The following is a 144,179-nucleotide window of genomic DNA, read 5'->3' as shown; positions in this document are numbered from 1 at the left end:
GAGATTAATTTGATTGCTTTATATCCAGTTTCCTTTTCTTTTCGCTGTGTATCTTCATTTTAGAGCTAAGATATTTTATAAGGTTAAATTTACCTTATAATATTTGTGCAAATGAACCGCATATCGGTAGAATCTTTGTAATTAAGATTGGAATTTAACTTACGTTACACCCGTTATAGCTACTCGTGTTACTGCGCGTCTTATTTTCTAGGAGGAATGGGGTGAGTAAAGCGGGGAATTGAGTAAAATGCCAACTTTGTGGAAACGGATCGTGTTCTCCTTCGCTTCTCAGCATCGGTTCTGTAGTGCTTCTGGTTGCGGCACTCTCCACCGAGCGCTGGATCACCGAGACCAACTTGTGTCAGACAGGAGTGGATCTGGTGAACGCATCTAACCCAAAGCAGGAGCAGTTCACAGGATACATTTACTACGGGCTCTTTCAGGGCGGGAAAACACGGAGATGCGGATTCAGGATCCAAAATATACAGTAAGAAGGGCTATATCTGAATATGAGTAGGTCAGTTCCCTGAGTTAAAATGCACGTGTTGGGAGTATTTTCTCTCCCACAACACTAGCTAAATCTCAAAAACCAACAACAACAACAAAAACACCACAGCAGTTTGTCGCTTCCTAAACAAACTGTCCTGATCCGGTCATCGCGTGCAATGTCTAAATTAAATTTTTAGGCCGTTTGACAATCTAACATCTAACATTTTTTTTAATGTTGCAGAGCAATGTAACTAATGAGAACCCTCAAAAGTATTACATACACTCAAAGACCACTTTATTTGGAACACATGTAGGCCTACACCTACACATTCATGCGAATATCTAATCGTGTGGCAATGACGTAAAAGCAAAGAGCAATGCATAAAATCAGTTAATGTTCACATCAACCATATGCATAACCAAATCACAACATTGTTGCCCCTGTACACACGCAAAACAATACAAGAGTTTTTTTTTTTATACTTTTGAGGTTATAGGAAGTGATTAAATAAACAGAACATTTGCTGAAGTGTTAATTTTGAATAAGTAGGTCCTCAGTGTTACTCAAAATATATCTTGCTATTTCAAAAGTATTTGCATTTAGTGGCACATTTTGCTAAATCACTATTGCCCCTACATCTACTCTAAATCACAATAGTGTGTATTTGTGTTTACAAACTTGATGACTGTATGGGTATGTCTGTAATGTATATATGCTTTTAAAAGTGCTAATCCAACAGCAGAATTTCTTTGTGAGACTGATCTCTCTCTCCCTCTCTCTCTCTCTCTCTCTCTCTCTCTCTCTCAAATTCTACAGTGTTCCCAAAGCTCATAAAAAAGGGATAAGGGATAAATTAAAGCGATAGTTCATCCAAAAATTTTAATTCTGTCACCATTTATTCTCCTTCATGTTGTTTCAACCCCCTATGGCTGTCTTTCTTATATGGTTCCCAAAATAAGATATTAGACAGAATGTAATCCTTAGTCACACCATTCATTTATTTATTTATTTATTCATATTTTTATTTTATTTTATTAATGGCAAGTGGATTGTGACATTCTGCCTATCATTTCATTTGTGTTCCTTGGGACAAAAAAAGTCATACAGATTTGGAAAAACATGAGGATGTGTATATGATGACCGAATTTTCATTTTTGGGTGAACTATCCCTTTAAGATACAGTGTGTGGTCCACACCCTATTTGTGATACTGAACAATCAACTCTAAATCAACACTTACAATTTTCTGTTCTGTTTCTCAGCAATGTTTAGTGCAATGGGTTTTGCGAGTTTCCTTGCAGCTGTTTAGTGCCATCAGCTCACGCAATGTGTGGCCAACAACTGTGAGAGTCGTATTAGCCTTGTGGTCCTTGAGCAGAGTCTTGGCTTCTCCTTCTGGTTGTGCATTGCCAGTGCAGTTACACATGGAGCTAACATTCTTGTAGTCGCCTCCAGTAAAATTCACCTGCCTAAAATACAGACAAAGAAACCAGAGGAACCCACGCTGCAGGCGATGACTTCCTCTACAAAGGAACAAAGACAAGCTGAAAGATTTGACTGTAATGTCATAGAGGAAGCTATGCGAAGGAGCCAAAAATAATGTTCATATGCACTTACCACTGCTGAACCTACTGAGGTGATCTACTGGGTTTGACTATTTCTGGTAAAAGCTCTCTGGACACACTACTGTTTTTCTGAGACAGCTTTCATTATGTGGCAAATAAAAGATTATGTTTTGGTATGTACAGCAAAGACTTAAACTGGTTACAGACATCAGCAGGACTTCCACATTGAAATGTGACATTGTAAAAACAATTCACTCATTTATCAGGTGAAGGCACAGCAAAATCCCCGGTGTTAAATTAACACTCTTTGGTGTGTCCACGAGTTCACTCTACAGGAGTGTTAAAAAATAAATCTGAGCAGTGTTGAATCTACTCTGTGTTGTGTTGAATGTTGAATTGGCCAAACAGTTAAAGAGATCAAGTAGATACAGATGAAGTTAGACGTTTACATACACCAAGCCAAATACATTTAATCTTTGTTTTTCACAATTCCTGACATTTAAACTGAAGTAAACATTCCCTGTCTTAGGTCAGTTAGGATCATTACTTTATTTTAAGACTGTGGAATGATAGAAAGAATCTAGTTGAAATAATTATTTATTTCAGTGTTTATTTCTTTCATCACATTTCCTGTGGGAAAGAAGTTTGCATACACTTTGTTGGTATTTAGTAGCATTGCCTTTAAATTGTTTAACTTGGGTCAAACCTTTTGGGTAGCCATTTCAGAGGCTTCTCACAATAAGTTGCTGGAATTCTGTCCCATTCCTCCAGACAGAACTGGTGTAACTCGGTCAGGTTTGTAGGCTTGCTCACTAGGGCTGGGTGATATGTCTTAAAAAACTGTACGATATACAATATATATTTAGATAATTATGTATTTTGCTCTAAAATGGCTCAAAAGTGTTTTGTTTTTTTTTAATCAGAGGAACCATTATTTCATCCAAACAGCCCCTGCAGCCAAGTAGTGTCAATATTTTAAAGACATTTTAAATGTGAGTGTTGTGTGCAGGCATAGAGACACACACTACTCATACGTTTAGAGATCGTTGACTCATACACGGAAAACAATATTATGAGCATTGCATACACTGTTTGTGGCAGATGACAGCAAGAAGAGCTCTAATTCACTTTTTAGCACAAGTCATACACAGACTACATATTTATTTATTTATATATTATTTTGTAGTTTAATAATTACTGTGATTCATGTAGCAACCGGCTTTTCCGAATTGGGATTCTGCCGTCATTACGTCAGAGCTCCTTGGTCTAACAATACAGAAACACTTAAAAATAAAAGATCCATCAAAATAAAAGCTCAATTTAAATGAGAAATTATGACAGAAATAGATCACTACTGTATAGTTATAGTACTACTACAAATAATAATAATAAATAAATCAATAGGCTAGTAACTGTGTTATATCTAAGCAATATCTCACATCTGTGATGCTCTATAATATAATAACTCCAATGTTGTATTTAGGATTATGCTGTGAGGTTCTGTATATAAGCACTTAATTTGATAAAAAAAAATAAACAATATTATGTTGAAAAATAATTGTTATACTTTCATTTGATTCAAGTTTTAATTAATGTACTTATTTAAACACAATTTTGATGATAAAATTTAAATAAATTACTGATATTATCTTCAGGGGGAAAAAAAACAGGTATTGGACTCGGTATCGGCGAGTACAAAACAAAAAAGTATCTGTACTTATACTCGTTCTCTAAAAAGTGGTATCGGAACATCCCTACCCCCAAACAGTCCCCAAAACCTTCACAGACCGACCACATTACTTAGTGACGGCATTAGCTTCGCAACAAATAGCAAAGCTATTAGTTTAACTACATTTCTGAGTAGCAAGATAGTAGCTTCTCTAGTTTTTAAATATAGAAAAGCTATATGTTTTACTAGATAGCGGCACAGCGTTGAGAAAAGCTACACAGCTAAACATCATGCCTTGTACCCGGTGTTTACTATCGCCAGTTTTGAATCACAACTATAGGAAAGCAGTCAGAATCGGTTCACGATTCAATCTGAATGCCTCAGAAAGCTTGCACACGCGCTGCTGTATCATTTGTGCACGCTCTCACTTGCCAATAAGCTCACAGAGTATTTCATCCACCATAGTTTTCAACGCGGAAGTAAGCAGCAGCTGCATTTCCGGTGAATGTGTAAAAGTTCCGACGTTATTGACCGCAATGTAAATAAATAGTAGGATAATAATACCAGAATTTAGTGATATAAGTTGATAAACCATCACACAACTACAGAATGTACAGCAGAATGATGGCCTAATGGAGGATAATTTTCTAAAGTCAGCATTTATAGTAAAAGAGTAAGTAAATCAGTCACTTGTTGCTGTGTGTTATATTGAAGAGACAGTAATAAAGTCTGCTGCTTTCTTTACCGAGATCATGATGATGCAGTGTTTCTTGTCTCCATGTAAACTTCCATTTATATGTATACCTGCATAACCTCCAATGATGCCTTTATTTGTTTATTTATAAAGGCAATGTTTCATATGCCATGCTGAATGCAAGATCCGCATTTCAGTTTACTATACACTGCTAAGAAAGAGAGAATGCTCTCTGACAAGAACGGAGAGTAAAATTTGTTTATTAATTTGACAAGATGCAGTTTTGGTGCAAAGAAAGTTAAAGCAGCATTTGCCCAGCAGCTTTCTTCTCTCTGCTGGTTGTGTAAAGTTTGTGGAGGCATGTCAGACAGCGTGTAGGACTGTCCTGTCAGCACTTGATCTCTCATTCATTCTGCCTGTGCAACAGTGTGATAAAAAACGATGGCAAAATGTGATATGCGTTAAAATTATATGCGTTCAAAACCAATGAGTTTAAGAAAATCATAATTAATGATAATAATATGATGACATATAATGTCAGCCTGTAATATAAAGCAGCATAATGTAATATTTTTGTATCGCTAAAATAGCTGGAAGTAACTGATAACGGAAGTGGTAATTCAATGTTGATAATGGCGGCACCCTTGTTTCACTGAAAAATAAGGTGGATAACATGGAAAATAAACGTTGGTTGCAGTGGATCTACAATCAATGGAAACTAAACCTGCAAATGCACCCTATCGTTTGATGAAGAATGTCTTAAAAAGTTCAACACATCTGCAGCTTGTAAACGACGTCTTCCAACCAAAAGAGTATCAAAACTCGTTTAGCCTACACGAAAACACATATAAAATATGTTTTTTGGACATGTACCATTACCTGGTATATGTTAATACAATGGTAGGCTATATGAGTATGGTAATCATAGCGAATTACCATGTTTTTTCTGTTACCTTGAAGCACCATGTAAATAAAATTATGAATAATGAATATGGTAATCATATATAAATTACCATGGTAGTAACATGGTATTCTATGAAGTACTTTGAAGCATCATGCAAATACAGAATGGTACATAAATGTTGTAATTGTATATCAAAGTACCATGGTATTGTCATCTGATACCATCAGAAATCACATTGTTATTGCCCAGATGTGCTTTCTCTCATACACACTCACAGAGTTTTTTGTTTTTTTTACAGGAATGTGCATATTAAATTATGTTTAAATGGGTATGGGTTTGTAGAGGTAGTAGTCTAAATCTGAAAAATACACGATAAAAATAGTGATTTTTTTTTCATATTGAACATGCTTGTTTATAAGGGTAGTAATATAAATATGAAAAATAAAATGTAAAAATAGTGACTTTAAATTTTGAACACATTTGTTTGTATAAGTAGCATGTCTAAATATGAATTTACATGTTTTGTTTCTTTACTTACACATACCGCTACTTATTGATCCATACTGTATACTTGTATATTGTATTGCACTAAACTGTAATAAACTGTACCAACCCTTTGATAAACATCATGTGAATACATCTTTTAGGTGCTTTGTCTATGACAGTATGCTCTGGGCATCTGCGGTTGAAAGCAATATTAAGTAGCTTAAATGTAGCCAGCTAATTTTGGCGTGTAGCTTGTAGTGTGACTTGCTACTTTCTCTGAAGTGTAGCTTTTAGCCTAGATTAACAAATTTTTCTGTTGAGTAGTTTGTAGCTTAGCTTGCTACATTTTTGAGTAGCTTGCCCAACACTGTTATTGACCATGTTGTTGACCATTATGTTATTTGTTTGCACTGAACTTCATTCTAAGTATTAACATTCATATTCTATTAATATTATAATAATAGGCTATACGTTTAATAAATATTTTATTTTAAGATTCATTTTACTGGTATTTACCATGTTCTATGCATGCTCATTTTATTTTACTGTATGACATGTGAACTGAATGTACATTATTTCCTATATTTTTAAAACCATTTGATGTATGGGTTTCTAAAAGCTTAGAATCATATCACCTTTAATTTCCCACTGTTTCTGATAGTGTCATTGTATTAATAGACCCTCTTTTAATTGTAGGATCTCCCACAGTTGTCATCATTTTCCATGGATTTAATGTAATGTTTTTCAGTAGGCCACTCATGATTATTTGTGTGCATTTTAAGATGCATTAGAAGATCTGCTGTAACAGAGGTGGACAATGATAGGAGTTATATATGCATTGTGTTCTTTTCTTAATTGATGTGATATTATAACTTGCTTGTTGTGTTGTCCCCTAAAAGGCCATGGCTGGGCATTCTCATGTAGAGGAGGGTCCATCTGCCTCCAGCAACTTGGTACTGAATGAAATTGTTGTTTTTATTGAAGATCATGTGTCTGATTATACATTGTAGATGTTCATGATCTCAGCATTAGGGAAAAGTACCTCATCTCTTCCTTGTGAAAGGTCCCTGTTGAAAGGGAGAACAAAAATGTTATTTAGAGATGGACCATGTACAGCTTCTGATGGAGTAAAGGAGGCTGAACATCAGGAAGATACATCTTTTCATTGAATCACTTGACCACCAGTTAAAGGAGGCCACTGTAGGTAACTCTAAATGACAGCATGTGTAATTTATATTTTCAGATAATAAAAAGAGTACAATGAACAAGTCTGGAAATGTGTGCATTTATATGTACAGTACATTAATTTAATAAACCCTAACCTCTATGCTATATCGTGGTCCATGAAATGATCACATATTATCTAGATAGTGAAGAAGTATAATGAGTGATTAATTGATTAAGCTTTTAATTGGCATATATTACCTGCATATTGATATGAAAATTCGTTTTATAAATAATATTAAGAGTCATTGACTGAAGGAACTTTGAATAGAATAGTATCAATAGAGTTCTATGATAATTTTATTCTATGAAATGTATTGAATAAAAAATATTTAAAAGAAGGGCTCCATTTATATGCATATAGCCATGTCTTTACAGTGAAGAGTGTAGAGGCCTTTCCAATGTGTTCTGCGTTAAAATATTCAGTATTGAAATATCCCATTAACAGTTAAAGCACAATGTACACAATTTGTTCACTTTTGAATGCAAATCTGTGGTGTGTGAGACTGGAAATGCCAGAGTAAAGAAGATTTGTTAGATAAAGTAAAGATCGTACTTTACTGTGATATTGTTTGAAAAGTATATTATTGTGCGTAATCTGAACGTTCTCCCCCACTGTGGAGAAGCTGCCCCACTATTAAAAGGGCAGCTTCTGAAACTTACTGACATCTACCTGAAACAAACTTTGAACATAACCTACTCCGGAGCAGGTTACTGTATGTTCAGAGAGTAAGTTGCTATGGCTACAATACCCTGAAAGTTACCTCAGTTTTTGGAACAGAAAGCTGAGTTTACCTGCTTACCCTGAGTAAACTTACCCAGGTAAGTCCCTTAACGTACTTTTATTATTTATTAATTTGTTTCATGCTGAATAATACATTTCATTGAATGTCACTTCATTATATAATTATCTCAACGTAGATCTTGTTGAAAACTGTTGAACTTATTTTTAAACATGAATCTTATGGCATTGCATATCGCTGCTACATTGTCAAACAAGTTTATTGCATATGGCACTACCCCTGCATATAATGCAGACAGTGGTTAATTCTAAAACAAAAACAAAAAATCAGGTTCATATTTAATATGGTGAGGCAAAGAAATAGGGAATGAGACATGTTATATTAGGAAACAATATTATTTTGTCTTAATGCATTGTCTTAATAACAACAATTAGAAAATTAACCTGGTAATACGTCCCGACCAGCTTTCAAATTAAACCTACGCCCTTGCAGTGCTGGTGTTCTGACAATAAAACGGTGATGTGCAAAGCTAAAACATGGATAGCACAAGTCAGGAGGCATGGGAGAGCCTGCCGGTACTACAATGGCATGAAAAGTGTTAAAAACCTAGGTAGCACATCTTGTCAGGCAGATAATACTCATTAGGATGTGCTACCAGCATAGCTATCGTGTAGTGTGATATGGTGCGAGGCTATTACTAAGCCAAAACCCAAAACTATTATTATAGCGTTGGTAGCTCATCCTGATAAGTAGTATATATGTTCGGGACACTGTCTTGTCTAGAAAGTCTCACAAAAGCGATGTTTGCTTTAACTAACTTTAGTTAACTTCAAAGCAAAGTTTATGATTCATTTTAGGGTTAGGATTAGGGGTATATGAAGGATTTCTGATGGACTCCAAATAAACACCAAACAAAGTGTATGAATGCCGCTTGTGATTCTCGCGAGACTTTTTGAAAATTGATGGTTCCCCTCTAGACACGACCCCAAGCGCCCCCCTGAAGGACGTCTACTGTTTTTTGCGTGTCAGAGGAAATTTTTTGCCCGTGTACTGTAAGTGTTTGACCATCAGAGTGCGCCATTGTTCGTGTTTACCCACAGAAATTATTAATGATTTGTAAAGTCAGTGGAGGCTGTGAAAAAGAAACAATGAAATAGGCCTAAATTACAGTGACAACTACGATAAACCAAGCAACGATAAAACACTTTAGAAACACTGTTGGAAATGCAGCACCTCAGAAGTAGCCTACAGTTTCTCATGATTATATGCATTTTTTATTTTATTTTTCAAAACAGTCTAAATTCATTGTCTCGTTTTTACTGTTTATTTGAACCGACTCTGATCTAGTCTTGTTAATACCACCAACAAGACTGTTGGCTGGCAAAAGAGGAAAATGTAGAAACCAATAGTGAAATGAACTGCTTTCCATAACTAGGAGGGAAGAGATTTGTTGCAAAGGATGTGGGCCCTCATTGACTACATCACAATGAAGATTTATTTGTAAAATATATCTGAACTAACATTTTAGACACAAGATACAGTATCTGCACTGTTTGATATTAAAAGCAGAAAAAAAAGAGTTGTAATAATTTTTTTTTATATGTTTTATGTTATGACATGCCAAAGTGGTTGAAATGAACAATAAATGGTACACCCTTTGCTGAAGCAGCTGTTTTGAATGTAAGAAAAGGGGATCTTTTAACAAGTTTGGGGTAAACGGCGACCTATAACCACCATGTCTTTTAAAAAGACTAAACAGATTCATAATTTATATTATTTCAATAGTACACCCAAATGAAAATAGCCATATGATACTGTTCATGTGTTACACTTGCTATAGTTTACTTCCATGTTGCTTCGGCAAAAAGCAATGTCAAATGTAAATCAAGTCATCCACTTAAACAACAGCGCCACCTTGAGTAACAAATAGCATTCATGGATAATCTGTATGTGTACATGCATTTGGGATACTGAAAATTCACCATTGCCACACAGAAACGTAATATAGTATTTGTTTGTATGAATATAGTATTTAGTTCTCCTGTAATAGAAAAATGTATAATATTACAGTAAACTTATATAGATATGAAAGAATCAAAAAAACAAAACAAAAAACAGACACCCCTCTTATATACCTAGGTCTCTAATGACCCTATATGTTAAATGGTCTGCACTTATATAGCACCTTTTAACTTTAGCGGTTATTCAAAACGCTTTACACTGTGTCTCATTCACCCATTCACAGTGTGTGTGTGTGTGTGTGTGTGTTTTAAGATGGGCTTTTGGGAACCATTGTGCCAACTGTTATTTGCACTTTGACCACAACTCGCACAAAGTTTATGATATGCGACCAAATAATCTTTACATTTGGATACCTGAAAAATTTGTAAAAACTTTCCCTTGGTAATTATGGTGTAATTTGGGGATACATTTATGTATTTTTTATTTGCAACCTATGTATACTGTGTGGGTGAGTCACAGGATATCCCAGAGCACTTAACCATTAGCATCACACCCATATTAACATGATCAATTTAATAGTACTGTTTCTATAACATGAACCTTGCTCCTTTCATGTTTATTATTGACTGCTTCTCACTGGGAATTATTGATCACTTTCCACATCTTTTCCTGAGGAGAGCAAGAGTAAATCTGTGTGAGTGAATTTCAGACACAGACATTTTGAACATCAAATAAAAATTGTGGCTTATTTTATAGGGACTGCAATACCTATACAAGTGTGAGTGCTGTCTCTCCAGTGATTAGAAATATTCTTGTGATGGGGAAATTCAACCTTATATCTACTTACACACATTTTGATGTCACTCTGACAGCATCAATAGATCAAATTGTCCTAAACAATTTTGTATAGTAAACTGGTTGTTTACAGACATGACTAGAAGTCACAAAAACCTTATATTTTGATATTGATTATACTTCTTTGAACCGGTTGTTTTTTGTAGGATATTCAGCTTTTGCCATTTATCTTACCGGTAAATAATATTTTCTGACTTTGTATCTAACGTTTGAACATGGTTTGGTGACAGTTACTGAGATAGTAAAATGATTAGTTTGGAAATTATTGGTGAATTTGTCAGACTATGAGCTTTTAAGTGTTTAGGAATTTACTAATAAACACTGTTTCAAAAGTTCGATCCTATGGACCAGGCAAGCCAGGCAATTGCCTCCTTGGGTCCCCCTAGCAAGTGGCAATAACAGTAGTTCACTGCAATGACAATTGAAACCAATCATTGGCAATGCTTAGCAGACTTTAATGACATTTTCGGGGGAAAAAAACCTAGAGGAGCCCCCATCCTCCCAACTAATTCAAGTAAGATCGGGATGCAGAAATCACGAAGAGGATGTCTGATGTACCAATCTAGGAGTAAGAAGAGGAAAAAGAAAGAGGAGGAGGAGAAGAAGCATGACAGTGCTGACTGGTACAGAATCTGTAATGTATACTGATTTATCCCTCCTCATGATCCCTTATTCCTTCCCAAAGGCTACGCGATTCGCAATCAGGATTCGTTCACATTCACTTCACGTTATTCTCCATACAATTCTTATTTAATTGCAACTAACTAACTATACATCATTAGAAAGGTGTAATCTCCAGATTTGATATTTCACCACTATTTTATGATATAAATTTCACAGTAAGAGTAATTAAGTTACATAAGGAGTACACGAGAGTTACGGACATAAACAAGTAATAAAAACACACATGCGCTCCTCTTTTTGTATTTGCGAGGCTTCAATAAACAACGTCCCTTAGAAATTGTAGTCCAAATATGTGTGCATTTAGAGACAATTTTATGGATTCTCATATGTTTACATTTCTTTTGAAAAGATTGGATTGTCATTCTGTTTTCCTCTTATTATGTGTGTTACATATGTACAGAAAAAGAAGGGCACATGTAGAAGAGAGTTATAACATCACGGCTAGTTTAGAGAAGAAACATCTCTTATGGATTTGATTTCTATAGTGGCAGACATTTCACAGCCCTGACAGACATTTAAAGAATTTCAGTTTGAATTTCATTAGAACAGAACTATACTGGAGCTTTAATACAGGAGGAAGCCATTTAAAGAATTTCAGATAGAATATTGGAGCTTTAAATAGAGTAAACCACTCAGGAGAACCAGGTAGGACAGCCACCTAGGAGAGCCGAGTAGGAGAAAATTCATTTAAAGACTGTTTGAATTACAGATCAAAAGGGCAATAAATAGAAGCAGTGCTGGAATTAATAGAAACCTAAAAATGTTATATTAAAAGAATGATCAGAAAGTAATTAGAGCTTTAATCTAAATTAGAGGTCAATTTAAAATTGGAATCAGATTAATATAAAATGAATAACGGGATTAGTTTGTAAAGTGCAAATTAATAACTGGTTTGGTTCAGTGCTCAGAAAAGACAGAACAACGGAGATACCTTCGAAGGGCAATCTATTCTATCAAAGGGTTCCACTCTGGACCGATAGGTTTGTGAGTGTGCCCTTCGACCCTTTGCCTTTTTTCCTCTTTACAAGTGGTGACCGACCAATGTGATCTCCAGCGAGCGAGTGACGTCTTTTCAGCGCGATCATCAGTTTTATTCCACACAAGGCATGAGGTTTAACTTTCTCCATTCAGCTGCTGTGGTTGCTGCAACGAACTCGCAACATTTCAAAAGTATGATCAGCTAGCAACTGTAAACAATCAAAAAGTAGCGTTTGAGATGTAAACATTCAAGTCAATGTGTTTGCATATGAAAAGCAAGGCTGGGCAAAACGATGATGTGATAAGAAACTTAAAATAGTCAAAAGAAATGTCACTAATTTACAAATCAGTAAAGAGTACTATAACAACCTATTTTTAAATTTGCAACTGTGCTTAAGTGTTACAAGAAACTGTGCTGTAAGTGTTACAAGAAATATAAAAAAAACCTTTTTTATATTCAAATAGATTTGCATGAGAATACACCTAGTGATATCTTAACTCAAGAAAATTGCATTCAATTTCATATTGTAATTGCAAAATCTCTGCAGCTTTTGACCCATGTAAATAAGTACCTGTCATTGGGTGTTTACAGCAGCATGTCCGTCAAAGGCTTTCAGCCTGACGTGTTACTGTACACACAATGCATATGCTTATGCATCTGATACAAGACCCAAATCAAAGGCATGCATTCTCAAAAGAGCAGAGATATGACAAATATCTCATTCCAGAAAACCTCCAGAGACCAGTAATACAATTATTTTAATTTATAATATTTTTAATATAATATAATTGTATTATAATCACATTATAATATGCATTATATTAGAATGGCTAAGCATGGCCACAGATGGGGGAAGGTTATGCATGGCATTGCAGATGTATACTAGACATGTATATTTGTAAAGACACTGCCAACCGAACAACCTAACCGGCCCTCAAAAAGTCTTGCGATTTAATTTAATTGGTCCGCTTATCAGTGCCATGAGGGAGGGTATATGGACATTTTTTGCTGTGGATCAATGCTGTAAAGACAGTGGCACGTGATAATGAACCAAATCATCTCTCGCTGAGAAGCACCAATTTAAATTAAATCTGATCAGGGGAACATTCTACTGTGTAGACAATGAAAAATGTGTGTGTAAAATGCTAAACATCTGGCAGAAATTTCACAGCCCTGACAGACCACAGAGATCATAGATGATCAAACACCCTTAAAAAATTAATAGCACCCTTAAAAAATGCTAAGCAGATAACACAACACCAAAAAAGATTAATTGCAGCTTAAGGTGGTTGAAGGTGCTACACACTTCTAAACTGCACAAAAATATCAGCAGTAATTCAAGATGCTCAGTCTAATTTGATCTCTGAAATTAAATTTGCATTAGACATTGTAATGGAAACAGTGTTTCCTGAGAATCATATCCATTACCTTACGCTCTGCCACTTGAGCTACATGAACATTGGGCTCTCATAATGGCATTTTGTTTCTCTATATGGCTTGGTGAACTTAATAGGTGAATCCTTGCAACAAATATGCAATCATTAAAATGCTAATGTACATTAAGGACATTTGTAAATTAAATACACAACCATACACATGTTAAGAGATACTGACACAGTTGCAGTCTTTCACAACACAATTTGTTTTCTTTTTTATGTAATATTATAAAAATATATAGCCAAAAATAAAAATGTTCACTGTTTAATGGTAGTTTGAGAAGCTGCTTTTGGGAGCAACATTGCAAACACCAAAAGAATAGAATAGATTTGAGTACACCTTTTGCCATTGTTAAATGACATCTGCACTTCCTCACTATTCAAAAGCACCAGTCCCACTGGTATCATCTATTTGGAATTCTTTGGTCTTGTTCCCAGCACAGTTTAATGCACATGCCCAAATCAATAAAGTAAACCTTGGAGTACTTCAAAGCTTTCTATTCTTTTTCCCCAGATTCAGATTTCCTTGGCAGAATAAAAAAAATCTGTCTTTCCAAATTACTGGCAATGGTGTATAAGTCTCCATAATTCTGTCCACCATGCCACTGCACACTACTCCAGTTCACATAGATGTGGTCTCTATCTACAGCTCCACAATGAGTGGAAGTTTATCTTTGCCAGCATGATAACACGGAAAATCAGCTTGTTGTTTCCTAGTTTTTAACCCCCACCAAAATTCATACACCATGTGGTAAATATCCATGCCCCGAGAACCCTTGTAGGTCTAGCTGCAGAACGGAGATCTCTAAATGGGTGCAAAATCTCAAAAAGAGGGTGAGGTTAATCCAGAAGAGGGCAGGTTAACTCCAAAAGGGGGTTGCGTCAACTTCAAAAGGGGGGCATCATTGTCACACATGGTTAGGATTAGGGAAAGTGTTAGGTTAGGTGCTCCCTATCTTTGCTGGCTGTTGGGAGTTCTCACCTCTTTTTTTGAGCTCTGCCAGCAGCTATATCCTTCTCCGAAAATCACCAACACCATGCTTTTGACATCACATAGATTGTCATCTCCGCCTAGTGACATACTACATTTGCAAAACAAATAAATTATAAAATGCTGTTTTGGTCTCAGTACTGTTAGAGTTTGGGTTAGATTTATGGTTTGTGTTAGAGGTATATTACTATAATTACTACTCAGATGTTTCTGAAAAGTTGTTGTGTTGTACTTTTCACATCACATTAATTTAAAGGTGCTGTATGTAAGATTCAGAAACCCTTGTTATTAATGACACCTGTGGCCGTTAGGTGAACTGCAGCCTGTTTCCTTTAATGTTGTATTTGTGACACAATGATTTCTAATCATAACCTACAGGAGAGAGCTATCTTTAAGCATTTCAGTTTATCTCAATGGCAGTTGCTCGGCTGGCGCATACAGCTGCAAATGTATCTTTGCTAATTGGGCCGCTTTGCTGTAAATGGCATGCGATTAACCACTATTAGAGGTCTCTTCTGCACAAAAGGAAAAACATATGTTTGTTTCATGCTATTAATAACCCTCCAATCAATCGATCACTTTGAAACATCTATATGACAGGGCGGAGGGCGGGGCCGGGTCGTGATTCTACACTCCCGGTCCCTTATCAGGCTAATCAAGCATCCGAGAGGGATAAAGGCCGACCGCGGACAGTGGTGCGACAGTGAGAGTGCAACTACACAGCCCTCCTGAAGCCTCGACCGTCCCAGAGCCAGCGCCTGTAGCCTCGACCGTCCCAGAGCCAGCGCCTGAAGCCTCGACCGTCCCAGAGCCAGCGCCTCGACCGTCCCAGAGCCAGCGGCAGTAGCCTCGACCGTCCCAGAGCCAGTGCCAGTAGCCTCGATCGTCCCAGAGCCAGCGCCAGTAGCCTCGACCGTCCAAGAGCCAGCGCCTCCTGAGCCTTCCAGGGCTCCGCCTCCTGAGCCTCCCAGGGCTCCACCTCCCGATCCTCCCAGGGCTCCGCCTCTCGAGCCTCCCAGGGCTCTGCCTCTCGAGCCTCCCAGGGCTTCGCCTCCCGAGCCTCCTACGGCTCCGCCTCCCGAGCCTCTTACGGCTCTGCCTCCCGAGCCTTCCAGGGCTCCGCCTCCCGAGCCTCCTACGGCTCCGCCTCTAGAGCATCCTACGGCGCCACCTCCCTCGGCTCTGCCTCCAGAGCCTTCCAGGTATCCACCTCTAGAGCCTCCTACAGCGCCACCTCCCTCGGCTCCGCCTCCAGAGCCTTCCAGGCCTCCGCCTCTAGAGCCTCCTACGGCTCCACCTCCTTCGGCTCCGCCTCCCGTGCCTTCCACGGCTCCGCCACCCGAGCCTTCCTCGGCTCCGCCTCCTGAGCCTCCCTCTGCTCTGCCTCCTGAGGCTCCCTCAGCTCTGCCTCCTGATCCTCCCTCAGCTCCACGTCCTGAGCCTCCCACGGCTCCGCTCCCTGAGTCTCCAGAGCTTTCCATGGTTCCATTTCCTGAGTCTCCCTTGGCTCTGCTTCCTGAGCCTCCCTCAGCTCCGCCTCCTGAGCCTCCCAGGGCTCCGCCTCCCGATCCTCCCAGGGCTCCGCCTCTCGAGCCTCCCAGGGCTCTGCCTCTCGAGCCTCCCAGGGCTTCGCCTCCCGAGCCTCCTACGGCTCCGCCTCCCGAGCCTCTTACGGCTCTGCCTCCCGAGCCTTCCAGGGCTCCGCCTCCCGAGCCTCCTACGGCTCCGCCTCTAGAGAATCCTACGGCGCCACCTCCCTCGGCTCTGCCTCCAGAGCCTTCCAGGTATCCGCCTCTAGAGCCTCCTACAGCGCCACCTCCCTCGGCTCCGCCTCCAGAGCCTTCCAGGCCTCCGCCTCTAGAGCCTCCTACGGCTCCACCTCCTTCGGCTCCGCCTCCCGTGCCTTCCACGGCTCCGCCACCCGAGCCTTCCTCGGCTCCGCCTCCTGAGCCTCCCTCTGCTCTGCCTCCTGAGGCTCCCTCTGCTCTGCCTCCTGATCCTCCCTCAGCTCCACGTCCTGAGCCTCCCACGGCTCCGCTCCCTGAGTCTCCAGAGCTTTCCATGGTTCCATTTCCTGAGTCTCCCTTGGCTCTGCTTCCTGAGCCTCCCTCAGCTCCGTCTCCTGAGTCTCCCTCAGCTCCGCCTCCTGAGCCTCTCGAGCCTCTCGAGCCTTCCTCGGCTCCGCCTCCTAAGCCTTCCATGGCTCCGCCACCCGAGCCTCCCTCAGCTCCGCCTCCTGAGCCTCCCTCGTCTCCACCTCCTGAGCCCCCCACATCTCCGTCTCCTGAGCCTCTCTCGGCTCTGCCTCCAGAGCCTTCCATGGTTCCGCCTCCCACGGCTCCATCTCCCAAGTCGCCCTCGGCTCCGCCTCCTGAGCCTCCCACGGCTCCGACTCCAGAGCCTTCTACGGTTCCACCTCCTGAGCCACCCATGGCTCTGCCACCTGTCCCTGTCCTGTAGCCGCCTCCCAAGCCTCCTGAACCTGTCCCTGCCCTGTGGCCGCCTCCCAGGCCCCCTGAACCTGTCCCTGTCCTGTGGCTGCCTCCCAGCCCTCCTGAACCTGTCCCTGCCCTGTGGCCGCCTCCCAGGCCACCTGACCCAGTCCCCGTCTTGGGGTATTCTTTTTTTAAGAGCGTCTAGAAGCCGCTCCTTTGAGGGGGGGTTATGTCATGATTCCCTTGTTGTCTGCCCTGTGTTTCACCAGTTTTTGTCTAAAACTACACTTCCCACAATTCCCGGCCCTAATCACTGCCAGCCCTGTGTCATTGTTCTCACCTGATTGTCGTTTGTTATCATCATGTCTCCTGTGTATTTAAACCCTGTTTGTTTCTCCATTCCCCTGTCGGTCGTTGATGTTAGTGGATGCTTGTTTTGCCTGTTTTCCCGTTGATGTCTTCCGTGTTTTTTGTTTTGTTTTTTCCCATTGTGGATATTTCATTTGTTCCTGTCTTGTGTTTTTTTTTCATCGTTCAATAAAAACCCACTGCATTTAGATCCTCGCCCCTCGTCTGCCTTCACCTGCTCATCATTACAGAGAGAGAGCATTTAAGGGCAGCTGTCTGTCATATGTGTGTGTTTGTCTTTTGGTTTTCATTAAACTATTATAAGTTTTTCATTAAACTATTATTTATATTGTCAAGCTGGTTCTCGCCTCCTCCTTTCCATTGTACTGCTTTACAATCTACTAAAATATAAAAAAAATTTTGTGATTAACTGGTGTCAATGGTAAAACATGCTTTTTTCCCACACAATGGTGTAGTCTTCAAGCAGGGGCCACCCAATAGGCAAACAACTAAATTTATGTCAGGCCCCTGAGCCACCAGGGGGACCCCATGCTGACAAAGATTTTTTACAGTTTTTCACAATTGCTAAGTCCCATTTCTTGAAGCCTTCACCCATTTTCTTACAGCTTTAAACACAAAACCAAATCTTCAAACTACAATCACAAATCCCCTGACCTTTCTGGCAAAATCAAACAATCGCTTTCAGAACCATTTAATCTGTGCTCAAAATCAAACAATGCTTTCACAGCCAGTCAATACATAAACACTACAGAGCATTCATTAGACACTACATAAAAAAACAGACAACACAGTGTCCAGGGCATGTAGTTACAAAAATATAAAAAAAATTGTAAAAGCATTTCGCAGATTACTGATAAAAAAGTATAGTAATCACAATTTAGTACAGTGAATATATTGTATACTGTAAGTACTGAAAGTAATACAGTATTGAATGTCTGTATATTCAGCATTTGAATACTGTAAAAATAAAGTAGTCAAACTGCAAAAGAACAAAGAAAACTCTAAATGAAAAGCACATTACAGTAAACTCAAAAATGTTGTGCAACTGCGAAATCAAAGTCAATGAGAGATATGTTCTGCCACAACATCAAGCCTATATAGTGTACAATTGGATCACATATTTAGAAACAAATGTGAACAATTTTGAGTCATTTCGTGTAAACGATGACAGCTGTGTTGTAGTGTTTAACTTTTGCCGTCTGTATTTAATATTTTGCAGCACAAATTCAAAATGTGTTTTAGTGAGTGAGAATGTGTTTAGGGTTTTGCAAAAAGAGTGGATGAGATTTGCAAATTGTGTACCTGAACTTGTTTGAGGTTTTCCAAAAGAGTGATTGAGTCTGTTTACTTGCACACCAATACTCTGATTACTCTCTAAAATCAGCTTATTTAAAAAATTTGACTAGGCAAGAAAGCTGCGATTACATGACATTTTAAATAATTGCATTATTCTCTACATTTGACATGTACATGCACTCAACACATGCGCATATTGTATGAGCTGGTAAGATCATGGTGTAAGGTGTTTACATTGTACAAGAAATCAGCATAATAGGCAAACATCTACCCGTGTCGACCAGGTTACTCATAAGCGTTTATGGCTTTTACACCGATAACGGAATGCGGTTTATTGTGTTTACATGACCGCACGTGTTGTCAGCTTATTAGCATAACTGGTGTAAGAACATTTCAAAGATTCGACAAATGGGTTTAGGCCACTGAGCATTTAGTTCAGAGAATGGGGTTTAGTGTTTTAGCAATTTAGAAAAACTGTAAGTAGCCTAGTACTTGTATTGGCCATACAAACATAACAGGAGGGTTTTTTTGTAATCTTGAAGGTTCAAGTAAAGTTTGTTGTGTGTGTTTTGGTATGTCTTTTGGTGTCTTTTCACTTACCTCTTCAAACCACCATGTGCAGTTGTTAACTCCATCAGCAACTGCACATCCAAGGATGCAATTTCAAACAACATTTTCTTCCTCTGACCTTCTACTAGAACTGGCTGTAACAGTGACCACAAGAAAGCCTCAAAAACCAACTAAAAGCCATTCTGAAGACCAAAAAGCAGAATTCATTTCCTCTTGTTGGAGTGCCTGAGTGTAGGTTCAAACACACATAGTGTGTCCATTATCCACTCACCAAAGTACCCACAAATTCTAAGAGCCATGCTGCAAAGACCTCAATCGTTTACTTGCTGATAACTAGTATGCAATTCCCATGCTGGTTTAGGTTGGTTTATTGTTAGTGCTGGTTTGGTGCTAGCTGGTGGACCAGGTTGATTACCAATAAAACTGGTCGAGCAATATGTTTTTTTATGAAGGTTAACTAAGGAAGTCTTGCTGGTTAATTTGATCAAAAAGCCTTGCTGAAACACCAGCTCACTGAGTCGTGGACCAGCATTCACAACACATTTGCTGATGATCATGCTGTTTTTTTTAGCAGGGAGTATAGGATATTTTTCAGATACAAATAGAACACTTGTATGTATAAAAGTGATTTGTGGCTATAAATTATGCATCTCTAGATCCGCTGGATATTGAATCTTTAAAGGTTGATGGACCACAGTCAATACAAAGACTATCCCTGCAGAGATTATAATTATAATGGCTTCTAACTGGACCAATGATGATGGAGATTTAAGAGGGAAATGTTTTCATAACCAATGATGTATTTTCCCCAGGGCCATTTTAGTACAATCAGTAAGACATCTATAAGCACTTCAATAAGTCAAATAGTGAGTTTGTTAGAGTGTGTGTGTATGTGTGAACAGGTTATATGTACACTAAAATAATTCACATATAGGCTACACTGTAAAGGATAAAAAGAGAAGGGGAGAATTCAGCAAATCAAGAGATGTAAAAAGGAGGGGAAAGGACATGATCAAATGGGAAATCACTGTGTTAGTTCAGATTTATTTTCCACCCAAATTAATGTGCCAAATTGTGGACAAGCACCAAAATACGATGAAAGTTCATGCCCGGGATATTATCCACGCTGTGATCTCCGGGTAGTGAGATACTAGGAGTATATTACTGTACAGAACATCAAGTACAGTTGGGCTGGACAAATTTTCACAAATGATCAGTACAAGTGTCAAGAGCATGTGATTCAGTACAACATTACACACCTGTACAGAACATAGTACAGTAACCACTAACCTGCAGTTGTATAGAAGCCCTGTAGTTTACCTTACTTGTCTACGTACAGCAAATTGCAGTTACTGTAGTTAGACTAACCTTTTTTTGTCTGAAGGTTTGAATGTTAGATATAATCATAAAACGATTCAGATGTAGCTGGACTTGTTGCCTAGTATTGTTATACCATGCACAAGAACATACAGTAATCAACCAAAATAGAGAAATCATCTGGGAAAACTGTTCTTTTGGCCCATTATCTTTGTCTCTGACTCTTATTTCCTTGCCTTCCGGTTCTTCAAACATTGTTGGGATGAATTTTTCAAACCACATAATCAACTGTGGTCCTTTTTATTTACAGAATCATTAGATTCTGCCTGGTGAGTAAAACAGTTGCTACTTAGTGTTTACACATGGAGAAATTTGTAAACTGTGTTCAGGCTTTGATGTCTTGAGTAAATTATTTTGAGTGCTTGTGCTTTCTGAATGAGAACCTGGTTGAACTCAGGCTGGATTTAGGCATGGGCAGGGGTGGGCTGAGCGCACCCAAAGTTGAGTCTTGCCCACCCAATCAAACATTTGGGAATCAGTTTTATATAAAACATTTAAAAAAATAAAAAATGTATGCATTGTTTAAAAGCAATATTGGGGGCGGGCTGTGTGTTGCAAACATTGAGGGTGGGCTATAGACTGCCTAACCATTCACAAAACAGCACCAGAAATGTGTTGTTTTTCTATTTTTGTCATTGGCCGTAAGCAATGACACTCTTAAGAAGCAGCTGTTGCAATCTTTGAGTCTGAGACGTTACGTGAGCGAGAGCTGTAATAAGAGATATTTTTGTGCAATTTATAGGTTTTTAGTGCCCAAATAGAAGCCCGGTGCCGTCTCAGTGTGTAGTGACCATGTGGCTGCTGTTAATGTATCACAGGGTCCCTCATATCAAATATCTCAAATATGAGGTCCGGATCTCTGTCCGGATTTTTTCATATAAAAAAAAAAGAATGTTGATGCTATGTACAACTGAATAAAAAAAATAAGCGGTTGATAACACCTTGCTGGGCAGAGCAGAGGAAAGGCCGGTCTCACTAATCTGACGAATCTGCACTGCGCTTCCTGAGTGCTGTCCCGAGGTTAACAGTGAGTCGCGTGTGACCCATTTGAATTTGACACAGAATTCTCTGTTATAACCCATCTGATACAAGACACTTAAAAGCTTTGTGCTGAAGCTAGTTGAAACAAGATTAAACAGCCCGTCACATTAAACTACAGTGATGAGGTAAACAGGAAAACATTGTTCATTCACAATGATAATTGCAGGCTTTTCATTCCACAAATCAGCACCCTTATCTGACTGTTGCTGTAGTATCATTAACTGTTATAGTAACTATGCTATTTGGCTAGAAATAGTGTATATATTTGTAATGAATGTGAATATTATTAGCCTACAAAAATATGAAATATTGTATATTAGGGTACTTTTATGGAGGTTGTTTTGATTATTTCTTCATGTGATTGGGATATTGTTTTTCATTACAAATTCCATAGATTATTTTAATTTTATTTTTTTCTAATTATTTACATAAAATAATCTAATCATGGTGATTTTTTCTTTTTTTTACCTGTGATTAACATAATTTCACTATACCATAGTTAAACTCTTGATACTACAAACTAACAATGGTACATTGTCATAAATGCAAAAACAAAGCAGAATTTAACAAAAAAATCTTTAAAGCCTGGACACTTGTGAATTAAGTATGACGTTATGACTTTTTCTCCTTTGTAAATATGATTAGTTCTAATGAACTTTAATTGAAAAAGGTGAATTAAAGGTAGCTTACACTCAGTAACTCTTTGCTCATGACATCTTGGACTTGGACAGTGACACCTAGTGGTGTGGATCATTCAAAATCTGCAGTTTTCTGTTGCAGATGCCATTATAGAAATTCACTATTCACAATCAGCCATGATTAATTTAATCAATGAGTGAAAGTGTCCAATAACAAGATGGTTACTGTCTTGCCCCATGTAGAATAAAAGAGATTTTATAAGGTTACTGATATGACAATACATTCCTCATCTCATGTGAGTGGTCATGATTTTATAAATATGTTTCAAAATTATAATTAATTTCTTCAGGAGTAAAACATTTTTAAAGGGGAAATAATTACTGAGTGCACCTTTAAATAATTAAGAGTCTGCAAAAGGAAAACAATTGATTGTTTTGGATAATATTAATATGTAACAGAGTTAATATAACCCTAGGTAAATTAGTTGTTAATTAACTTTTGCTGCCCAACTCAAAATCAATACTTTATTTTCAAATGTTCATTTCTACGTGACAAAAATTCAGTATTAATATTGGTTTCTGTCCTTTAATTTTTATACGCGGCCCTTACTGCGGGTGTTCTTGAAGTTCTGGACATGAATTACAAAGTAGAGCTATGTGCGGGATGGAATTTTCAGACCCACTCCAGAGAGATTCTGTCCCGCGCCCGTCCACAAAAGCCCGCGGGTGGAGGTCTGCGCAAATTTTTCAGTCCAACACTCGTAAGATTCTGTTCCTTCTATCATAGGCTAATTTTATTAAAATTCCCATCCGAAATGTAAAAAAAAAAAAGAGAAAGAGAGAGAGAGAGAAAGAGAGAGAGAGAGAGGAGAGAAGGGGGGGTGGGGTTGTTAACACTAACATTGCCAAATATCTGATTGACATTTGGTTGCTTTCAAAGTTTTGTTTGTACCTTTCTTTTATAAAGCGTTAACATCCATAGCACTAAGGGGCTTTCTGCTGCATGGAGCACAAGGAAGAATTTGTAAGAATCAACCCTCCACCTTTAAATAGTAAAACAAATATGTTGCTATTGCACAGGGGAGTAGCAAGCTTTTCAAAAGTGTGGGGGATGGATGTGGTTTGTTTATTAACAATAAAAACGATGAATACAATGACAGAAGGGTACAAAAGGTATAACATACAAGATATAAAAAGCTTCCCATTTAAATGAGTGATACTAGAAAAGTATAAAAACATACTCAACATAATATCGATTAATCAGTGTTTTTCAACCACGGAAAGAGGTCAATAAAACTGCAGGAGAACAATACTGTCACAGAACATTACATTTACCTCAGGAAAGCCATTTAATTACCAGCACGTTATTTGACTAGAAAAAATAGCTATAGAGAGGAGTATTTTGCTAAATAGTGTCATTACATAATTGTTATTATAATGAAAACCACATTATATTTAATTTGTTATTTTCAACCTTCAATAATACCAGCTGATAGGGCTCTCTGTATGATTACAGCATTATGTGAGATATATTTTTTTCTTGAGAAAAATTAACATGTAGGCTATATACTGTAGCCTACCTAATATTTATCCAAATAAGTCAATATTGAATCAAGATTGAAATCAAATCAATAATTGAACTGAAATCATGAAAATTGTGCTAAGCAATAATACAAACAGTAGCCTACCAGTCATTGTACCATGTAAACATTGTAACATGTTGTCACTAAACTTAATAAAATTCTGTTTAGTTACCAAATGTTTTGACAATCACAATTACACCTATTGTGATGCAAGTTGTTGTTTTTTACACCACCCCCCCCCAATCCATCCGTTTCTCTTGTGGAATTAAAATATTGTGATTATACCGTATACCGTGATAAAAGCTCAATCAATTAACCGCAGCATGAAAATGTGATACCGGCACATGTCTAAAACACACACACATGGCCTCTCTTCCTTCATAGACCTCTTTCACAAACGGTAACATTCATTTCACCTGTGAATTTTCCTGAGCTCTCTCTGAAACTGATGTCTCCAGCAACTTCCTCTCCTAAACAAGGGTGCAGTGGTAAAGGAATAGGGTCAAACAGTTACAGCTGTGGCACTAGCAAACCTCAGTGAATATTGAAAAGTAATATCATGAAATAAATGCAAACAATATCTAATGGTAATAGGCTATTGTTGTTTAATGTCAACAAATTTTTAACTTTCACTTACAAGATTTCTCTTGAAAAAGGTGTCAATCTTCTCCTGCCTCTTTCTTTTCTGCATCTTAATGATTCTGCATGTCAAAAAGACTGGTAAGCTTGATAGTGACATGGGTCTGACAGGACTGTGACTGAGACTGAGACTGCTAAATTTAGCTTACTTGTGCCCTGAAAAGGGGAGATATTTAAAAAAAAAACACCCACACAAAGCTTTTTCTCTGGTGGTATAAATAATGTAACAATTTACTGTTTTTAAACATAAAATAATATACACTTTTCTTTCATAGTTCTTCAAAATGTATGCAAACAATGTCATCATTTCTCACTTTCAATTCTCCTCAACAGGTACAATCAAACACAACAGGTAAGTATCCACAAAAGTATTCAGCTAATCAACAAACAATGCTCAAAATTTCAAAATCAATTACACTGGCAATAAACCCACTGCTTATATACTGCTTAACAATGGCAATTTGTCCCTCCTCCTCGTCAATTCCCTGCCTTCATCACAGTTACTTTATATGTATATATACATTGCATGCCACATACATAACCGAATTTAGCTAGCTGCTGAACAATATCCCAATTAGCATTAGTCTAAAAAACTAAATATAATACCGAAAACACTCGACATGTCAACAAAACATAAACAGAACATCTTCCCAAACACATATCAAGCTTATTTAAAAACCTCGAAAGCATAAACACTCATTCAAAGTACCTGGAAAAGGGAGATACAAATAACCATAAGTTCCCGCCTCCTCAGCACGAGCTAACCGATAAATCTAACACACCAAGAGAGGCGGGACTTAAGGTAGAACAGCCAATCATCAGCCGGTCACACTCAAAGCCGGTGTCATGTTTGAGAGGGAGGGGGAGAGGAGGCAGCCGCAGCGAGCGCAGACACAGAGCGGCCAGAGACACGGAGGAGCGGCTGTAGTAAGGCGTTTGTGCAAAACTGCGGCAAAACTGCAGAAAAAGTGTGGGTGTTGAACCCTCTCATCGGGACACGGGTGCACGGAAAACACGAATAACACTCTGTATACATGAAATAAATCGATTTTATTTTTTAAATATATTTATATTTTGCGGAAGTCACGTGGGTAATTTCTTTCTCCCGTTCCCGCGCACACGACATTCCGCTCGCACCTGCACTCAGCAATCAAATCTCGGGCTTCAGTTTTAGCAGTTTTAATCCGGTGTCGATGAGAGATTCTGTCTGTCTCCACGTGTCTTGCATCTCTTATGCATCTTTTTACAGTGCTGTTATAGTTGTTTGTTTATTGTGTGTCATTGCTTTTTAAACTACTCTTAGTTTTGCGAAGAAAATAACCTTTTACTTTCCATCCATCCATCTATCCATCCAAATTCCTGTGTTCCCTTGAACGTATTTTACAGAAAATGTCAAACGAATTGAAATATGTTTGAAAATAGGTAAATTGTGTTCATAGTTTTTAAATATGTCTTTGTTTGGAGAGTTGAAGTAATATTTAGGAAAATTGGGCCAATAGAATCAGTTGTAGTATTAGCAATCGAGAAAAACTGTAATGTAATTTCTACTCAAATGTTTCTGACAATCGGACACGCTTTGCTTTTCGTGTCACATCCATTCAAAGAAGTAAGTGAGAAAACGATGTTTGCGAAGGTGTGCATACTCACAACTCTAGTTCCAGCTTCGGCCTCTAGGGTGGATGTTGAAAGATTTGGAAAGCACACACTGATTTTAGCAGACAAAACATTTGACCTCCTCTCACTGATTTTTCTGTGTGATCAGAAAGAGAATTCGGGTAGGCCTACCATTCATACTAAATTATACAAATGGAAAAAACTGTTGCTTCGGCCACTGGGGGTAGTTCAAAAATTCAGAAAGAAAACAGAATTTAAAGGACACTCAGTAATTTTTTCCTCATTATAAAAAGTTATACTCCTGAAGAAATTAATTGTAATTTTGAAGCATAAGTATAAAATCATAAACACTTACATGAGATGAGGACTCTAGCCATATCAGTGACCTTATAAAAGTTGTTTTATTCTACATGGAGAGGGTCCCCTCATGGGGGCTGCCATGTTATGATCACATGACCAGATGAATACTACTCGCTTAATCTCAGTAACCACACTTTTATTGGACACTTTCACTCATTGATTAAATTAACCATGGAAGACTGAATAGTGAATTTCTAAAATAGCATTGAAGGTAAAATATTTTGTTTGAATGATGGTGCATCCAAGCTGCTAGGTGTCAGTGTAAGTCTAAGATGACAAATTAAAAAAATGACTGAGTGCACTTTTTGTCTTTGTGTCATCTTGGACTTACACTGACACCTAGCAGCTTTGATGCAGCATCATTTAAAATCAACAGTTTTCAGTTTCAGATGCCATTGTAGAAATGTAGTATTCACAGTCAGCCATGATTACTTTAATCAGTGAGTGAAAGTGTCAAATAACAAGACGGTTACTGAGATTAAGCGAGTGGTATTCAGCTGGTCATGTGATTCTAACATGGCAGCCTCCATGTCCGGCCCCTCTCCATGTAGAATAAAACAACTTTTATAAGGTTAATGATATGACTAAAGTCTTCATTTTAATGTGAGTGGTCATGATTTCCTACATATATTGCAAAATTACAATTCATGTCTTTAGGAGTTGAATTGTTTTAATGAGGAAAAAAAATTACTGAGCACCTTTAACAGAAAAACAAAATTCGACCTACTGTTGCAGATGTTCACAAAAGATAATACACAGAATGAGAGAACGATTTATTAAACATGATACAAATTTAAAAAATACCTTTTTGATACTTTCTTGCTAACCTGATAAGTCATATCACTTTAACAGCTGCTGTAAAAATCGAAACCGCACATAAGATTGGAGTGTTGGGAGTATTGTTGTTTCTGTTTTTGTACTAATGGTAAAATATAGTTTGTGTATGGTTGTTAAGGTAGAGAAAAGCTTATTCTATTTTATTTCATGGATGAAAGTTCACAAAAATGAAAGTGTACATTTATAGTAAAGCAATTTCAATGTAGAGAAAATCATAAAATCATAGAAAAACTTCTGCTAATTTATTTGTTTGTATTGAAACCTGCAGTATGTGCAAACCACTTTTAAATTATCAATTTGGTTTTGAGAATGTGCAGTATAGACACTGCTGCACTGTCAAATCAGACTCAACACAACAAAGGAAGAAAGAGAGAGAGAGAGAGAGAGAGAGAGAGAGAGATGTGTGTGTGTGTGTGTGTGTGTGTGTGTGTGTGTGTGTGTGTGTGTGTGTGTGTGTGTGTGTGTGTGTGTGTGTGTGTGTGTGTGTGTTTGGGAAAGAGAGATAGAGGGAGGGAGATAAACCCTGCAAACCAGATCCACCTCTGGAAAAAAATTGTATCCCTCATGCTCTTGCACTCTCACACATTTCAATTAATTTTCTCTCCGTTTGGTGTGTGAGATGTCATCTCTGCTGAGGGAGGAGATGAACAGAGTCTTGTTCAGGCCAGTGGGGCAGAAGCTGGAGGAATTTATTGAAATTGAGGAGCAAAAACAAGGACGACATTTCATCTGTATTTCTAGTAAGAGACATCTGCATATTTTTGTGCATGAATATTTGAGGATGCATTGTAATGTATTTGTTGGATTATTTTCCATTACTGAGATACATCAAAAAAGACGTCTACTGATACTGCACTTTTATTATTTAAGGTTCTTTAAGGCATGAGGAAAGGATGTAATAAGGAAAAATAAATTAATGGAATTAATGTGTGTGTTGAGTAGCTAAGAATAAAGAAGCTCAGATCTCAGTGGTCCATTGTCGAAGATCGAAGCGTTCACGGAGCAAAAAGCTGCAGCACTATGGACTGGAGGACAGCTATGAGCGAATAGAAACGTGGGCCCTGGAAGACCTGATGATTCTGGATGGTAGAGATCCCGATACAGTGAGCTAAGTCATACATTCACAGTATTTATTCACATATATTTAATATTATCAGGGTTCCCTGATAATATTATCAGGGAATTTTACATTTAGATTTCTTGACCTGGAAAGTCTAGAATTTATACAATTTTAACAAGTTTTTTACAAATTCATGGAAGGTTCAAGAATGCATATAATTTTTGCTTGGTGCTTCATTGGCTAGAAATGTATGTTCTGTTCAATGTGTGGGAACCTAGATTGCTAGATTTGGCATACAGTACATAAAGTAGTAACAAATTATTTGCAAGGCATGGCTAAACAATAAGGATGGCAGCTGGACTGTGGTCACAATGGGTTCTTACTCCTTAAAGGGGTAGTTCACCCCAAATGAAAATGACTTACACATCTGGGATGGCAATTAGGGTGAGTAAATAAGTATGACTTTCTTTCTTCAACTGAACACATTTTAGAAGAATATTTCAGCTCTGTAGGTCCATACAATGCAAGTGAATGGTGGCCAAAATTTTGAATGTCCAAAAAGCAGCATAAAGGCAGCATAAATGTAATACATACATTTTAAGTGGTTAAATTAATGAGTTCAGAAGCGATATGATAGGTTTGGGTGAGAAACAGATGAATATTTAAGTCCTTTTTACTATGAGTGATCCTCCCTGCCCCAGTAGGTGGTTATATGTACAAAGAATGTGAATTGCTAAAAACAAAAGAAGAAAGTGAAAGTGGAGATTTATAGTAAAAAAAGAACTTAAATATTGAACTGTTTCTCACCCTCATGCTTCAGAATATATGGATTTAACCACTGGAGTCATTTGGACTACTTTATTTTTTTTAAAGTTCTGGTCACCATTCACTATTTTTTTTATAAAAATCTTCATATGTGTTCAGCAGAAGAAAGAAAGTAATCACATCTGGTATGGCATGAGGGTGAGTAAATGAATGCTAAAAACTGATGCTTGTGCAAGTATTTGTACTCTGCAAAATTGATTCACCGTGGTTAGTGTTTAATGCAATGTTCTTTCTACACATTCTGCTCTGCCGATATGACCTCATTCCAAATGTATGTTTTTATTTGATAAAAACCGTGGCCCATGACATCCACTGTATCAAATCTCACACATTTAAAGCTACACTATATAACTTTTTTATTATTATTATTAATGAGAGAGTGCAACAAAAATCCATCTTCCAAACCATGTCTTTACTTTAGCCAAATACACTTTGATAAACCTATAATAATAATTTATATTTTAGAGCTGTCAGGACAGATTTTGCGGGAAATTGCATACATACGTCATTCGCCTGAGCGTGTTGACATAATTTCCGTACACAGAGAAAATAAGCTCCAGCTTCTGTAGCATGTGTATGTTGTGGGAGTAGCATGAAGCTAAAAGTTTGTTGTCACAATGAATGAAAAAAATTGACCATGGATCATTCAAAATGACAAACCACCGGGGGAAACAACGGCTGTAAAAACAAAGAAACCCTGATCAGAGCAGAGTCTACAAGCGAAAAGGGTAAGCAACAGAGTCCGTAATAAAACCCGAATCAACTTCGGCTTGGCTTTTCAGAGGTGGCAACAACTGAAAGGATTTAAAAGCTATGCAGATATGGCTTTTTTCCACTCAACAGGTGAGATATTTTATTGATATGGTTTATGTATAGTTGTGTAATCGCACACAAACACACATCTTTGTGTGTGTGTGTAGTGAAATACAATAATTATACTGTAGTTGGTGCAGAACTTTTCACTTGCTAGCACACGTGTGTGCATTTTTCTTTATAACGACAATCACTTATATAAATAAATCCTTTAGTCCTAGGCTTGCCAAGGACATGTGAGTCTTGAAATGATGTTGACCACTGCTTGGTAACAATGACAATCTATAAATTAGTTACTATCGTGGTATATTTGGACAGGATATCCTGCAGTTTTAAAAACTTTACAACGTTTGACCTTATCAGACTAGCAATCGTTATGTCTAATGATAATGAAAGTTGCATAACTTTTGTAACATAATTTATTTCAAAGCATCAATGTTTCCAATAAGTCAAAACAACAGCATAAGATATGGCACTTTCCTGCTCAGATGACATGTTTCCGGATATCCTTCTTTTCCTTTCTTTTGTTATTTATTTGTTCATTCCCTCTGATAAGATGCCTTGTATCATGTGTACACCGGTGCCTCGAACCACATTCATTCACGCAGAGGAACAGAGCCGAAGCACAACTAGCATCATTAGCAAAACAATGTTCTCCCGCAAGACACGTGCAGTTTTATTTTTTAACCGCTAGAGGTCCAAAAGTTACATAGTGTAGCATAAAAAATGTAAACAAAAATTGTCACCTTAAGAAGCTTTACAACACATTTTGACAGATAGGTTTGTGTTAGGATACATCATGTGCATTGAAACTGATTGCAGTGATATCCCATTCTTTCCACTGCATAATACTTATATTCTGGTTCCACCCAACCTTCTGTCTCCATCTGTCTGCTGTGTTAGGACGATCCCTGTTTCTTGATGCATTTTGACACAGTGCGGACCATCACAGCAGTGAGCTGTGCTGCGAAATACAACTTGGCCCGCTGTCTGCTTTCGCTCAGCAGGAAGTATCATCACACAGCATTAAAGCTGCAGAATTTTGACCAGTCATACATTGAACCCACTTCAATGTACTCAGACCGTGGTGACTGTATGGTCCTTTCGCAGATCTGTTTTTATGCCTTCAATCTGGTGTGTCTTTCTATGTGCCCTGTGCCTCTGCCCTGATAGCACATGTACATCACCCAGACATCTATTTTATATATGTGTTCACATCTGGAAGACATATTTTTTAGTTTGTTTGTTCATCTGCATTGTGTCTATAAGATGTTTTACTGTTGGATGTCAATAAGATATTCAGCAGATGTCTTTGAGATGTTTATGACTCAGAATGTTTGTAAAACTGATCTTTTTAAGATGTTTAGCAGATAAAAAAAAAAACATTCAAATAATTAGAATGCAATGCTTTCTGGATAAAAAGATCTAGGGGATGTAGGTGTACTATCTGGGTGAGATAGAAAAAGTGTAAGAAAGAAACTGTTTAAGTACTGTATATGGCAAGATATATTCATATAAGTTTAAACCTTGTCTTGATGTTTGATGTTGATTAAAATTTATTGTTAAAGGTGCACTCATTAAGTTTTTGCTTGTAAAAAAAAAAAAAAAAAAAAACGTTTTACACATGAAGACATGAAATGCACCTTTTAGAACTATGTTTCCACTTATGTACACTCACATTAGATGAAGATTCCAGTCATGTCAGTTGCTCAATAAAAGCTGATTAATTTTACATTGAGCGTGTCGCCACCTCATGGGCGCTCATGGCAACACAAGACAACCTGTGCCATGCAATTGACAGAGTTATTAATACCACTGACAATAATAATAACAGTCCATACAGAATGAGTGCAAGTGGAAAGATAAAATGTCCCTGATGAAAAAAAAAATAAAAGGTCCTTGCTGGAGTGATGAAACAAACCGCAGCTATCAAGGCGCCTTGCGAGTTGCATCAGTCCAGTCACAGTCGGTGCGAATTTCCAGTACACAGATGTGTGTAGTGTGAGACGGAAAAAACACAGACTAAAAGTAACAAAATAGAAGATAAACAAACATCTTGGCGTGAAGCTACAGCAGCAGTTAATAAACAAGCTTTGTTGTGTGCATCCATGACGATAGGTGTCAGTTTTAAAGGGATAGTTCACCCAAAAATGAAAATTCTCTCATCATTTACTCACTTTCACGCCATCCCAGATGTGTATGACTTTTTTCTCCTGCTGAACGCAAACAAAGATTTTTAGAAGAACATCTCAGCTCTGTAGGTCCATAAAATGCAATTGAATGGTGACCAGGCCTTTCAAGTGCCAAAAAAATAAATACAAAAATCACATTAAGTCAGCATAAAATTAACCTATAAGACAGTTTTTCTGAATTGCTAAAACACTAAACCCCATTCCCTGAACCAAATGCTCAGTGGCCTAAACACATTTGTTGAATCAATCACTATTTTTGCAAAACTCAACACATTCTCACTCACTAAAACACATTTCGCACTGTGATGCACTTGTGTTGCAAAACGGTAAACATGGGCAGCAAAAGATAAACACAACTACAACACAGTTGTCATCGTTTACACACAACAACTTAAAATTGTTCACACTTGCTTCTAATGATGTGAAAACGTGATGCTGAGGCATAATTAATCTCTCATTGACTTTGATTTCACAGTTGCACAACATTTTTGTGTTTACTGTAATGTGCTTTTCATTTAGAGTTTTCTTTGTTCTTTTGCTGTTTGACTACTTTATTTTTATAATATGCAAGTGCTGAATATACAGACATTCAATTCTGTATTAGTTGCAGTACTTACAGTATACAACATATTCACTGTACTAAATTGTGATTACTATACTTTTTTGACAGTAATTGCAAAATGTGCTTACTATATTCAATAAATGGACACTGTGTTGTCCATTTTTTAGTGTCTAATGAATGCTCTGTAGTGTTTATGTATTGACTGGCTGTGTGTATGATCTGAAAGCATTGTTTGATTTTGAGCACAGATTAAATGGTTTTGAAGCGATTGTTTGATTTTGCCAGAAAGGTCAGTGGTTTTTTGAATGTAGTTTAAAGATTTGGTTTTGTGTTTAAAGTTGTGAGAAAATGGGTGAAGGTTTCAAGAAATGTATCTTAGCAATTCAGAAATACTGTAATATACTGTATGTCTTCTGAAGCAATAATAACTTTGGTTTAGAAAGAGATCAATATTTCAATCCTTGACAAAGGACACTGCATCTGAAGACATACTGTAGATTTAACCACTGGAGTCTTATTATTTTATGCTGCCTTTATGTGCTATTTTGGAGCTTGAAAGGTCTGGTCACCATTCACTTGCACTGTATGGACCTACAAAGATGAAATATTATTTTTAAAATCTTCATTTGTCTTCAGCAGAAGAAAGTCATACACATCCGGGATGGCATGAGAGTGAGTAAATTATGAGATAATTTCATTTTTGGGTGAAATACTCCTATGTTGGATGAACTATTCCAAATGACTTTGAGTGTACCTTTACTTGTTACAGAACACTCTCTTGTTAAAAAGAAGAAATAAAAAAAAAAAAAAGTAGTTCAGCTTTCAAGCACTTAGACTGTAACATAACTCTACAGTAGCGGAAATCTAATTTGTGTTGTGCAAATGCACACAAAAGGGGTCTCTGATGATGCACTCAGTAATGTGGTGCATATTAATCTTAATACATTATATTTATTTAGTGTTGTAAATGGAATGTGTGATGGTAAGTATACCGAGCTTAAAGCACAATCAAAATTAATTGCTTTTTTTTTTCTAAAAGGATTTATGTGTAAATATAAACAATATGTGAATAACTGCCTTAACAAGAATAAGGATTACTTGAACCTTAGTAAAATGTTTTAGGGCAACTTTGTTATATATATATATATATATATATATATATATATATATATATATATATATATATATATATATATATATATATATATATATAAAACAACATAATAGTACAAAATAGTCATACAGCATACTCTTTTCTTATTACTCTTGTGCAAGTTCAATTGATGAAACAACTGTAAATCACATCTCAATGCTGTTAATGTCCTTGCATACCTACCAAAATTAAAATATCAACCAGACAAAGCTATCAATGCCCAATTCTATCAAATTAAAAATTAAAGTGACATTTGAGAAATTGCTAAATGTTTACAATGCTTGAGCTAAATGTGCAAGAATGATTCCAATTTCAGCATGCAGTATTTAAAATTTTGGGTCCCCAAAGTGTTGCCTCCCAAACAGCGCAGAATGTGGATCACTAAAAATAAAATGATAAAATCCCCATTTTATCATATGATAATATTACCTAGCAGATTTAGTGCGGACGGGACTCGAATGACATTTAAGACCCGTCTTTCATTATTTTTATTGCTGTAGATACAACCTGGCAACAGAACAGTCCCATTTAAACACACACACATATGTTGTGTTTCCATGTTTTATGGGGACTTTCCATAGACATAATGGTTTATATACTGAACAAACTCTATATTCTATTCCCTAATCCTAACCCTACCCCTAAACATAAACCTCACAGAAAACTTTCTGCATTTTTACCTTTTCAAAAAACATAATTTAGTATGATTTATAAGCTGTTTTCCTCATGGGGACCGACAAAATGTCCCCACAAGGTCAAAAATTTCGGGTTTTACTATCCTTATGGGGACATTTGGTCCCCACAAAGTGATAAATACACGCTCACACACACACACACACACACACACACACACACACACACACACACACACACACACACACACACACACTTGGTAGCTCAGCACTGTGGTGCCTCTATGAATAAATATGGATTAGACCTTTTGTTTCTTTACATTTGTTCAGGTATTTTATGCAAATGTTCATAAAATAACTATTTTAAAATCCTGTTTATGTTGAGTTTTTGTGTTAACATGGCATTTTCTTTTGTAATGACCCACTGATTGTTACTTATGTTATTATGAACTATTATCTGCTGCAGTTTGTTTTATGTTATGTTATTATGAACTTTTATCTGCTGCAGTTTTGTTTTATGTTCCAGCACTGAGGAATGTTTTAGACACTATAGTGAATTTACCTATTGTGACCATTTTATAAAAGGCTCTGTTTGGTAATCTATTTTTGTTTTTTCTTACCAAAAATATTGAAAAGTTACTAACGACCATACTGTCTGCAGTAGTTTTCTTTGTTTAAATTCTCACTGCAGTTCAGATAATAAAGTAAAAACGAAAAAATTAAATATGACTATGTCTTTATTACATGGTTGCCTAAAATAAAATAGTGTTTTGTTTGAGTCTCAAAGAGGAATTTTCGTATTAAACAAATACAAATTAAAAGTAGGCCAATGTGTCCTTTCAACCCTGTTACAGTATTCAACCCCATCACAGCATTCTCAACCCTGTCACATTAATATTTTTGGAAAATAAAATAAGGAAGACAATTAAAAATTAAAGCATTTCTTGCTGATTAGCACCCGACATGTTAAGGGCTAACAAAGTAAAATTGTGGTTTTAGTGAAACATCTAAATTATTTTTTTTCTTACTAAAAGAGACCACGGACAAACAATTTGGATATTTGTAACTTCCATCACATACAAATGTGAAAATTATCATAAATGTTACATTTGAAGTCATTGAATTGGTATGAGGGACACATGAGCAGTAGGTAGATGTTTGTTTTATAACAAATTTTGTGTAAAATCCTGTTTAAACTAATTCAATTTTGTCCGTTACGGGGTTGAGAATAAAAGGTGTACAAATCTGAAAAAAACTGAAAATAATAAAAAGTCTTTAATGCCTGAGATGGGAAAATATGATTTTTTGAAGGTTTGATATGTACCTAATAATGTGGGGTATTTAGAAATGTAATCATATGTAGTTCAAAAATTAAAAAAGTCCAAGTTGAAATATTACCGAATCCCAGGAATGACCCATTTATGTATATGAAATTTAGCAAAAATTACAATTAAATTTATAATATAGTATTCTTTCCTTTTATTTGAGGGGATATTAGTAAAACCAAAGATAATAGCCCTGACGTCAAAGATTGTTTGGGTCCAGTAATGCGGCAGCTAAAAAATAGCCTGACTGAAAATAAATATTTAATTCCTCCTCTAATGGCAATGTTTTATTTGTAATATTCGTGATATTTCACAAAATAAACTAAAAGAAATTCTTAACATATAGAGGAATTTGTGTGATTTTGTTCTAACTTTGTTCTTAAATCTGTTGACGTTTTTTTGAACGGCGGAGCGGAAACGCGCCTGGCGCCAAATTTCAAGTTTGTCTGGTTGAAGTGAAAGAAGCGTTGAGAACCATCCCGGTTATATACCGCATACGCTTTAGCGGGTTATAGCGTTGTTATTCCATTTTCCTCACACGGTGTGTGTTCGAAATGTACATAAAGTCTATTGTACTTGAGGGCTTTAAGTCCTACGCCGAGAGGACGGAGATTAACGGATTTGATCAGTTTTTTAACGCCATCACTGGACTGAACGGCAGTGGAAAGTCAAATATATTGGACTCCATCTGCTTTCTGCTGGGCATATCTAACCTATCACAGGCCAGTACTAAACAAACACATGCAACTATCTTGTTGTTTATCTATCTATCTATCTATCTATCTATCTATCTATCTATCTATCTATCTATCTATCTATCTATCTATCTATCTGTCTGTCTGTCTGTCTGTCTGTCTGTCTGTCTGTCTGTCTGAACACATGACATATATAAATGTTACACAGGTTTTTGATGGAAGTTTAAGTTAATCAATATTATTAATATATTTCTCAAACAAGTAACGAATGTATACTTGTTAAATGTATAAATAACAGACACATAGATAAAAAAAAATGCAAAGATCTGTCTAAACTGGATCTAAATAGAATAGATGTGTTTTGTATATTATATGGGTACACAGCATGACTGTCTAGTGAAATGTGAATTTGAGTTCTAGAGTTTAGGAACTGTAATGTGATGCTGGGTTTGGTTTATTAAACTTAAACAGGTTCGTGCAACAAATCTCCAAGATCTGGTGTACAAAAATGGCCTTGCTGGGATTACTAAGGCCACGGTGTCCATCACTTTCGACAACTCCAACAAGAAACAGAGTCCACTTGGGTTCGAAACACACGATGAGATTACCATCACACGACAGGTATTCGGCCTGAGATAACTGAGGCATTTTGAAAGTTGAGCAGCGGCACAAATCAAGGAGCCAAAGATAATGTTTTTTTGTGTTGTTCAGGTGGTCATAGGTGGGCGGAATAAGTACCTCATCAACGGTGTGAATGCCAACAATCTGCGAGTCCAAGATTTGTTTTGTTCAGTTGGCTTGAATGTCAACAACCCCCATTTTCTAATTATGCAGGTAATTATCACAAAAACACACTGATTAAGGACTTCAAGTTATGTGAATGTTTTATTTATATGAACATGTTTGATCTAACAATGAGGCACTAATTGCTAGCAGGCAGTATAACCTAAAGCAGGGGTCAGGAACCTTTTCTTTTTACTAAGGAGCCAATTAAAAAAATTTTGGTTGATGCATTTTTTTTACTAAGTTTTTCAATAAAATCAATGTTTATATTGCCCATAGACTACGCAAAAACAAACAAATGTGCAAATATTTGGTAACATGTTGCAATATGGAATTGAGTACCTACACGTGTTTGTGCAGGTCTCCATAAAATTACTTAATTTTACTTCATGAAAATATTTACTTCTTTTTGGGCAGGGCGATATGTAAAAAACATTTTAATGATAATCGCATTTAAAATATCAATATCCGATTATATGTTCAATCCCCAAGTTCGGTGAATATTATTGCTTTATTTTGTTTTGCTTTAAAAATGTTATTAATTTATTGAAACACGAAAAACTTGAACAAAAGACATTTCTAAATTCATATTGCACTTTAAACGAAAAAGCAATACAAATAACGAAGTGCTAAATAAATCTTATATATAACCACCTCCCCAAATCCAAACATTTACCGTCTCCAACGGCTCCATTTGCCATCACGCAAGTGTCAGTACAGTAACAGGTGAAAATTACTAGCATACAACTTAAGAACTAAAGATAAATGTAAAGATGATTATAATAATCATCATAATAAATAAGCCTAAAAATTATTGTGTTCCCAAAAAATGCTGCTAAATATGTGTTCTTATAGAATGTGTTTGTATTCCATTTTGGTCATATTTATGCTGCCTAAAGAAAAGAAAATGGAACTGATTTTAGGTTCAAGTTGAACGTTTCTTGTATTACCTTATGATTTAATCACTTTCGTCTTTGTTTATTTAATACAAAGATACCTGTATATATTACTGAACCTGCAGAGTTGCGTTCACAATGTGTAAGAGCAAACTAAACTCACAGTACCTCACGAGATGATCGGAGACCATTTGCAGCATTCTCATAGACTACATTATTCTTGCAAACAGTTTTTAGTTGAATGAAACCGAGAAAAAGGAGTGAAAATAACTCTTTACATGCGCATGTTTCACGTGACAGGGTCCCGTTGCATGCCTCTGAACAGTGAATCAGACACAAGCATTGACAGCTTTTTCTTTTGTCTGTTCTTAAATATATAATAAAGTGTGTTTCTTCAAACACGTCAGCATTTCTTGTCTTTTGTCACTCTGAGACATTTTACAGGTCACCCACCTTTTGCAGGTAAATGAGAAAAATTACTCGTGCATGAAATGCATTTGGAGAGGTGCTCGCGAACTGGATTGAGTCTCGTCGCATTTTGCGGGTGCTATATCACACCCGGGTTGCACATAAAAATAACGAACGTTCATAAAATCGCTCGTAGAAAAATCTTAAGGGCTAAGATCAATAGTTATTGGGAAACGAGTCTCAGAACTCTTATGAGTGTTCATGTGTTGGAGATGTGCTTTCATTGCAATCAGAGCTCAATGCGCACACATCAAATCAGATGCGCATCGGCTTCTTTTCTTTCGTCTGGTCTTCAAAATATAATGTTTCGTCAAACATGCGTCTTTGTGTCTATTTTCTTGTTATATATCTCTCCGACAAGTCTTTCAGGTCGCCTTTCACTGTGGCTGGCACATCAGCAAAATACTCGGCATGATAAATCTGCATTTGGCGGGTGTTCATTTCAAACCTTGTTCACCAGAAGTAGGGTGTAAAATTCGGGAGAAAGTCATTGACTTCAAGCTTTGCAATAAAACCCACACTTTCTGTTGGAAAAGTATCTCTATAAAGTTTTAAATGATAACGTGTTGGTGAATGGTGAGAGACTCGGCGAGCCACATGATTTTTTACAAAGAGCCACTTATGGCTTGCGAGCCATAGGTTCCCGACCCCTGGTCTAAAGTATAAGGGCAGAATATGTTCTGAACCACATTTATATTTTAAGACCGATTATACAAATTCGTTTTTGTATTTTCTGCTAGTTAAGCAAATATGTCAGTTGTTCACATTCCTAACCACTCTAATTGTGTGTTAATTTCAGGGTAGAATCACCAAAGTCTTAAACATGAAGCCTCCTGAGGTGAGATTGAGATCCTGAGCTGTGACACAAACATCCAATATCTCAGATGCAAAGTTAATATTTTGTGTTTTCATCAGTGATATTTGACCAGGGTTTCTAAGGTAATGCAAAACCTATAAATTTCGGATCATTTTCCAGGCCTGGAAACGTCATGGAATTAAAAAAATAAAAAATCTTCAAACTGTTTTAAAGATTGGTCTGATTGACATATTAGCAAAAAGTCATGTAAATTCATTGGTCAAAATTTTGAAACTCTGATGTATTTCTTGGCTCCTAAAAATCGTTTGTGTACAGATTCTGGCCATGATTGAGGAGGCAGCAGGTACACGGATGTACGAGTGCAAGAAGATTAGCGCACAGAAAACCATTGAGAAGAAAGATGCCAAGTTGAAAGAGATTCAGACCGTACGCACTTTATTGAATTTATTTATTCAATTTAGGGTTGTCACAATACCAAAATTCTGGTACTTGATACTAATGGTGACATTTCAGAATTATCAAAAACAGTTTCGATAGCTCTGCAAACACACATTTATTTAAACAGTCTAATATTAATTTAAATCTGAACAAATTAAATTAAAACAATGGCATGTAGCCAGCAAGTATTTCTCAATAACTGGTAAGTAAACATTATATTTATTAGTTTATTACTCAAGTTAAGAGTCAGTAATAAAGAAAGAAGAAATAATTTAAGAGCAGTGAGTGTTTTTTTTTCTTATCTTGTCAATATTGCATGATTAATATTAAAGACAGCGGCAGGTCTATATGTTATCTGCAAGTCCTAAATAACAGATCAGATTTTTTTTTTTTCCTGCCAGTTTACATTCACTTAAGACATAACCAACTGTTTAAATGAATACCTTATCGAGACAAGAATTCTGAACAAGAAGTGCATTTGACCATTCATGCAAGGTATTAGCGACTTCACAGTGCATGAAAATGCTCGGAAGCAGCCACCTGTCAGTCAGACAGCACACCTGTACCGACCAATACTGCATGAAGCCTAGTATTGTTATTTTATTTTTCATTTTAGTATCAAATTAAATTATATTTAAATTTCTTGAATTACTAAGCATTTTAATGTCATGGAGTTTGTGTGTGTGGTACAGATCCTGGATGAGGAGATCACCCCTGCTATGGAGAAACTGAAGGAGGTTTGTATTATACCCTAATTTAGAATTTATGTTGTGCTGGCCGATATGGCAGTAGACTTGAACTAACGCCTAGCGGCGTGGATACTTCAGCATGCAAAAGCAATCATTTTTGTTATTGATTCCATTCTTTAAATGCATTGTTCACAGCCAGCCTTGGCTAGTTTATTCAGTGAGCAAAAGTGTCAAACTATAGGTGGGTTGCCAAGATAAAATGAGAAGAATTCTGCTGGTCATATGATCTCAATATGGCAGCCTCCATGTAGAGCTGAGCTGTATATTATTTTAGACATATTTTCAAAATTGCTATTCATTTCTTTGTGTGAGACTTTTTTTAATAAGGAAAATTTGTGACATTTCTTTCACTCATAATCTTTCACATATTCTCCTCTCTCTATAGGAGCGTGCATCCTACTTGGAGTACCAGAAGCTGATGCGTGAAATCGAGCACTTAAGCCGTCTCTATGTGGCATATCTGTTTGTGTGTGCAGAGGAGACGAAGCTGAAGTCTGCTGAAGACCTGCAAGTGATGCAAAGCTCCATCACACAGCTGCAGGAGAACATGAGACAGAACGAGGCCAGAGTGAAAGAACTGAGCGCAGAAATACAGGAGCTGGAGCGCAGGAGGGACAAGGTGAGCAGCCGCCTTTGGGAGGCTCAGCTTCCTCTCATACTATGAGAATCCTATCTCATGGAGTGTTGCTTTCATTGTGAGAAATCATGAGTCAAAACCTTTCTTGGCTGACTATTAAACATTGCAATTTAAGTTATGTATGTCACAATCTTGGCACGTTTGGTTGGACTGTATTTATTTTAGCAACTAACAGTTATGTTGATAATAAATCAATGGGAAAAAAAATATGTATGAATCTATGAAGGTATATTTTCTCCTATGATTAATTTTAAATAGTGTCCACAGTCCCACATAATAAGAAATTGTACTTTCTAAGGAGTTAAAAGAAGGCTGTCTGGGATATGGAAAATATTATACTGACTTCTGTCACATAAAAAAGTGATGCAGTATTAGGGCAGAGCAGAAATATTTATGTGATTCTGTGTAAATTAAATGTGAGAGTGGCAGATTGTGATTTTTGTATATATATTCATTTTTAATTTCTTTATTGAACACATCCCATTAAACATTAACAGTGCTGTGGAAAAAGTAATGTGAATCCCTAGGCTAAAGACAACAAAGAAATCTAATTAGAGTCTGGAGTTGGCTAACCTGGCATCCAATTAATGAAATTATATTGGAGGTGTGGATTAGAGCTACTTTGAATTTTTATAAAAAGCACTCAAACATTTTGAGTTTGTAGTCACAAGAGGCATTTACTAACGTGGACTAGTGTTGTCACGGTACCAATACCAGTGAAATTTCGCGGTACTCGATACCATTTTCGGTACCAAAGCAAAACACAAAAACAAGTTACTAAACAACACTCTTTTAATAACAAAATCTACAAAACATTAGCAGCAGAACTAAGAACAAAAATATGCCATTGAGCAACACTTTAATTTAAATATATTATTTTTTAATTATAACAAAACTGAACAATGTATGCTTAAAGTATTTTTGAACACTTATATAAGATTTGCTTCAACTTTTAACTAAAAGTTTTACCAACTACTAAAAAACAAAACCTAATTAAACAAGCATACAATAGAATTAATAAAAAACTATTTCCAAACTAATGTGCAAAGTGCTCTCTTATTAATAATGCTGCATTTTGCCATTTTTCTTCATAATAAGCAATGCATATGGACATTTATAGATATATAGATTTTATGGGCTCAGTTGGTAGAGCGGGTCGGCCACTAATCGCAGGGTTGGTGGTTCGAATCCTGGCCCACATGCTGAAGTGTCCTTGGGCAAGACACTGAACCCCAAGTTGCTCCCAATGGCAGGCAAGGACCTTGCTTGGCAGCTATGGGTGAATGAGTCACAGTGTAAAGTGCTTTGAATACCGTTAAGGTTAAAAAGGCACTATATAAGTGCAGACCATTTGCCATATTATGATTAAATAAGTTCTAATCTAGCTGCATTAATGTGTGCTCGAGGGAGGAGCGTCCCCGAGGCAGAGTCTCTCTCAGCCGGGTGCAGTTTCAATCTCTCCCCCTTAGATTGGGACATTCGCGCAACTTATAGAAGAGGCACCGGCCACATAGAGAAATGCCAGTTTCTGAGTTTATACATGACATGAGCCGCTTCTGCATTATTTGAACTTTAATAAAGCTATAACGCATTAATTTTTACTGCATTTAAGATGTAATGCCAGGATGTTTCCTTTAAAGAGCTCCGCCTCCGCTTCTGAATGTACTTTTTATATATATATATATATATATATATATATATAATTCCCTAATACTTAGGGATATGCATAAAATAAACTGTGAAAGTTTAGAGTGCTTCTGGACTGTGATCTGTGTAATTCTTCCTCCATCAGGCGTGAATTGCTGCTCTCACGTGTCATCGCTACAGTTTATTGTGATTTCAAGTTACATTAAATGAGATCAACAACGAACATTTTTCTCGTCAATTTTGTATTTTCGATGATGTCGATAATGTCGACTAAACATTTCAGCCCTAATGCAAATGATAATATGCTTTTAAACTCACCTGCTTTAGTTGCTTGAATAAATCCAGGTGTCTGTCTTTCAGGTGCTTTATTAAGTTTGATGTGTTTCCTCCTCTCGTCAGAAAATTGCAAAAGCACCGTTTACAAATAGGTTTTTGCTAATCTATGATGTTTCCCTAACCTACGAATTTCCAATCCTGGCATTTTCCACTTTTCTTTTCGACAAGATTCAGTTGGGATTACGCAGCAGCTTTGCTTGTCGTCATCTTTTTTTCTTGTTGTGAGCGTTTGAAAGTTCCCGATTCTGCATGGGTACCGGGTAGACTCGGTACCCAGGTACCTCCAGAAATTACGGTATCATAAATCATTTTTTGTTTGAGTACCGACTTGGTACCTGAGAACCGGTATTTTTGACAACACTAACGTGGCCCATGCCTTGCAAAAAAAGATTTCAAGAATTGTTGCTTTGCATAAAGCTGGAAACATTTTCTATAAATGGAGACAATTTAGTACTGTGGCTACTAGGGTATACCTGTACTAATGAAATGTCACAATACCAAAATACCAAAAAATTTAAATTGGTACGATATCATCGTGTTGTTAATTTGGTACCATATTAAAGTATGCTGCTATTAGCAAAATGTCATGTGATCTAAGAATTTTCAGATGAAATCAAAGATAATTTGAAAATAATAATGAAAAAGACTCTATATGGCCAAGTGTGATCGGTAAACAACAAAGATGTCATTAATTAAATAATATACAGTCAGATGCATTGCGCGCTATAGTATAAATAAGAGGCGCCTCTCTGCCCTGTCATCTCCTTCACTCACAGGCACGAACGCACACACTATGAATGCTTGATTTATAATAGTATCCATCTGCAGAGCCACAAATCAGTGTGTTGAGTGCATAAATGGTTGTGAACTCTCAAATGAACTCTTTCTCCATTGCAGCTTGGAGATTTCCGCTCACAAGTCGTGGGAAGCTTGATATAATGAACTCTTCACAAACAAGAAGAACTTCAAAGATCTTTCAAAATAAAAGTCCATCTGAAATAAGAGCACTTTTTGACTGATTGCGTGAAATTTACATTACGACAGAAAAATATTACTACTGTATAAAAGTGTAATATTCAAAGCAGTCATAATAATACTCTTAGTAACAATCATATAATTTTAAATTGTTAGATCATTTATATTATTATATGCAAGCATTAATCACATAAGCAAGTGTATTGAATATCAGCATGTTGTGATTCAGCCATGTCAGCCTTTTGCCTCTGGTAATCAGATTGTTTTTATTAATACTGTAAAGCTCTGTTATGCATTTTTTCTTTATTAATTGTTTTTACAAAAAATTGTGTATATGTGTATATGTGTGTGTATATATATATATATATATATATATATATATATATTATCACACATGCATACATGGTACTCTGCAAAAGTTTTAGGCACTTGTGAAAAATGTTACATAGTGAGGAAGTCTTCACAAATAAACAGTTTACATAAATATTTTTAATTTATCTCTTAATGTCATACAAAGTCCACTAAACATAAAAAAGCTAAATCAGTATTCGGTGTGACCACCTTTGCCTTTAAAACAGCACCAATTCTCCAGGTACACTTGGACATGGTTTTTCATGGTTGTTGGCAGATAGGATGTTCCAAACTTCTTGGAGAATTCGCCACAGTTCTTATATCTAGTTAGGCTGTCTCAATTGCTTCTGTCTCCATGTAAACCCTGACTGACTCTGTGTTAAGTGGTGGCCTTTGTGGGCGCCATGACATCTGTTGCAGGGCTCCCAGTTCTTCTATTCTAATATTTTCTATTTGCAAAATAAAGTTTAACATGGTCTAACATTTATATTTCCTATTGCCACACTAAAGCTGAAGGTATAAATAACCATCTTAAGACAAATGCTTTTGTGAAACATCTTATGTGCCTAAGACTTTTATAAATACATATATATTTGTCAAAGTATTATATTTTCATTTTATTAAAGCTGGACAGTATTTATTTTTATTCATCACAATTTGGTTATAATATTTAACATTCAATAAAACATTTAACATGGAATCGAGAAAAAATAAAATAAAACAGAAAAGGCATAATTTGTATCTATAAGACTTTATGCAGTTCTTTTAGACAAGTAAAAACCACCTTGACACTCCACAATGCTACTGGGGAATTATTTTGTGGACTGATGAATCTAAGGTTGAATTGTTTGGGAAGAACATGCAACAGTAAATATGCCGTAAAAAGTGTACCATATGCCAACATGAAAACATCATCCCATCAGCGGTGAAGTATGACTTTGCTGCTACGGGGCCTGGGACACTTGCTATCATCGAGGGAAAAATTAATTCCCAAGTTTGTCAAGATATCCTACAGGATAATGTCAGGGTTTCTGTGCACCAGCTGAAGCTCAGTAGAAGTTGAGTAATGCAGCAGGGAAATTACCATAAACATCAAAGTAAATCCAATAAAGAATGGCTTTAAAAAAAAGAAAATCCAACTTTCTGAGTGGCCCAGTAAGAGCCCAGACCCTAACCCAATAGAAATGTTGTAGAATGACCTCAAGAGCCGTTTACACCAGACATCCTAAGAATATAGCTGAGCGGAAGCAGTTCTGTAAGGAAGAATGGACCAAAATTCCTACTGAATGTTGTCTAATCCACAGCAACCGGAAGCGCTTGGTTGCGGTTATTAATGGGTTCACTTACTTTTGCCACAGTAATGTGAATCTTTAATGGGATGTGTTCAGTAAAAACATGAAAGATAATAATTGTGTGTTGTTAGCTTAAGCACATTGTGCTTTGTCTCAGAGTTGGAGTCTTGATCTTGTGGTCTTGGTTTCAAGATGTATTGAGACCATATAAAGGTGGTCTTGATCTGGGTCTTGCTACTTAGTTTCTTGGTCTGGATCTGGGTCTTAGCTTAGTCAAGACTGCAGTGTATTACCGGTGCATTAAATTTGGTAATTATTTCAACCGTTAGTTTTCGTGCCATCTTCACCATTACTGAGAATTTGCAAGTGCTTCTGCCTCTGTGTCATCATGCATCCTTCAAGCATCATATGAAAGTAAGTGCAAGAACTGTGGTCTAACAGCACAAAGCAATCATTAGTGATTTATGGTTATAACTGCTGTGTAGAGGCCATGAATTTACTTGCGGTAACCATGGGAACCAATAAGCTTGTTGTATTGTGGGAGTGACTGGCTTTCTTATGAGGTGTTTGCAGGAGTAGGTGTGCACAATTATGACTAAAATCATAAAGATTATTTCACTTGATATTGTAATCACTATTAATGATATTGATCAATGGGGGGGGCCTGGGTAGCTCAGCGAGTATTGACGCTGACTTCCACCACTGGAGTCGCGAGTTCGAATCCAGGGTATGCTGAGTTATTCCAGCCAGATCTCCTAAGCAACCAAATTGCCCGGTCGATAGGGAGGTTAGAGTCACATGGGGTAACCACCTCGTGGTCGCTATAATGTGGTTCTCGCTCTCTGGTGGGGCACGTGGTGAGTTGTGCCACGGAGAATAGCGTGCAGTCTCCACGCGTGCCATGTCTCCGCGTTAACGCGCTCAACAAGCCACGCAATAAGATGCGCAGATTGACGGTCTCTGACGCGGAGGCAACTGAGTTTGGTCCTCCGCCACCCAGATTGTGGCAAGTCACTACGCCACCACGAGGACTTAGAACACATTGGGAATTCAAATTGGGGAGAGAATTTTTTTTTATTGGATAAACTGAAATTTTATTATTTAATGAACAATCTATTAGCATTCCTTTTTTAGGATTTGTTTTCTTTTAAAAATGATGTGAGAAATAAAGAGCAATATATGTCACTTTTGAATCTTTTAAGATGTAGAAGAATAAACTGCTTTGACACCTGGGACATTTGGGTTACAAGATCTTGTAACCGTTTTCTCTATAAAGCTGTCTAAAAAATGTCAGAGCCTGCAGTGGCCAAATTTGCATTTTGAAAACTTTGAAGAAGATTCTTCAAATATAAATTCAGCATCTTGTTCATTAAAATTTAATGAGCGGTTACATATTAACCTGCAGTAGTATCACTTATTATTAATACTTCTTTGATGTTTTAAATGTATATAGGTATTATTAAATGTTTTATGTATTGTTACACAAAGTATACAGAAAATAACAGAACAATGTAGTCATTATTCAGCAAAAAAGTTGAAAACTTCAGCAAAAAGGTGAAGACTTTATTATTAAAATTGCATTAAATTAAGTAAAAAAAAAAAAGTTAAAGCTTTTTTTTTTTATAAAAACAAAACAAATTTTGTTTCACGTTCAAAAAGGGGGCATGACAAAACAATTGAGATCCACTGGTGTAAACGCATCTTATGTTATACATGTTGCTTCAGATGCAGCTACTCTGTGTTGTCTTCAAGTTAAAAAAAATGCTTAACTGTTCTGTGTGAAGACAAACGGTTTATAATAGAATGTGGTCCCTGATTTGTGGCCTCGGGTTTAGATAGAAATTTCGTTATGCTGTAAAGTTACATTTGTCTGAACTGGTCAGGTGACAGAGTTTTTGTCCAGTGGAGACTGCAGGTCTGAAATGGAGGGTGGTATGGTGGGTAATATACTGGCAAAAGAATGTAATACATTGTACGGGAAAACATTTTTGAATTTTTTATGATGCAAATTGATACCTGTTAGAAAAGTGTGTGGTTGATTGATTGGATATTTGTGTCTCCTGCACTTGTTGTCCATTAGCATGTCTTATATTGGTGTCTGCCTCTCTCAGGAGGTCGGGGGAGTGTTGAAGACTCTGGAAGAGACATTGTCTGAAGCACAGAGAGTGGACACAAAGGCCCAGAGTGCTCTCGACCTTAAGAAGCAAAATCTGAAAGATGAGACCAAGAAAAGAAAAGAGCTCATCAAAAACATGGAGGAGGTATGTTTTTTTTTTGTTTTTTTTATTGAAATAAAGAAAACTGATAAACGCGGATGCTAAGTGAACAAATGTAATTGTACATGTAAAATGTTTTATCTTTTATTTTTACAAGGATAAAAAGATGATGTCAGCCAAGGAAGTGGAGGTTACGAAGGCAATGGAGCAGCTGAAGGCAGTGCAGGAAGAGGGTCAGAATGATGCAGAAGCGCTGGAGGCGGCCCAACAGCATTTTAAGGCCGTGTCAGCTGGCCTCTCTGCCAATGAGGATGGAGCTGCAGCTACACTTAATGGGCAGATGATGACCTGCAAGAATGACATGAGTAAAGCTGAAACTGAGGCCAAACAGGTGATCTTTGAAGACTGTCAACAATTTCAGTAATCACAGTAATGCAAAAATGTTTGTCCACTGTATACTGTTGTACTTTGTTTGCTGTCCATAGTGTATTATTGCTCTGTTGGTTGATGTGTATAGTTTTGAGACATTTACTGATTTATTATCTGATCTCATTTATATAATTTTTTTTATTATTATAAAGAGTGATTGTAAATGCCTCTGTTGTGTCTCTTAGGCCCAGATGAAGCTTAAACATGCACAACAGGAGCTGAAGACTAAGCAGGCTCAGGTCAAGAAGATGGACAGTGGCTACAAAAAAGACCAGGACACACATGAGGCTGTGAAAAAATGCATAGAGAAACTGGAGGCTGAAATAAAGAAACTCAACTATGAAGGTATTTTTCTGACTCCATTTTTTTCTTTCTTTGGTGAAAAACAAAGGGATGATTGGTAGAAAGAAGAAAATTAACACTTGAATTAACTTGTGTGCTACAGTATATTCCAAGTGTTTTGAAGCCATACGAGAGCTTTGTATGAGGAACAGAATGAAATTTAAGCCGTTCACCACTCTACTATAACTCTAAAATCTGATTTGCAGTCATGTTTATTCAAACCTGCGACTAAATTCAAAGCTAAAATATTATATTGATTTTTGTTTAACACATTATTCTGTGGTGTTATGGTGATATTCGGATGAATAACTTTTGTTGTTGTTGTTGTTTAGATGGACGGGAGGAAGGTCTGATGGAGCAGAAGAGGCAGTTTTCACGTGATGTCAGTCAGCTCAGAGAAACCTACGAGTCTCTCATGGGCCAATTTCCCAATCTGCGATTTGAATACATGTGAGAAAATCTGCCTATTTTATCCACATTCATTTTACTTATGTGAAGTTCATACACCATTTCATTTGGCTACAATTACAACATTGATTAAAATGGTACTGTATGTGGGTTTGTAGGGACCCAGAGAGGGGCTGGGACCGCAGTAAAGTGAAAGGTTTGGTGGCAAATCTCTTCAGTGTGACTGATGTGTCTAACGCTACAGCTCTGGAGGTGGTAGCCGGTGGTCGACTCTATAACGTAGTGGTCGACAATGAGGTGAGACTTCTCTTACAGAACACATTGCCATAAATTAATCGTTGATTTATTTGTAGTACAATTTCTGTCATTCAATGGCAAAATTATGCTTTAGTTTTATACTTGCAAGACTCTTCTTTTCTTGCCAAATCTATTTGCAGGTGACTGGAAAGAAACTTCTGGAAAAAGGGGAATTGAAACGCAGATACACCATCATTCCTCTGAACAAAATTTCAGCACGTACCCTCAATAACAATGTAGTGCGCATTGCCAAAAACCTGGTGAAGAACCCTGCTATTTTATTGCTATCTTATTGATTTGATCTTTTTTTTTTTTTTTTCTTGTATGAAACATTGTTAGTGTGATTTTTCAGTTATTTGTTTTGTGTTTCAGGTTGGGCCAGACAATGTGCACACAGCTCTGTCATTGGTAGGTTATGAATCAGAGCTGAGGAAAGCCATGGAGTATGTTTTTGGCACTACACTGGTTTGTGACAGTTTGGAAAATGCTAAAAAAGTTGCCTTTGACAAGGGTGTGAGCACCAAAACCGTTACGCTTGGAGGAGATGTGTTTGACCCACAGGGAACATTGACTGGAGGTTTGTGTGTAACTGCAAATTCATAAGATGCCCTGAAAAAGTTTTCAGACCCATCATTAGTTTTTAGAAGGGTTAGCAAAAATTGTAATCTCTCATCATTTACTGATCCTCAAGCCATCCCAGATGTGTATTCTTAGAAGAATATCTGGGCTCTGTAGGTCCATACAATGCAAGTTAATGGTGATTTAAAAATCTAAAAGCTCCAAAAAGGAGAAGTCAGGATAAAAGTAATCCATATCCAGTGGTTTAATCAATGTCAGCAAAAAGTGTTTTTTGGTGAGAATAGACCAAAATATAACTCCTTTTTCACTGTACATCTTGTCATCACAGTCTTTAGACATGATCATGATTTAATGCTCGATTTCACTTCCTATAGCACCATATAGGGATCTGCGCATGCATCAAGCACTAGGAAGTGTAATTTATCTTGAAATCGTGATCATGCCTTGAGACTGCTGTCAAGATGAACAATTCTATTTTGGTCTGTTCTCACCCAAAACAAACTGGATTGCTTCAGGGGATATTGATTAAACAACTGGAGTCTTTTGTGCTGACTATCTCCTTTTTTGGAGTTCTGGTCACTATATTTTTGGGTAAACTATTCCTTTGAACAACAGATCTGACATGATTTTCAAAGCAAATTACCGTACTTATATCTGACATTGCTTCGATGTTAAGAAATATATTCTAAAGGATATATAATGGGGAATTCCATGAAAGTATGTCTGAATTATATTTCATTCTAAAAAAATATATATTTTGTATAAAGTAAATGAAGCTTATTTTCCCCTCCAAATTCTCATTAATGTAGTACAGTAATTGTTGTTTAATTAAAATAAGCATCAATTAAAAGCAATGCGACCTATGACCTTGATGTGCAAATACGTTGAAATTTAAATAATATATCCGCTATTGCTTTTGAGAAATCTAAATCAGTCAACCACTTTTTAAACCTATATACATTTACTGTGGGGAGTTTTATACAGGAGAAAGACTTTGTTTTGGGGGTGAATATATTTTGCAAGGCTAAAAGTGTAGGGCCCTATGAATTAAGTGGTGCAGAAACCAAAGACGGAATCCAGTCAAAAAAATTTAATTATCAATATAACACGGAATGTCACGAAATGTAACATTTGGGATGAAATTAATGTGTAAATGCACAATTAATCAAAGCTCTATTTAAATAGATGCTTGAAATAAATAAAAAAATCGACAGGAATGTATCACTTCTGTATACTAAAATGTTATATTCAATTTAGTAGTAATAATAATAATAATGATACTAATAAAAATTATAAATCAATTTCATTTACGCAAAATCCCAAGCAAGAGATGTTGTACTTGTAATAAGTGTTTTATAAAAAATAAATCAACACAATGAATACAATATTTTAATTTAACAAATAAATATATTTTTTTTTAATGGCATCTCAAGCATAGTCCTTGAAAACAAAAAAAATTTGCTTAAGTCCTTCAAAGTCCTTGAATTTAACTTTGAAGCATCTGTACGAATCCTGTTTTCATGATAAAATGCCATTACACTTTAAAACCTGGAATGCAGAGAAAATAAAATGGAAAATACGGAATTTGGGAAAAAAATCAAATAAAACTGATTTAATTGGGCCCTAAAAGTGCTGTTCTCCGATAATTGACAAAACGTTACACAAAATTTAGTCTGAAGTAGTTTAAATATTTATGTGTGTAGGTGCACGTGCTCAGACAGCGTCTGTCCTGACTAAGCTGGCTGAAGTGAAGGACATTCATGACAGTCTGAGGGCAAAAGAGGTTGAACTCGCCACAGTGGAGTCTGAGCTCAACCGCCTCAAGGGAACAGCTGAGAAGTGAGAATCTCCAAAATCCTTGTTGACCATTTAATATCAAAGCTAAACTGGTGAAAGGCTAAAGTATTTGTTGTGCTCTGGCAGATTTCGTCAGCTAAAGCAGCAGTTGGACCTGAAGACTGAGGAGGCTCGGATCCTGGAGACTAAACTTCAGCAGAGCTCCTTCCACAAACAACAGGAGGAGCTGGAGAACCTGCGCAAAACCATTGGTACACATGCGCACTGGGGATTGCACAACTACTTTTTTTTTTTTACTTTGCGACTAGTCAATGGCTTTTTCCTTAGTCAAAAGTTTTCCTTATACAAATAACTTTCCATACGCTATGCATCTCTTTGCTGTTTCTGGCAAGTCCAGTGCTGTGTTGATTTGAGAAAATGTTCATGCAGCTGAGATAATGGGGATGAGAAACAAATGCAAGCATATTTCTATTGCCAGATTCATGCTTTTTGAATTGCCGGTAGTCTTATAAAGACTCTAAATTCTAAGTAGGTGAGCTGCATTCAAAGCTGCCATAAAATATATTAAAAACACACATCTCTGACTTCATATTCTATATTAAAGAACCAAGTTGCTACATTGCTTGACAGCGGTAAACACCCTACAGTTAGAAGAATCAATTATATTATTTGGCAGAAGAACTCTTTCTTAACCCTTTAAGCTTGGATTGAAAAAAAATATTTATAAACATTTTAATAACTATAGTCTTCAATGCAAATTGGGTATCGTTTTAAATCTTAGCTATACTTTACAACGTGTGTAGGCATTATGACCAAGTGCTTTGAAATTTACAGACAAATCACAAGTGTTCTGGTTTGATAATTTATTAAAAGTTTTGCACTGTACATATTGTAATCGGTGAAAACATCAAACTGATAAAATAGCCATGTGTTGTTATTGGAAAGCTTTTTACTCGCAGATTAAAATATAGTGAGTAATAGCCAAGTATATGTCTTTGACATACTGTACGTGTTACATGTAAACACGTGTTGCTTATAAACTTCTGTGAAGGATCACAGTTCATCTGGGAAAGGACCCACATTCAACAAGACTTTAATTAGACAGAACATCAAACTGAATACACAGCAATATTTACACATAGAGCGGCCGTGTGTGTGTCTCTCTCTCTCTTGGCATCCCCGCCTCTTCCCTTATCTCTGCCCTTCTGGCCGTTCTACCACCCGATGGTCCACCACCTCCTCCTGAGAATCTGAGAGGGAGGAGGGGAGGGAGAGCGAGAGAGAGAGAGAAAAGAAAATAAAACATTCTCCTTCGGCTCCCACGAGCATGCCACTCCTCCGCCTCCTGGCGGATGGCAGTGGGTCCTCCCGGTGAATAGCAGCGGCGAGTTCTCCGGGCAGCGTGCGCTTCTTCCCTTCCTGGGTTTTGCCACTAGCGTGAAGGATCTACGTTCATCTGGGTAAGGAGGAAGCGGGTGCCGGATCCACATTCAACAAGACTTTAATTAGACAAAACATCAAACTGAAAACACAGCAACATAAACACACATACACAGAATGTCTGCATGTCTCACTCTCTCTCTCTCTCTCTCTCTCTCTCTCTCTCTCTCTCTCTCTCTCTCTCTCTCTGGCATCCCCGCCTCTTCTTATCTCTCTCCTGCTGATTTGGCAACTCAGTGGCAGGCATGCATCCTCACGGTCCAGCCACACCCTCCTTATTCCAACTGCGTTTTTGCTTATAACCTAACTAAAAATATCACAATAGTAAAATATCACATACCATTACTTAGAGGGGATTCCCTTTAAAACAAGCCCACATGCAACGTTTGATTGGAAATGTAGTAGTAGTACTTTGTCCAGTAGCATGGAAAGCTAAACCAATCATATTAGTCATACAGATATGGGCAGCGAGGATCACTTACTCTAATTAAATGTGGCCAGCAATGATGGCTCAAATGACACAGAATGGAACTGAATGGGATCTCATACTCATGCCTGCATGCTTTGCAGAGAAAGGCATACCTTTAGTCGTTGTATTTGCATGTGTAATTAGTTCTTATGTATAATTATTATGTTTTATTTTTATGAAGAGGCTTTCGGACACTTGGAGACGTATTTGGACACTGGGATAAATAAGTTTGTAATGCTATTACTTTTGATTGCTTTGTCATATCAACATGAAATTTACAGGTGACATGATTGGGAACAAAACGTAAACAGGTGTTCGGAGCTACCTTATTTACACCCTGAGAAATATAATGTAAAATAAGAAGTTATTTTTGCAAACATGGTCACTTGGTTTCGATGTTGTTCTTTAACATTCAGGTGCTTTGTTTCTGTAGAGGAATGTGAGGAAACACTAGAAAAGTCAAAAGAGATAGAGAGGAAAGCAGAGGAGAAGTACAAAGTTCTGGAGAATAAGATGAAGAATGCTTCGGCCGAGAGAGAGAAAGAACTGAAAACAGCCCAGCAGAAACTCAACCAGGCCAAGACCAAAGCAGATGCCTTCAACAAAAGACTAAAAGAGAAACAGCAGGTACTGTGTGTTTACTGTGACACTGAATCAGGGCTTCAGACTGAAAACAGTACATGAAAGCCACTGGCCTCGAAATGCATTTTTAAAAGTCTTTTTAAAGTCTTTTTGACTTGACACTGCATCATTAAAATCATTCGATTGCAAAAAAACAGATTGAGGCAGATTGAGATTGGAAATTAATGGAAATTATAATTTTTTTCTGTTGCTGTTGAGACTCTTATCTATCTTCTCTTTGTGTAGGAGGCAGATGCAGTAGCTCTGGAGTTAGAGGAGCTTAAGAGAGAACAGGCTGGATATGAGCAGCAGATTCAGGCCGTAGATGAAGCTCTCAAAGCCATCCAGGAGCAGATCGACAACATGACCACAGATGTTTCAGCAAATAAGGTGTGAAAATATTTCAAGTCTTATAAAGGCCCCTGCATTAATCATTAATACAAAAGCGAAGAATGAACGAGTGTGTCATCGTTTAGAACAATGTCTTTTTGAAGGAACTTTTTGAAGGATGGGGCAGTTAAACACACTTGAACCTAATTGCAAAACCGTGTAAACAGTTGCATTCATGAATATTTCAAATGTCATGACTGTTTGATAGTTTATGGTGTGTTAGCAGTTGTGCTTGAGATGAAGAGTTTAATATATTCAGATGTAATGTGTTGGATATGCATTGTGTAAACCATGAAATTTTGTTTTATAATGTGGAGCTTGTTTATTCTCTTCCGACTGAGTTTCAAATATGGCTGTTGTGCGACTTTAGCCAATCATAACAGTGGGCGTATATGTTGAAGTTTAAAGGTGGCGCTTAAGCCAAAACTGGTTTCAGAAAACTGGTGTTTCAGACATAGGGCCAGAGACAGGGTGGAAAATTATCATATATTAATAAATAATGACTGTTTTGGTGCAAAACAAACTACTAACATTAACAGTGGAACTCAGGGAAGATAAAAGAATTAAAATAAAGGATTATTTCATGACACCTTTATTACAGCTTCTGTTACTGACCTCTTGTGAATTTTACTCAAAATATGGTATGAAATTATGAAATCAATGCTTTTTCCTTAAAAAGATGGACATATGGTGAAAATAATCAATTAGAAAAAATCTCAAGAAGCACATTCCCTACTTTGTCATTACACCAATAACAAAATAAGAAACTGGAACTTAATTTAACTTTTTATTTTAACACTGTGTGTGTAGGAAGCGGTGCGTGTAGCACAGGAGCAGTTGTCCCAGCAGAAGGAGGTGATTCTAGGACAGGAGAGAGAAATTAAAGGAAAGACTGGAGAGGCAAACCGTCTCCGTGAACAAAACAATGACGCCCAGCTGAAAATCAAAGAGCAGGAACACAACATCAGCAAACACAAGAAAGACAGTGCTGATGCCACAGCCAAGGTGAGTCAACCACTAACCTTATGTGAGAGGATTGTCAGTGAGACCATCGTAGACAAGTATGTGTATAAATAAATGTGTGTATGTAATGTTTGCGTGTGTTCAGGTGGCCCGTATGTTAGCTGAGAATGACTGGATCTCTTCTGAGAAGCATCTTTTCGGCCAACCAAACACGGCCTACGACTTCAAGACCAACAATCCCAAAGAGGCCGGACAGAGACTAAAGAGACTCGGGGAGACCAAGGACAAGCTGGAGAGAAACGTCAACCGCAGGGCCATGAATATGCTCAGCGAGGCTGAGGAAAGGGTATGACCTTTGACCTCTCACTGTCTTTAGCTGTGAAAAATGCTATTTGTTAAACCAGTGGTTCTCAAACTGGTCCTGGAGGCCCCCCAGCACTGCACATTTTGCATGTCGCCCTTTTCTGACACACCCGATTTTAAGTCTTTGAGTCTCCACTAATGAGCTGATGAGTTGAATTAGGTGTGTTTGATTGAGGAGACATACATTTTGTGTTTGTTGTGGTGTTGATTAACATTGTTTCTAGATTATTGTGCAGAGTGATCCGATGCGTTTTAAATAATTGCAAAAAGCTTAATTGGCCAAAAAAACTTTCACTAACTTTCACTAATCATATCAGCAGCACCTGGGAAAATATGAACTAGTCATGTGAAATCACTCTATCATTCTGATTGGGTTATAAGAGCAGACTGATTGCTATAAAAGGAGTGAAGTGCTTCCAATCATTGTGTTCTTGTTAGCAATGGTTACCTCTAAAGACATGCAGCCATCATCGCTTTGCATCAAAATTGCCTCACATGCAAGGAAATTGCTGCAAAGAATATTGCAACTGAAAAAAACATTTATCGGATCATCAAGAACTTTGAGGAGATAGGTTCAACTGCAGTGAAGAAGGCTTCAGAACGTCCCAGATTGTACTGCAAGCGCCAGTACCGTCTCCTCCTGAGGAGTCAGCTATGGAATCGTGTCACCACCATTGCAGAGCTTGCTCAATATTGGCAGCAGGTTGGTGTGAGTGCATCTGCATGCACAGGGAGGCGAAGACTTTAGGGCAATGGCCTGGTGTCAAGAAGGGCAGCAAAGAAGCCACTTCTCTCCAAGAAAAACATCAAGGACAGACTAAAATTTGGCAGTAAGTACAAGGATTGGACAGAAGAAGACTGGTGCAAAGTTATTTTCTCTTATTAAGCCCCCTTCCGACTGTTTGGGGCATCTGGAAAATTGATAGTCTGGAGAAGAAAAGGTGAACTCTACCATGAGTCCTGTGTCGTGCCAACAGTGAAGCATCCTGAGACCATCCATGTGTGGGGTTGCTTTCCATCCAAGGAAGTGGGCCCTCTCACAATTCTGCCCAAAAACACTGCCATGAACAAAGAATGGTATCAAAACATTCTGCAAGATCAACTTCTCCCAAAGATCCAGGAGCAATTTGGTGATGATCAGTGCATTTTCTGCATGATGGAGCACCATGTCACAAGGCAAGAGTGATAATGAAGTGGCTCGATCATTACATTGAAATTTTGGATCCATGGCCAGGCAACTCCCCGGATCTTAATCCCATAGATAACCTGTGGTGAATCCTCAAAAGGCGAGTGGACAAACAGAAGAGTTGTTTTATGGTCTGTTCTCACCCAAAACTGATTGGATCGCTCCAGAAGATATGGATTAAACCACAGGAGAAATATGGATTACTTTTATGCTGCCTTTTGGAGCTTCAAAGTTTTAGTCACCATTCACTTGCATTGAATGGACCTACAGAGCTGAGATATTCTCTGTTTGTGTTCTGCAGAAGAAAGAAAGTCATACACATTGGGAAGGGCATGACGGTGAGTAAATGATAGTCATAACACTCTCTGTCCTCTTTCAGTACAATGATCTTAAGAAGAAGAAGAGAATTGTTGAGAACGATAAAGCCAAAATTCTGGAAACGATTGAGGAGTTGGACCAGAAAAAGAATGAGGCGCTCAATGTGGCATGGCAGAAGGTAAAAATACCCACTCGTCACTTTTTGACAATACGACATTAAGTAAAACTAGTAAATAAAAACAAATGAACAAAAACATTATGTATCATGTTCAGTACAATCTATTGTGATTGAAGGTCAATAAGGATTTTGGTTCCATCTTCTCCACTCTGTTGCCTGGGGCAAATGCCCGTCTGGCTCCGCCCGAGGGGTGTGGTGTCCTGGACGGATTGGAGTTTAAAGTGGCTCTGGGGAACACCTGGAAAGAGAACCTCACCGAGCTCAGTGGGGGTCAAAGGTCAGCATTTGCCAACTCTACTGCTAATAGTGCCATATTACTCTTTGAATCAATAGCCATTTAGGTTATTGCTCTCCAGGTCAACATCTTAAACCCACAGATCCATTAGAGCATCATCCGTGTACATGAGATGCCCTCTTTGTGCCCATTATGATACCTGATGTGTTTATTTTTTTCAGGTCTCTGGTGGCACTCTCTCTGATTTTGGCCATGCTGCTGTTCAAACCTGCTCCCATTTATATCCTGGATGAAGTGGACGCTGCTCTCGATCTCTCACACACGCAAAATATCGGACAAATGCTGCGCACACACTTTACACACTCACAGGTAATACGCACACTTACAAGCACACCTGGAGTGTTGACCACTATAATGTTACTAAAAAAATAAAATAGTTTTACATTTATTTATTTATTTTTATTTTTTTATTCAATTGAATGTATATTTTTAGTTTGTTTTTTCAGTACATTTTAATTTTAGTATATTAGGTTAGGTTATAATTAAAATATAACGGCATTAAATTTCCATAAAGTGTTATTGCTAATTAGTGGCATTTCCATGATTTTTAAAGGTAGGTTAATTAAACACAGTATGTATTTTAATATTATACCGTGTATCTAAAAATAAAATTTTGTTTGTGGTCATTTTTAGTTGAATTACTTGTAGAATCATGAAAATGAATTTGAGTTTGTTTTTTCAACAACGAAACTGTTAGCTTTCTTTAACCATAATGCTAGATGTAACATCACTATATTTGATCAAAACAGAAATTGAATGTCATTTTTACTTTGCAGTTTGTGGTGGTGTCTCTGAAAGATGGAATGTTCACCAATGCAAACGTACTTTTCAAGACCAAGTTTGTGGATGGCGTCTCCACTGTGAATCGCACAGCTCAAACACATGAGGAAAAAGTTTTGGCCCAGCGTACTCACAACAAAGCCAAGGACAAACGCCATCGACAGATGCTGGCCAGCTAGACACACTTTCTATATTACTCTCAGTAATCAGTTGATGTATCAGCTGAAATTAAAAGGTGTATTTAAACTTTGCAGGGATAACACACTCACATTTGTGCATCTAATACATGTCAAACAGCTCTGTAAATCACTTTTTTTCCATTACTTATTTTAAAAATCGCCTTTACACTCTTTGTACATTGTATTTCAATGTATTTGTTTGTAGGATGTACAACAGACCTGTCATTCTTTTCTTTCTTTTTTTAACTGTTTCTGCTGGCTTGTTTTGTATAAATAAAAACGTTTACAAGATTTTGATTTAAATTTAGCCAAACAGCCATGCCCAATGTACATAAATCATTTAGGAGAATTGAGTAAGAAAGTGCTAATTTTGTCGTTTGATATTTTTCCAGTAAATGTGACCGTTCTATATTAGGTAGTGTATGTCATGGCATATATTAAAGGTCTAACCTACACTCATATATTGCCTTCTATGACCTATATGCTTCCCACAGTTATGGAAAACTTAGAAGTATCAGAAAATGAACTAACTTGATATAAAATAATTATGATATCTTGCCGTCTGTCTCTACATTTAACTTTGTGACAATACATATTTTAGCTAGCAGGTGGAGGCAAAAGACCATTTTTATGTGTGATATGAGCCAGTTGGTGATGTGAAGTGAGTCAGCGACACTCAGTGTTTTATATTCAACAGCACTCCTTGATTGCTGGTATTACTAATATGCTACTAAAGCCAGGAAATCGTTTTAAAATAACAACTTCAGCAGAGAGACACAACAGACTGATTAAAGCTTCACTGTGACTTTGAATGTTTGAAAGTGTTACTAATAAGAGAGTGCAACAAAAATCCATTCCAGACCATGTATTTACTTTACCCAGATACACTTTGATAAACCTATAATAATGATATATTTTAAATATTTTAGAGCTGTCGGGATGGATTTCACGGGAAATTGCATAAATATGTAATTCGCCTGTGTGTTGACGACATATCCATACACTGAGAAAATGAGATCTGGCTACTGTAGTGGGTGTGTGGTAGTAGCTGAAGCTGAAAGTTTGTCACAATGAATGAGAAAAATTGACCATGGATCAATCAAAACGGCAAACCTCTGGGGAAAAACAAGAAACAGAGCAGTCTACAAGCGAAAATGGAAAGCGACAGTCCGTAATAAAACCTGAATCAACATTGGCTTTTCAGAGGTGGCGGCAACTGAAAGGATTTAAGAGACCCAGAAATTGCTTTTTTCTTAAAATTTGCCAATCGTCCAATCAGATTCGAGGACCGGAACTAACTGATGTGTGTGTGTGTGTGTATATATATATATATATATATATATATATATATATATATATATATATATACACACACACACCGATCAGCCAACTAATACCATCTGCCTAATATAGCACTGGTCCCCATCGTGCCGCTAAAACATCGCCAACCAGATCTTCTCACTACAATTGTACAGAGCGGTTATCTGAGTTACTGTAGACTTGACGTCAGTTCAAACCAGTCAGGCCATTCTCTGTTGACCTCTCTCATCAACAAGGCATTTCCATCCGCAGAACTGCTGCTCACTGGATGTTTTTTGTTTTTGGCCCCATTCTGAGTAAATTATAGAAACTGTTGTGCATGAAAATCCCAGGAGATCAACCGTAACAGAAATACTCAAACCAACAATCATCCATGCGATTATCTAATCAGCCAATCATGTGGCAGCAATGCAGTGCACAAAATAACGCAGATACGGGTCAGGAGCATCAACCATCAGAATGGGGAAAAATTATCTGTGATTTGGACCATGGTATGATTGTTGTTGCCAGATGAGCTGGTTTGATTATTTCTGTAACTGCTGATCTCCTGGGATTTTCACAGGCAACAGAAATATTTTTGGTGGCAATCAATATGCTGCAGCTAATTGATCTTACTTAAAGGGATAGTTCACCCAAAATTTTAATTAATTTACTCACCCCCATCCCAAATGTGTATGACTTTCTTCTGCTGAACACAAAGATTTATAGAAGACTATTTCAGCTCTGTAGGTCAATAAAATGCAAGTGAATGGTGACCAGAACTCCAAAAAGGAGACAACATCAGCATAAAATCCATAAGATTCAATGTCTTCTGAAGTGATCATGTTGGTTTTGGGTGAGAACAGACCAATTTGTAACTTTATACTTTGTCATTGCAGTCTCTAGGCACAATCATGTTTTCAAGCTTGAATACACTTCCTAGTGCTTGACACATTTGCACAATGCTGGCACTATAGACGTGTAATCGAGCTTGAAATCATGATCAAGAAGACAGTGTCAAGATGTACAGTGAAAAGTAGTTATATGTTGGTCTTTATTTGGTCTATACTTTTTGTTCTTTAGAAGAATGAATGGGATGGCATCAGGAAGAGTACATTATGAAAGACTTCTATTTTTCACACATGCAAACACGGACAAAGACAGGTTCAAGGTTTCAATTTAGTTTATTTTACAAACTTTCCATTAATACCTCTATACCCTCATTTGAGAATAATTCAATTTGTATCCAAAGTTCCATTCAGTATTGACAGCTCATTGTTCTTTCTGCTTCAGTTTCTGATACCTCTTTAACAGCACTCAACGGATGAAGGCATTTCTCTGCAGATAGTTTTCAATCATACAATTTCATTCAGTATGTACCTTAATGATGGGAGAATTTCTTAAACAAACTGGAGGGGGTTTACATCTTAGGAAACTGCAGTAGTCACCACCACTTGAGGGTCAAAGTCAGTGTATATGATGTACACAGGCAGTTTCTGTTTTCATAAACAAAACAGATTCTAATGCCTCTGCCACAAGCAGTTTCATATGTGCAACAACTTTTTGATACATAATCTCCATGATTTTCAGTAGCCAGGGGCATAGTTTCCAGGGGGGACGGGGAGGAGGAGGTAACCCCCGTAATTATAGCACAACAGACATGATGCAATCTTACACGGCACATACAGACTCTTTTTCCAAATGCAAGGTTAAAAGGAGTCAAAAAGGCTGAGGATAACAAACAAAAAAGTCTCAGTGAAACTAGAAAATTCTTTAAGTTAACATATCTGCCAACATACTAACAGACTTTACAAACTCAGATTCAGTGATTTAAAAAAAATCGGAATTTCTGAATGTAGTCTTTGCACATTGGTTAAGTTCTGTGTGGCAGGCTCTGTATGACTCATTAAGAACAGACAGTTAAACTGTTCATACATGAGAAATGATTTACGGCAGACAGTGAAATATTGTATTTAAATGAAGAGTAGATATTATGGCATAGTATGTGTGCTTGTGTTCAACTGGAATTTATGATACATATTAATGAATAAACCCTCAGTTTATTCATGGCAGGGCCTGTATTTTTCTTCTCATTGTCTGAGCTTTCTCCTTAAGTTCTGGACGACTGTCTGTTTCCATGGTAGCTAAAGAACGCTGAAGCTGTTGCCGGCTCCTCTCAGACAGACACTCCCATTGATCGCTCTCTAAAACACACAAAGAGACACACACACACAAATAGTGAGAGAATTTTACTCCACTCACAAAAACGTCCTTAATATTTCCGAAAAAAAAAATTATAATTTTAAAAGGAATATTCCAGGTTGAGTACAAGTTGGCATGCATTCGGTTATCACAGAAAATTATTTTGACTCAAACCTCAGTATGTAAAATGAAGTGCTGCACAATAAAACATCACAAATGAGAGATATTTCTATTATAACATTATTACATCTTTACAACAAATGACATTAATTTAATAATAACAAAGTAACCATTTCATTACAATACAGTTGTAAAATGTTAGTCATTTTTGCCCATTTTGCATGTCCATTTAAATCAAGCGGTAAATTGACGGTAGATTTTCACCTCCGGATAAGCAGTTCACTACGTGACCCACTGTGTTTATTAAGCCTATTATGACAAAAAGCTGTGATTTTATTAAATAAATATATAGTCAGTATGTGCCTTGCGCTTCAGAGTGCTCGGCTCTCTGTAACCTACTACACACGCACACTTATCATGATCACGTTATGATCATGATAAGCTGTTTTCAGCGCATTAGCGGCCGGCTTCACACATTCATTTAGAAGTAAGCAGCACAAGCAGACTATATATTTATTTAATTAAATTGCAGCCTTTTGCAGTTTAATAATCACATTAGGACATATCGCAATTTTATTTTGATTAATTGTGCATTCAAACATTCATTTTTGTCCCAAATATTTCAAATTCGTGAAATTCTGCGTTTAATAGCTAATGCCAATTTTTATGACTGTATTCTATTATTCCATGCATGCTTTCACTCTACATGTGGTAAACGCGGTATAATCAGACTCCAATGGTTGAATTATTGAAAATGTATTTACATCCCGAGGTGTAAAGGAGCATCACCACGCTACCCTTTTAGGGTGTGAAGAATTATTTTTTAAATCAGCGCCCCAACAGTCGTCATTGTCTAAAGTTTACAACTCAAATGTTTTTGTAGTAGTTAACACTAAACCCATGTTCAAATGAGAAAAAAATTAAATAAAATAAAAAATAAAATCACATGTTGCACTATATCAACACTTATTATTTTGTCAGAGTAAAGGAGAGATGAGAGCAGATGAGCAGAGAATGTAGTCAACAGTTGATGTTTCACAATGCACGGCCGCCTGAAGAGACAAAATGATATGAATGTGTGTATTTGACACCTATCCCTAGTCCTGATCGTTACCATGTTAGGGATAAAGACAAAGTTTTATTAAACTAAAATATTTTCCAGGATGCATTTTTCATGACTGGAAAACTACATTGCAAAATTCCAGGTTTTCCAGGATGCGTGGGAACCCTGGTTATATTGTAGTGCAGCACTGAATGGTCAAAATTCTATCAATAGTGGTTAACTTGTATTCAACTGAAAATTCACATCTGATTCATGGAACTACTGTTGCACTGAATAACTAGTTTCTTCATAAATCAATATCTGAATGTCAGAGCAAAACAACACTACCTTCAATCCTCTTCAAAAGAAGTTCAACTACAGCCAAGGCATCTGTTCTTACTGATGAATAACTTTTGTTTTCTGTATGAAGAAAATAATGATTCTCATGAGCTTTATCTGAATGAAAAAATAGTAATGTAAGAATCTTTATCTTTATGAGAAACTCCACCTAGTGGTGATGCCAGGGCAGTGCAGGTTTCTGACAACATCTCAGTCAGAAGGGAAGCATTCTTCTGCTCTATATTCAACAGCAGCAACCTACATCACACATACATTATTTATTAGCATTTATCAAGTCACAAAAGGCTGCTAATAAATAAATGTATAACCTACACATGCTGTGAGTTTAAAAGTAAAGCCCTTGTATAGGGGTCATTGATAAATAAGTTGGTCCAATGTGTTAAAATTAGAAATCTTTTAAAAATCTAGTTTAAAACACAGGTGTCAAGTTTATAGAAATGTAATCTTTGTGTCCAATTTTTCAGTTACACCACTTGACACTATAACTTTAAAGGAATATTCTGGGTTCAATACAAGTTAAGCTCAATCGACAGCATTTCTGGCATAATGTTGATTACCACAAAAATGCATTTTGACGAGTCAAATATCGAGGTTACAGTGAAGGATTTCAAATGGAATGATTGGGGCCAATTTTTGGAGAGTATAAAGGCAGAAATGTGAAGCTTATAATTTTATAAAAGCACTTACATTAATTGTTCTGTTAAAACTTTAAAAGCATTATTTGAGCTGTAAAGTTGTTTAAATCGTAATTTTTTTGTCATTTTAGGGTTTTTTGACATTACATCGTCATGGCAACGAAGTTGTAAAATTGGGTATAACTTTACACAAAAAAAGATTATTAAGTAATTTTATCACACTAAAATCATGATTACATGGATATATTTTACATCTTGTGGCTATACTTTAAAAACAGTGAGTATTTGAATGTTTAAAAATTGGCCCCCATTCAATTCCATTGCAAGCGCTTCCCTTTTTTTTGTAAAGGAGGGGCAAGACAAAATACAATTTTGTGGTAATCAATATTATGCCGCAAATGTGGTCAATTGATCTTAACTTGTATTGAACCCAGAATATTCCTTTAATCCCCAGAAAAAAATATAAAAATGATTTTGAACTCAGAAATTTAAAACATGTTCAATCATTGTAGAGTTGGATTTAAGTAACTGTTTAGTATGAATTACATTTATGTATTTTTTAAGAATTTCAAGTGACACATCATTGACCCCTGCACTGTTAGCAAGCGATGTGTAGCAAAACATAACTAAATCACTTGCTTTATAATCAATAAAGCAGTCTACAAGTCGATGTTCACTTTCAGTGTAGACAGCTTCACTAATTATAAACTTATTTTCCTCCATGTAAGCACTGATATTTCCACCAGGAAATGCTAATGTAGTTTAAAAATACACTTGTATATGTTCAGAAATTAGTAGATGATAATTAAATTGCATGATATTCCAAACAATATATGTATATTTCCATTCAGGATGACCTTTTATCCATGAACAAGTCATTATTTTTAACAAATACTCAAGTGTTTTTGGTCTAAGCATACTGTACCTCTGAAAGAAGACCTTCATGGCACGCAGAACTCCTAGTTGGACCTTCCATGTGCTCAACTTCAGCCTATCACACATTACACTACATACCTCAACCTGGAACTGATCTGCAAAAAAAATTCCATCCCTGTTGTGAAATGGGAATGCATGGTTTCTATATAAAATATATGTGCTTAATTTAGTGTGACTAGGACTTTTCACTGTTGGGAACGTTTAAGGCCAAGCCTTTGTGTGTGTGTGTGTGTGTGTGTGTTGTGTGTGTGTGAGAGAGAGAGAGTGACTGTGTGTGTGTGTGTGTGTGTGTGTGTGAGAGAGAGAGAGTGACTTACTTTGTGTATGGATGGTTTCAGGCCAGGCTTTTCCAAGCATTTCAAATGCACACAGCAGAAGTTCTGTCTGCAACTCATGAGCTTTAGCTTCATCATCATCATCATGCCTCGGGGAACCAGCACTAGAGCCAGCTGGCTGATTCTATATAATAATAAAAATAAAAAAAGGAGAGAATGTATAGAGAATGTAACACCCTTAAAATCATCACCAAAAACTTTCAGAAATACGATCACCATCTAGAAGTATAATAATTGTTTCCACGTTCCAGGTCGTCTCACACACGGTCGAGCACTCTGCGTTTCAAAGTATACGCCCTTGACCACAAGTGAATATGAATGCGTTCGGCACCTGAGCACTACAGCAGATTTGTGATACTTTAGTAAAGTCAACGGCAGGCACATGCATGTCAAGAAAATCTGGGCAGTCCGCACAGACTGTGCTGATGACAGAATTAGTGTCATGCATTCTGTGCGAACTCCATTTAGCAACGCGGCCAACTCAAGTGTTCACCTTATTCAGCCCAGCCCATTAACAGTGCTCCGCACTTCCCTGTTTTGCATTGAAGCTACTGAGAAGAGTGGATCAAAATATATTGCATTTGGGAACACAAAGTAATTTTCAGTCGAAACCACACGTTTAATATATGAAAATGCTCGTGAGGTGTTTGCTGTCCCTGTAAATGACACCCACAAAGTTAAATTGGACCTGGCAGATCACATTCGGACAGCTATGACAAGCTACACTTTTTTTATGTTACAAGCGTTTTATTGTTAATCAATTACTTCTGCTTAATTTTTAGGTTTCAACTTGTTAAAATGTATAGTTGACATGAAATTTTCTAATAGTGACAGAGTGTATTATTTCACATGCAACTTCGTGACATTAAAGAAAATTTTATTGGTACTTAAATAAAAATGTTCACCCCACATTTTAAAAGACTTAAATGTGGGAGGTCGCGTGATGCCATGCGAGGATCAGACGTGTAAACGACGAGCTGTGTGCTTTGCTAGTTTTTAATTATTTGTGTTATAAATCGTGAGATTCGACACATCCTACTACATATTTGTTCTTTTAAGTCAACATGGCAAATAATTAAATATCCTCTGGCTCTGCAGATATTTTTAAGGACACTTGTACGTGCTCAAGCTGATACCTCAGATAGACCCACAGACCAGGGACTCGGGTCGGAAGGTGCGGCGGAAGAACTTCAGCGTCAAATGGCGAGCCTGTCTGTTTGTTTGTTTTTAACACCATGCCGGTTTCTATGGCTATTTCCATGGCGAGAGATGTGTAAGCAATCCTATAAGAGGTTTTTAAAATAAGTTTAATCTAAAAACTCTAAATATGCGTTCAGTTTGATTTTGTTAAACATTTCTTCCAGAGTGCGGACTGAATAAAAAACATTTTCTACCAGGTTTAAGATCAGTACAGTCTAATAAAACACGTTTCAGGGATAATGGATTCTGGCAGAAGGTACATGTTGGTGAATCTTCTCCTAATATTCAACCTGGAGTGACCAATACGACAGCAGGTGTAAACAATCTGGTCCCAGCGATTTGAAAACAGAGAGGAACTTCTTTTGCCAACAATAGCGCTGATTTCATGGAGTTTGTTCATGATGCATTGATCCCACTCAGTTTGCCATTTGCTTTTAATATATACATTTATTATGGGTTTTAGGTCAGTGGGAGGTATTGGACACTTTTGGAAATCTGCTGATAAAGCCTCTTTTGAAGCAGTGTCTGCTTCCTCATTTCCTGGTATTCCACAGTGTCCAGGTACCCAGTAGAAGCAGATATTGAAATTGTGGGACTCCAAATCCAGCAGTTTGCATAGAATATTTACAAGCATTGAGTGATCATTTTTTAAAAAAGACATTGCTTGAGGACAAGATTTTGAATCTGAAATTATCAGAAAGTTTCTCTGTTGCATGACTTTATGAAGTCCAGTGCTAAGACGATAGCGTTTGCCTCTGATGTAAAAATTGAGCTGTGATTGGGGATGGAAATTCAGTTTTTTTGATGGTTGATCACAAATGCAGATGATACATGATCCTCAGATTTTGATCCATCTGTATATATTGGGATATGTGCTGGAAATATTTCTCTAATGAAAAGGAGTTGCTGTTGAAAGACATTTGGGTGAGTTTCAGATTTTTTTTGTTTCTTATTAAGTCTAAGATTATTTTTGGTTTTTTAAAGTTCCAGGGGGGAATTTTACTTAAGTGTGTCTGTTCCAGTATGCTCAGATCTACTTTGAGATTTTGTAAATGTGGTTTGATCCGTAGTCCAAAAGGTCATACATGTCTTGGTTTTTGTTCATATAGGCTTGAAGAAGGGGTTGAGAAAACAGGACGGTAGGCTGGGTTTTCTTTGTTGGTCTTCAGCTTTGTTGTATACTGTAGGGCTAGTTCAGGGGTCGGTAACCCGCGGCTCCGGAGCCGCATGCGGCTCTTTCATCCCTCTGATGCGGCTCCCTGTGGCTTTTGAAAATAATTAATGAGTATTTAATTCAAATGTATTTTATTTTAGTTTGTTCGTTTTTAAAATGTAATTCTAAATTTGAAGATTATGGTGATCTTGTAACATCTAAATAAAACGTGTTAAAAAATGTTATGTCGCTGTTATATGCGTCACAACCGCCAATGTGCGACACCCGCCAGCTAGCGATTTCTTGAACTTTTCGAATCCCAGGTAGGACAACTATGGAGAATTCTAAAAGAGAAAAGTGTCTGAAGAAAACAGAACGTTCAATGGTACGTGGACAGATTCATTTGCTTTCACTGCTGACGAGACTGGTTTACCAGCATGCTTAATATGTAATGAGAAACTAGGAAACAACAAAAAGTCAAATGTCGCAAGACATTTCCAGAATAAACACGCAGCCTTTGCTCAAAAATATCCGGATGGAGATGAGAGAAAAAAGCCGTTTCGAACTGATGCGGAAGGTTGATCTGAGTAAAAATCAATTCAAGAAGTGGATGAAGTCTGCAAATTCAAGTACATATCGCGAGTTTTGTAGCCGCTCAGGAAATAGTCAGGCACGGGAAGCCGTTCACAGATGGAGAATATATAAAAGAATCTTTCATTAAGATTTCAGAACATCTATTCACGGACTTTAAAAACAAGAGTGAAATCGTGCAGAAAATCAAGGATATGCCCCTCTCTGCAAAGACTGTCAAAGACAGAACCATAAAAATGGCAGAAGACATCACCAGACAGCAAATTAAAGACATCAATTCAGCTGTGGCCTACTCAATTGCCTGTGATGAATCTAAAGACAAAGGTGATATTGAACAAATAGCTGTTCTGCCGGTATGTAAACTCTGCTGGGCCACAGGAAGAAATTATTGAGTTGATACCACTAAAAGGCCAAACACGGGGAGGACATCTGTGAGGCTGTCTTGAATTGTTTAAGAGCCAAAGGAATAAACACCACCCACCTGGTGTCAGTGGCTACTGATGGAGCACCAAGTATGACAGGAGCGCAGAAGGGCTTTGTGGCTTTACTGCAGAAGTCGCTGGACAGAAAGCTTCTGAAGTTTCACTGCATCCTGCACCAAGAGGCACTGTGTGCTCAAACATTTCCTCCGGAATGCACAGAAGTAATGAATGTTGTCATTCAGATTGTCAATAAAATAATGGCAAAAGGTTTAAATCACGTCAGTTCCGTTCGTTACTGGACGAACTGGAAAGCACATATTCTGATCTCCAGCTGCACAACAAAGTCCGGTGGCTGTCCAGAGGGGAGGTGCTGAAACGCTTTGCCGCGTGTCTGGAAGAAGTGAAAACTTTCCTGGGCAGCAAAGGGCTCACATTTCCTGAGCTGGAACAGCCAGAGTGGCTGGAAAAGCTACACTTCATGGTAGACATGACAGCGCACTTGAACACGCTGAACACAGCTCTTCAGGGAAAGGACGCACAGCCCTGCACATGCTGGAGGAGGTTTTGGCATTCGAGCGCAAGTTGACAGTGCTTGCCAGAGATTTACAGAAAGGTACACTGTCACACTTCCCCAATTTGAGAGAGTTCAAAGAAGCTCACAAGATAAATTCGAGTATTTACATTCTGCAATCTTCGCAATGCAAACATCGTTTGGGAAACGATTCTGTGAGTTCAGAGAGGAAAAACCACATTATCCTTCCCTATCACTCCCCTAAGCCTCGATCCATCCCTGCTGAATACGACTGCATTGGCAGGTGTGAGTCAACCTGATCTTGAGATGGAACTGGCCGACATAGCCGACAAAGACATATGGGTGTCCAAGTTTAAACGCTTGACAGCAGACCTTGAAGATGTTGCCCGTCAGAAGGCCGTTCTTGCTCAGAATCACAAATGGCGTGATATTGAAAACCTCCCCAAAGCGGACCAACTTGTGTTCGAAACTTGGAATGCTATTCCCGACGTTTATGTGAACATGAAAAAGTATGCACTTGGAGTCCTGTCGATCTTTGGATCCACATATGTATGTGAGCAGCTGTTCTCCAACATGAACTTTATTAAAAGCAAACATCGCGCACGCCTCACAGATGACAGCTTACGATCCTGTGTGAAGATGAAGGTGACGGCATACAGCCCTGATGTGCAGACGCTGTGCGCTGAGGTTCAGGAGCAGAAATCACATTAACCAAGTATGATAAATATTTTAATTGCCTATTATTTTGCACATATTCATATTTTTTCATTGTTCAGTGAAATAGTCCTTTTATTTTTCAAGTTGACAGCTGACTGCACGCGCCAGTAAAAGGATGACGGCACACAGAGAGAGGACGGCATTTTTGGTTTGCTGACGGTGGATAATTTAAGTTCAGCGTTTTTTTTTTTTCATAAATACAAGAAGGACTCAAATAGACATTGAGTATTTTACTTGAAAGTAACCTTCAACCCAACGTCAACGTCTTTTTTCGGAGCTCAAAATGTTTTGTTGCATGCAGAAATGTAATTTTGTTTTCTCTGCAGTCGTTCATTGATTTCATAAATGCAACACATTATAGTTTGTTTATACATAGCATAAAGGCAAAAAAAAAACGTTATATGCAGTGTTATTTCATTTTAAATGTCAAAAGGGTTTTGTGGCTCCCAGTGTTTTCTTTACTGTGGGAAACGGGTCTAAATGGCTCTTTGAGTGTTAAAGGTTGCCGACCCCTGGGCTAGTTTGAGGCATCTGTTCTCCAGAGAAAGTTCATTTGCTTCTACATTCAAACTTTGAATGGGCGATGTCCTAAAGGTCCCTAAAGCCAGATGTATGCCTTGATGATGTACTGTGTCCAAGAGTCAGATATATGATTTCCTGGCTGATCCATACAATATACTTCCATAATCTAGGTGTGATCGATTTACTGCTCTCTAGAGATTTAAAAGAACTGAACCTTCTGCACCCCATTTTGTTTTAGCTAAAACCTTTAAAATGTTCAAGGCTTTAAGACATTTATCTTTTAAAATCTTTATGTAAGGTATAAAATTCAGTTTACTGTCAAGAGTTACTGCAAGGAATTTGGTTTCCTTAACAAATCTGATGTGTTCACCATCCATGAATATCACTTGGTCAAGATGGAGAGAGCGTAGCTGGCAAAAATGCATACAAACAGTTTTAGTCTTTGAAAACTTAACCATTTGATACTGACCAGGACTGCATTCTGTTAATTGTCAGCTGGATTGTTTGTTCAATGTTATTCATGGATTTGCTTCAGTAACAAATACCAATGTCATCAACATGAAGACTGCAATGGATACCTGACCCGATGGCTTTTGCAATGCTGTTGATTTTGATACTAAAAATGGTAACTGATAATATGATTCCTTGTGGTACTCCTATCTCTTGTTTATGAGGGTCAGATAGGGTATTACCTAATCTGACTTTAAACTGTCTTTTTGATAGAAAATTAGCAATGAAAATGGGTAAGTGTCCTCTAAACCAAGCTGATATAAATCCTTTAAAATACCGAACTTCCAAGTGGTGTCATAAGCTTTCCCATAGTCAAAAAAGATAGCCACGGCATGTTCTTTTCTGATGAAAGCATCTCGTACATAGCTTTCAAGACTGATGAGGTGATGTACAGTACTTCTTCCTTATCTGAAGCCACACTGAATTTTACTTATGAGATTACGATTCCAGTTGCTATTCCAGGATCCATACTAGACGTTCATTAACCATTCTCCCCATGCTTTTGCATAAGCAACTTGTCAGGGCTATTGGGCGGTAATTGTTGGAGTCATTATGATCTTTTCCTGTTTTTGGGATAGGAATGATTATTGCTTCTTTCCAAGAGAGTGGAATGTTCCCTGATATTCCAAATAGAGTAAAAAAAAAAAAAAATTAATTAGAGACAGGATAATGTGAGGAAAAAAAAAAAAAAACTGACAGTGAATATCATCTGGTCCCACTGCTGTATCATGTGCTCTGTTTATAGCTTGTATCAATTCATCCATTGTGAACAATTGATTATAGGGTTCCTTATTATTAGATGAAAAATGTATACCTTTCTTCTCAGGGGTGCATTCAATTTAACGGAGGATACACGCTGGTAACAGCGCCATTGAATCGTTAGTTCAGATCACTCAATAAAATAACATTTCCCCAAAAATGACGATCTCACAAATCAAAACAGCCATTAGCGATCATAGTTAAACCTACAATTTTAATCAAAACATAAAAAAATTCAGCATCAAATATATGATTTAGTTTTAGAAGAAAAGTCACAGTTTCTAACCTAAATCTGCCCAGATATCAAGTCATACATGGGAAATCTTGTGTGATTTCAGCAGGGTTGTCCGTTTGAAATTCCTGTTGCATTGAACGGTCAAGAGAAAACGATCTGTAGTGGGTCCTTTGTCTTACGCTCGTCAGCGAAAAGACGCGTCTCTGAGTTATTTCTCGGGTCCAGTGATGGAGAGAAATGCAGGAGGTAGTAAACGTTGATAGAAAACGATTGAGATGGGAGGCTGGTCTCCTTTTCCGTTTTCTAAATAAATTCAATGTTGTCTCGCCGTGAAAATGAAATGAACCAGTTGTAATAAGTATACTACACTACTGGAACAAAGCTAAGTTTATCTTACTCTACCGTGGCCAAATAGTGAGTTTAGAAAAACGTGGTCTCTTTGTCCGGGAGGGGGGGAAATCCTTTGCATGTGTAGATACGCATCTCTTTAAACCTCAGGTTTGCGCAGCTGTATGCAGAGAGAGCGAACTCACCGCTGTTTGCCGATTTTGTTGACGAAATGACATCATCGATCATAGACCGCTTTTGACCAATGACGTTTTAGGTTTGGGGGGGGTACACTCGCTGACCTATATGAAAGTAGTGTTGAGATCCTTTGAAAGTTTTGTTAAACATTTTGGGATCCCCAGATCTCCGTTTTTTAGGTATCTACAGCTGCGCCACTTGCTCTGTACTATTTTTGGGAATAGCATACATCCCCCTAAAGCAGCCGATACTCTAGGAGAAGTGATTAAAGGTCATGAGGCATCAGTGTACTCCTTGTTAATTCAGAGTCTGGGGGATGGAGCCTTGACCACTCTCAAGAGAACTTGGAGTTGGAGGAGGAAATGTGGGCTAGGATTATAAAAAACATAAAAACAGCATATAGAGAAGCAAGGGTGTGCCTTAAACAATTAAAGATTTTACATTGGTTCTATTGGACCCCCTCTAAATTATATAGGCTTGGTCTTAAAGACACACCCACCTACTGGCGATGCCAATCATAGGATGGAGACATAACCCAAGTCTTTTGGGGGTGTGTGGAGATACAAAGTTTTGGTTAAAGGTTCAGAGTCTGGTGTGTGATGTGTCAGGCATTCAGGTATCATTTTGGCCCAGACTCTGTATCTTGGGCAATGGGGTGTCGTCGATATTGAAAGTAGACACATAAAGAGTTGGGTCATAACCAGTGTCATGATTGTCAGGCAGATCATTTTAAGGGGCTGGAGGTTGGGTGGAGAGCCCTCTTTTCAGGAGTGGTGCTCTGAGATGGGAAGGGTGGTGGCCTTTTAGGAAGGGCCGTTTAGAAGAATGGGGAGGTACAACATGTTCATGGAGAAATGGGGCGGGTATGAGTCATTTATGGCTATGTGATTATTATATATTTTTTTATCCATTTATTTGTGCATGTGTGTGTGTGTCTATATAATTGGAGACCACTGTGATATTATTGGGGTCAGGTGGGATTGAGAGGGGTTATAGTGGGGTTAAGACTGATTCTGTGTATATGCGTTTTGTTTCACGGTGTTCATACATGTTAAATCAATAAAAATAACAAAATATCTGAAAAAAAAAAAAAAAAAAGCTTGAATGGGATTGAAATAGTTGTATGCGGAATATAAAATAAAACATTATTAAACCTAATTTTTTTTACCACTCCACAGATGTAATGAGCAAACTATAATTTTGGCAAGTCATTTAGGACATCTACTTTGTGCATGACACAATTAATGTTTTCAACAATTGTTTACAGATAGATTGTTTCACTATTAATTGACTATATCACAATTCCAGTAGGTCAGAAGTTTACATAGACTAAGTTAACTGTGCCTTTAAGCAGCTTAAAGTTCCAGAAAATTAATGTAGAGCCTTTAGACAATTAGCTTCTAATTGGAGGTGTACCTGTGGATGTATTTTAAGGCCTTCCTTCAAACTCAGTGCCTCTTTGCTCGACATCATGAGAAAATCAAAAGATATCTGCCAAGACCTCAGAAAACAAATTGTGGACCTCCACAAGTCTGGTTTATCCTTGGTAGAAATTTCCAATAAACTAAAGGTACCACATTCATCTGTACAAACAATAGTACGCAAGAATAATCACCATGGAACCACGCAGCCATCCTAACGCTCAGGAAGGAGATGATAATGGTCTCCTAGAGATTAACATAGTTTTGTGCGAAAAGTGCAAATCAATCCAAGAACAACAGCAAAGGGCCTTGTGAAGATGCTGGAGGAAACAGCATCTTTACACAGACAAGGATCTATATCCACAGTAAAAGTCCTATATCGACATAACCTGAAAGAATGCTCAGCCAGGAAGGAACAACTTCTCCGATACCACCATAAAAAAAGCCAGACTACAGTTCGCATGTGCACATGGGGACAAACTCTTACTTTTTGGAGAAATGTCCTCTGGTCTCATGAAATAAAAATGTAAATGTTTGGCCAGAATGACCATCGTTATGTTTGGAAACTATAGGAAACTATAGTTGGGAAAATGGTGAGGCTTGCAAGCCGAAGAACACCATCCCAACCGTGAAGCATGGGGGTGACAGCATCATATTATGGGGGTGCTTTGCTGCCGGAGGGACTGGTGCACTTTACAAAATAGATGGCATCATGAGGGAGGACAATGATGTGGATATATTGAAGCAACATCTCAAGACATCAACCAGGAAGTTAAAGCTCGGTTGCAAATGGGTCTTCCAAATGGACAATGACCACAAGCATACCTCCAAAGTTGTGGCAAAATGGCTTAAGGACAAAAAAAATTCAAGGTATTGGAGTGGCCATCACAAAGCCCTGACCTCAATCCAACTCACCAGTTCTGTCTGGAGGAATGGACCAATTTTTTGCAACTTATTGTGAGAAGCATGTGGAAGGCTACCCAAAATGTTTAACCCAAGTTAAACAATTTAAACAATTTAAAGGCAATGCTACCAAATAATACAAAGTGAATGGCAACTTCTGACCCACTGGGAATGTGATGAAAGAAATAAAAGCTGAAATAAATCATTCTCTTTAATATTATTATGACATTTCACATTCTTAAAATAAAGTAGTGATCCTAACTGACCTAAGACAGGAAATGTTTTCTATGATTAAATGTCAGGAATTGTGAAAAAATGAGCTTAAATGTTTTTGGCTAAGGTGTATCTAAACTTCTGGCTTCAACTGTATGTAGAAATATAGTAGCACCCCATCCCGGTTTAACACTCAAAAAATCTGCTCACTTTAACTACAGTGCATCCGGAAAGTATTCACAGCGCTTCACTTTTTCCACATTTTGTTATGTTACAGCCTTATTCCAAAATTTATTAAATTAATTATTTTTATCAAAATTCTACAAACAATACCCCATAATGACAATGTGAAAGAATTTTGTTTGAAATCTTTGCAAATTTATTAAAAAGAAAAACGAATAAAATCACATGTACATTAGTATTCACAGCCTTTGCTCAATACTTTGTTGAAGCACCTTTGGCACAAGTTACAGCCTCAAGTCTTATTGTGTATGATGCTACAAGCTTGGCACACCTATTTTTGGGCAGTTTCTCCCATTCTTCTTTGCAGGACCTCTCAAGCTCCATCAGGTTGGATGAGGAGCGTCAGTGCACAGCCATTTTCAGATCTCTCCAGAGACGTTCAATCGGGTTCAAGTCTGGGCTCTGGCTGGGCCACACAAGGACATTCACAGAGCTGTCCTGTAGCCATTCCTTTGTTATCTTGGCTGTGTGCTTAGGTCGTTGTCCTGTTGGAAGATGAACCTTCATCCCAGTCTGAGGTCCAGAGCACTCTGGAGCAGGTTTTTATCAAGGATGTCTCTGTACATTGCTGCATTCATCTTTCCCTTGATCCTGACTAGTCTCTCAGTTCCTGCCACTGAAAAACATCCCCGCAGCATGATGCTGCCACCACCATGCTTCACTGTAGGGATGGTATTGGCCAGGTGATGAGCGGTGCCTGGTTTCCTCCAGACATGCCGCTTGCCATTCAGGACAAAGAGTTCAATATTTGTTTCATCAGACCAGAGAATTTTGTTTCTCATGGTCTGAGAGTCCTTCAGGTGCTTTTGTTAAACTCCAGGCGAGCTGTCATGTGCCTTTTACTGTGGAGTGGCTTCCGTCTGGCCACTCTACCATACTAGCCTGATTGGTGGAGTGCTGCAGAGATGGTTGTTCTTCTGGAAGGTTCTCCTCTCTCCACAGAGATAAGCTGAAGCTCTGTAAGAGTAACCATTGGGTTCTTGGTCACCTCCCTGACTAATATCCTTCTCCTTCGATCGGCCAGTTTGGCCGGGCGGCCAGCTCTAGGAAGAGTCCTGGTGGTTCCAAACTTCTTCCATTTACAGATGATGGAGGCCACTGTGCTAATTGGGACCTTCAATTCTGAAGAAATTTTTCTGTACCCTTCCCCAGATCTGTGCCTCGATACAATCCTGTCTCGGAGGTCTACAGACAATTCCTTGGACTTCATGGCTTGGTTTGTACTCTGACATGCACTGTTAACTGTCCAAATCATGTCCAATCAACTGAATTTACCACAGGCTGACTCCAATCAAGTTGTAGAAACATCTCAAGGATGATCAGTGGAAACAGGATGCACCTGAGCTCAATTTTGAGTGCCATGGCAAAGGCTGTGAATACTTATGTACACGTGATTTTTAATTTTTTTTAAAATTTGCAAAGATTTTAAACAAACTTCTTTCACGTTGTCATTATGGGGCATTGTTTGTAGAATGTTGAGGAAAATAATGAATAAGGAATAAGGCTGTAACATAACAAAATGTGGAACAAGTGAAGCGCTGTGAATACTTTCCGGATGCACTGTATAATGATGGGTAAATTATATGAGAAGATGGTCAGAAGTGTCTTAGAGATATTTTTAATGACTTTGTGTTACCTCTTGGAGTTTCATGAGCACAGAAGAATATCAGTCTGTCCAAAGCGTGAAGGTAAGAACTTGTGCATTAATGAATGAAGTACTCGTTTTAAAAATTCCAGTAGTTATGACATCCCCGAACACTTTAAAATACTTTTGCCAACTCTGCAACCTATTAATCCACTTCGCTAGCTAATTACACTTTGACATCAACACCATAGACATCTATATAGAAAACGATAGACAGGATTCTCTGGCACATAAGGTGAATACTATAGCCTTAACTCAATTGGGCAGAGTGGCTTTAACAAAGAGATGTGTGGAAAACTGCACCTTTCTGATGAGAGGAAGCACGACTTCTGTGATTTCTTGAAAACGATCCGTCTGCGTCGACTTCAAGATGTCTGCAGCACTCCGCAAAGCTGCCATTTTATAAAGAAGATTCTCCTTCTTGCATTCCTTCAGCACTAGATCCAGCACCTCGCTCACAGTCGGTTGACCCACTGCAGGCTTCTGTAGCTCCATACTTCACATCACATGCAAGACAAAGCGATATATACATTAAAGAAAGTCAGCCTTCCATTGTGAATCTCCGGTGTTCTTGGGCTTGTTGTGTGTATGCACACAAGAATAAGAAATAGAGAGTGGCATCTAACCTGCATTTGGAAACTACTGATCCAACAGCTTTCAACAGCTCTTCCTGAGGAGATACAAGCCATTATGCTCAGTGACCACAAAATACAGAGAGAGAAAGAAAAAATCAATTTCAAACAAACCACTGAGATCAAAGCAGAGCAAACAGAACAGTATGATAGAAGGAATATTCCAGGTTCAATAAGTTATGCTCAAATCTACAGCATTTGTGGAATAATGTTTATTAAATAATTTCAACTCGTATTTCTTCCTTTTCTTCAAGAAATACAAACATCGGGTTTCCAGGGAGGCAGTAAAAATGCAAGTGAATGGGGGCCAATCTGTAATTGTTAAAATACTTAATGTTTCAAAAGTAAAGCCACAAGACGTAAACAATGTGTGTTAACATTATTTCAGTGTGATAAAATCGATTGCTAACATTTTCTGTGTAAAGAAAACCAGATTTTACAACTTCGTTGCCATGATGATGTAATGTCAACAAACCCTAAAATTTCTAAAAATTTATATTTTGAAAACTTAACAGCTGAAATAATAAATGAGTTATAATAGAATAATTAATGGAAGTGCTTTCTTAAAATTAAAGCTTCACATTTCTGCCTTTAAACCTTCGAAAAATTGGCCCCCTATGCACTTTCACCTCAAGTCGAACTTATTTTTTTTTTTTGTGGTAATCAACATGAAACCACAAATGTTGTCGATTAAGCTGTACTTGTATTGAACCTGGAATATTCCTTTAAAGGTGATGTATGTAATTGTTGCAATCTTGAGATGCTCAAACAGAGCAACATTTTAATAGTGTCAGAGCCATCCAACTAAAAAACAAAGCTTAACCAGAAAACAATTTATCGTGGCTGGAGCTTTTATAGATGGTGGACCAAAACCTAGAAAGTGAAGCTGGTTGACCAGCATGGTTTTTCTGATAAAGCTGGTTAAGCTAGTTCAAAAGCCTAGTGGGTACACCAGCATCCCACGAAGAGGCGCCACAGCACCTAAAACAAAACATATTGTAAGCTGGTGACCATTCAGGGGAATCTATCTGTGAATGAATTGCTTGGTTGTCTCTGCTCACTTTAATATTGAAAAAAATGACACACATCACATTTATTGCGTCCTTGCCTATAATGTATGTCATCAGAGTGTGTATGTCTGTACGTTTGAGAGAGATACATCACCTTCCCAGCCCAGGTGCGTCCTGCGAGACCTTGTAGTAGTGCACTCAACACCATGCCCAGGTGAGGTGCAACCAGTGAGCCCATCTGTTGCTTAGCTATAGATGCCATGGCAGCGGCACCCTGAGCCTTCATCTTCCAGGACTGAGACTGCAGAGCCCTCTGAGTAATGGCTATAAGCTCTGTCATGTACAGTCTGATTCCCCCAAAGCTGCCTAAAGAGAGGGAGAGAATGCAAAATACACACACAATAAAAAGATACATTCATAATTTTTTTTTTTATATTTGTGTACTTTTTTAAGCCACTTTAATATACAGTATCTACCTGGGACTTATAGGGATGAGTAATGTCACCAATCCTTCAACACCACAAATAATAACATTGTACGCAGAAATCTGTCCATTTATTCTATACAGATCTTTGTCCAAGGGTTACATTTCAGAACATACCAGGTGCGTGTTCCTGCCAGACTTCTGTCCACAGATTGGCTTCAGAGTTCTCTCCTTTCTCTTCCTCAGGCTCCTGGTGCATGCCCAGAAATGCAAGTGGGAGAGCAACTCCTGCATGAGCCTTCAGCACATCAGGACTGTTGTGACTGATGGCATGAACCACTAGACAACACGAAGACTTATACAGCACCTCTAAGAGTCACAGAAAAACATGTCAGTCACAAATCTATATAACACATGGAATTACTGTATATAATATACATTTCAGAATAGTTCACCCATAAATGAAAAGTCTTTTTAAAGGAATATTCCAGGTTCAATACAAGTTAAGCTCAATCGACAGCATTTGTGGCATAATGTTGATTATCAGGAAAAATTATTTAGACTTGTCTGTCCTTTTCTTTAAAAAAAGTACAAAAATCGAGGTTACAGTGAGGCACTTACAATGGAAGTGAATGGGGCCAATTTTTTGAGGTTTTAAAAGCAGAAGTGTGAATCTTATAATTTTATAAAAACTAGAGCTGTCAGAATTAACGCATGAGATTAATTAAAAAAGGTTAACGCATTCATTTTTCTTAATCGCGATTAACGCATTTACCATTAATACAGCATAAACACTGGCGTAAAGGGCAGAACCTTGTAATGTGTCCGCCTGGCACACACTAAAAAAAACACACACACACACACACACACAAAACTGCGCCAGATCCCTTCTACCATGATGAGCCTTTCTAGTGGTAGTTTTTCTTTTTATACATCACATTTCTTTGGCTTTAGAAGCATGCAAAACATGTGAGGATGTGTATTTATCAACCTGTTACATGTCCTACATAATCATACAGGCTCATTGAACCAAGTTTAAACACTTTTTTGCTGATATTTCAGAAATGAACCCGCATCATTTCTTCACTGTAAACCATAGATAAACCATTTATGATTTTATTAAAATTAAAAAGACATTACTACATTCTATAAAGCTTAAATGATTATTAAAACTGCAGCACTGCCCATTTCCACCAATTAAATCTGCTGCTTGAAAGAACCCGGAAGTGTGATTTCTTGCGGTGTGACGTCAGAGTAATTTCATCTATAACATTTATATATTTTTTCTTGGCAGATACCTTTAACAAATACTTTAAGAGGGTAATTAAAGGGCAGTTCATTTAAAAATGAAATTGCTGTCATCACTGCTCACCCTTGAGTCTGTATGAATTTTTCTCTGCCGTGGAGCAAAACAAGGAGATTTTTTTAGTCTCAGTCACCATTCACTCTCACTACATCTTTTTTCATTCAATGAAAGTTAATAGTGACTGAAACTCCATAATATCTCCTTTTGATATCCACGGTTTGCAACAGCATAAAGTTAAGTGATGACAATTTTCATTTGTCCAAACTTGCCAGTTACCTTAAAAATGTCCATTTAAAGTAGACAAAATGTATTACATTTTAACAGATTAAATTATAAAAGAGAACGGTGCTGCATAATTATTTATGATGTATATTGAAAACAGATTATATTCTATATATTAAATATAGATATATTTTCATTTTATGTATATTATTAATATTATAATATTTATATAATTATATTATCATTGTTTTGTATATTATTAACATTTTTAAAAAATTGACTGATTTAGATGGCAGAGAAAATACCTGCATACAGGTGAAACTCAAAAAATTAGAATATCGTGCAAAAGTTCATTAATTTCAGTAATTCAACTTAAAAGGTGAAACTAATATATTATATAGACTCATTACAAGCAAAGTAAGATATTTCAAGCCTTTATTTGATATAATTTTGATGATTATGGCTTACAGCTTATGAAAACCCCAAATTCAGAATCTCAGAAAATTAGAATATTGTGAAAAGGTTCAGTATTGTAGGCTCAAAGTGTCACACTCTAATCAGCTAAACACCTGCAAAGGGTTCCTGAGCCTTTAAATGGTCTCTCAGTCTGGTTCAGTTGAATTCACAATCATGGGGAAGACTGCTGACCTGACAGTTGTGCAGAAAACCATCATTGACACCCTCCACAAGGAGGGAAAGCCTCAAAAGGTAATTGCAAAAGAAGTTGGATGTTCTCAAAGTGCTGTATCAAAGCACATTAATAGAAAGTTAAGTGGAAGGGAAAAGTGTGGAAGAAAATGGTGCAAAAGCAGCAGGGATGACCGTAGCCTGGAGAGGATTGTCAGGAAAAGGCCATTCAAATGTGTGGGGGAGCTTCACAAGGAGTGGACTGAGGCTGCAGTTACTGCATCAAGAGCCACCACACACAGACGGGTCCTGGACATGGGCTTTAAATGTCAAACGTCTTACCTGGGCTAAAAAAAAAAAGAACTGGTCTGTTGCTCAGTGGTCCAAAGTCCTCTTTTCTGATGAGAGCAAATTTTGCATCTTATTTGGAAACCAAGGTCCCAGAGTCTGGAGGAAGAATGGAGAGGCACACAATCCAAGATGCTTGAAGTCCAGTGTGAAGTTTCCACAGTCTGTGTTGGTTTGGGGAGCCATGTCATCGGCTGGTGTTGGTCCACTGTGCTTTATTAAGTCCAGAGTCAACGCAGCCGCCTACCGGACATTTTAGAGCACTTCATGCTTCCTTCAGCAGACAAGCTTTATGGAGATGCTGACTTCATTTTCCAGCAGGACTTGGCACCTGCCCACACTGCCAAAAGTACCAAAACCTGGTTCAATGACCATGGTATTACTGTGCTTGATTGGCCAGCAAACTCGCCTGACCTGAACCCCATAGAGAATCTATGGGGCATTGCCAAGAGAAAGATGAGAGACATGAGACCAAACAATGCAGAAGAGCTGAAGGCCGCTATTGAAGCATCTTGGTCTTCCATAACACCTCAGCAGTGCCACAGGCTGATAGCATCCATGCCACGCGCATTGAGGCAGTAATTAATGTAAAAAGGGCCCAAACCAAGTACTGAGTACATATGCATGATTATACTTTTCAGAGGGCCGACATTTCTGTATTTAAAATCCTTTTTTTTTATTGATTTCATGTAATATTCTAATTTTCTGAGATTCTGAATTTGGGGTTTTCATAAGCTGTAAGCCATAATCATCAAAATTATATCAAATAAAGGCTTGAAATATCTTACTTTGCTTGTAATGAGTCTATATAATATATTAGTATCACCTTTTAAGTTGAATTACTGAAATTAATGAACTTTTGCACGATATTCTAATTTTTCGAGTTTCACCTGTATGTCAGATGGAGCTCTAGAGAGGTGGAGATAAGAGATATAACAGGTGTAACTCTGCAGCTGAGTAGTTCTGTTAACTTTACAATTCTTGTCAAAGGTGATGTAAAATAAGGAAGTGTCATGATTTGAAAGGCTTGTAATTTAAGAATTTATGGCCTTAAATACTTAAAAGTAAATTTAAGGCTTTAAGTACCCACGGGTACCCAGGAATCATGAACACAGCTTCACGATAGCTGTAGCAAAGCTGATAGTCAAAGTCTATCAGCAGATTCGTATTTTGGATGAATTTAATGCCCATTGCAATGATTATGCGACCAATGGGGAAACTAGTTTTCAATTAGTCAAACTCTCACTTAGATTTTGGGAAATTTGAATAGGTGCTATTTCAGTGCATTTCTATCTTTATATCATGGAAGTGTTTGGAAAATGTTAATGAAGCATTATATTGTTATGTGTTCTTTTGTTTTCTTGATGGAAATAAATTCATTTTGACAAGAAAAGAAGTGTACATATAGTGTCAAATTTCAGCACTTTCCAAATCTGCGATAAATTCCAATTAACTAAAAATAAAATATACGATTAATCATGATAACATTTTTAATCGACTGACAGCCCTAATAAAAACACATTAATTCTTCTGTTGAAACTTCTTTTTACAGTCATTTAAATGTTTTAGGGTTTGTTGACGTTACATCATCATGGCAACAAAGATTTAAAATTGGCTATAACTTTACACAGAAAAGGTTAGTAAGTGATTTTATCACACTACAATCAAGTTAACATGCATACTGTTTATGTATTGTGGTTATAATTTTGAAACGGTGAGTATTTTAATGTTTATGGATTGGCCCCAATTCACTTTCATTTTAAGTGCCTCACTTTAAACCAGATATTTACTATTGTTTTAAAGAGGGGCAAGTCAAAATTTATTTTTGTGGTTATAAAAATTATGCCACAAATGCTGTTGATTGAGCTTAACTTGCATTGAACCCGGAATATTCCTTTAAGGGAAGTTGTCAGTGAATAATAACTTCAATTTCAGAAGACTTGGAATACAGCACACAAACCATATGTACTTGTCTTTTATGGTGCCACTTTGACCTTTAGGAGCTTGACAGCCTCTTGTAATTGTAAACTTTTTTTTTTCCACTGTAGGGAAAAGTGTAGCGTGGACACTTGTGTTCCATGGAAGTAGGCAAATCATATGGTTTCAGTCAAAATGAGGGTGAATGAACGAGAGAATTTTCTTTTTAGGGTGAACTAAACAATTAATGGGTGAGAGAGTTCCTCATACCATCTTTCTCCAGATACCAGGTGCTCAGTTTCTGCAGAAGCTTTTCAACACTGCTGTCTTTGGCTGTCTGATTTGGGGGGTTAGTTTTGCAGCTGCTTAATGTTCAGCTTGAAATATATTTATATGTTCAGTTGAAGTCAGAAGTATACATACACCTTAGCCAAATACATGTAAACTCCGTTTTTCACAATTCCTGACATTTAATCATAGAAAACATTCCCTGTCTTAGGTCAGTTAGGATCCCTACTTTATTTTAAGACTGTGAAATGTCAGAAAAATTGTAGAAAGAATGATTTATTTCATCTTTTATTTCTTTCATCACATTCCCAGTGGGTCAGAGGTTTGCATACACTTTGTTAGTATTTGGCCTTTAAACTGCAAAAATTTGTGATGGCCACTCCAATACCTTGACTTTGTTGTCCTTAAGCCATTTTGCCACAACTTTGGGGTTATGCTTGGGGTCGTTGTCCATTTGAAAGACATATTTGAGACCGATCTTTAACTTCCTGGCTGATGTCTTGAGATGTTGCTTCAATATATCCACACAATTGTCCTTCCTCATGATGCCATCTACTTTGTGAAGTGCATAAGTGAAGCAAAGCACCCCCACAACATGATACTGCCACCCCCATGCTTGACAGTTGGGATGGTGTTCTTCGGCTTGCAAGCCTCACCCTCTTTCCTCCAAACATAACAATGGTCATTTTTGTTTGATTAGACCAGAGGACATTTCTCCAAGATCTTTGTCCCATGTGCACATGCAAACTGTAGTCTAGCTTTTTTTATTGCAGTTTAGGAGCAGTGGCTTCTTCCTTGCTGAGCAGCGTTCCAGGTTATTTCGATATAGGACTCGTTTTACTATGGATATAGATACTTGTCTACCTGTTTTATCCAGCATCTTAGCAAGTTCCTTTGCTGTTGTTCTGGGATTGATTTGCACTTTTCGTCTCTAAGAGACAGAATGCGTCTTCCTCCTGAGTGGTATGATGGCTGCGTACTATTGTTTGTACAGATGAATGTGGTACCTTCAGTTGTTTGGAAATCGCTCCCAAGAATGAACCAGACTTGTGGAGGTCCACAATTCTTTTTCTGAGTTCTTGGCTGATTTCTTTTGATTTTCCCATGATGTCAAGCATAGAGGCACTGGGTTTGAAGGTAGGCCTTAAAATACATCCACAGGTACACCTCCAATTCCATACACCTCCTATCAGAAGCTAATCGTCTAAAGGCTTGACAATCATTTTCTGGAATTTTTTTCTGGAACTTAGTGTATGTAAACTTCTGACCCACGGGAATTTTGATAGTCAATTAAAAGTGAAACTTAAGTAAATCTGTTTGTAAACAATTAAAAAAAACAATTAGTCATGTCACGCACAAAGACAAATCTATAGTTTGCTCATATTAAATCTGTGGAGTGGTTAAAACATTAGTTTTAAAACATAAAATTCTGACTTCAACTGTACATAAGTGAGTATGTATACTATGTTTTCATACCCTGACCAGATGTCCAATGGCGAAGGCCAACGACTTCTGAATGACACTACTGCGGTCATTGATCCCATTCAATAGTGCACTCATGAGTTTACCTGTTGGGAAAAAAAAAAAAAAAGAAGAAAAAAAAACGCACACAGATGTTTAAGACTTTCAAACTTAATAACAGTAGAGCTTTTCTAATCTGTTAAGTGTGTGTTACCTGAATATGGTGTGAGATCTTGAGGGCACTGCACGGACAATGACACAATCACACTGGCACATCCTCCCTATAACAGTGCACAATAACTGTTAGCCTGAGTGTATTTACATGTGGGTGTGTGTATAATTGACAAAACATGTAGCAGCGAGTACCTTTGTTCCGAGACCAACTCCACTCTTAAGTAGTTCACAGAGTTTGGGTACAAGCTCTCCTAACACAGACACATCTAAGTGCTGCAGACACTAAAACACACACACACAGCATAAAATCATCACACTTATCAACAAAAACATCCTTTAAATGTGTCTATACACATACTGATGCAAGTAATTATATGCATTTTAGCCATTAGGAACATAATAAATAAATAGATAGATATTGGACATGCTTGTCTTATAAAACTCTTGTCTCATATCACTCATGAACACACAATAAACATCAAGATTTCATTGAAAAAGGATTACAATTTCAGGTCGTTTTACACCATAACCTGTTGTATGCCTTCATAAGACTTGGAATATGATGCATGGGTCGCACATGCTACTTTATTGATACTTTTGGGTCTTCTGTAAAGCTTTTTTAAGCTTTTGTGTTGTTTTTAAGCTTTTTGTTTTGTGCTTTATAAAAGAATACAAAGGCATATGGGTTTAGAATGGCATGAAGGTGAATAAATTATGACAGGTTTGATTATTTTTGGGCTGAACTACTCCTTAAAGGATGCATGTAACTGGCAATGTTTATACATTTTCCTTCGCCATTATCTGTCATGACAGAATAGCGTTTACAATACAAAAGTGATGTGGTCACATGTGCTTTCAATTTCCACTATATATAGTTTGTGTTTGTGATGTGTTTTACCATATTAACAGTTTCCATCATAGGAGAGGATTTGGCTGCACTTAACCTAGCAGCATCCATGGCACTCTGCAGCATAAAAAAAAAAAAAAAACGTGAAATAAGTTTGGTAGATTTAATGAACTATGAATGCAAATTTTAACTGTATGGCACTGCAGTGTAGACAAATCCAAAGGACCTGATTTCAGAGCTACTGCTCACCTTCTCCTGCTCAGTGGCTCTCAGACTGAGGTAGTTAAGCACCTGCGGCTCTAGTACGCTCAGAGCCTCAAGCAGAGCGGGGATTAGTCGCGGAGCATGCGGCTTCAGACGGCTGCCTGCTGTCTTACTGATCTTCACTAGCGTCTGAACACTAAAACACAACAACACTCACACATTTACTCTGAACATAATCATCTAGGGTTTATGGCTGGTGAATGTGGGTGTTCTTACCTGAGAGTTCGCACTTCAGCTACATTGCTGACGATGCCTTTGTCCAGTAGAATTGGCAACAACATGGCCACTGTCCTCTGAGCAGTAACACCTGTCGATTCACACATGCGCACACACACCTATTGGAAAAACATACACATACATCAGTCCCTGTGATGTCTCAGAGAATGGAAAGTCAATGAACAAATAGTGATATGATTTAGATCAGTAGCTCACTTTACTGAGAGTCTTTAGAGTCAGATCTGCTGCCTTACGAACAGACTCCTAAAACAAGAAGAAAATAAAGGTGTCAAAATAAAATATCTGTATTTTAAATGAATTGTTCATCCATCAATGTACTCACACTCAGGTTGTTTCAAACCCATATGAACACTTTTTCTTCCATGGAACATTTCCCACACAAAATATAAGGCTCCAGAAAACTTGGAATATAGCACACAAGTCATATGGACTAAATGGCAACTGAAAGAGTCTACAAAAAAATCTTTTTTATTTTTAGGTGAACGTTTAAGGCAAAGCACAGCTATCAGATGAGGTCAGAACAAACATACCACATGACAAAACATACCACAGACTTTTATTTCTCACCTTTATATCATCCAGGACCCGGAACAGAGTCTCCCAGATTTCTGATAGGGAGTCAATGATTTCATCTGCATGCCTCCCACGAATCAGATCGTTCAGAGCCAAGCAGCTGAAATGATAAAACCCTTGGTTATTTTAACATGACCTAGATAGGCTAGTAAGAACAGAGCTCTAATTTCCTCGCATCTAGATATGCTACCTTGACTCCCGCACCCTCCACATGTTACTGGTGAGGTTGGATATTACATCCTGTAGAATATCCTTAAAATATTTCTCCACCTGTAAAAAAAAACAAAGACAAACTATCCAGTTTTACATTGAAGCAAATAGTTTAGTGTCTCAATATCTTTAAAGCAATTTAATTTACTTTTCTGAATAATGTTTCCTTACAATGGTTTTATCCGTGACGAGAGCATCCCAAATGCTAGTCATGGCCTGTCTGATGGCCAGGTTGGGGTCAAACTGGTATCTATAGAGGCGGGGAACCAGCTGAGGCAGAAAAGGGGCCAGCTGCTCTCCTGCCTTTGCAGCAATGATGTTAAACCCAAATGCTGCCCCCTACAGTACAGGAAGAAACAAACATTTTTACAAGTCTGACTTCTGAGCTATTAGTGATCAAAACAAACTTGATTAAAGTTAGAAGCAGTCACATTTTGATTAACATTGCATACCTTCCTAGAATTCCACATGGCATGGTGATTGGCTAGATTCATGAACTTATAAACGAGATCTGGTTGGTTTAGATCACTGGCCAACGAACACAGCTCCTTGTAGGTGGAGAGTCCGTGCCTACCAGAGTAAAATATATATACACCATATTAAAGATAAAACAAAACATCTAGTCCAGAGATATCATTAATGGAATAATTCACCCAAAAATGAAAATTCTCTCATCATTCACTCACCCTCATGCCATTCCATATATGTATGACTTTATTTCTTCTGCAGAACACAAATGAAGATTTTCTATACAAAGAATATCTCAGCTCTATAGGTCCATACAATGCAATTGATTGGTGACTAAAACTTTCAAGCTCAAAAAGCACATAAAAGCAGCACAGAAATTATCCATAAGGCTCCAGTGGTTTAATCCATGTCTTCTGAAGTGATCTAATCAGTTTTGGGAGAGAGTAGACCAAAATAACTAGGCACGATCGTGATCTCAAGCTCAATTGCACTTCCTAGTGCTTGATGCTTTTGCAGAGCACTAGAAAGTGTAATCGATCTTGAAATAATAATGATCACAAAGAAAACTGCAGAAGTCAAGATGTTATATTAAGGTCTGTTCTCACTCACAACCAACTGGATCACTCCAGAAGACATGGATAAACCACCTCCGAGTCTTATGGATTATTTTATGCTGCTTTTTGGAGCTTCAAAGTTTTGGTCACCATTTACTTGCATTATATGGACCTAGATATTCTTCTAAAAATCTTAATTTGTGTTATGCAAAAGAAAGAAAGTCATACACATCTGGGATGGCATGAGGGTGAGTAAATGATGAGAGAATATTTATTTTTGGTGAAGGAATATTTCACCCAAAAATGAAAACTGAGGAACACATAAGATGTTTTAAAGAAAGAATTTACTTAAAACACCACAAGTTCTCATATGAACACTAGTGCCACTGTAAATGAGTTTGTCATAGCACATGAACGTGCACTAAAAAACAAGATTTTTTCCTGATAAATATATATATAATCAGAATTATTTTTCCCTTAAATTCTGGGTTGTTTCTCACCAAATCTTAACATATTATGTCCTTAAGACTTAGATGCTGCAGAAGTCACTAAGACTACTTTATTATGATGATACTTCATTTCAAGCTTAATCTTTAAAGTGAAGCACTATCCACTGCTACATATTTGTGCATAAATGAAAAAAGTAATACAGTAACAACATGAGTATGATAACTATGACAGTTTTGTGAAGGTTATCTCCCTAAAAAAAAGAAAAAAAAGAAATTCAACTAAATAAATCAACTAAAAGAAGGACCTACCCATCAGGTGCTTTACCAAGGGACTCCCCCTGGAAGACTTCAGTGTCCTCTGAAACGGCATGTTTAACTCTGAAAACACAAACATCCCACAGCTCTCAAGAGTCTCTAGTCATAATGCGCTTCACAGTATGTCATTATTATCATTATTCTGAGAAATATTACAATGTGACATTATTGATTAGTAGTTAATAGAGTAGTTTTATAAGAACCCTGTCTTGTTCTATCATCAGGTCCTTGGTAAACAAATCCATTTATGACAAATCATATTAATACTGATTACAGCGCTCCAAAACAAGGATGGCTTGAGTTTGAACAGGATGACAGAATGAAACTTGCCCAATTGGACCAGTGCTGCATTTATGTAATCTTGAGCGTGTGTGTTGAATGAGCAAACAACAATCGAGTGCGCAGAAGTGAAAACGGTGAGAGGTTAAACGCACAGAATGTGCTTTTTAAAAGTGAATAAGAATGTTTATAAGAAATAAGAAATTTGTTTATAAATACCTTTTACCAGTCATGAGCGTTTCCACAAGGGTTGACACCAGTTCCTGTTGATCCTGTTCTCCTCCCAGCTCATAAACTAACCCGAGTCCTTTAGATGCCACATCCTGGCTGAGTTCTACACACACAAATTATCACTAAGCATTCTGGATTTAGATATTCTTCAATATAAAAAAAGAAGATGGAACCCTTTATCTGACCTTCAAAGGGCAGCAACATAAAGGAGATTTGTCACTCACCATCTGGATCAGTTAAGATGGATATAAAGGCCACCTGTATCTCCTTCAGATGAGACTATTACAGACAAAGAGAGGATAGACATTATATAACTTTAATATTTCTTTGTGTATGTGTGTATTACAGACAGAGATTTTGTGTGTTTACCTGTATTTCTTTATGATGGCTGAGTTTCTTGACTAGAGACAGGAGCCATATGCAGGCAGCCTGCCGAACGTGAGGGTTTGGACTTGGTATGTATTTAGTCAAGACAGAGTTCAACACCCATGACACTATATCATTATTCTTTTCATCTGAAAAAGAGGGGGAGACAGAAGTAGAAACAGGTTAGTGTGAGTCCTGTATGAACACAAAATCTCCTTCTCACACACAGACACTCACTCTCAGGGGGGCAGTACTGATCTTCTGTGCACGTCCACACATCTCGGGCCGCGCCAGAACAGCTTCCTATAGCAGCATTAGTTAAAGCCTCTCCCACTGTAAATTGAAGCTCCACCTGCTTAGCCTGAAGACATAAAAAAACAAATAAATGATCAACTGAAAAAAAAAAGTGAAGACACTTTTTTTTCTTTTCCAATTTACTCACATTAAATTAATTGACTGCACTATGCTGGCAAAAACCTTGTTCAGGGTTCCCAGACTTTTTGAATAGTGTTTGCATTACAAGTCATTGTAAAACTAGGCTTATAACACAGTCTTTTGGAAACTAAACTTGCTTAACAAAAAAAGTACATTAAAATGGTCTATCTGGCTTTCAATAACTAATAATAACTTCAGTTGTATTGCACCTTTTAGCAAATTAGCAAAAAGAGCTTCACAAAATATAAAACCAAAACCCACTCAGTAGAACGCAAAGTAAAAACAAAAATTCACAAAGTAGTAAAAGCAAGTCTATAAAAACTAATCTTTAAAACAGACACAGATATAAAAACAGACAGATTCTGTGACTCTAATATCCCAGAGCAGGCTGTTCCATAATCATAGCTGCAGCATTTTTCACTGATTGTGGCCATGCTAAAGTGTGTTGATTTAATGTTGAAAACAGGGCATTTCAATAGTCAAGGCGAGACAAAATAAAAGCATGTATAAGCTTCTCTGTATCCCTAAAACTCAAAACATGTCTCACCTTGGAAATGTTCCTTAACTGATAAAAACAAGACTGAACTAACTTCCTGAAAGTGATTTTCGAAATTTAAATTTGTATCAAAATAGATGCCAAATTTCTCACCACATGCTGAACATTTAGGACCACCTGTTTAACTGCTGACTCAATCTGACTTTTTCTTTTACAACATGACCGATTATAGCAACCTCTGTTTTATCAGAATTTAACTGAAGAAAATTACATACCATCCAATTATTTTTTATAGAAATTTCTCCAAAATATTGGTATCCTTCACTACCTCCAACAGTCCATATATGGTATGCCATGCAACAAGATGGTAAACATCACCTCTACTGAATCCATGAGGCCCTGCAATATTTTCTTCTGGTGAAGGAATTCTCCATCTCCCACCGGCAGAAATCCAAGCGTCTGGATGGCTCGTTCTTTCATCTGACAACACAAATCACAGATAATCGGTTCCATACAAACCAAAACACATAATTTCACTTCGACGGTGTGAATGTTTAATGATCTATCCAGATGCTCTTAGCTAACAAGACAAAAAAAAATGCATACAGCAATAGTACCATCACACTCATTCACTATCTGAGTAGGTGTGTTTATGTTTTACCTTGCCAGTCTCTTTGCCAGAGGGGATCCTGGCAAGCAGATTATCCACTAGACTAAGTTTGGTGAAGCCATCTCCATCTGCTGGTATCAGCAGCACGCTGTTCCGCCCAATCTCACCCAATGCGGTCACCGCAGCAACAGTCAACAGAAGAGCATCGCTTTCCAAAAATGAACCTACAGAACCACAAACACTGGTAACCTTTGTTCAAAAATGAAAATGTTTCTATATTTTTCTTTATTGCAATAGTTAACTATGTCCTCTGAAACAAAGTTTCAGGTGTTATTCAAGAGCAGAAAATCATACCAATGGTTTTTGTTGCCATAGCAATTAGTTCCTCATTTTCTTTAGGAGTGGCTTCATTAGGCATCAGGCTCCGTCTCTTACTCATGTACCTGCCCACCATGTAGCCCAGAGCCAAGATGGCACCATGCTGAGTCTCAGGACTCTTTGAGTTTCACAAGAGTACAGTACAACCAAATTAAAAATACATAAACATTATGATCTTGGGGACAAATGCATTTTCCACCAGAGGACAATTATAAATACTTGTTTATGGTCAGATTTGTCTTCTTTATGTCTTCTTAATTCATATGGTCAACTGAAAAACTTTTAACCTTTACTTTCTGAACACTGAATTAAAACATATGTAAATAGAAGATGTGTAACATACATGAGTGTCTTTAGTTGTCTTGATCAAATTTTGAACAGCAGTTTTAAGTTCATTTCCAGACATGGAAGAGACAACCACGGCATACAACTGAGCTGCCAACTCACGCAGATCTTCTTTATTAGTGTTCATGAGGCTCTGTAAAACAAACATGATTAATTTGTCAAATAAATACATTTTTAAAGTCAAACATACTTGAAGGTAGAGGAAATTACATGAATGAATTACTTTTATCCAGTCGATTTTCTCTGCAAACTTGGGAGCAAGTTTTTCAGGGCACACAGAAACCACTTCCAAAAGACAGTACATCACTGGAATCCCTGCATTAGACAATCTTTATGTCAAAGCACACAATATCTCTACAATAATCAATTTCCTAAAGACTTTGTTTCAAGTAAAAATATATGAGATTTTCACATTATTGCACTACTATAATATCATTATTGCAAACTACTAACTAGTTTCTAAGTTCTGCAAGTAGTATTATTTAGAAACTTGGTGGACAGTATGACCAATCTTATATCACCATATGAAACATTTTATATCAAGGTAACGATATATACAATATAGTGATATGATAATGTTTTTTACTTGAAATTCAACTTAAAAGATGTTTTAGACATTACATAATTATGTATCAATGTCTATTTTTGTTAATCCAGTGAACTGAACACTTCACAAAAGAAAGGTACTAAATCAATAATTATTTAATTTTTTTATTTGGAACTATTCTTTTCTGTTTGGTGTGAGATTTTCTTAATATACCGCAGCATAAACTGTATAGAAAATTTCTACAATTTTTTTTTGTTACACTGAATATACTGTGTATATATATACACTGTCACACCAACAACCCATATAAAAACCATCATGTCTAATCTCCCTCACCTCCAACAGCAGATAGCAGCTGTTGTAGTAAATCCATGTATACTTGAACTGGATTGGCCTCTCCTCCTTTAGGGGTGGAGGAAGGAGGATATTCATTGGACAGCAATGACTGAACATAGCGTCCAATAAGAGGAGCATCATCCTGCATGTCAATCAGGCTCTGAGAAGTGGGTGTGGCTCCAGCGCTATAAGCTAGACACATTCTAAGATAAAGAACTATCTGAGGAAATGGAAAAGAAATACATTTGTTAACATCATGCATAAATATTGCATATTCAGCCATTCAAGCAATATTGGAATAGGTGCTCAGACTTCAACAGAATTTACCTCCCCAAATGTAGCAGGGTTAAAAGGCAGCGTTGAAGTACCAGCTATGTATTTTGCAGGAGTCTTCAATCTCTTTGCAGCCTAACAAAATCACAATTAAGTTCAGCCCCTATATCTATAAAAGAAGTTGAAACCAAGCTCAAAAATATCCTGCAATAACAAATAAAAAAACTGCACCTCTTCCTGAATGTAGTAGACCATCTCAGGGAAGGACGGCATAGGTCTTGATCCCTCCTTTTCTGTCGTCTTAGATGGGGGAGACCTAAGTGCACGCTGGGCCTCTCTAGACACCTCCTCACGACTATAAACACAGCCCATATGATGCATACGTTTTAATGACAACACTTAATTTAAAACTTCAAAAAACTAGACACATTTTATACTTACGGATCTCCTGCAGCCAGCAGTAAGAGATATCTAGAGGCCACGTGATCAGGAGCAAACACTGTACAGGCAAACTTCATTGCTATCTGACGCACCTGCACCTCCGGCTAACACAAAACAATTAAGCAACAGGACATAACATTACACAAATTAAATCATTATAATTTATTAGTGATGCACCAAAACCAAACATTCTGGACACACTGGGCTGAAAATTATTATTTTAAATTAGACTTAGTTTGGAATCATTTAACAAAGTTTAGAAGATATTAATAGGGATGCACCTAAACCTCTTTTTCTATAACTACACATTTCATTATAAAAGAGGAGAGAAGAATTACATAAAAAAAAAAAAACTTCTCTACGGGAAAATGCAGCAGCAAAATTAAGAGAAATTCCAGTGAACATCTTCAGTGAACATGAAGTTCTTTTTTCAAGTCAAGTGTTTTTTATTGTCATTCAACCATATACAGTACACAGTGAAATGAGAACGTTCCTCCAGGACCATGGTGCTACATAAAACAACAAAGGACAAACACAGAACCACATGAGACTACACAGACTAAATAACATACCTATATAAAGTGCACGTGCAAACATGTGAAAAAAGTACAGGACAGTACAATAAATTACTGAAAATTAACAGGACAATGGGCAGAGTGAGAGACAGTGCAGCGCCAACCAGTACACAGTAGTGCAAAAAGATGACAATTTCTAAAAATGGCAAATGTAAACATAACATACTATGAGATGAGTGTTTTATGCACATAGCAGTAATTGAGGTAGCAGCCAGGTATAAAGTGACAATAATTTAAGTGCAACTCAGGACACCGAGGAGTCTGATGGCTTGGGGGAAGAAGCTATTACACGGCCTGGCCGTGAGGGCCCAAATGCTTCGGTACCTCCTGTCAGACGGCAGGAGGGTGAAGAGATTGTGTGAGGAGTGTGTGGGGTCATCCACAATGCTGGTTGCTTTGTGCATACAGTGTTTTTTGTAAATGTCTTTGATGGAGGGAAGAGAGACCCAGATGATCTTCTCAGCTGTCCTCACTATCCTCTGCAGGGCTTTGCGGTCCAAAATGGTGCAGGCCAGTCAGTGATGCAGCTGCTCAGGATGCTCTCAATAGTCCCTCTATAGAATGTAGTGAGGATGGGGGGTGGGAGATGTGCTTTCCTCAGCCTTCAAAGAAATTAGAGATGCTGCTGGGCTTTCTTGGTAATAGAGCTGGTGTTGAGGGACCAGGTGAGGTCAGCACCAATCTCTGGCACATGTGGACTCGATTCTTTAGTGGATCTCTTTTGTGTTCACTTAAGTTCTGATAGTATATCATATTACTCCGTCAATTTAAATATGATTGTAATATCTCAATACTGTTATTATTGTTAATAAAAATATAGTTACATTATGAAATAATACAATTTCAGTTGTAAACTTTTAACTTCACAATTCTCTGGCTTTTATTTTGGTGAAACACTCCAGGAAGAACTTAAAATTTTTGTGTGTGTAGGCTAGTTCACAGTCATTAATATGCTTCCCGGGTTCAAATCCTGGACGAGCCCCCATTAATGTTACGACCCTTCACTCTTTTTAAAAGTTTAGGAAGTTAGAAGGGGAACATTCTGTCGAACCTGTCACACCTGCCAAATAACGGGGAAGCCGAATCAATTAATTTCCCCCGCTCCACTCTCTCCTATTCCAGCTGTGGGTGAAGCATTTGAAGAAGTGCTGGTAGACTGTATTGGTCCCTTACCGAAGACAAAATCAGGTAACCCAGTATTTATGCACTATTATGTGTAGAGCGACACGATTTCTAGAAGCGATACCGCTGCACAAAATAACCGCTCCTGTTATTTTGAAAACGCTGATAAAATTATTTTCTACATTTGGTCTTCCTACGGTGATTCAGACAGACCAAGGAACACATTTTTTGTCACACGTTTTTGCTCAGACTCTTAAGTCTTTGTCCATAGAACACAGGGTCTCAAGTGCATACCATCCTGAGAGCCAAGGTGCAATTGAGAGATTTCACCAGACCTTAAAAGCGATGCTTCGAAGGTATTGTATGGAAACAAATAGGGAATGGGACGAGGGAATCCCTTTGGTATTGTTTCCCATACGTGAAACAGTGCAGGAATCACTCGGTTTTAGCCCAGCCGAGTTGGTTTTTGGGCATAATGTCTGAGGCCCCTTAAAGGTCCTTAAAGATAAGATGCTGGAGACTAATTCAGAGTCTAAAATAAACATTTTAGACTATGTTAGTCGATTCAGGAAAAGGCTTTATGAGGCTTGCGATCTTGCTTGGAAATCTTTGAAAAGTGCTCAGTGTGAAATGAAAAATTGTTATGACATCAAAGCAGTTGTACGGTCTTTCCAGCCTGGTGACCATGTATTGGTGTTGTTACCCGTCCAAGGGTCTGCATTGTCGGCTCGATTTACTGGTCCTTATGAAGTGGTCAGAAAAGTCAGTGAGACAAACTACGTTAAACGGACACCAGAGAGAAGACGTAAAACGCGTGTTTGTCATGTTAACATGCTCAAAGCGTATCATGAACGAGAACAAGTGCAATGTGATCTCGCGAAAGAGGATGTAGAGATTGCACCCGTCATGGCAATGACGGAGTTTATACCTGTTGCAGAGGGTGAAGTGGATTCAGATGAGGATGGTTTAGTGCTGAGAAATACTCCTCAACAGTGTATTAAGTTAGAAAATTCAGCTATTCTAACTAATTTGCCTTCTCGTCTTTCTCATTTACCCGATGGACAACTGCAGGATGTGGTAGATCTTATCACTTTATTTTCGGATGTTCCGTCTCAGACTAATGTGTTGCAACATGATATTGATGTTAGTGGCATGAGACCTATAAAACAACATGCCTATCGATCTAACGCCATTAAAAGATCTGCCATGAAGCAGAATGCTGACAAATGGGTTGGCCCGGCATAGCTGTAGTCCGTGGAGTTCTCCGTGCCTTTTGGTAAAAAAGTCTGACGGTTCATTCCGTTTCTGTACGGATTACCGAAAAGTGAATGCCGTAACAGTACCTGATTCTTATCCTCTTCCCAGGATGGAAGATTGTGTTGATAACATAGGTTCTGCAAATTTTGTTAGTAAACTTGATTTACTTAAGGGATACTGGCAGGTACCCTTAACACCGCGTGTTTATTTAGGCTCTTCCAATTTGCCTACGGCTGTGCATACGGATCATAACCCCTTTGTTTTTCTTTCTTGGATGTATAATACCAATCAACGTTTGATGCGCTGGGCTCTGTTCGTACAGAGTTATAACCTTGAAATTCATCATAAAAAGGGGTCTGAGAATGTCCTGGCTGACGCTCTTTCCAGGGTTTGAAAGGGGCTTATGGCGGGTGAGTTATGACTTGTTTCATGTTAAGAATGTTCTATATAACAAACAATATATGTTTGTTTTTGACTGTGGGGGTGTTACGATATTATGTGACCCCAAGATGTGCGACTTTGGTGTTCTTTGTAGTTTATTTTGTATTGTTTCTGCCGCTGTCCGTTTTTACTCTTTTTCGCAGGTGACGTGCTGACTGGTTCGTCTCTGCTGTCAGTCATCTAAGAAGAGGGTTTTGACGTGCTGACGTCTGAAAGTGAGATCCAGTCATATGGCTACCGGAAATCCGGGAACCATAAAAGGACACGATCGCAACCGAGGGACGGGCTTTTGTTTGTGAACTTGAACTTGAGCGTTTGGTATTTTCTGTTATGCTTGATTTGGTTTTGCTCAATTTAAATTTCGGTTGATAATTTATTAAGCTCTGTTAATGCTTAATTTGTCATGTGAGAACACGTTATTTTGCCGTCCCATTTTTCCTTATTTGAATATTTTGAGAGCGGCAACGCTTTGTTTTGAGATGGAAAGGAAAGAGGGACAGGTAAGATGTCACGTGACGTACATCGCACACATCTAGGTTTATCTTTTGTTTAAACACACCAGGTTTAGGGGGCATGTGCCATTCGTTGTAATTTTTGTTTTGATAGGTAAGGTAGAGAAGTATACGACGTCTCGGGAGTCGAAGACTTTTTCTTTCTACATTTTCCTGTTGGTATTAGTTAGATTAGTTGAAAATGGGTTAGAAAGATTATTTTTGTTTTATTCATTTCTTTGAGTTGGCACTGTCCAATTATTCCCTTTTTCCTTCCCAGGTCAGGGATAATAATAATAATTTGCTGGTTTGTCTATGTGTTACGTGCTGCAGCGTATTTCGATTGTTTTCTTTTCTCCCATTCATCTTCACTGTCATTATTCTTAGGTTCAGTGATTGGTTATTCATCCTGTCAATCATCATTAGTTTACGTGACAACTTCCCCCTCAAGGAACCAATCCGGACTCTCCTTCTCTCTATAAAACCTGGAAGTGACAACACGGAAGGAGGCTTGTTTATCTCTCTTTTGTCTTCGGACTTGTAATAGCTACTTTGATGTGTTAGTGAGACAATAATTTTTGTTACTTGGTTTATCTGTTGTGACATTGCTTCACTTAGATCAATTATTCAAAAACTAACTTTTTGGACCTTGAGTGTGGGGATAGGGTAGTATGTCACGTGATCTACACTACGCTACGTAGAATTTGAATTGTCTAAACACACCAGGTAAGGAGTGGGTGCTACCCTCTGTATTTTTGATGTTTGTTTAGTTAGTGTAGTTTAAGTATTGTTTTCATATTCTTATTTTCTGTGTTAGCTTGAGATTTAAAGATATAAGATACAAGTTTTGTTTTGCTGATTTCTTTGCTTTAGCACCGCTCATTGTCCTTTACTCCTTTGTCTGGTTTGTTGTTTGTTTTGTCCTACCATTTGTACATATTCTGTAAATAGATATTTGTTGTTTCACTATTTGCTCTGTAAATAAGATTGGGTGTATTGCTATGATTCATTACAAATAATTATATTTAGCAGTAACCCATATCTGTCTCTGCCTGATTCATTCCACCACAAAGGTTTTCGGTAACTGAACCAGTTTTCTTTTCATTTAATTCTCTTAAATTAGTTAATCTTTTCACTATATATTACGTACTCTTAAATCCTCTAGACAACTAAAAGGGGGACGTAACACTATGATTTCTTTTATTGATTGTAAATAACAACTAATTGTTTCAATTGTTTTTTTTATATACATATATATACATATATATATATATATATATATACACATATATATACACATATATATATATATATATAGATATATCTTTTGGCCAATTGTTGCACACAATAAATGTGTTCAAACTTTCTGCTGCTTTCGGGTTTCACTTACTTTCCCAGTGTTCTACTAGCAGATATTGTTGACGGCTGACATAATGTTCCCCTTCTAACTTCCTAGACATTTAAAAACAGTGAAGGGTCGTAACAGCTTCTCATAAGCTGAAATGTTTCTAAGATGCCATTCTTAATGCATGTTTTAAGCAAACCAAAATATTTAATATCTACACCTGAGATTGAGTTTGCATATTGTAAAAAAAATGTAGAAATCAGAGCAATCACAGATGAAATTGCCTGTTTATTGAAAACATCGAATTTTCTAATTGAAGCTACATATGAGCATACACATTCAACCACAAACCCAAGGGATAAACACACAATTACACACATACACAGGGTAAAGTTACTTTATGAATCATGTCCAAATTCAGTCTGTTACGATTGTTTATGTACTCCTGTTTTTATTCCATTTATTTTATTCCGACACCCTCTGTCAAAATCAAGTAGTTCTGAAGCGGCTAGTGAGATGCTGGCTTAAGTATACGGTTATAAAAATTATTTTATACCATTTGTTGACTGGGCAGCCTGGAGCGACGTTGAAGAAATAGAAATTATTTCAAAAATAGAATAACTCTCGCTTGACGGGTGTCGCGGCTGGTTAGGGCACGGTGCAGTGCACTCACCGAGCACTCTACTTGGAACACTTTTAATAATAATAATATTAACTTTTATGTAGTACAACAGCATTCATGCTTGTGAGATATTGCTTAAATATAAATGTAATTATTTAATTATTATCATTATTCCTTAATTTTTACTATACAGTAGTACATTTCTGTCGCAATTTCTTCAACTTCAAACGTCTAGTTAAATTTAGCTTTAAATTTAGAATTAAGCAATTTGAGTTTGTTTGTTTTGATGACAGCTCTGGATTAGCAGTTCGATTAACAGGTTAATTGTGCTCATTAAACCGCAAAAGGCTGCGATTTAATTATACAGCTCTGGAATAAAATAAGGCACCACTGCACAATTGTCAGTTTCTCTGGATTTACTATTTGTATGTGTTTGAGTAAAATTAAAATACTGACAACATTTTCCCCAAATTCCCCCCAAAAAATAGTGTAATTTAGAGCATTTATTTGCAGAAAAAAAAGAAAAGAAAAAAAAAGAAAAAGTAAAGATGCAGTTTTTCAGACCTTGAGTAATGCGAAGAAAACAAGTTCATATTCATTTTTAAACAGCACAATACTAATGATTTTACTTGGGAAGAGTTCAGGAATCAATATTTGGTGGAATAACCCTGATTTTCAATCACAGCTTTCTCTACCAGTCTTTCACGTTGCTGTTGAGTGACTTTATGCCACTCCTGGCACAAAAATTCAAGCAGCACAGCTTTGTTTGATGGATTATGGCCATCCATCTTCCTCTTGATCGCATTCCAGAGGTTTTCAATGGGGTTCAGGTCTGAAGATCGGGCTGGCCATGACAGGGTCTTGATCCATCGGTCCGCCATCCACACCTTGATTGACCTGGCTGTGTGGCATGGAGCATTGTCCTGCTGGAAAAAATAATCCCCAGAGTTGAAAATTGTAAGAGCAGAAGCAAGCAATTTTTCTTCCTGGATAACCTAGTACGTGGCTTAATTAATGCGTCCTTCACGAAGATGAATCTGCTCAATTCCAGCATCACTAAAGCATCCCCAGATCATCACCAATCCTCCACCAAATTTTACAGAGGGTGCGAGACCTCTCCAGGTCTCCATTTAACCATTAGATGACCAGGTGGAGGATCGGTGATGATCTGGGGGTGCTTTAGCAAGACAGATTTGTCTTTGTGAAGGACACATGAATCAAGCCACGTACAAGGTAATTCTGGAAGAAAACTTGCTTCCTTCTGTTCTGACAATGTTCACCAACACCCCAACTTCTTCCAGAAGGACAATGCTCCATGCCACACAGCCAGGTCAATCAAGGTGTGGATGGAGGACCATCATGACCTGCCCAATCTCCAGATCTGAACCCCATTGAATACCTCTGGAATGTGATCAATAGGAAGATGGATGGCCACCAGCCATCAAACAAAGCCGAGCTGCTTGAATTTTTGCACCAGGAGTGGCATAAATTCACCCAACAGCAATGTGAAAGACTGGTAGAGATCATGCCAAGATGCATGAAAGCTGTGATTGAAAATAAGGGTTATTTCACCAAATATTGATTGCTGAACTATTCCTAAGTTAAAACATTAGAATTGTGTTGTTTTAAAATGAACATTAACTTTTTATGAGGATTATTCGAGGTCTGAAATCACTGCTTCTTTTTTGGTATTTTGACCAGTTGTCATTTTCTGCAAATAAATGCTCGAAATTAAAAAAATTTTATGTGGAATTTGGGAGAAATTATGTCAGTACTTTATAGCATAAAACTAAACATTTAATTTTACTCAAACACATACCTATACATAGTAAATACAGAGAAACTGATCATTTTTCAGCAGTCTCTTGTAATTTTCCCAGAGCTGTATAAATGTATAGTCTGCGCTTCTCTATTTAAGTACTATGTGAAAGAATTTTATATTCATACTCATATTTTCTACATCATCACCTCAAGTTGGCACTCATTCACGACACTGAGATTTTCTAGCTTTATTTTGTTATTTTATGTAACAAATTACGGTATTCTACAAAAAGTTCTGATTCCAATTTCTAATCTTTTCTAATTTCTTTCAAATGCTACCACATGAATAACTTGTGTAACTGGGGACTTTTAATATTTAAGGGTAAACATATTGCAGGTCTGTAAAGTTTAAGAGGTTAAAGGGGTCACAGAGTTACTATCAAATGTCTGTGTCAATAACGCGGATAAGACATTTTGTAGGTAGCTAGCTATAAACATGTACACTTAAACTGGCTAAGCAAGATTCTCTTCAAACTATTGCTCCGCTATGACTGTAGTTGACCTGAAAGGAAGAGCTTCCCACAGAAGACAGTTTACGCTAATGTCCGCTATAGCAGTCCAGAATAATGCATTTTGGTCTGTCACGTTTTAGAATGCAACAAAGCACAAAATCAAGCTTAAACAGCTAGAAGAGTTTGCTTTCATGTATTTGCATATTTCAAGCATAAGGCATCAACAAGATAAACAAACATTTGAATTTACTCAGAGTTAAATGACTCACCTTTCCGATATATGCAGCTACCAGCGCTTCCATGAGGTTCAGAAGCGCCCCCCGAAGGTTAACATATGCTCCCACCATCATAGACAAGGCCTCCTGAATGGCCAATCGCACATCAGCATTCTCCTGTTTCAATTGAGAGAAACAAGGTAAGAATTAAACAGTAGAAGTGAGATTGTATTAACTGTATTTCTAATGTAAAAAATGCTTATCAAACAAACCTTGCACATGGACTCAAAAAACTGCTGTACCAATGCAATGTCTTTTGTGAAAAGCTGAGGCATCCGACTATTTAAAAGCATAGAGTAAAATACAGGAAATCAAGCATTTTAATAAAATCATATAGAAACATATTAGGAACTTTTATACATTTTTTTTTTTTTTAGAGTGGGTTTATTTCTTCTTCATAATTTTAGTTACTTAAAAGATTTACCTTGAAAGTTTTCCCACAGCGGAGTATGCCATGCATAATAGTTTAGGATCCTTAAAACAAATCAAGGTAACTTTTACTGGATACTTCAGAATAAGCTCCAGTATAATCTGAATGACAACTAAAAAGTAAATGTGCTCCTACCTCTTTATATTCATTAATAAGCTTGGTAAGCCCATTCAGTAGCATCAAACCTAGTGGTTTGTTAGTATCCGGACACCTTCACATAAAAAGACAAATTACAATCATGGCTAATCACAATGACTAAATGTGCACCATTCCACAAAAAGTATTCCACAAAGCTATCAACAATCCAGCACTAAAACACTTGGTTTTAAAAGGCGATACCAAAGAGGATCTATATCAAAATGACAAATTTTTGTATTGTATTGAATGGGATGTTTTACACTTACACCACGCAGATATGATGCACAAACTGCAGAGTGAGAGACAGGAGTTTGTTGTTGGTGTTTGCTCCAAAAAGCCCATCATAGACCACCTGAAAACACAGATAATTATCGTCATTGAAATTCTTTGAACATGCTTTTACCAAGAAATTGAAATATCTGCTTTCAGAATTACCTGATGATTGATTCCCCATTAACATTTAAAGTAGTTCACCTTAAAATGAAAATACTTTCTTTTATGTCCTCTTAATTTAACTTAAATTCTTAGACGATTAGTTCACCAAAAAATATAATTTCTCTCATCATTTACTCACCCTCATGCCATCCCATACGTGTATGACATTCTTTCTTCTGCTGAATACTTTTAGACTTTTAGAATATTTTTAGACAAATATCTCAGCTCTGTAGGTCCATACAATGTAAGTGAATGGTGGCCAGAACTTTTAAGCTCCAAAACGCACATAAAAGCCGCATAAATCCACACGACTCCAGTGGTTAAATACAAATCATCAGAAGCAATATAAGTGTGGGTACAGATCAATATTTAAGTCCTTTTTTTACAATAAATTATCCTCCCTGCCCAGTAGGTGGTGATATGCTCAAGGAATGAGAATCTCCAAAAACAAAAGAAGAACGTGAAAGTGAAGAAGGTGTAGATTTATAGTAAAAAGGGCTTAAATATTGATCTGTTTCTTACCCACACCTACCATATTGAGTTTGATGATAAGGATTTAACCACTGGAGTCATATGGATTACTTTTATGCTGCCTTTATGTGCTTTTTGGACCTTCAAAGTTCTGGCCACCATTCCATTCAACAGAGCTGAGATATTTTTCTAAAAATCTTTGTGTTAAGCAGAAGAAAATAAGACAAACTGGGGTACGTGAGGTAACAATCGGGGTACGCGAAAAACATTGAGATTTACTGTTCTTTCAATTTCATCACAGTCTAAAAATAACATTCAAACCCAGTTCATGTTTTTCTCACTGGCAAAAATTATTTTGTGTGCCCTCTAGTGTAGAAACACAAAAATGGTTGTGTCATAAAGGTCAGAAAAATATGCAATGAAATAACACTATCATTTGCGGGGAAAGAAATGCATCTACTCATGCGTCGTGCGTCACAAAAGTATCTTTTATAGCCAGCCCAGCACAATGCTAGGTGACGTAGCTTAGTGATAGCAAGTAAAACACTTCACTGTTTTACCAGACTTGCACATGTCAGTCATCCATGATTTTAGTTTAGTTTTTCTTTTTTCCGAAGTATAAAACTTAATTTGTATTTAAGGTTGGATGCATATAGAGTTTTGATTCTGATGGTGTAAGTTCTAATGACAGGTGTCAGACATTCAGCGCCACCAAATAATTTTCCACATTCACACGCAGTAAATGTGGAAAATTCACTCAAATTTGCTTGCACGGAAGAGACCTGTTTTTACATTGTTGCATGATGTTTTACTGAACCTGCAATTCCAGGCACAGAACCGAGCATTATTCTTGCGTCCCGCAACAGGATGTGGGGGGGAGTTTACAAGTTATGCAATTATATCATACCTAGCATTCCCATCTCAATCGGTAAGCCATTTATTCAGTATGTACAGTGAGGAAAATAAGTATTTGAACACCCTGCTATTTTGCAAGTTCTCCCACTTGGAAATCATGGAGGGGTCTGAAATTGTCATCGTAGGTGCATGTCCACTGTGAGAGACATAATCTAAAAAAAAAATCCAGAAATCACAATGTATGATTTTTTAACTATTTTTTTGTATGATACAGCTGCAAATAAGTATTTGAACACCTGTCTATCAGCTAGAATTCTGACCCTCAAAGACCTGTTAGTCTGCCTTTAAAATGTCCACCTCCACTCCATTTAGTATCCTAAATTAGATGCACCTGTTTGAGGTCGTTAGCTGCATAAAGACACCTGTCCACCCCATACAATCAGTAAGAATCCAACTACTAACATGGCCAAGACCAAAGAGCTGTCCAAAGACACTAGAGACAAAATTGTACACCTCCACAAGGCTGGAAAGGGCTACTGGGAAATTGCCAAGCAGCTTGGTGAAAAAAGGTCCACTGTTGGAGCAATCATTAGAAAATGGAAGAAGCTAAACATGACTGTCAATCTCCCTCGGACTGGGGCTCCATGCAAGATCTCACCTCGTGGGGTCTCAATGATCCTAAGAAAGGTGAGAAATCAGCCCAGAACTACACGGGAGGAGCTGGTCAATGACCTGAAAAGAGCTGGGACCACCGTTTCCAAGGTTACTGTTGGTAATACACTAAGACGTCATGGTTTGAAATCATGCATGGCACAGAAGGTTCCCCTGCTTAAACCAGCACATGTCAAGGCCCGTCTTAAGTTTGCCAATGACCATTTGGATGATCCAGAGGAGTCATGGGAGAAAGTCATGTGGTCAGATGAGACCAAAATAGAACTTTTGGTCATAATTCCACTAACCGTGTTTGGAGGAAGAAGAATGATGAGTACCATCCCAAGAACACCATCCCTACTGTGAAGCATGGGGGTGGTAGCATCATGCTTTGGGGGTGTTTTTCTGCACATGGGACAGGGCTGACTGCACTGTATTAAGGAGAGGATGACTGGGGCCATGTATTGCGTGATTTTGGGGAACAACCTCCTTCCCTCAGTTAGAGCATTGAAGATGGGTCGAGGCTGGGTCTTCCAACATGACAATGACCCGAAGCACACAGCCAGGATAACCAAGGAGTGGCTCTGTAAGAAGCATATCAAGGTTCTGGCGTGGCCTAGCCAGTCTCCAGGCCTAAACCCAATAGAGAATCTTTGGAGGGAGCTCAAACTCCGTGTTTGTCAGCGACAGCCCAGAAACCTGACTGATCTAGAGAAGATCTGTGTGGAGGAGTGGGCCAAAATCCCTCCTGCAGTGTGTGCAAACCTGGTGAAAAACTACAGGAAACGTTTGACCTCTGTAATTGCAAACAAAGGCTACTGTACCAAATATTAACATTGATTTTCTCAGGTGTTCAAATACTTATTTGCAGCTGTATCATACAAATAAATAGTTAAAAAATCATACATTGTGATTTCTGGATTTTTGTTTTTAGATTATGTCTCTCACAGTGGACATGCACCTACGATGACAATTTCAGACCCCTCCATGATTTCCAAGTGGGAGAACTTGCAAAATAGCAGGGTGTTCAAATACTTATTTTCCTCACTGTATATGATTAATATAACATGTAAAAATATAACGTTTCATTTAAAGGATTTGTTTTACAAAGATAATTGTGTTAAACAGACATTTTCATATTACCTTGTGTAAATGTTATCTATGTGTTAGAGAGGGGGTACGTGACAGGATGTTGAATTTTCGAAGGGGTACGCCACTGTAAAAAGTTTGGGAACCACTGCCATATGGGATAGCATGAGGGTGAGAAAATTATGAGAGAATTTTCATTTTTGGTGAACTGTCCTTTTAATGTACTCTCAAATTATTCTGAAGCAATACAACAGGTTTTGGTGAGAAACAAATTAAGTAATTTCAGTGAATATCTTGACGTACATTGTGTGACAATGAGCTCTATGAGAAAAGCTCATTCACTGATTATCACGAAACTCGACGCAATTATCAAGTGAACATGCAGGACAGAATTTTCATTTTTGGGGGAACTTTTCCTTTAAGGCATTTAGCAGACACTCTTATTAAGAATGACTGACAAGAAGTGTTTTAACATCAGATACAAGACTATTGTGATCAAGCATGTAATTAAGAACCTTATCTGCCAAGAAGTGCTCTTGGTACAAACACAAGTAGTACAAATATACCTCCCACATCAACCTCCTAGTTCTCTTTCCTACCATCTGTTTGTCTGGCCCTCTCAGTCTCTCTCAACATGTTTCTCAGTTGCATTTACTTTCTTTGAATAAAATGTTCTCTCTCTGACCTGTATATTTGCAGGAAAGCATTCAGCAGCCAGTCTGGAGCGGAGAAGATGAGGCAGAATCTTTAGTTTGACTCTGGTGCCGACCGGTTCGTGCTTCAGTTCCTGCTTTACCGTGGCAACCTAATTAAGAAACATCCACTATATTCAGAACACTGCATAGCATGTAAAATTATTAAGAGTGTTTTGCAAATCAGTGATGTCTTATCTAATATTTCACAAATCATGTTCAATGCATGTACTTACTTTAGTTTTGAGTGGAATATCACCCAGGTACACTTTATACATTTTGTTGATGATGAGTGGATTGTTCCAGTCAATAATGCTGTTGTACAAAAAACACAAAATCACAAAAGAGGAGTTTCTATATAAAGAGATCATGGTGTAATTGGACATCCCATTGATGACAGCCTCACCTTTGCTTGCTTTTTAGTTCCAGATCGGCGGCTGTGGCGACACTGTGTCTGGTGTCACTTGAGGCGACAACTAGGTGAATGACCGTTTCAACTTCGGGTACCTGCTCTGCCTCTATGAACTTCACAATACCTAGCTTACACTGCAAGCAGAACAGGTGCAGGTTACCAAAATAGCCTGCTTGATATTTTATATCTTGATATATATCCACCAGCAGGTTTAAACAAACTAATCTCATGAAGCTTACTTGCTCAAGTTGTTCTGGGCTCCACTGTTCTTCTCCGATGACTCTTTTTACAGCGTAAACGCTCATTCCTGGAGGAGGCTGAGGGAGACCCTGTGCTGCCACGGCTCCAGATCCAGAACCCCCCTGTGGAGAAGAGGGGGCTGGACGAATGGGAGGCTCACTTAAAACAAACCTTGATAACAGAAAAGAGATGCGTATATAAAATCTTACGTCAGCTAATACGGAAAAACAATTCTAGAATTATTTAGCACTGTTGGTGGTTGAAGAGAGTTTCTCTTCTCTGTAAAGTGCTATAAGTGGAAGTAAGTATCCAGGAAAAGTGCATTATAAATGCAAGGAATTAATTTTATTATTATCCTTAAAAGGATAGTTCACCCAAAACTGAAAATTCTCTTATCATTTACTCACCCTTATGCCATCCCAGAGGTGTATGAATTTCTCTCTTTAGCAGAACACAAACAAAGATATTTAGAAGAATATCTCAGCTCTGCTGGTCCTTTCAATGCAAGTCGATGGTGGCCAGAATGACCAGAAATTACTTCTGTATTATCTGTTTCTTACCCACACTTATCATATCGCTTTTGATTCTTATGGATTACTTTTATGCTGCTTTTTGGACCTTCAAATTTCTTCTAAAAATCTTTGTTTGTGTTCTGCTGAAGAAAGAATGTCATTCATATCTGGGAAGGCATGAGGGTGAGAAAATAAAGAGAAAATTAATTTCTGGGTGAACTATCCCTTTAACTACAACATACTGAGCTCATCTATCTGACATACCCATAAGGCATCAGGAGAACATCAAGCATGAACTCCAGGAGCAGATGTACAGTTTTGGGCCTCTCCGTCAGTACAAATGGGGAAGCTTTAGATGGCTTTGATGGATATTTCATATGATACAGAGTAGGAATCAGCAAGTGCATCAGACTAGTGGAGAGAGACAAGAGACATCCATGTCATCAATTCTGTTGAATAGTAATAACCCATTATATTTTCAATAAACAGGGTTTTACATAGTCAACAATGCTAGATTAATAGTAAATTAGCACATGTTTTATCCAAAACAACTTATAGTACACTTATTAAAAGGGTTGATAACCCTGAAGAGCAAGGTTAAAGGCCTTTACACACCAAACGCGACACAAATCACAGACGAATGGCCCCATCCCATATAAAGTGAAACTAATTTTCACTGTTAGCACATTTTACCCCAGAATGGTGCGTGGCTCAATGCACCTCTGAGCTGATCCACCCTCCGCCCATCACTGCTAAACAAACAAGAAAGAAAACGATTCTCTTGCGAGCAGATCGGAAAAATAAAACACATCTCTCTCGCAGCTGAAGCAGCAATGACAAGTGTGTTGTTGATTTGCTCAACGAGGAAGAAAACTTTCGAGACACTTCACAAACTATTTCTGTTCACCTGCTGGACAAGTTGACAGATCACGTATACACAGTCTAAGGGGGGCTTAGAAAGAATTAAATGTAAAAAAAAATTTTTAACAGTTAAAACCTTATCATTTGGAACAAAACTAAAAATATGCAACTGCCACGTTTACCATATATACTTGTGTTAAGCGCATTTGTTTAAAATCACTGCATAATGCACACTTATAATGCCTGTTCAACCAAATGTATAAAACAAAAGTTTGACTGTATCATATTGCCATGTACATCTGCTTGTGTTATATTTGCTCAAAACCCTGCATGTTACTAATTAAATGTCATGAAATGTAAACGTTCCAAGAGTGCAAGACATTTTTTATTTGTTCAGTGCATCCAGAAATTATTCACAGCACTTCACTTTTTCTACATTTTGTTATGTTACAGCCATATTCCAAAATTGATTAATTTTAGATTTTCCTCAAAATTCTACAAACAATACCCCATAATGACAACGTGAGAGAAGTTTGTTTACATTTACACATTTGGCAGATGCTTTTATTCAAAGCGAATTACAGTGCAATTATTACAGGGACAATCCCCCCAGAGAAACCTGGAGTTAAGTGCTCAAGGACACAATGGTAACACTATAACACTCCATAACACTCTTTCCGATTATCTGTTGTCAAGTGTCTGTGTTTGTGTTTTGACCACCTTTTCTTTTTGTTTTTCAGTTTCATTAGTGGCTTTTTCTTTGCAATTATTTCAATAAGGCCTGCAGCCCTGAGTCTTCTCTTTACTGTTGTACATGAAACTGGTGTTGAGCAGGTGGAATTCAGTGAAGCTGTCAGCTGAGGACATGTGAGTCATCTATTTCTCAAACTAGAGACTCTGATGTACTTATCCTCTTGTTTAGTTGTACATCTGGGCCTTTCACATCTCTTTCTGTCCTTGTTTTGTATGAAATCTTCAGCTTTTCTCAGCCTTCATTCCTCAAAACAGTGATTGACTGATGAGTTTCTAGAGAAAGCGGTTTCTTTCTTGCCATTTCTGAGCTAATATTGACCTTAAGAAATGCCAGTCTATTGCACACTGTGGCAACTAAAAAACAAAGACAATGTTAAGCTTCATTTAATGAACCAAATAGCATTAAACTGTGTTTGATATAATGGCAAGTGATTTTCAAGTACCAAATTAGCAATTTCGCACGATTATTCAAGTATAAGGTGGAGCGATGGCTGCTGGAATTGGGACCTGTCTAGACGTGATAAAAAATTTATTTTTTCAAATAGTGATGGTGCTGTTTTTAACATCAGTAATGTCCGGAATATACTGTGTGATCAGTTGAATGCCACTTTGGTGAATTAATGTACCAATTTCCTTCAGACTCAGCAAAATCTGTACATTATTCCAAACTTTTGGCCACCAGTGTAAGTAAATAATATTTGTATTTAGACCCCCAGTTAGCAAGCTGGCAATCTCACCCAACAAAACCCATCTTCAGTCTGACCCATTATTAGATACTTTAATGCGGCTAATAACAGATAAGGACAGACAAGACTGTAAACGAATATTAAAAATAGTGCAGCATTAACATTTTGTTTTTGATATTCAAAGAAACAGAGAACACTGCAAATAGTATCAATATTATTAATATTTGGCGGAGAAAAACACTTAAGATCCCCAAAGATTTGTATTAAAAAATTTATACAAAAGCAAATATGCCGCTATATATATTATATTAAAGACATAAGAGAACTCACGTAAGATTAAATGCAAAGGCCAAACAATGCAGCAATATGGAATACATTTTGAAGACAATCCACATGAGACAAGATCATTTTTAAAGGGGATGAAAGGCAGTGATGCAGCATCATTTGGACATGTTAAGAGAAACCATTTGAGAAAAAGAATGTTTCAGTTTTTAATGCATTTGATGAAAATAAAATAAACATCCTCACTGCTGGTTCAGGATTTCCTTCTCGTTTCTTGACACTTTCATGTCGGTGGTCAAAACAGCTTTCTGTGTTTAGCGCTACTCTGGTTCTGGAAACTGCAGTGGCTTCTGACACGTGATCTAAAGCACTGGTTCTCAACCAGGGGGCCGGGACCCACAAAGGGGCCACAGCAAACATCCAAGGGGGCCTCAAGTCGACTTAAAATGTAGTTAAAATAAAAAATTAAAAAATAATCAAAATATTTCAACTTAATTAAAATGCTAAAGATGTATGCCTAGAAATTATAAACAGACACTTTCTGAAACTTCTAGAATCAAAAATTATCCATGATTATTTTAATCATACACATCTAGATTCGGGCAAGGGGGCCTTAAAATATTGTCTTGTACAGTGGGAGGACTTTGAGTCTTTAAGGTTGAGAACCACTGATCTAAACCTTATATATTAATGGTCAGGACATTTATTCGCTGAGCTAAGAAAATAAAAAAATCAAAACCGTAAAATAAATTTGCTTTGTCATCACGAATGTTCGCTCCAGATGAGAATTGCTCATTAAGAAACTATTGTTTTGATTCAAAATGTTTATCACAGCAAGAAATCACACCAAACATTAATGTTTGGTGTGCAAAGGCCTTAAGGCTGTAATCATGAACTGTCCCATGCAAGATTTGTTCCAACAATCATGCCATTTCAAAAGTCCAAAACATTAACATCTGATACCTAATGAGAAAAACATATAAACGTGTAAACCAAACATGTTTTATATTGAATGTATTAAATTCTACTTTAATAATAAAACATGTTTTACTAACCTATCCTGTTGGGGCTGAGGCTTGCGCTCCATTGCTGTTAGTAGAGTAGGTGCAAGCTCACACTGTTTGGACACCTCCAGCCTGGGATAGCCCATCTTTATGTAGATGATAGTGAAGTTCTGCAAGCCAAAAACAGTCAACCATGAAAATAATAAGAACTTACTTTACACACAATAAGTGAATTTGACACCTTGGCAGATACAAGGTGATCTTAAAGGAATACTCTCAGAAGAAAGTCATACGAGTTTGAGATGGTATAAGACTGAGTAAATGTTGAGAGAATTATAATTTTTAGGTGATCTATTCCTATATAAAAAATTTTTTTATATATATTTTTTATTTTTAGCCTTTGTTAGTTATTAGAGTGGCGAGACAGACAGGAAGTGACTGGGCAGAAGTTTAGCTTCAAACCAAAACTGTTTGTTTTGTGCTCCACCGGCCTGTCTACATGGCAGTGTTGTTGTTGTCATCGTGTGCTTGCGTTCACCATTTGTTGTCCTGGAATTTGTTCTCGTCTTAGCATGGTAGGTGTGGGTTCATGCGGTTTGCTTGTGCCCACACTCCACAAGGGACAACTCTCGTCATCTCATTAACCACGTTTCCACTTTCAGGCCAGTCCAACCCAGGGCTATCAACTGGTTAGCCGGGACCAATAGCCTCAGACCTCAAGCCGTGAGACCAAAATCAAATTCCTATTATCGTGCCAATAGCCCCGCCCTAAACCCACCCTTAATACGCCACCCTGGTGCCAACATCACACACCTCTGCCCATTTTACAAGCAAAAGGTTAGCTCAAGCTGAGGTATCAGACTCTGGAGACTAGCTAGCCCTCGAAAGGAACATGGAGACTGAAGATGTAATTTATTTATTTTGGTCTTTGCTTGGTGGAAAGCGAGACCAGACTCAGAGAAGCCGTTGACATTGACCCCGCCTCAATACCTCGTTAGCCTAATTTGGCCCAAAGGTAATCGGCGGGCCAAAGGCACTTGCCCGTTGGCCCCGAGGAGGCATGACGAAGCCCCGGAAGTGACAGTGGGACAACAACTGGCCCTGGCACGAACTAACACATCCTCATTTGGACCGATAGTGGAAACATGGCTATTTTTTCCCCTACTGCTCATTTAGTTTGAACTGTCAGGTCAGACATGTACAAATCCATATTTTCAATCCAGAATTAACATTTGACTCCTGGATCGTTGTGTTTTTGGTTTTGTTTTGATGCATTTATTCCTGTGTTGCTTGGGAAAAGTGCTTTATAAATTAAGCATTATTATTAAGGCTACAGCTCATTCAGCCATGTTGTTGGTGATATTAACATTTGGGTGTGTGCGTTCATACCGTGACAAAAGATGCTGCGGCAGGATCCTGATACTGAACCAACAGTGTCTCCACAGGCAGTTGTATCTTCGGTCGACTCTTTATCCTTTTGTTCAAGTGTACAAGCAACTCCATAACCTGTACAAGGCAACAGCCAGATCTTTATTGTGCATACGTTAGGGGCTTCTTATAAAGTTCAACATATTTAAGAAGTGTCTTGAACAATACTAAAGGTAGATGTATATAAAAAAAAAGCAAAAATCTTACTCTAGATACACAAACTTCTTGAATCAGGGTCTAACTTCTTCACAGAGCGAGGGACATTAAGAACATTAACTAGGGTAACTACATTGAATAATGCTTTTAAAGATTATTAGTTTGAAAGTTACAAGTTTATATACACAATTTTCTCCAACTCTAAGTCCTCGTGGTGGCGTAGTGACTTGACTCAATCTGGGTGGCGGAGGATGAATCTCAGTTGCCTCCACATCAGATACAGTCAACCCACGCATTATATGATGTGGCTTGTTGAGCACATTTCCACGGAGACACAGCGCATGTGGAGGCTTCACCCTATTCTCTGTGGCATCCACGCACAACTCAAGCGTCCCAAGAACGAGAACCACATATAGCTACCACGATGAGGTTACCCTATGTGACTCTACCCTCCCTAGCAACCGGGCCAATTTGGTTTCTTAGGAGACCTGGCTGGAGCATCAAAGCACACCCTGGATTCAAGATCATGACTCCAGGGGTGGTAGTCAGCATCTTTACTCGCCAAGCTACCCAGGACCCCAAGTTTTATACGTTTTAAATGTTAAATAAAATGAGAAATGTCATGAAATAGGAGAAAATTCCTATTTTCTCCACGGACCGCCATATAGACAGTTGTCTTTTTCTCGAACACTTACTTTCTTGCGAACTCCCTCTTGCACACTGGACAATTTGAGGAGTACAGGGGGGAGGAATTTGGATATAATATCCTGCAACTGCTCATCTGTTTCAGCATGGCCCAAACGCAAAAACACACGCTCCAACTGATCTAAGACGAGAAAAAAAGAGAGAGAAAATGAACGAAAAACAAAGCAAAAGAAAGAAAGTGCATGAGAAAGAGTATATCAAAATGAGAAACAAAGGACCTCGTGCCCTTATTTTCAAATGGATCTTATTGGGAAAATACTTTTCATTGTACTGCTCATTTATTTTCTACAAACAACTGCAATCCCACTATTTCCCTAGCATGCTGAGTATATTTCACCAGCTCTGTGTATATATATCACGAAACAATTTCCAATAAAACTATCACACAAGCTTGCAATGAACAACAGGCAATAATAAACATTGTAAATAAAGACGTTAAAACCGCCGGTTGGTTAGCCTGTGTGCTAACTAACGTTACGTATATCAGGTATATACTTATTTCTGACACTGTCAATGAATGACAGCAAGTGTTTGACCAATATGGCATTTAGATCAAACTAATTTGGTATTAATTTTAGAATCTTTTGTCCTCTAAATTAGAAAAACCCAACAGAAGTACTTTCATTTTGGAGCATGACTGAGCATTGGGCCTCTTTAAGCACAAGCCGACTAGCTGCCAAACTGATATCTACTTTACAAATTTCCCTTTATAAAATTACTTGTAAACATATAGACCAAACGATGAACTCAATCTTCATATAAATGATCTATAATGAAGAGCATATCTATAAGTCGACAATATTAAAGAATGAAGCATGCAAAGTGAGTTCAACTTACTGAGCTCGTCCTGTGCAGCCATGTTTTAGGTGAAGTCAGTCAGCATCACCAACAGAGCCCCCTCTCTCTCTCTCTCTCTCTCTCTCTCTCTCTCTCTCTCTCTCTCTCTCCCCTCAATTCAATGGGAATTATTGGCATGAAAGTTTCAAAAACAATGTTGCCAAAGCATCATATAGAATAAATAAAATAAAAGTAAAATAAATTTTGTCCAATAACTTGGACTGTATATAACATAATTATTAGTAATATATAAAAAATCACAGTGTGTGTGTGTGTGTGTGTGTGTGTGTGTGTGTGTGTGTGTGTGTGTGTGTGTGTGTGTGTGTGTGTGTGTGAGCGTGTATTTATCACTTTGTGGGGACCAAATGTCCCCATAAGAATAGTAAAACCCGAAATTTCTGACCTTGTGTGGACATTTTGTCGGTCCCCATGAGGAAAACAGCTTATAAATCATACTAAATTATGTTTTTTGAAAATGTAAAAATGCAGAAAGTTTTCTGTGAGGGTTAGGTTTAGGGGTAGGGTTAGGTTTAGGGGATAGAATATAAAGTTTGTACAGTATAAAAACCATTATGTCTATGGAAAGTCCCCATAAAACATGGAAACACAACATGTGTGTGTGTGTGTGTGTGTGTGTGTGTGTGTGTGTGTGTGTGTGTGTGTGTGTGTGTGTGTGTGTGTGTGTGTGTGTGTGTGTGTTTGTCCAGATCTTTCACTGTCCCTCAGGTTGTGTCATGTTGATACATATTGAGCAGCAAGATGTGCCCTGTCTCCTTCTCCTAGGAGTATTTTTAATTTTGAGGGGTCATTTAGGTCTTTAAAATCTGAAGTTTCAGAGTTAAACTTGTTTAGATAATCATTCCTTATTTCACTGAATGTTTCACATTTTAGGAGAAAGTGTTTTCTGTCTCGACCTCACCAGTCCAACAGTGAGCACATATTCTGTTTTCTTTTGGTTGCCATGATTTTTTGTGTCTTCCTTTATCAATTGCCAATTTGTGGTCAATGAGCCTGTATTTGGTTAGGGTCTGTCTCTGTTTTCTATCTTTTCTATCAGAGCCATAGGCTTTGTCCTTTACTTTCCATGTGTTTTAATGGTTGTCTGGTCCATGGTGTCCTGCCAAATGCTATTATGTCTGTAATGTTATTGCCGGTGCTTAAAGATAAGGCTGGTAAGCTCAACAGTATTGACAATTATCGACCTATTGCAATAAAGTACTGGAGAGGATACTGTTAACCAAGCTAGAAATGTATGTCCTTACTTCCGACAATCAGTTTGGGTTCAAAAGAAAACATGGAACTGACCTGTGTATCTATGCTCTTAAAGAGATTGTGTCCAGGTACAAAAGCTTGAATACATCTATGTTCCTATGTTTTATTGATGCGTCACAGGCATTTGATAGGATTAATCATGAACGATTGTTTGTAAAATTGTTAGACAGAGGTGCCCCTAAATTTTTAGTGAGAATTTTAGTGTTTTGGTATGCCCACCAAACGTTTCTGGTTAAATGGGACAATGTTGTGTCCACTCCTTTTCATGTTAGTAATGGTGTGCGCCAAGGAGGTATCATGTCTCCTTTTTTATTTAATTTTTATATGGATGAATTATCAAACCAGTTAAATAGGTTGAAAACTGGCTGTCTTGTGGGCAACACTATTGTTAATCATCTTATGTATGCTGACGATCTGGTCCTGCTTTGTCCATTTAGTGTTGGGCTGCAGGAAATGTTGAATGTGTGCTCTCAGTATGGCCTTGATCATGACATAAAATATAATGCTAAGAAAAGCCACATAATGATAGTTAGAAGCTGATGAGGACAGGAAATCAATTTTCCCAACATTTTATTTGGCAGATAGTCCTCTTGCTGTGTGTGAGGAAACTAAATATTTAGGTCATGTCATATCCAATGACTGGACAGATGACAAAGACCTATATCGTCAGCTGATGTAAAATCTACTCTCAAGCTAACATGCTTATAAGGAGGTTTTCTTTGTGTTCTGACTTTGTGAAGTGCTCTCTGTTTAGAACCTACATCACACCGCTATACACTGCTCAATTGTGGTCTAACTATAAAAAAAAGAGTATGCAGAGACTCAAGGTTGCATACAATGATGCAATGAGGTTGTTGCTTCGTGTCCCTAGGTGGCATAGTGCCAGTCATTTGTTTGTGTCTACTAGAGTGCCATCTTGTGAGGCACTTTTAAGACAACTTATGTTTAGTTTTATGTGTCGCCTGGACAGGTCAGTGAACCATATAATTGAAGCCCTAGTAAGTCCGCTGAAAAGCTGTTATAGATACACCTCTAGGTTAAGACGACACTGGTGTAATAGCCTGTATATCCTATAGGCTAATATGGGAATTTGTATGTGTTTATGTATGTGTGTATGTGTTATATGGACCTGTGTCTGCAATAAAGCTTTAATAATATCTCTGACAGTAAAGAGATATTTTGCCAACTCATACTTTCTGTTTAGGGCCAGATAACATTGTAATCTACTTTGGCTTTTAGTTTCTTCTTTCCAATGTTCCAAATAGGTTCCGTTGCATTGCGTTATAATTTGCTTTACTCTGATTGGTGTTCGGAAAACAGTGTTGATGTGAGACTGTTCAAAGTGTGTTTGAGGGGGGATGATTAGTCTCAGCACCAACTGATGTAGGGGACTCTTTTCTGGGCTCAGCTCTTGGATTTGGAGAGCTTTGGATTGATGGGTGTCTCGGGGGCTGGATTTAAGGTGAATAAAAAATGTAAGTGCTCTCTTTTCGATGCTAATTATCAGTGGGTATCTGCCTAATTCTGCTCTACATGCATTTGTTGGTGTATTTCTGTGTACATGTAAGATGTATCTGCAGAATTCTGCATGTAAAGTTTCTGTTGGGTGTTTGTCCCAACGTGTATAGCTATGATGACTGTGTGGACCCCATACTTCACTACCATACAGCACAATAGGCTGGATGACACTATCAAATATTTTCAACCAGATTTTAATTGGAATTTGGAGATTATAAAATGTTCACTTAATTGTGTTTAGGGCTCTTCAAGCTTTTTCTTTTAGTGTATTCACTGCCATGTTCAAAATCCCTGATGCTGTTATTGTTATACTAAGGTAGGTATAACTCATGCTATGTTCAAGTCAGGATCCCCCCTATCTGAGCGTTGTCCCCCCCCCCCCTAAAATATCATTAAAATATGTTTATTGTAAATAATATAATGATATATTCTTAAAATAATTGTTTAAGAAATAAAATAATACAAATGCAAATGGGGCAACAACAAAAAAAACCTTGGTGTCCCCTTCAAAAATTGCTCTTGAGAATTGTTATGTTTATTGTCCCCCCCAACATTTTGATGACATTCAAAACTGCTATGGCCCAGTTTTGACAGTATTTGTCTACTATGTCCAGCTGCAGCTGTAGTCCTTGTTCAGTAGGAGACAGTTGAACTTTTTTTGAAGGTTGTCAGCATAAAGCAGATACTTCACCTCTCCATCTAGGAGGGGAAGAGAATGAGTAGCACATTGATCCAACTGAACAGCAAGTTCATTTATATATACATTAAATAAAGTTGGACTTAAATTGCAACCCTGTCGGACACCTCTTCTCTGGGTGAAGAATTCAGTTTGTTTGTCTCCAATTTTAACAGCACACCTGTTTTTCGAATATATTGATTTAACCAGATCATATATTTTGCCACATATACCACAATGCAGAAGTCTATAATATAGCCCTTCATTCCAAATAGAATCGAAAGCTTTCTTGAAATCAGTAAAACAAGTGAATATTTTACCATTTTTTGTTTGGTGTACATGTTTGTAAATTAAAGTGTGAAGGGTATATACATGGTCGGTGGTGTGGTGTTTTGGAAGGAAGCCAATTAGATTTTTACACAAGATGGAAATGTCAAGGAAATTAAGTATTCTTTTGTTAATAATGCTGCCGAATAGCTTACCTAGACAACTGCTGACACAGATGCCACAGTAGTTTTTAGGGTCTAATATGTCCCCACTCTTATAGATGGGGGAAATTAGTCCTTTGCACCAGATGTCAGGAAAGCTTCCTGACTGTAACATAATGTTGAACAACTTCAACACTGCCCTCTGCATCTGTGGGGTGCTGCATTTGAGCATTTCATTTCTGATGCTGTCTGGACCACAAGCTGTCTTTGGCCGTAGAGAATTTATATGGGTGGTCAATTCTTCCCAAGTAAATGGGAAATCAAGGGGGGTTTGGTTGTTTTTAATTGTTTCTTAACATTTTTGTAGTTTATCTTTTATAATGTTTCATTTATTGGTATGTCTTTGTACAGACTTTCAAAATGGGCTCTCCAGATGCTACCATTTTGGATGGGAAATGCTTGTAGTTCCTTTCTGATGAAGTTGTTCCACATATCCCATAATTGATTTTGATTAAGGGCATCCTCAATATCTTCAAGTTTCTTGTGGGTATAATTTTGTTTTTTGTTTCTAATTGTATGTTTATATTTATTTAACATTTTATTGTAACTAATGTGTAAGGCTGGGTTGTTTGGTTTTCGATGATTTTCATTTGCTATTTTTCTGAGATCTTTTCTGATGGGCTTGCATTCTTCATCAAACCATTTGTCAGCATTCGCCTTTTAACAGGCCTCTGTTTTTGTTTCATAAGGCCAGCTTTAATAGCTGCCTTATGAAATATCATAGTACTTTCCTCAGTGGCCTTGATTACTCCATCTCTAGTAGGGACATATTGGTTTTGGTCATATATCGACATGTCATTTATCAGATCAAGTGAGTTCAAGGCCATGATGAATTTGTCTCAACTGTAAGTAGGATGTACTTTATACAGTTTACTGGGTTCCCTTTTTGTGTCACTAGTTTGACCTGATAGTTTGAAGAACACATTTATTTGGTTGTGGTATGAAAGGGGCGATTGCTGTCTGACATTGAATGCACTGATAGTGGAGGGGTCCATGTCAGTGATTGCATAGTCTACTACAATAGAACCAAGAGCTGACGAGTATGTGAATCTGCCTTAAGAGTCCCCTCTGAGCCTATCATTAACTATATACAGGCCTAAGGCTCAACAATCTCCCTTCCACTTTGATTTACTTCAGAGTCAAGGTTGTTCCGGTTGGGGATGGTTGGTGTGGTAAACGGGAGACTGACCGAACACATGATTGTTGCCATGTGGGTCGATGATGTCAAGTTCAATTCCTGTTCTTCTATTCAGATCTCCAGTTAGAAGCACAATTACCTGGGCCTGGTAATAGGCTATTTCTGAATGGAGGGTTTAAAAAGTGTCTTTTTCAAAATATGATGAATCTACTGGGGGTATATAAATCTCTCTCTCTCACTCTCTCTCTCAATTTAAAGTACTTTATTGGCATGATTGTGTTTACATACAATATTGCCAAAGCATTAATACACAAAACAGATAATGACAAGACAAATAATAATAATAAAATAGTAACACATACAATACAATTAGAATTGAAATAAGGTGCCAGATAATGAATAAAATTAAATAAAAACTATAATAACAATATACACTATACAATATAAAATAAAATAAGCCTTTAACACAACTCTCTCTCTCTCTCTCTCTCTCTCTCTCTCTCTCTCTCTCTCTCTCTCTGTGTATTTATGCACATGCGTTGGATGAGTGTGGAGCGTGGATGCAGATTGTTTGAAATCTTTTTTTCTTTCCTTTTTTATCTCTGTTTATTGTGGTAGTATCAGTAAGTGAAGAGTGGTTGTTTAAGTGAGGGTTGTTTTTAACTCCCAATCTGTGTACTGGGAGTATGGCCGCTCCAGGTGCGGAGAGTTTAGAGTTTCTGACAAGACGACATGGGGTGAAAATTGATACTACCGCAAGCGTAGAGGAGTGTGTTTTAGCGGTATGTGCAGTTGTTGGACATGAAAATGTTCTGTCAGCGTCGCGGATGAACAGCGCTAATGTTCTGTTTGTCATAATGATTGATTTAGCGAATTTGTTAGTTAAGATTGGTGGTATTTTTACATCAGTACTCCCTCTTTCTACTCCTTCCAAAAGAGTAACATTGTCTAATGTGCCGCCGTTTATTAAGAATGAGGTTCTTGTCGGAATGTTTGCAAAGTATGGGAAAATGGTCTCTCCAATAAAGATGATTCCAATTGGAAGCAAGTCATCTTTATTAAAACATGTGGTGTCTTTTAGACGATACGTATATGTGGTTCTGAAAGAAAATATAGACGAACTTGATCTGACCCTTAAATTCAGTTCTGATGGTTTCAATTATGTGATTACGCTACAACAAACACAATGACATGTTTTGGATGTGGCGAAAATGGACATCTTGTTCGTGCTTGTCCGAGAAGTGTAAATAATCAAAACGAAGCTGTTTTAAATGTAACTTCTGAAAATGTTGCTGAAATGATGAAGAGATGCCAGGCCCAAGCAGGGCGCCGGTTGTTTCAAGAAATGTGAAGAATAGTTCTGAGCTTCCAACAGGATAAATTGTTGAAAAAGGAAGGAGTCAGAAGTGCTTTGAGAACTGAAAAAGAAGTATGTGAGTCAGATGAGTCTGAGAGCAGTAACAGTGAAGATGAGGCTATGAAAAATGAGATGGCGATACAAGAAGTGGAGGGTTCTGAGTTGGGAGATAAAGAATGTTTTCTTAAAACTTCCCAAAAAAGGAAATTGTTGGGATGTCATGCTGATAAACAAGCTAAAAGAATAGATGGTAATTGTGAGAACCAGACTGACATTGAGAGTGAAAATGATATGTCAGAATGTAGTGTTAATGCTAGTTTACCCCAAAGTGGTTTCTCTAGCCAAGAGTATAATAAGTAAAAGTAGAGGAATATTTCCCTGGCATAATGCAGTTCATTGAAAAAGTAAAGGTTTTTAGAAATGAAAACTGTTTCACTGATCACGAGGGTTACCATCTTAAGAAAATTCTTACAATGTTAAATAACCAGTCATAAATAGTTTTTTTTTTTTGAGAATGGATACCATAGTATACCCTTGTGGCAGGGCGGAGGGCGGGGCCGGGTCGTGATCCTACACACCCGGTCCCGTATTAGGCTAATTATGCCTCCGTGAGGTTTAAAGGCTGACTGCAGAGGGCCGTACGGGAGAGAGAGATTGTTAGCGGACATGTCCGTCGTGTGTGTGTGTGTGTGTGTGTGTGTGTGTGTGTGTGTGTGTGTGTGTGTGTGTGTGTGTGTGTGTCAGAAAAGACCGCGGAACCACTGACATGGTATTTACTGCTCGGCAGTTACAGGAGAAATGCCAAGAACAAAATGTTGATCTATATATGGCTTTCGTTGATCTAACAAAAGCATTCGACACAGTCAGACGGGAGGGCCTATGGGAAATCATGGCCAAGTATGGGTGTCCAGACAAGTTCATCGTCATTGTGCGCAATCTCCATGATGGCATGATGGCCAGCGTCAGACATCAGCAAGAACTCTCTGATCCGTTACCAATCTCAAACGGGGTGAAGCAAGGCTGCGTTTTAGCGCCAATGCTCTTCAGCATGGTGTTTTCTGCAATGCTGCGAGACTCATTCCAGAATTACAACACTGGGGTTAACTTCATCTACCATTTTGATGGTGGGCTATTCAATCTGCGGAGAATGCAAGCCAAAACTAGAGTGGAGGAAGTCACTGTTCGAGAACTCTTGTTTGCTGATGACTGTGCTCTGGCTGCTGGCTCAAATAAAGATCTACAGGACAGAATGGACCACCTTTCCTCAGCTTGCAACAACTTCGGCCTAACAATCAGCACAAAGAAGACTAAAGTCTTATACCAACCTGCTCCTGGGAAACCCTATACTGAGTCTTACGTGAGACTTCCAAAACAAGTCTTCTTTGGCGAGCTGAAAAAAGGCAAGCGAGCACAAGGTGGCCCCAAAAGCGCTACAAGGACACTCTGAAAGTTTCCTTGAAGAGTTTTAGACTCGACCTGAAAAGCTGGGAATCCCTAGCACAGGATCGATCTGTCTGGAGAAGAAAAATCCAGGATGGTGCAATCCTCTGTGAGAGCAGGAGAAGCTCCTGTGCTATCTTGAAGAGGCAGCAGCGCAAATCTACCAAGGAAGGACATGTCGCTGTACCTCAGAGTTCTACATCCCTCCTGACCTGTCCAGTGTGTCACAGGGAATTCCGGGCTCGGATTGGTCTCTTCAGCCATCTGCGCACTCAACAAAACCCAACAAAATGACAAACGTGACATGGTCATCATCAACTTTGATGGACGAACGAGAGAGAGAGAGAGAGAGAGAGAGAGAGAGAGAGAGAGAGTGTGTGTGTGTGTGTGTGTGTCTTCTTTTAAGTTTATCATTAAACTATTATTTATATTATCAAGCCGGTTCTCGCCTCCTCCTTTCCATTGAATACTTTACACCCCTTTTTGGCTTTATTGCCTCTGTTGCTCTTTTCTTTTATTTCTAATGGAGGAAATAAATCTTGCATCTTTGAATGTTAATGGAGCGAGAGATTATAAGAAGAGAACACAAGTATTTGAGACAATGAAGTGTAAGAAAACTGATGTGTTGTTTGTGCAAGAGACCCATAATGATATATCAATTGCTACAGAATGGGCTAAAGAATTTTATGGATTAGTGATATGAAGTCATCATACTTCATTAAGTGGTGGAGTTGGGGACTTCCGGTTATGAGGTGTGCAGCGCACTCAGCCTGCTCCTGCTGTTTCATTTTTTATTTTCTTGTCAAACCTTCATATTTTTATTTATAGTGTCAACAAAAGTTTAATAACCTGGTTGTAAGTGCTCGGTCCACTTCATCATGTCTAAGGCTAAAGGAAAACACGCAGAAAAAGATAAGGAGTGTTCTTCAACGGCTAGCATTTCCATGGCCGACATTAGCTCACTGCTGGACGAACACAGAGAAGCCCTTTCGGCTGATTTTAAATCCTCATTCGAGTCTCTTGCATCTACACTGGACAGGATTCATTCCACCATTTCTGATCATGGGTGTAGCACCTCTAACCTAAATTAGAACGATAGCTATATATCTATTACCTAGGCTCTGAGCAGTAATTGACAAGACTCACATGGAGACTTAACTTTTTTTAAACAGAACAGCTGGCAAGTTTATTACACAATCACTGTGAAACACACTATTCACATAGTTATTTTCTCTTACATTAGAAAATACCCCGAAATAAAATAGAGCTCTTTCACTTAGAAAAATAGGAAAACAAAATAAATTGTCCTTGGAAAAATAGAAAGTCACTCTACCCGGGTAGTAACCCAAAACACATTCAAGTTTTCTTATCTGAAATCCATGGAATCCAATATCCGAGGTCTGGATACGAATCAGTTCAGTCACTCCGCAGAAGAGAATCCGACACAGCTGGCCACACTGCGTCCAAACGTTCCTTCTGTAGAATGTCACTCACTGGGACAGGCTCGCCATCGAAGTCGGTATGGTTTGGAACCAAACTGAATCCAGAATAAAAACCAATCTGTACATAGCAGTACAGAATAGATAAAAACAATTATAATTCTTTAAATCTCCTTTCCATATATGGTAATTTACTTTTTGTCTCAATAAACCAGCTACACATTTAAAACCATTAGCTATGATTATAAGATAACTGTTCAAATCACTCTACGACTATGCTTCATACAAGTCTGTTCGACTAGAGACCATAGTTCACATTGCAAAGCCAAAACACAGTACAAAATTAAACAATAGCATTTATTTTCCTAAATAAATGTTCCTTACAGGATTAATGCATTTTTCAATCATAACATATAATGAACTGTATGCTATTAAACTATTAAACAACCTGAAATGAATGCATTATTTCCCCATTAGTCATTTTACCTCAGTTAAACACATTTAGAACCCAGTACTTAGCTGAATGCTCAGTTTAGCAAAACACAAAATTCACACATTATGAGCTAAGTGCAATATAAATATCGTACAATACTCTCGAGTCTCATGTCACTCCGATTGGTTTTATTATAATAGCATGAGATCTTAAAACCTAATATTGTTTACTGATAACATCACCTCTTGTTAGCTAGCAATATGGCAAGCTAATGAGCACAATGAGACAACAGAAACTCACCGGAGGTTTCGGCAGAAAACACGTCTTCCACAACTTCTCCAAGTACTTCCTCATCTCGTTGATCACAACCGTCAGGGATTTCAATGTTAGTTTTCTGTACTCCTCTTTTATTATTTCCATCTTCTGGATCACCAAAATCTGACAAGGGAACATCATCATCTTCCAGAGTAATAGCTGGCATCACATTGCCTGGCTCAGGCAAGATCTCCACATCCTCAGTAGAAGGTTGATCAACAGTAGTCTCTGGCTGGAATTCTCCAGTCTCTTCAAGCCATGCCTCTGCTTCTTTTGCCGGCAATGCCATCTCATTACCTGCCAAGAACTCCCCTGGAGACTGGGGTGATAATGTCTTGCTCAAATCACTCTTTCCGGGAAAATGGGCAGATGTATCCAGCTTTCTTTGGATGTCGTATACATTTGTGAACCTTTCCTCAGTAAAGACTGAGGATTTCACAGGAAAGACGGTGTAGTCATCTTCAGACTCACAATCTTCCTCTTCTTGCTGCTGAGGAGAATTTTGTCGTGTCCTGGGACGATGTGTGGCCCTCGGCTGATCTGGTTCATCTTCTTCTTCATCTTCTTCTTCAGAAATATCCCTGTGCAGAGTGCGGATTGGACCATCTTGATTTACTGGCTGAACCATGTAAACAGGTAAATCTCCCATCTGTTTTAGGACACAGTACACAGCAGACTCCCACTTGTCAGCAAGTTTGTGCTTGTTCCGCAGCCGGACGTTCCTCACCAGGACTCTATCCCCCACTTCAAGGGTAGATTCTCGGACCCTCTTATCAAAACGGCGTTTGTTTCTGTCAGCAACTTTATGTGAGTTTTCAATGGCTGTTTGATAACTCTCCTCTAGCCTAGACTTGAGATTCCGCACATATTGTGAGTGAGATGCTTGTTTCCCCTCTCTGACAGGTAAACTGAATGCAATATCTATAGGCAACCTTGGTTGTCTCCCAAACATCAGCTCATAGGGGCTAAACCCTGTAACCTCATTTCTGGTACAGTTGTAGGCATGCGTGAGTGGTTTTACAAAGTCCCGCCAGTGACTCTTCTCCTTATCCTTTAGGGTACCCAACATGCCAAGAAGGGTGCGGTTGAACCGCTCAACCGGATTTCCTCGCGGGTGATAGGGACTTGTCCGCACTTTCTTGATACCAGCTATGGCACAGAGCTCTTTAATAGTACGAGACTCAAAGTCCCTGCCCTGATCGCTATGCAGGCGTTCAGGAAACCCATAATGCACTTGGAATTGCTCCCACAGGCACTTTGCAACAGTAGTAGCCTTTTGGTCTTTAGTAGGTATGGCTACTGCATACTTTGTAAAGTGGTCTGTGATGACCAGGATGTCTTTAGTGTTGTGGGTGTCAGGCTCAAGCGATAAGAAGTCCATGCAAACCAATTGCATTGGCCTAGATGTCTGGATACTGACAAGAAGTGCTACTTTTTCAGGCAGAGTCTTTCTTCTAACACATCGTCCACATGTTTTAACCTTGTGCTCGACGTCGGCAGCCATTCGTGGCCAATAGAATCTTGACCTTACTAAGTCAGTTGTATGCTCTATCCCCATATGCCCCATGTCGTCATGAAGACAAGTGAGTACAGTTGCCCTGAGTGACTCTGGAAGTATGAGCTGATATGATGTTTTCTCTTCACACTGACGTTTTCTGTACAGAAGACCATCTCGCATTTCAAGACGCTTCGATTCTTTAAGCACCAGCTTGAGTTCAGGGGAGTCAGGACTGATGTCACTGGGTACTTTGTCTCCAGCTTTTAACCAGTTAATGACATGCTTGATGATGGTGTCAGCTTCCTGTCGGTCTCTGAGTTCCACTTCACTAAAGGTGGGTACAGTTGCATGGCCTATTAAGTCTTCTTCACCATAGATGTCTGGTACAGCCTCGGCTTGGAGAGCCAGAGATTCAACCAACGTAAGGGAAGGTAAGTAGTTGTCTGGCTCTCTTAGAAGGCTTCTGTGACATATAGCTGTAACCACATCTGCAGGTAAGTTTAGATGGTCAGCTGATGATGCCAAATGATGTGATGTGAACTGTTTTATCCTTTCTTTCTCCTCCAGTTCAGCGTCATCATCAACCAACATACCATGAGGTCGCCTAGAGAGGCCGTCGGCATCCTGATTGCTCTTTCCAGCCCTATAATTGATGTTGAAATTGAATGTGGAAAGGGCTGCAAGCCAACGATGACTGGCGGCATCTAGTTTAGCTGAGGTGAGTACGTAGGTTAATGGATTATTATCCGTTATGACAGTGAAGGTATTACCATAGAGATAATCTTGGAACTTCTCTAGAATTGACCATTTTAAAGCTAGGAACTCCAGCTTGTGTGCTGGATACCTCGCCTCGCTACTTGAAAGGCCCCTACTAGCATAGGCAATGACCCGTGTTTGTCCATCCTGTTCCTGATATAAAGCAGCCCCTAAACCAGTAGTGCTAGCATCTGTGTGCAAAGTATATGGTAGCTTTGAATTTGCAAACCCCAGGATTGGAGAGGAGGTCAGCTTTTCTATTATGCACTCAAAAGCTTCCTGACAAGCAGGTGTCCATCATTCTGCAAACGGCTCTTTTGGGTTGTAATACTTCCCTTTACATGTCGTCATCTTCTGACTTTTTTTTTAGAGGTGGGTATCCGGAAGTGAGATTGTTTAGTGGCTTAACTATTTTGGAATAGTCCTTCACAAAACGACGATAATAGCCGGAAAAGCCTAAAAAGGACTTCAGTTCTTTAAGAGTCTGGGGCTTTGGCCAAGTTTTCAGTGCACTGACTTTCCCAGGGTCAGTCTCCACACCATCTCTTGAGACGACATGTCTGAGGTAATGCACAGAGGTTTGAAAGAATTTGCATTTCTCGGGAGAGAGTTTGAGACCATTTTATCTTAGCCGTTGCAGTACATGCAGAAGTCTGGCTTCGTGTTCCTCCAGGGAGTCTGAGAACACAATTAGATCATCAAGGAACACTAGCACCTCCTTTAAGTTAATGTCATCCATACATTTCTCCATTAATCGCTGGAAGGTGCTAGGCGCATTGGTTATTCCCTGTGGCATTCGATTGAACTCCCAAAAATCCAGGGGGCACACAAAAGCAGTCTTGGCTTTGTCACACTCCTCCATGTTGATTTGGTAATAGCCTGACTTGAGGTCCATCACCGAAAACCATTTTGACCCGGTAAGGGCGGAGAATGTTTCTTCCAGGTTTGGTAATGCATAAGCATCCTTTATGGTCTGCAGGTTAAGCTTACGGTAATCGACACAAAGGCGGACATCACCATTCTTCTTCCTTACAACAACGATGGGTGAGGAGTAAGGGGACTCCGACTCCCGTATCACACCAGCTTCCAGCAGTGATTGCAAGTGTTTCCTCACAGCTTCATAATCATTAGGATGGATGGGCCGTGCTCGTTGCTTGAAAGAAGTATCGTCTTTTAGTTTGATATGGTGTTTGACTTTGGTGGCATGGCCAAAATCAAGGTCATTGTGTGCGAAAACGTCAGCATAACCGTTGAGCTTCTCAGTGATTCTGCTTTTCCACTCTGGCAGAGGGGACTGGCCAAAGTCAAACGTCAGGTTGCTTTGGGTGGTTTGACACGATGGAGATGCAGTGGCACTACAACAGTTCACAGTAGCAGAGTTTTTGTCAGGTAAGTGAACGTTTTCAAGGATCTGCTCGGGAGCATGTAGTTCTGCAATAACACAGTTTGCGGGGATTGTTATATCATGGGCTGTTTCATTCCTGATCCAAACAGGCAACTTCTGTTTGTGCTGTTGTGGGAGAGTGATGAGACAACAATCAATGAAAATCCCACCAGGTAAGGCAGAGGTTGTTGGTTGCTCCAGGACTGCCCATTCCTCAGTATTAGCATAACTGACATTGGCATAACCTTCCACAGCAACTTTCTCATGTGCAGGAATGACTTGCTGTGTTTTTCCTTTAAGTGTCATGAGGCAGATTTCTCCAGTGGTGTTCAGCCTTTTTCGGAGCTCAAGTGCCCTGAGGATTTGTCTATAACCATAGACAGTTGAAGTGTTTTTCCGAGTGCTGTTCTGGCAGTGTTCATCATATAGCACATCTAGTAAGTTAGTCCCTATCAAAACAGGTAAGTCACTGTTGGAGCATAGATCAGGGACAACTAATGCTAATGTGGATACTTCAGGTGCAGTGTCAATGAAGTCTTTTGGGAAACCAATGTTGACTTCTACGTACCCTAAGTATGGAACAAACTGACCATTAGCACCCTCAACATCAAGTAGATTAAAAGGCTGGATTGGCTGCTTTGATAAGTGTTCTTTGTAGAATGCAGTTGATACTGTGGTCACCTGAGATCCGGTGTCAAGGAGACAGTTACAGTTTACTCCTGACACAGTAACATTGCTGGTGCATTTCTCCCCATTAACCCTTTTGGTATTTTAGACCGGTGCTTTGTGCTCAGCGAGTAACTTGAAGTATTCTGTTTAGCATTTGATTTGGGACAAGTGTGGTTATTCTTTGTTCCTGTTTGCCCCTCAACAGGAACAGAACCTAGTTTAACTCTGGCTGAGTTTGGGCTTCCCACAATCGCTACTTCTCTCTGAGTTCTTTTCGTTTAGCCTCAACAACGACTGGGTTGGGTTCATTGCTGCAGGATGGGGCTATCTGTCCATCTTCACCACAGTTAAAGCAGTACCATGGGCGAGGTTTCTTGCTGGATTTTCCCACATTGTGCTGTGGTGATTTCTCTGCAGGCTCTTTCGGCTTAGATTTCTTTGACTTGAATGTCTTGGAGGTAGCCTTTGCTGAGGACTCATCCATCGATGCTTTCAGGGTTGCCAACTGGGCTTGAAGTTGTGCTATTTGTTTTTTCATTTTCTTTGTACACGCATCAGGGGTTTCTTCTGCAGCAGCAGCTGCTATGTCTTTCTCATCAGTGTCAAAGTCATACACATTCAGTGAGTTAGACTGGACTTTAGTTTTGGGACATCCAAGATGCTGCTTCATGCGGCAGGACTTGGCAGTTTGCTTGTCCTCTTCAGTTCGTAGTAAGAGCAACAACTCAGGAAATGAGGGTGGATTATTTTTTTTGTTCCAGCTGTAGATTTGTGATGAAGCTGTTGTTCCAGCATCCCCTGCAGAACTGTTTCAGCAGTTGGCGGTCTGAGTCTCCAGCAGCAATACAATTTCTTTTCACTACATTGCTCAATGTAGCCTGTAGTCTATGTAAGTAAGCAGAAGGTTTTTCACCTGCGTTTTGGTTGGTGTTTAAGAATGCTGCAAAGAGTTCATCACCATCATCCACGGTACCATAAGCTGAATCAAGAACACTCAGATATTCACGGGAACTGGACTGAGGCCCTAGATGTTTCACAACATTGGCAGCTGGAGGAAGCAGGCTTTCTGAAATCTTTCTGACCACTTGTTTGTTGGAGACTGTGGTATCTGTGAGGTAAAACTCTGCATTGCTACGCTAGGTGTCATAATCAACATCTAGGCTTGGACATAGGTTTTTTCCCGAGAAAGGCCTCCACTTGGAAAAGCCGTAAGGTGTTGACGACGTATCATTGCTCTTTACGATGTGTTCTACCACCACTCTTTGGACTTCAGGTGTAGTAAGTTGTTCAGGTGTTAGCTGGTAGGTTGCTCTACTACCACTGCATGGAACCTCAGAAGCCTGTTTGAGTGGAAATGGAATGCTATCCATATTCATTGTAACTTTGGACTGAGTAGTTGGCTCAGTTGGGGTCTGGTCAGTTACTGGGGCTGCCACTGTATTTGTATCAGGGGTATACAGTGGGGATATGTTGACCAAGGGGTCTTCATGCTCAAATGGTCGGTCCTGCTTTGCAGAGTGTTGAATTCTAGCCAACTCCTCTAGCAGTACTTTCTCAAAATCTGTACCACTCATTTTTGCTACATCTTTTAACTCAGAAAGGTAGGACTGGGTTAAGCTTGATCCTACATTAGCAGTGTAAATGCTAGACAAAAGCTGGATGTGATGAATAATGTTAGGATCAGAAGAGGGTCTGTGACATGGTAAGTCATTCTGGAGTGTTTGAATAGCTGCGCCAAATTGAAACTCAACAACCGCTGTGTTCTTGAAATCAGGATCAGAACTTTCTATCTTAACTTCTCTATCAATGGACCCATATTTCCCCAAAAAGTCGACCACCTCATCATCTACGTCAGTACCAGAAAGCCCACTGATTAGGACTGAATTGGGTACCTTAATGTTCTTAGACTGAATAACTCCATGTTGCAGTAAGTGAAATTGCAAAACAACCCAAAAAAATAAAACACATCAATTTACAGTCTGCGAGATTATGATGAATTGTGAACAAATGTGCCAAAGCTGTTCTGTATAAGTATAGATATAACCACAAACTGCTCCTGGCTGGCTCGCCAAGCTTTATGTAGCACCTCTAACCTAAATTAGAATGATAGCTATATATCTATTACCTAGGCTCTGAGCAGTAATTGACAAGACTCACAAGGAGACTTAACTTTTTTTAAACAGAAAAGCTGGCAAGTTTATTACACAATCACTGTGCAACACACTATTCACATAGTTATTTTCTCTTACATTAGAAAATACCCCGAAATAAAATAGAGCTCTTTCACTTAGAAAAAATAGGAAAACAAAATAGATTGTCCTTGGTAAAATAGAAAGTCACTCTACCCGGGTAGTAAACCAAAACACATTCAAGTTTTCTTATCTGAAATCCATGGAATCAATATCAGTCACTCCGCAGAAGAGAATCCGACACAGCTGGCCACACTGCGTCCAAACGTTCCTTCTGTAGAATGTCACTCACTGGGACAGGCTCGCCATCGAAGTCGGTATGGTTTGGAACCAAACTGAATCCAGAATAAAAACCAATCTGTACATAGCAGTACAGAATAGATAAAAACAATTATAATTCTTTACATCTCCTTTCCATATATGGTAATTTACTTTTTGTCTCAATAAACCAGCTACACATTTAAAACCATTAGCTATGATTATAAGATAACTGTTCAAATCACTCTACGACTATGCTTCATACAAGTCTGTTCGACTAGAGACCATAGTTCACATTGCAAAGCCAAAACACAGTACAAAATTAAACAACAGCATTTATTTTCCTAAATAAATGTTCCTTACAGGATTAATGCATTTTTCAATCATAACATATAATGAACTGTATGCTATTAAACTATTAAACAACCTGAAATGAATGCATTATTTCCCCATTAGTCATTTTACCTCAGTTAAACACATTTAGAACCCAGTACTTAGCTGAACGCTCAGTTTAGCAAAACACAAAATTCACACATTATGAGCTAAGTGCAATATAAACATCTTACAATACTCTCGAGTCTCATGTCACTCCGATTGGTTTTATTATAATAGCATGAGATCTTAAAACCTAATATTGTTTCCTGATAACATCACCTCTTGTTAGCTAGCAATATGGCAAGCTAATGAGCACATTGAGACAACAGAAACTCACCAGAGGTTTCGGCAGAAAACACGGTGAAAAACAACAAAAAAATGTCTCCCACAAAGCAGTCCTCGGGTTACTAGTAAAAGATTATCTTATCCACACAACTCCTGATTAGAATTGACTAGATGTTACTGTTTTTCGATCTATTTTCGCCACGTGAACTAGAGCTTTTCTCTAATGCAGCTTGATACAAAGGAGAATCCCCAATGACGAATGTAAAAAACAGTGCTAACACGCCCTCTACTGGCATTATGTCATTTGACACTCGACTAGTTAACCCTTTAGTGACAGCATATTCTATATGGGTTACATGGGCAACGCATTGATTCTCTGGAAGGTAACGCCACTTCAGTTGACCAACGACTTCAGCATCTGGAGGGCGCCTACTCCGCTTTGCAGAAAGACAATGATCTGCTCAAACTCAAAGTAGCTGATTTGGAGGGTCGCAGCAGACGCCAAAACATTCGGATCATAGGCTTACCCGAATCGATTGATGGTCCTCGTCCATCCACGTTCTTTTCTCAACTACTTGTTGATGTTCTGGGCATGGAGGTCCTCACTTCGCCCCCCGAGTTAGATCGTGCGCATCGGAGCCTCGCTCCTAAGCCGGCTCCGGGAGGAAGGCCGCGGCCTGTTATCTTGCGTTTCCACCGATTCCAAGTTAAAGACGTGGTAATCCGCGAGGCTCACAAACGGGGTGTCCTGCTTTATAAAGGCCATACGATTCGTCTGTTTGACGACTACAGCCCCGACGTATTGAAGCAGCGCGCCGAGTACAGAGGTCCTATGGCCGAGCTATACAAGTGTGGATACAAACCGGCGCTCCTTTACCCGGCCAGACTGCGCATCACTCTACCTAACGGGGATAAAACGTGGCTTCAGTCCGCTTCAGATGCTGTCAAATTCGTCCAGGACCAGGAATTAAACACAAACTCGTAAGCATGCCAATTGACACTTTCTGATGTCACTATATTGGAGTATTTGCGGCCGATGCTGCTATGGCGGTGCAGACATTTTCCTGTCTCATCGCAATCTTCGCCTTTTTACGGACGGTAAATGCATGTTACGGTACCCCCTTTTTTAAGTTTTGTATATTTCAATTTTTATAACATGCATCCTTGAACCGTACGCCTGCTGTAAGGTGAATGCTGTTTGATTATCTTTTTTGCTGTCTATTATATGGGCCTCCCTGGTCTTAAAAATCCAACCAAGCCTTGTTTCTTTCAATGTGTTTTACTCGAGATGTTTGATAAGGTTTAACTTGTTCTCTTTAGGTTTAATTGCACTTGTATGTGGGGGCAGGGCGATTGCTATAGGGAAGTAGTAATTCTCGCTGATCGCTGTATCAGAGTTGTGTTCGTTGCTGTTGTTGTTCGCTACAGCAACTGGGTTGGGGTTAGTTGTTGGGTTTGTTTTTTTTTCTGCTTCTTTTTTTTCTTTTTTTTTCTTTTCTTTCTTGTGCTTTTTTTTCTCTTTCTTTTTTTTCTCTCTTCTCTCTCAATTTTGTGTGCTACCTCCTTCTCCCTTTTTTGTGCTGCTGGGAATCTGTCATGGGTGCAAATTTGTTGGATTATATCACCTCTAATATATCCTTTCTATGTTAAATTATAATGCCAAGTTGGCATCTAGTGGTGGATTGAGCTTTACCAGCTGGAATGTGAAGGGGATAAATTCACCTGTGAAACGCAATAAATTGATTGATCACTTAAAACATTTAAACTCTAAAATTTCTTTTTTGCAGGAAACCCACCTTAAACCATCTGATCATCTTAAACTTCGTAGAGGATGGGTAGGCCAACTTTACCATTCTTCATTTTCTAGTAAGGCCCGTGGGACTGCAATCTTAGTGCATAAGTCAGTACCTCTGTCCGTCTCTAAAGTTATATCGAATCCCAATTGTCGCTTTATTATTGTTACAGGGAAAATTTTTGGCACTACTCTGACGTTAGCTAATGTGTATGGCCCAAACTGGGATAATGAGGATTTCTATAAAAACTTTCTTTTTTCAATTCCTGATATAGCATCCAGTCACCTTATTTTTGGTGGAGACTTTAATTGCTGTCTTGATCCCTCACTCGATCGCTCATCCAATAAGCCCCTCTCTCCATCTAAATCATCTAAAGTTATTCAACTTTTTATGGAGCAGTATGCAGTCTCGGATGTATGGCGCTTCTTCAATCCCAGTGATAAGCAGTTTTCTTTTTTCTCTCCCGTACATGGTACTTTTACTCGAATTGACCTCTTTCTCATTGACAACAAGCTGCTCTCTTCTGTTAACACTTGTTTCTACAGTCCTATAGTTATTTCAGATCATGCTACTATCATAGTGGATATCTCATTTCCTGGTGTGTCCTTTACGCGATCCCCATGGCGCTTTAACTCGTTTCTACTTACTGACCCGGATTTCATAAAAACCATTGATAGTCGCATTGATATTTTCATTTCCACTAATGTTAGTTAGTGGAAATTTTGCATTTCCACTAATTTGGGAGGCATGCAAAGCTTATTTATGTGGAGAGATCATTTCTTACTCCGCCTTTCGGAAAAAGTTCACTGTTGAAAGGAGTATCTCTATCTCTAGGGAATTGGCTGACCTGCAGTCCAGATGCGAGGACGCACCTGAACCTGAACTAATCAAAGAATTGCTTACTAAAAAGTCTGAATTTGATATTTTGGCTGCCGACGGGGCAATAGAAGCATTACTTAAGTCTCGTCAAAATTATTATGAGTCTGGAGATAAGCCAGGCAAAATATTGGCTCACCAAATCCGACAATCTGCCTCGGCTCAACATATCTTACAAATTAATACTGTCAATGGCACAGCTATTGACCCTCAAACTATTAACGACCAATTCAGGAATTGTTATGCTCTGTTATACACTTCTGAGTGTTCATCTGAAGAGGTTCAGTTGGATAGTTTCCTTAGGCCCCTAAACATTCCTTCCATTGACCCCGAGACATCTTCTAGGATGGATTACCTTTTTACAGTAGATGAAATTAAAGATGCGTTACATTCGATGCAGAATGGGAAATGTCCAGGGCCTGATGGTTTTCCTACTGAATTTTTTAAGATGTTTGCAGATAAATTTTCCCCGCTACTGCTAAATATGTTTAACGAATCTTTACAATGCGGCATACTCCCTGCTACTTTAAGACAGGCCACCATTTCACTTTTATTGAAGAAAGGCAAGGATCCCCTTTTCTGTAGTAACTATCTCCCTATTTCTTTGTTATGTGCGGATGTTAAAATATTAGCTAAGATGCTGGCAAGGCATCTAGAGGCTGTTTTGCCTTCAATCATTTCTACAGACCAAACTGGGTTTGTCAAGGGTAGGCACTCTTTTCATAATGTCAGGTGTCTATTTGATATATTGTACTCTTCCTCAACATCTTCCACCCCTGAGTTGGTTATTTCGATAGACGCAGAGAAGGCATTTGACTGTGTGGAGTGGCCTTATTTGTTCCATACATTAACAAGGTTTGGATTTGGCTGTAAATTTATATCGTGGATTAAACTTCTTTATGCTTCTCCTTTGGCTCGTGTCCGCACAAACAACGATTATTTGGATTATTTTTCCCTTGGACGTGGTACTCGGCAGGGCTGTCCACTTTCCCCCTTATTGTTCGCCATTGCTATTGAACCATTGGCAGTGGCCCTTAGATCTAGTCAGATGATGGGCATTATAAGAGGGGGCTCTGTGCACAAACTGTCTTTATACGCTGACGACCTCTTACTTTTCATCTCTGAGCCAGACAGATCTATACCCCAAGTTTTAGCTTTACTGAAGGAATTTGTGCAGGTTTCAGGGTATAAATTGAATCTTCAGAAGAGTGAGCTCTTGCCTATAAATTCCGCAGCCGTAGCGTACCCTCTTTCAAAATTGCCATTTAAAACATCATTAGATCAATTTAATTATTTGGGCATCTGCGTAACCAAGAATTACTCTGACCTGTTTAAATGTAATTTCTCTCCTCTGTTGGATAGACTGACTGAAGATCTTCATCGTTGGTCTCTATTGCCTCTCTCTCTTGCGTGGTAGGATAAATTGTATTAAAATGAATGTACTGCCTAAATTTCTATATCTTTTTCAATGCATACCAGTTTTTATTCCGAAGCGTTTCTTTCACTCTTTAGATAGCTCTATTTCTCAATTTATTTGGAATGGAAAAACTCCAAGAATACAGAAAGGCATTTTACAAAAAACGAAGGAGCTGGGGGGTTTAGTACTACCTAACTTCTTGTTTTATTACTGGGCTGCGAATGTTCGTAACATTTTATTCTGGTGCTGTTCCAGTGATCAGCCTCCACCCTGGTTGAAGATTGAGGAGGCCTCATGTGGCAGCTCTTCGCTTATGTCTCTTCTGTGTCTTCCTCTCTCGTTTTCACCTTTAGCCTTCTCCAGTAATGTTATAGTTAAAAATTGTTAAAAAGATCTGGTGTCAACTCAAGCGCCATTTTATTTTACTGTCAACACCTCTTATAGGCCCAGTGCACTTTAACCCCCTCTTTCCTCCCTCTTGCATTGATAAGGCTTTTGCGGCCTGGGTGGACCACGGGATCATTTCTATTAAGCATCTTTACATTGATGGTACATTCGCTTCTTTTGAACAATTGACTCAAGTTTTTAACTTACCAAGGTCCCAATTTTTCAGATACTTGCAAGTCCGGGACTTTGTCCGTAAGCATTTTCCGGGGTTCCCCTTGATCCCACCCTCCACCATTGTCGATACCATATCAAATATTAACCCTTATCAAAGAGGGGCCATCTCCACGATATATAACACCTTTTTCATATGTTACCCCTTGGCTTCTGATAGTCTGAGGACTACTTGGGCTAGGGATCTTAATATAGAGATAGAGACAGAGACATGGCAGTCGATTTTGAAACGTGTTCACACGTCATCTGTTTGTGCTCGCCACGGAGTTTTACAGTGTAAAGTTGTTCACGGAGTACACTGGTCTAAAAGTAAATTAGCCAGCATGTTCCCTGACATTGATCCAAGCTGCGACAAGTGTCATCTAGAACCAGCTAATTTAACTCACATGTTCTGGACTTGTCCTGCTTTATCTTTTTTCTGGGAGTCTGTTTTTGATTCGCTTTCAGCTATCACTTCTGTTAATATCCATCCCTCTCCACTAATCGGCTTGTTTGGAGTACTATTTCCTGATTATTCATTGCCATCTCATTTCGCTGAGCTGGTAGCTTTTCTTACGCTGCTAGCGAGACGTTGTATTTTGATGAACTGGAAGGGTCCTCACGCCCCTTCTCATACTCAGTGGATAAAAGATGCCTTATTTTTTGTTAAATTGGAAAAAATTAAACACTGCCTTCGTGGTTCCATGTTTAAATTTTCAAGAATCTGGTTACCCTTTTTAGAGCATGTTAAATCTCTGCAGCTGGAGGCAGTCCCAATTGACTGACTGACCACCCACCCTGCCCTATCAGTGTTGGTCATTCCGGTAGCACACTTTATTAGTCTTTGGGTTACTCAACTTTACTTTCTGGACTTAGTTAAGGCTCACTTTGGCCTATGTTTGTATTATTACATACAGTTCTGTTATAATATATTATATACTGTCCTAAACCTGTTAGTGGGGTGTAGGAATTTGTGTTGGTGTTTTTGTATTGATTTTTTTTTTTTATGTAGTTTTATTTTTATTTTTTTTTGAGTGTTTGTGTCTGTTGTTGTGAAAAATTCAAATAATAAAAAAAAAGTGGTGGAGTTGGAGTTTTATTTTCTAAGAATTCTATTCCATATTCCTATAATATAGAATAAGTAATTAAAGGAAGGCTATTGAAGATAAAAGCTTCATTTGAAAATAGCTCTTTTCTATATGTCTGTGTATATGCTCCAACTGTGGCATTAGAGAGAATAATTTTTTAAAATACTTTGTATAATGTTTTAAATGATTGTAATGCTGATGAGCTTTTATTTGTGGGAGGGGATTTTAATTGTACTGAGAATGGCATAGTCAGAAGTCATGTCGATCCACACATGCAATCAAGAAAGAGTTTAATTCAATTGATGAAGCCTCATAGTATTATTGATATATGGAGGAATTTCCATGCTACAAGAGACATAAATAAGTCAATGAGGGTGTTGGAAGAGGATTTAATGAGGTTACAAGGGCTTGCAGACTGCATAAAAGATGTCACTTTTTTAGAAAGCATCAAAAAGAAAAATTATCTATTAGCTGATATTTTAGGTTTGACAGCACATGGCGCAATATTTAGATCCCGGTTTCAAAGTGCCGATTTAATGGATGCTCCTTCAAAAAAAAAATGTAACCTGGAAAAGAAGAATGGGCAGAAAAAGTTTATTCATGGTTTGAAGTCTAAAAATGGAGTTGTGTTGTCAAATCCTTTAGATATCAGAAAAAGAGCTGTACAATTCTACAAAGACCTGTATAAAAATGAAATTTTAGAGGCAAAAGATGAAAGTTTTTTAATTTTTTTATTTACCACAAGTAACCAAAGATGCTAATGAAGAAATCAGTAAAGCCCTGAGTTTAGGAGAACTAGAGGATGCTCTTAAAAGAATGGAGAGTGGAAAAGCGCCAGGCATTAATGGGATTACGATAGATTTTTATAAATCTTTTTGGTTAGAGGTGGGTCCAGAATTGGTAGCAGTTTTTAATGACAGCTTGGTAAATGGATAACTGCCACAAAGCTGCCGTAGAGCAATTATTACCCTACTACCAAAAAAAGGAGATTTAAATTATATAAAAAATTGGAGGCCAGTTAGTTTATTATGCAATGACTATAAGATACTCTCTAAAGCTTTAGCAACTAGATTAGGTGAAGTTCTCGAGTCTAGTTGTATTGTGTGCCAGGAAGAAGAATTTTTGATAAAATCTCTTTTATTAGGGACATTTTAGATTGTGGAAAACTTTTTGATTTGGATTTTGAATTTATATAATAGATCAAGAGAAGGCTTTCGACAGAGTCAAACATACTTATTTATGGAGTGTTTTAGAAGCCTTTGGTTTTAATTCTGATTTTATTTCTATGGTAAAAGTTATGTATTGTGGCGTTGAGAGTATATTAAAGATTAATGGTGACTTATGCTCTCCATTTAGGGTGTATAGGGGTGTAAGACAAGGATGTGCACTGTCAGGCATGTTGTATACCTTAGCCATAGAACCCTTGTTAAACAAATGAAGAGCTAATGTGCGTGGACTGTGTTTGCCAAATTGTAATAATACTTTTAAAATATCAGCTTATGCTGATGATGATATTGTTTTGATCAGTGAATCTAATGATGTCAATGTGAATTTGAAGATTTTAGATGAAATTTCTGCAAAGGTGAACTGGGAAAAAAGTGAAGCCATATTAGTTGGAAAATGGTTAAAAGTTGAACCAAGACTTCCTGAGGGGTTCAAATGGACCAGAGATGGATTCAAATATCTAAGATTTTTTTAGGTGATGATAATGCTGTGAAAAACAATTTTGAAGGTACTATTGAAAAAGTAAAAGGGACTGGATAAGTGGAGGTTTATACTCCCTAAAATGTCTTACAAAGTACGTATCTTGATTATAAATAATCTGGTAGCCTCTGCACTTTGGCACCATTTAGCCGGCATAGACCCCCTAGCTGAAGTTTTAATGAAAATCCAGTCCATTTTAATTGACTTTTTCTGGGACAGACTGCATTGGGTACCAAAAAGTGTTTTGTACCTGTCTAAAGATGAAGGGGGACTTGGTTTGATACACTTTCAGAGCAGAACAGCTGCATTTTGTCTGCAATATATATATAAAGTCAAGTTGGATGGGTGATGCGTTTGCAATTCTTCGAAGTATTGAAGGATTTGGACTGGACAAAGCTTTATTCTGGTTGGATCCGCAAAGACTAAAACTACATGATTATCCAGTCTTTTATCGCAACTTGTTCAAAGTCTGGTTTTTATTTAAAACAAGCAGAGAAAGCAATGTATCTTCCCTGTTTTGGTTACTACAAGAACCAATGGTCATTGGCTCACGTTTGGACTTATCTCATGAGATGTCATTTGCTATACCGGAAAGGACTTTGTGTGATGCCAAGTTAGCAACAATCGGACACTTACATCAAATAGCGGGTTCTGTTTTAAAAGATGTGAACGCCATTGCTGAGCATCTCTGTATCAAATCTTTCCGAATAGTGACTAAAGCAATTGAAAAATGGAGATCAGCCCTCACTGGAGAAGAAAAAAAGAACTGTTGGATCAATATTCAAAGGGGTATATTTATCCCGACAGTAAAGACCCCTTTCCGAATTTGAGTCTTTTTCCCAGTTTAGGTGAGTGCAATAGCATGTTGTTAGATTACAAAAAATTAATAATTGTGGGTCCAAGATGTGCACTTGGTAAAGTTACATGAGAGTTGTTTAAAAGCATTTAATAAAAAATCTTTGAATAACAAGTGTGATACACCATGGCGAAACATACTTAACCTTGATGTAAATGAAAAACCTGAATGGAGAGCATTATATAAATCACCATTAGTCAAAAGAAAACTGGAGATTTACAGTGGAGAGTGTTACATGGTGCCATGTCAATGCTTTTGTTTCTTTGATAAATTCAAGTAAAATCTCAAGTTTGAGTTTTAACAATTTACTTTATTTGTCAGTGCATTCATTTAGATTAGATAGATCCATTTCTTTTTTCCAGGATTATCAAATGCAACACAGTAACCCACCCAATCAACGCTTGTAAAAGCAACGCAGTTTATCTGATGCATGCGCGCAGAAATCTATGTCTGTGTGGCGCACGCCTGTGAGCTTGCTATAATCAAAGTTTTCATGTACAGTATGTTGAAGATACTTAAATATTTTCGTAAAGATTAATATCTCTACATGGTTACCTTTCCCAGTACTTGTTGCAGTGTAGGAATAGTAGTTAAGCAAGGGAAGTTTGTATAGTGCATGGTGTTTAGGACACTAAAGAGACCTTTCTACTGACTCTGAAAAACACCAAAAGAAAGATGCCAAGGGTCCCTGCTCATCTGCATGAACTTACATTTGGCATGCTGCATGGAGGCATGAGAACTGCAAATGTTTCCAGGGCAATAAATTGATATGTCCGTACATTGAGACACCTAAGACAGCGCTACAGGGATACAGGAAGGACAGCTGATTGTCCTCGCAGTGGCAGACCATGTGTAACAACACCTGCACAGGATCGGTGCATCCAAATATCACACCTACGGGACAGGTACAAGATGGCAACAACAATTGCTCGAGTTACACCAGGAACGCACAATCCCTCAGCGCTCAGACTGTCTGCAATAGGCTGAGAGAGGCTGGACTAAGGGGTTTTAGGCCTGTTGTAAGGCAGGTCCTTACCAGACATCACCAGCAACAACGTCGCCTATGGGCACAAACCCACCTTCACTGGACCAGACAGGACTGGCAAAAAGTGCTCTTCATTGATGAGTCATGTTTTTGTCTCATCAGGGGTGATGGTCAGACTCATGTTTTTCGTCGTAGGAATGAGCGTAACACCGTGGCCTGTACTCTGGAGCGGGATCGATTTGGAGGTGGAGGGTCCATCATGGTCTGGGGCGGTGTGTGGAGCGTGTTGTCATCGCAGGCATTCTCAACACTGTGCATTACAGGGAAGACATCCTCCTTCCTCATGTGGTACCCTTCCTGCAGGCTCATCCTGACATGACCCTCTAGCATGACAATGCCACCAGCCATACTGTTCCTTCTGTGCATGATTTCCTGCAAGACAGGAATGTCAGTGTTCTGCCATGGCCAGCGAAGGGTCCAGATCTCAATCCCATTGAGCATGTCTGGGAGCTGTTGGATCGGAGGGTGAGGGCTAGGGCTAACCCCCCCAGAAATGTCCAGGAACTTGCAAGTGCCTTTGTGGAAGAGTGGGGTAACATCTCACAGCAAGAACTGTCAAATCTGGTGCAGTCCATGAGGAGGAGATGCACTGCAGTACTTAATGCAGTTGGTGGCCACACAAGATACTGACTGTTACTTTACTAATTTCGAGCAAATTAATATATACATCTGTATAGAAGTAATGCATTGAATACGTTGATTAAATTGGGTTTTAACGTGAATACGTCTATTAAAGAGTGTATATGTGTACAAAGAGAATCGCAATGCTGACAAAACTTTTTTTTTTAAATAAAAGTTGCTGATAACTTCTGGATTTGAAATAAAAAAAATAGTGAGTATGCCTATGTGTTTCTGGTACAGTACAGCCGCGGATCAGTTAGCCTACAAAGTAACGCAGCATATGTGAAAGCATCTCGCGCTGCTCGTGCACCACATACAGTGCATTGCACACTGCTTTCTCATCGCTGCACATTCTATCAGCTGCAGTTCTGGCGCCTCAATCAGTCCCCGAAAACCCGACGTACATTCACATCATATGTTAATGCAGCGGTAGAGTTACACTCACAGGACATTGCACTTATTCGCAATCACAAAAGTTAATTGTTTGCTCGTGCTTTAAAGCTCTGCCAGGTAAACATTTAATTGGCGTTCTGTTCTGACATAATGCACTTTTTCTGAGCGCGTACGCCGAGCTCGCGCGCACTGTGAAACAGTGCCAAAACTGGATTTTTGTTGTGTCAGACCTCACTCATCTGCTAGCGATGGAAAAATATGCACAAAACAATCCACTTTTCAATTGTAATTTATCATCAGATGGACAGATTATTTCTCAAATTCTCAGGGGAGGCAGAGCTT

General features: G+C 38.1%; 3 protein-coding genes across 4 annotated transcripts; 2 read left to right on the top strand and 1 right to left on the bottom strand.

The window, feature by feature from the left end:
• Window positions 1–28,059: 28,059 nt before the first annotated feature.
• Window positions 28,060–31,308, top strand: LOC127643540 (exocyst complex component 1-like). Its single transcript, XM_052126331.1, has 3 exons — window positions 28,060–28,180; window positions 28,380–28,543; window positions 31,042–31,308. Exons 1-3 carry the CDS (start codon window positions 28,060–28,062, stop codon window positions 31,306–31,308), a joined length of 552 nt encoding a protein of 183 aa, XP_051982291.1.
• A 5,157-nt stretch (window positions 31,309–36,465) lies between these two features.
• On the top strand, window positions 36,466–59,816 carry LOC127644191 (structural maintenance of chromosomes protein 2-like). The gene is made up of 24 exons (XM_052127248.1): window positions 36,466–36,724; window positions 37,169–37,318; window positions 37,409–37,531; window positions 39,644–39,682; window positions 39,977–40,087; window positions 40,792–40,836; window positions 41,234–41,467; window positions 48,198–48,347; window positions 48,460–48,693; window positions 48,917–49,076; window positions 49,406–49,523; window positions 49,640–49,778; window positions 49,919–50,038; window positions 50,151–50,355; window positions 52,061–52,196; window positions 52,281–52,405; window positions 54,497–54,690; window positions 54,931–55,074; window positions 55,885–56,079; window positions 56,183–56,383; window positions 57,966–58,082; window positions 58,199–58,359; window positions 58,539–58,686; window positions 59,154–59,816. Exons 1-24 carry the CDS (start codon window positions 36,557–36,559, stop codon window positions 59,334–59,336), a joined length of 3,600 nt encoding a protein of 1,199 aa, XP_051983208.1. The 5' UTR covers window positions 36,466–36,556; the 3' UTR covers window positions 59,337–59,816.
• A 1,992-nt stretch (window positions 59,817–61,808) lies between these two features.
• On the bottom strand, window positions 61,809–116,008 carry LOC127644206 (proteasome adapter and scaffold protein ECM29-like). 2 transcript variants are annotated; one of them, XM_052127267.1, is made up of 49 exons: window positions 115,958–116,008; window positions 115,111–115,241; window positions 114,221–114,337; window positions 112,883–113,001; window positions 109,510–109,656; window positions 108,733–108,904; window positions 108,488–108,627; window positions 108,318–108,396; window positions 108,075–108,194; window positions 104,155–104,240; window positions 103,886–103,961; window positions 103,745–103,794; window positions 103,533–103,599; window positions 103,315–103,437; window positions 94,920–95,023; window positions 94,710–94,833; window positions 94,533–94,613; window positions 94,206–94,425; window positions 93,546–93,637; window positions 93,321–93,455; window positions 92,954–93,095; window positions 92,651–92,823; window positions 92,368–92,469; window positions 91,296–91,419; window positions 91,062–91,207; window positions 90,917–90,971; window positions 90,681–90,795; window positions 90,177–90,245; window positions 88,849–88,966; window positions 88,568–88,735; window positions 88,377–88,456; window positions 88,181–88,286; window positions 87,809–87,856; window positions 87,593–87,711; window positions 87,362–87,512; window positions 87,164–87,229; window positions 86,458–86,547; window positions 86,306–86,372; window positions 86,107–86,198; window positions 84,613–84,679; window positions 80,100–80,291; window positions 79,653–79,864; window positions 78,483–78,526; window positions 78,160–78,352; window positions 66,248–66,389; window positions 65,920–66,025; window positions 64,508–64,596; window positions 64,348–64,419; window positions 61,809–62,839 (listed from the first exon to the last, which is right to left on the bottom strand). In XM_052127267.1, exons 1-49 carry the CDS (start codon window positions 115,977–115,979, stop codon window positions 62,700–62,702), a joined length of 5,493 nt encoding a protein of 1,830 aa, XP_051983227.1. In that variant the 5' UTR covers window positions 115,980–116,008; the 3' UTR covers window positions 61,809–62,699. The 2 variants fall into 2 exon arrangements, with proteins under 2 accessions (XP_051983227.1, XP_051983228.1); XM_052127268.1 differs by lacking the exons at window positions 61,809–62,839; window positions 64,348–64,419; window positions 64,508–64,596; ... (2 more) ...; window positions 78,160–78,352; window positions 78,483–78,526 and adding an exon at window positions 78,533–79,469.
• Window positions 116,009–144,179: the final 28,171 nt, after the last annotated feature.

Source organism: Xyrauchen texanus, chromosome 5 (assembly GCF_025860055.1).
Source record: "Xyrauchen texanus isolate HMW12.3.18 chromosome 5, RBS_HiC_50CHRs, whole genome shotgun sequence".
In the NCBI taxonomy this organism is placed as follows: Eukaryota; Metazoa; Chordata; class Actinopteri; order Cypriniformes; family Catostomidae; genus Xyrauchen; species Xyrauchen texanus.
This window is presented reverse-complemented; position numbering and strand designations above follow the sequence as displayed.

What these genes read in the sequence shown, in the direction of transcription:
- LOC127644206 (XM_052127267.1), bottom strand. Translation starts at nt 115,979, where the DNA reads ATGGCTGCACAGGACGAGCTCA. An exon ending in GTTCTCCTGATGCCTTATGG is followed by an intron (nt 108,905 to 109,509) that starts GTATGTCAGATA and finishes TCTGTTATCAAG; the next exon opens with GTTTGTTTTAAGTGAGCCTC. An exon ending in TCGTCACGGATAAAACCATT is followed by an intron (nt 88,457 to 88,567) that starts GTAAGGAAACAT and finishes TTTTTTTTACAG; the next exon opens with GTGGAGAAATATTTTAAGGA.
- LOC127643540 (XM_052126331.1), top strand. Translation starts at nt 28,060, where the DNA reads ATGTCATCTCTGCTGAGGGAGGAGATGAACAGAGTCTTGTTCAGGCCA. An exon ending in ACATTTCATCTGTATTTCTA is followed by an intron (nt 28,181 to 28,379) that starts GTAAGAGACATC and finishes GTGTGTGTTGAG; the next exon opens with TAGCTAAGAATAAAGAAGCT. An exon ending in ATGGTAGAGATCCCGATACA is followed by an intron (nt 28,544 to 31,041) that starts GTGAGCTAAGTC and finishes CTGCTGTGTTAG; the next exon opens with GACGATCCCTGTTTCTTGAT.
- LOC127644191 (XM_052127248.1), top strand. Translation starts at nt 36,557, where the DNA reads ATGTACATAAAGTCTATTGTACTTGAGGGCTTTAAGTCCTACGCCGAG. An exon ending in TAAACATGAAGCCTCCTGAG is followed by an intron (nt 39,683 to 39,976) that starts GTGAGATTGAGA and finishes GTTTGTGTACAG; the next exon opens with ATTCTGGCCATGATTGAGGA. An exon ending in AGTTGAAAGAGATTCAGACC is followed by an intron (nt 40,088 to 40,791) that starts GTACGCACTTTA and finishes TGTGTGGTACAG; the next exon opens with ATCCTGGATGAGGAGATCAC.